The following is a 123829-nucleotide window of genomic DNA, read 5'->3' as shown; positions in this document are numbered from 1 at the left end:
GTGCTTCTTGTTTTATGTTATATACTTCAGTTCTGAATCTTTGGGGTGTGGTTACCATTCCGAATATGTAGGGGATAGTTATATATATATTCGTCCATTTTCTTCTACATGTACCTTATCTCCTTTCCCTTTTGCGAATTTGGATCTTTGAATACTCCCCTTTTCAGTCATTGTTATCTCAATTTGTTTCTATGTATGCTGAACATTCATTACTATCTTGCTATAGCAATTCTCTTCTTATTATTTAAGCTTATAATGCCGTATTCTTAGTAAGGGTTGCACTCCTCTGCTTCTATTTGCCTGATAGTCACCTTACTCCTAATCATGTATTTTGTTGTTGTTATTTTGTTTTAGGTGAGCTGACCCCTTTCAGAATTTCCTGTAGTGCAGGCCTCGTAGTGGAGAATTCCCTCAATTTTTGTATGTCTGAAAACATCTTAATTTCTCCTTCATATCTAAAGGAGAGCTTAGCTGGATACATTCTTCTAGGCTGGTAGTTCCTTTCACTTAATAGTTTAAATATTTGATTCCATTTTTTTCTGGCTTATAAGGTCTGCGCTGAGAAGTCCAATGATAATCTAATGGGTTTTCCTTTATACGTTACCGTTTTCTTCTCCCTGGCTGCCCTGAGAATTCTGTCCATTGGTTTGGTTTTTGATAATTTTAATATAACGTGTCTTGGTGAAGGCCTTTTTGGGTTGAGATAATTGGGTGTTCTGTTGACTTCTTGAATTCCAAGTCCAGCTCATTCCTTAGATTTGGGAAATTCTAGTCCACTATTTGTCTGAAAATGCTTTCTAGTTCCTGTTTCCTCTTCTTCGCCTTCAGTAATGTCCATTACTGGAGATTTTTCTCTTTCTTTCTGAGATGCCTTGTCACCTTGGTTGTTCATGGTGTTTAATGGACTATTTCTCTGCCTAGGCATTAATGATAGTGTATTCTGTTGTTTTTCCAGAAAGATTTACTATATAAAGGTCTCTCTTTAGCCTGCTGCAAAGAAGGCACTTTTCTTTTGGTTTCAAGTAGGTGGCATCTAAGCCTCTTGGATCCCTGATTTATTAAGAGACTAACATCTTTTATTGTAGATTTTAATCACACTTGCTCCTTTCAGTTTCAATCTCTATCAGTGTTAGCAACAGTTTTGGTAGTGTTTGCTCAGATTCCCCTGGGGCTACATGGTGATCAGTCTCGGAGGGTATTGGGGGAGGGGCCCTCTGGGTTGGGAGTTGGGGGGCTGAGGCTCAGCCTCAGTTTTGCAATCGCGGCCAGTAGAAATCAACTGTTCTCTGCAGTCCTGTACCGCTTCTCTGCTTTCTGCCCTAATGACTGAGCTGTCCTGCCGGCTGTATAGAAAAGTCCCGGTACTTAAAAGCAGGGCTGACCAGGGAAGTCGCTGCACCTTCACCCCTCCTTTTCCTCCTGCAAAGAGCTCTGGCAGCTGTGAGAGGTAGCTTCTTTATTTGTCCTAGTCCACTGCCCGACACCTGGGCTTCTGACCTGTGGTAGCTCTTATGTGCAGATCCCATGCTCAAACCTGCTGGTGTGCAGTTTGGGTGTTTTTTGTTTAGTTTTAGATGTTCAGCTTATTGTTGTTTCAAGAGGAGAGATCTGAGGATATCTCTCACTCCACCATGTTTTCCCAGAATCCCAACATTACTTCCTTAAATAACTTTTCAACTTCCTATTCTCACTCTTCTCCTTCAGGTATCCCTATGACACATGTGTTTTTACATTTAATTTTGTCCCGTAGACTCCTTAAGTTATTATTGTTATTATATTTTTTCTTGCTATTCTGCTTGAGAAAGCCTCGTCTCTCACCCAAACCAACAATTCAGCATTCCACTCTGCCCCCTGAGCAGCCAACCCGGTGCTGGTGCTCAGACTGAGCAAGGCTATCACTGCTAAAGTCTGGTTGTGGTCACAGCTCCTTAAAGAGGAATATCCAAAGCTTCCGGCTGAAGGTGCCAGAGCCTCTGTTCCACTCAGCTGCTCAGGATCAGGCAGCCTGTGTCTTTGCCCACTCCTTCCTCCTATTGTTGCAGGGTGGTTTATTTCTCTCCCTAGTTGTAGGGCTTCTGTTAATCCAGACCCCAGGCAACTCTGCTTGCTGGTTGCTCCATGTTTCCATCACAAATTTGATGTGGTCACAAGAGAGATGAACAAAGCCTCTATAATCTGTGCCATTTTGCCTGGTCTCCCATTACTCATATTGAAACATATTTCACCATTATTTATAACACAGACAACACCTGCAGCTCTAGTTCCTTCTAGAACTCTCTAGTCATCTTGAAGCTCTCACACAAAAGTGAAACCATGAAGCTCTGAAATGCGTATGGGAAGAAAAGTTTTACTTGGTGCAAAAGCAGTTATCGTTGGCTTATCAGCATTTTTCTTTTTTCTTTCTCTTCAGAGCTAGTTCTATGCTCACTGGTAATTTTTTTTTTTTTTTTTTCTCAACTCACATAGAACTTTTCTTTTTATCTCAGGAATGCTACGTATTTTAGAAAAGCCCTGACTGGTATCCTTTTGATTCAAGAACACCAAGCTCTTTGCACATTCTAACTGTATCTGTTACAATGCTTTTGCTACAATAACAAAAATTTAGAGTGGATTAAAGATTAAGAAAATATATTATCGTATATAATAAGTCCAGAGAGATTCCAGTTGGCTAATTCAACAGCTCATTGCCATTGTCATGAATCCTGGTTCTTTGCATCTTCCTTCATTGTCATTCCAGTGGATTGGCACTGCCTTCGAGTTGTTTCCCTAATGGTCACAATATGGCTGCAACAATGCCAGACATCATAGCTAAACCTAATGTCCAGAGAAAGACAAGGCAGTCACCTTTCCTTTGTTTCTCCTTTTTAACGTTAGGAAAACTTCTCACATTTCATTAGCCAGAATTTTGTCATGTTTCTATATAAACCAATCACTAGCAAGAGGAATGGGACCACTACGTGTAGATCATATCATGCAAGAGCCATTCCCTGGGGCCAGACATGGTGCTGGTCCCTAAAACACATAGCTTTATGAGAAGAGTGGATACCTAAATAGGTGAGTGCTCTGTAGGAAAGTGGGGAGTTGCACACCTTGTATTGGGATAGAGAACATGAAAGGAGAATCTCACCCTCTTTCCTAGTTAGAACTAAATGGAACCAGTTGGGAATTCCCCAATGACAGTGGTTCTCAAAGTATGGCATCTGCGCTAGCAGCATTGGCGTTTCCTAGGAACTTTTTAGAATTGAAATTCATCAGGTCCCACCCAGACCTACGGAATCAAACTCTGGGGTAGTGTCCAGGAATCTGTTCTAACAAGCCTTCCAGGCAATTCTGATGCACCCTAAAGTTTGAGAACTATTGCCCTACTCCAGTGGTTCTCAAATGGGGGTCATTTTGTACCCAGGGGACATGTAGCAACCTCTAGAGAAATTCTTGTTGTCACAACTGGAGTGTGGAGCACTACTGGCATGTAGTGTCAGGAGTCAGGACAATGCACAGACAGCCCCACGACAAAGAAGTGTCCAGCCCAAAATGTCAACAGTGCCAAGGCTGAGAAACCCTGTCCTATGCTACGAGGCTGAGGAAGCTCCTTTACAGGGGCTGTAGCCCACCTGGCTCTCCATATTGGATTCGGCTCTTTACGCCTAGGTGGGACAAGGACTAATGTCTTAAGGATTCTCAGAGCAGAAGAGTCTGATCAACTCTTCTTAGCAACAAGTTTTCAGGCCTTCAAGTCACCTAGGTAAGTCCTAGGGGTCTCACTTAAGTATTTATCTATGGCAAAGCAATAAACAGTATTTATCTTCAGGACAAAACACACACACACACACACACACACACACACACACACACACACACATTTTATAATGGGCACAGTCAATACACTCATTGAAGTTTCAGAACTGGCTTTTATGGGGGCCCAATTCCTCTCTTAGAAGGCTGACATGAAAACTTCTTCCACGCTTAGGAATTTTTCTGTTCAATTGAGACAAATGAGCTTCCATTGTATTCTACTATCTAGCTCTCCTGTGAGAGGCCTGAGGGTCAGAAAATGGAGATCAAACATCTAGTTCTAATCTACATTTCCTATATATACAAGAAGCGGGTGAGAAACCATGCATCTCTGTGGATAAGATTTGTCTCTCTGAGAGTTTAACATTAGAGGAAAGTAGCAAATTATATCAGAGTAGCTAAGGCCACAGTCAGTTCAGGCCAGACCACCTCATAACCTATTTTCGAATGTCTTACAGTACAACTTGTTCTACCACGATCTCCTCTGGCATTATTAACACACTTCTGGAAATGGATGTACTGGTAAAGTTTATTTACATTATGTTCTATCATATCAATCATATTTAAGTCTTGGAAATTTTATATTTCCATACAGAACCCAGTAGTACACTCCTGGGAAAATATATTTAAAAAAAAAACAAAAACAGGATACAATTAAAATGATAATTGGGTAGCTCAATGAACATCTGGCTTCTGAAGGGTCTCGTCTGGGATTTTAGAGTGAACTGTATCCAGAGGCTGCCAGTGGCAATTCATGAGAGAGTCGTAGAGTTCTTCACTTTTCACCATAAACTCTTTGTTTAATTCCTCGATATTCAAATGAAGATTTGGATCTGCCAAAGCCAATAATGCACATGAAAAAAATATATAGTTTTACAGGACATATATTAGAAATGTCTCACAATTTAAAAAAAAAAAACATTAGCAGAAAATATTGCAATGTTACAAATTTTAATTTGTGTCTTTCCTTTCAATAAGACTTGAAAATAGAAACTGCAGCTAAAAAAGAAGTAGTACTACCAGACTCAATGAGTATCTGGATGATGAATGAGAAGGATAAAATGGGCAGAATCAAGAGCACTTTTGGAGATGAATGGACAATATTTGGAGATGAAGTCAATTTGGGGTAAAGAGAAAGGGAGGGTTAAGGATGATTCCTGAGTTTCTGACATGAGCACCTGGGAGGATGTGGTGCCAAACAGAGAACCAGAACCAAGTCTCTGATAGGGTTTGAAAATATAAGCAGGCCGCTTTATCTGCTTAGTTAACAGACTAATATAAGTGAATAAATTATATATAGCAACTAATTCAGAAACAAAGGGGGAACCTGGACTTCCTTATCTAAAACGTGGAATCCTGTGATGAGGAAGTGGTGTTGTTATCATGAAAGCATCAGACCTAGATATTTATTTCAAGTTGCCAGGTTTCCAAGGTCTCCAAGGTAACTGACTTTTCAAATGTAGTGTTTATTTTTCTCCTTGTACTGAATGTATCTGAAGAAGCCCTGTCTGTTTTCCTTTATAAGTTTTGCAAGCTTTAGTTCATTCAGGGCCATAATTTGCTTTCTAACACAAGTGTTCATGCTATTTATTTGTATTTATATGCCTGTTATAGACTGTGCTCCCCACTCCCAATTCATATGTTGCACCTCTAACTTCCAATGTGATGGTATTTAGAGATGGAGCCTTTGGGAGACAATTAGAGTGAGATGAGATCACGAGGGTGGGACTGTAGTCCGATGTGATTAGTGCTCTTATTAAAAGGACACCAGAGCTTGAGATGTCTCTCCCCACATCACATGAAGATATGAAAAGATGGTTATCTGCAAGCCTGGAAGAAAGCTCTCACCAGAAACCAAATCAGCTGGCACCTGATCTTGGACTTCCCAAGTGTCCGGAACGACAAGAAATAAATTTCTGTGGTTCAAGCTACCCAATTTGTAGTAGTTACAGCAGCCTGAACTAATACAATCTCCTTCTGATTTTATCATTTTAGAACCAAGATCATCAAATAGCCCCTGCACATCATGTCTCATGAGCTACTTCTCATTTTCCTTCACTGGAACCAGATTGTGTTGTCTAATTCTTGTTCTTTAGACCAGCAGTCCCTGACATTTTTGGCACCAGGGACCAATGCTCCTATGAGAATCTAATGCCTGGCGATCTGAGGTGGAGCTGAGGCAGTGATGCTAGTACTGGGGAGCGGCTGCAAATACAGGTGAAGCTTCGCTCCCTGTCCCTCGCCTGCCACTCACCTCCTGCCTTATGGCATGGTTCCTAGAATTGGGGACCCTTGCTTTAGAGCGTCCCTTCTCTTTTGAACCATCTTTCTTTTGAGGCAGTTTATAAAATTAGATGTTTCTATTTTTTTTCTGAACTTTCTGAAATTTTCTTTCCTAAAGTCATGCCCCAGGGTCCTTTCCTTCACCCTCATGGACTGTTGTTTTACTAGAAGGCTCCTGACTGTGTGTTCCTGGTGGGGAGAGAGATGTCAAGACCACATGCTCATGAGCACTCTTTCTTCTGTAACTTGTGGCTGAGAAAACGAATACAGTATGGTCAGCTAGGAACTCCAGATTAATGATGTAGGCCCTTCCAGTGATGTTGACCATAGGGGTAATAGAAGCCTATAAAACACAAATTAATTACATCTTCCCTAAACTTTTGGACTCTCTAGACCCATGCTGTCCAATACAGTAGCCAGTAGCCATGTGTGGCTATCGAGCACTTGAAATGTGGCTAATCCTAGTTCAGATGTGATATAAATATACATTTTGATAACTTAGTATTAAAATAATTTATCTCATTAAATTTTTAAAAAATTAAATTTATTAGAGTGACACTGGTTAATAAAATTATATGGTTAAATATAATTCAGTGATACATCATTTGTATATTGCATTGTGTGTTCACCACCCAAAGTCAAATCTTCCATTACCCTATATTCTACCCCCTTTAGTCTTATCTACAATTAAATTTTCATATTGATCACATGTTGAAATAATATTTTTTGATATTTTAGGTTAAATTTAAAGTATCACAATTAATTTTTTTTAATTTGGCTAATAGAAAATTGAAAACTACCTATGTGGGTGGATTTGTGTTTCACATTATATTTCTACTGTACAGAGCTGCTCTAGATCTGTAAATAGCTAACATTTGAGTGATTATTATGTGCCAGACCCTGTTAAAACACTTAAAAGCACTTAGGAGCTATTGTCCTCACACTTCCTATAATGTAGGTTTTAACCTCCCATTTTACAAGTGGGGACACCAATGCACTGGAGATAATTTGTTTGGAATTACAGAGCTAGTAAGAGATCTGAACGCGGGCAGTCTAGATCTATAAAGCACATTCTTATTATATGTCTTCCTCTTGTTATTTTTATAGACTGTCTGCAGAACTGATGAAAGCAGAGAGAATACGCTCACTCTTAACCCAAATGAAATCCCCCTCAGAGCTAGAATGAATATCTTTTATTCATATTTCAATCAAAGTACTAAAAGGTAGAACTGCCCCATAGCATTTCTATTTAAACACCGAACACCAACTAACATGAAGACTTTGACTATTAAGATGGATGCACTCATCTTTGATAAAACCACAAAGCAGTGGGTGGGTTTGTCTTGTAGGGATGGGCTAAAGATAGGAAAAGAGACCAGATGGACATGCGAAAAGAAAAAGGCAAAAGTGTTCCCTGTATTTTTCTTCTATTTCTTCATCCAAACGTTTTCTTTCCTTCCTCAAATAAGACACATTCAGAAACAGGATTCTTTTCTGGGCAGACACACTTTGTTGTTTTCAAAACAGACCAAAAACTATAGGAAGCACCACCAGACACTGTAGAGGGAGGCTGTTAGGTCCCCCAGGAACTAATAACCCTAAGGAAGCTAGGAAGCCAAATCCACAGTAACTGCCTCATGCTTTTCTCTTAAGAAATCAAAAGTAAAGCATAAGTAATCCCAAATTAAGGAGGAAATGGATCTCGACCCAGAGAGGAGGCTTAGCTAAAGCAATTTCCAAAAACTAGACAAATTGCTAAAGAGAATGGCTTAGGCAACCTACACTGGTATTTTCCAGTATGATCTCTCAGTTTCTAGCCTGTTAAGTAAATGAGGAAACTGGAAATCGAGTAAGTTTCGTTTTTCAACTACTGCAACGCAAGATTTATGTTACCTTCTAGTGGGTCTTCATCTTGGTTTGCAGCCAGAGCTGTGGTTTCCTGTAATGAAAATCAGTATTTTAGGAAAAATTATTTTACTTAAAGATTTATTATCAACACGTGCTTTCTTGGAAAAATCTAGCTCTCAAAAATAATATCTAAAACACTAAACTCCCTTTAGATCAAATTTACTCTGAATTTTTATTAGAAGAATCTTTAAATGGTTTAATATTATAATTATTAAATAAGTGAACTGAGTCAACAGAAGAAAAGTAAGAAAAGAAGAGCAAGTCTGACAAAGGCCACTTGCCTCTCTGAAGTTTCTGAGAATTAACTGGGATCCTAGGTCCTGGGCTAGGAACCAGATCCAGGGGCCTTGGCATCCAGACTCCATAGTCCTTGTACTAGATGCCCTGGAGCTCTGCTCTTCCTTCTAGGTGACAATCTGCAAAGTTTCCATGAGCACATCCCTTTAGAGCCCTTCTAATGACATTCCCCAACTCTATGGCTCAGCTAAGGACCAAGACAGTAGCTGCTTGAGGAAATGCAGAGGCTACAGAAAAGCAATCCAATCAACCATCTTCTTACATAACGAGAGAACTAAATTCCAGAAGCTCTTCCAAAATATATCTTGGATGGTTAATTCATTTTCTGCTGGCTCTACTGGGGCAGTGTAAGTTTTTATGACTCTTCTTTATAGGCACCTGCTGGGAACCTGTCTTTGTTATGGATATACAGCTGTTCCAAGGAACCACCCCATTCGAGAAGGGCTGAGTTAGCCTCTGGCACCAACGACCTTATGTCAGCCTCCCTACCAATAAGAACAAGATTATATTGAAAGCCAAAGATTTATTATCTCTTCTTTTCAATCTATCTGAAAGCATGCCTCCCTTTCACTCTGAAACAGGTCCTGATCTGGACATGTGTGGACATGTGGACATGTGTGTGCTACTGTGGAGGAAGTGAGCAATAAGCTATGACATCTCAGAGAGGACACGATTTATTAGGGAAGACTCCAGAGAGGATGTGTGAGTGAAAAAGACACACCACAGAGCCTTACCATCTGGAAAATAAATGATAAGGTTACCATAAATTTAATGACACAATCAGTGTTTTGTTGTTTTTTTTCTATTTAGAAATGGCCAAAACAGCCAGAATCTGTGCTTATAATACAATGTCCAAGTAACCTCACATTTCCTCCTTTTCAATGCGTGCACTGGTAAATGTGAATCCTAACTCACTAGGTTGTGGGGAGCAGAAGTTGTCTGGAGACAAGATTCTCCCTGGTCTGAGGTTCACCTGGGCAGTGCATGCTGCCAGTAGTCCTTAAAGAAGGGCACATCTACAAACGGTTTTCCTCTGTTAGAGGCAGTTTGGGAAAGTTGTGCTGATGGACCCCAAAGACCTGAAAATCATTTTGAAGACATCCACTGCCTCTGATATTAAGCAAGACACAATGTCAAAATGGAAAGGGCTCTTAAGAGGCTAACCCCTTCACTTGGGGAGATAAGGGCTATGGACATGTGCGTGCTACTGTGGAGGAAGTGAGCAATAAGCTATGACATCTCAGAGAGGACACGATTTATTAGGGAAGACTCCAGAGAGGATGTGTGAGTGAAAAAGACACACCACAGAGCCTTACCATCTTGAATTTTGTCATTACTGGAAGCTCCCACCAGGAGAGCAAGCAGGTGGCACAAGAGTGGTAACCAAAACCATTGAAGAGAATATATTTATAATTCTTGAATGAAAAAGTGCATGTTATAGTAATAATTTGACTAGAGAGAGAGATGAAAAAAAAAACAGAATGTGTCAACAAAAATGAGAAGAAAAAGGAGGGAAGGAGTGGCAAGGGGAGATAAAAGGGTGTTGATTTCTTAGTTTTTTTGTGAACAGAGAGATAAAAAAATACTTTCATTTCTGGAGTTGATAATACACTCAAACCTATACTTCTCCATTTAAAGACATAAAAATAACCACTAGAACCATCTCCCCCGCCTCCTCCCCGGCCCCACCAAAAGGAAGGGGAAAAAGAAAAAGAAAAAGAAAAAGAACTATATAGCGAAACATTTTCTTTAAAAAGATGATGTAGTATTAAGGATCTGCTAAAAGGATAAAACTCAAATTGGGTTTTAAAAAAAGAAAATCCAAGAAATCTAACAAGATATTAAGAGGCACACCTGAAACAGACTCGAAGAACAAAATGAAAGTCTGGGCAAAAAAATACCAAGCAAATGCAAGTTTTAAAAACTGAAGGTTTAGATGTTAAACTCGACTCTTGTGTTCCTTGTGTTAAAGACAAGGCTATCACACAGAGTGTCACTGTACACATTAGGAAATAAACTGGGGAGAAAAATCTGTAACAGCTGGAACGCAAAGTGATAATTTCCCTAATACATGATTATTTTACATGGTCAAGAAAAAGGGGCATAACTCAACATAAAAAAGGTAGGCAGAAGACATCAACTAAGCACACAGCACACAGATACCAATAAACCCTTGCACAGGTGTTTGCCATTAATAATAGACAAATTCCTTCCTCACCTGTCCATATTGGCTAATTGCACTCACAAAAGCACAGAGAAGCAAGCACACCTACAACAGCAGTGGAAAGCATAAACTCAGGCAGGCTTTTTTGGTAAGTCACTGTTTAAAATTTTAAGTGTTATATCTTTTAATCCAGATCTTTCACTTCCAGAAATTTTTTCTTAGCCAAAAAACACTCAAATGCTTGAAGATAGGTAAAAGGAAGTTTGTTAAAGCACAGAGAACATTTAAAATGTCAGTAAATAAGGGATGAACAAAAATCATAGCACAATAGAATGAGCAACTTTTATAGAAAGCTCTCCTGATGCAACCAGTAAGCAGACACAATTAAGGAGCAAACCAGTATACACTGCAGAGTCCATTCCTGCCCAAGGAACCACCAACTTCTCAAACCGGAAAAAAGCCCAAATACACTGATTTAGTTAGAGTACAAGGCAAAAATCTAGAAGACAATACTTGAACAGTATTTTCTCCTAAGTGGGAAAGAAATAGAAGAGCGGGGAATGGTGGAGGCTTTCCCTCACACCAGTACAACTCTGTGTGGTTTCAAAAATAGATTACTTCAGTAATCGAAATATTAAAATATCTTTTAAAAATGTTTTAATGTTCACTGCTATATCAAAACAATACAAAAACTACCTCCTGTCCTAATTTGTGTTTAAGAATAAAATCTGGTAAAATTATTGAAAGATGATAACCTAAAATTTAATAGCAAGAATTTAGACACATACTTCATCAGCCTATTTTTGGAAGACAAAAAGGACTTAAATTGTTTGTAAGCCAAAATTTCTTAGGTCATCAGCTTTTACTCTCTGGTATTAAAACATGGAGCAAAAGCCATGGCTGTGGGAATTTGAATGACAGGATGTAGAGGTGTGAAGACAGGAAAAAGATGTTTCCGTGATGGGCACATGAACGACACAGGATTCATCTTTTAGGGAGGGATACCTCAGGTGTAACCGAAGTTTCAGCTGTGTGTCCAGAGGTCCCACGTGCAGAAAGGTTATGTTCACTTCCATCCACTGTACAACCACAGCTGTAGCCAGAAAGAGGACAACAGCCGTGTTGTTGCTCATACCAGATGCCAAAGGGGTAACCCTGGCAGGGCTGGAACTCCTGCTTCACTCTAACAGCCAGGGGAGACAATAGGAATGACATCACCAACTGAGGCAGAATCATTCAAAACCCTAGGACTCTTTCTTCTTTCCCGGAAGTTACAAGTAAGGATCATTTCTGCTTTAACTGTTTAAGAATTTCTATTTTCAAAGCAATAGTCTGCAAATTGCCAAAAATTATGTGATAGAACAGTGCCTTCATTTTAATTCAGAGTAGGAAAAACAGCTCACCTTTGCCAGTACCAGTAATAATTATTTTGTTGAGATGTGTCAAAACCTGCAAAACTCTCTTGTCCAGCCATTTATCCAGAAACTTGATAAAATGAGACAAGGAATCAAGAGTTATTATTCTGGCATCAAAAATCCCAGCTCCCAGCCTAAAACCTTTCAACCTGACAAATAACTCACAACTGCCTCAGAGAGAAACTACATTTAGTGGCAATTCCTGCTAGGCAATTAACTTCTCCACTTTCTGACAATGGAGTTAAAGGGTGGGTGGAGGCAGGAGTGCATTGAGGTCACCTGGGTTCAGAAATTCTGCAAATTCTATTGCTGGCTTTGAGTTGCCAGCCCCCTCCCAGTGGTCAGGCCTGATGAAACTTTCCAGTACCCAGTGGGGATGGAGAGGGAGTGTGTGTTGGGCAGCTGAGAAGGACAAAGAAGTATCCACCCTAACCTCCAATAATAATATTAAGAGAGTCACTTCAAATACCACAATTTGATGTTTCCACCCTCAGTTTAGCTATCTATAAATAGTAATGATTAGAACCAGCCTCTTAGTGGATTTTTAAAAAACCTATCTCCTACAGGTTGAAATCATCCCAACCAGCTAGCTGGTAGGAAGAAGTGGTACATCTCTCGCTCGCTTGCTCGCTTTCTCACTCTCTTAATGGGAGAACAGAAAAAAAAAAAAAATTTCAGTGGTTCAGTATTTTTTTTTTAAAGCACAATAAAGGTTCCCGAACTTTAACGCACATTCACATTACCTGGGCATGTTAAAATATAGGTTCAATAGATTTGGAGTAGGTCCTTGGATAATGCCTTTCTAGCCAGCTCTCGTGCACTTTAAGTAGCAAGGCTACATAAAGTATCAAAATTTAAGAGAATTTAGGGTGTGGCTATTTTCCTGAAGCTTGTTCATAAGTAACTATTTCACTATTCAAGTGCTTGATGTATTTTATATGTACCTGTAATGTGAAAAATAATAGTCACAAGAAATTTAAATCATTCACCCATTATTAGTGAGCTCCTATTATATACAAGTGAGGGTGAGTAATACTGGTGATATAATGAAGTTTATACTCTAATGGATTTCCCTGTCTTCAAGGGAGATGTCATTGATTAGCAGCTCTAGCAAACATTGCTAGGGGCCACCCAGTATTCAGCTTCCTTTTCTTCCTTAATAACAGAAACTTGATTTTATTTGGGGGCAGCAATAGGCCTTGCTAAAAGACATCACTTCCTAGCTTCCCCCCTTACAGGGAGATGTGGCCAGGTAGCTAATGTATGGCTAATAAGATGTAAGCAGAACTATTACAAGGAGATTGAGGAAGGCTGTGCAAAGGGTGTTTGCTTAGCTGGAAGGCCTTTTTGTCCTCCATCTTTTCCCTAAGCCTAGTGCTAAGATTACAGATATGATGGCTGGAGCCACAATAACTGCACCTATCTTAGCCTGTGGGGTGACATCAAGGAGTAAGTCATGTACTACAAATACAAGAACTGAAATACAGAATGCATCTGGGTCCCTGGTGGCTGAATTCCCTGTATCAGCACTTGACTGGTCTACTTTTGGATTTCTTATAAGAAATGTCTTGTTTAAGCCACTGTCATTTTAAGTTCTATGATGTTAAACATAATTCTTAACTACTATAGCAGTTTAGACATCAAATAAAACATCAGTTAAGGATTCTCTTTTTGTAAAACTTTAATATCGGGGTTTTTCCCCTTATTTGAGAACTTTTTTTTTTGTAAAAAGAAAATCAGAATTTTGACTATGAATGGGTGAGAGATGAAGCTGTAGTTGGAAAGGAGTGCAGGAGCTGAACATTGAAAATAAGGTGGTAAGGAGGCTGAGGAAGGGAGAAGCCAGTGGAATAGGAAGATAGCAGAAGCTGGGGCACAGAGGACTGTTAGCAAGGCTCCAGAGATGAGGATGGACATTCAGGGCTTTGTAGGTGACAGCAACAAGGAAGGGTTCTTAAATATTATTTTGCTCTCTAAAAGCTTCAAATGAAAACTTCTCATATTTCATGTAAACTATTCCCGTGAAGCAGATTAAACAAATTTATATCCGGACAGGCCAGTGGCCAGTGTCCAGGGGAAGTAGCCCACTCTCTGCTTCCCTTAGCTCTATGTGCAAAGGAGATCCAAATCCTCTGGGAATACAAGCATATGCAACCTCTGTAGTCTTAAAGTTTGACTTTCTACCTGTTACATTAAGAAAGGAGGGTAATTGGGCAGGAATATTAGACTCACATGGTATTTCGAACAGGACTGACTTTTCTCCACTGTATCTTGCTTTTACCCCTGTATATCCACTTCACCACCACCCCATTCCCTAAAAAAAGAAAAATTGGGTGTTTGTTCTTTAGCAAATCAAACAAAGCCACACACTCCAATATTTGTTGAAAGGATAAATAAATCAACACATGGCTCAACCATAAAAAGCTTTCAATTAGTAATTTAGGAGCAAAACTAAAAATACTGTTTAGTGTTAAGAAACTGAATAGCCGGTTGTTTCTTGGCAACTGAAGTTTTCACATGAGATTAAATAGCTTTTTACATCCTGTGTTTGGAAACAGAACAGGAGGTTTTTCAGGAAGTATGCTCAGTTTGAATCCAGTTGAACAGGTATAATTTTGTATTGTTTTTCTTTAGACAATGAAAGCCATTGTTCTTCTGTTGAAAAGAATGTTCAAGCCCAAGGAAATAAAAAAAGCAGCAGCAGCACTGGATCTACCATTGCTTAGTTATGTGGTTTTGAGAGTTCTTCCTCTGGACCTGTTTCAATATTTGTAACTTTAGACTCCATTAGTGTATTTTAACCTTAATGTAGCCCTAATCTTTTTGAAATGTAATGAAATTTTCTCAATGCTCTCCTCTAAAACTGTACATATACAGTTTTGCACAAAATTTCAAGGGGTTCAAAGTCCCCAGAACTTATCCATGAACTCCCACAGATTAGGAACACCTGAACTAGATGCTCTCTAAGGTCATCTGAGCTCTATAATTGGTTCCACTAATTCTCAACAGTAAAAAAAAAAAAAAGACTAAACCACTTTGAATTATGTTTATGGTGCTTACACTATGATTCTCATTCTAGAACCAACTGTATCCTAAAAGATTCCTGATTGCAGCAAAATATTTTTCAAAATATTTTTTTCTAAAATGTGACAAATATTTAGCAGGTAAAAGTGTGACAATATGGTAATAGAAGTTGAATATAGCAATTATTGTTATAGTTATATTTTAAAATTAATTTTAAAAAATATGAGTACAATTCTTGACAAATAGCAGTTGAGATTCCTCTACGGTGACAGGCAGGGCACCAGGGGCATTCCAAAAGCAACAGAATATATAAATCACATGATTTTGAAACACGGTTTTATTCAATTTTTTTTTCTTTTTGGATGAGAAAATATTTCGCATTAAAATAAAAAGAAATGTCATGGAGTAAAATACAAATAGTCATATTTTTTTAAAGATAAAATATGAGATGCCAAAGAAATGTCCTGCTTACTCATTCTTTGTTCCATTCCCAGGGGACACCCACTTGAGCAATTTACACTCTTTTGACCTTAGTGGTTTTCTGGTGGTAATAGTTAAGAAGCAGTAAATAGGAAATAATTTAAATAGTAAAATAACTTATGACTCTTTGTAACATAATGAAGATAACTAGCACAAAGCAAAGTAATTGCTATAAAACAGTGAATGACTATCCAAAGTGAAATCATTTCTACAAGACCTATCATCAATTAAAACAAACCTTAAAGACATACTGACAATTCAGAGCATCAGAGAACAAATGTTCTTGGAAACAAAAGGATCTAAGTGCTACAGAATTGACACTAAATGGAGTTTGAAGAATCGACATTGATATATGCATCTAATTCCTGCTTGTCAAATCGACCTGCTGTGGCATTTGCTGTGGCAAATTATACATTCCAAGATTTGTTCTACTTTTAAGTTTGTACGAAGATGTCATTTCTAACACATTCCTGAATCTCCAAACTTAATGAAAATCTCAAATGTAAATTCAGGCCATCTAGCTTTTATTAACGTTTGACTTTGCACTTAAACTGGGAAGGTGGTAAACTTAAATACACCAGTCCCTCAATTTACGCGGTATTTTTTTACATGAGTTTTTTTATATGCAGTAAATATTCCGTTTATGTGGACTTTTTATATACGGATTCCATTTACACAACCTCCTTTCACACGGTTCTTTCTTCATTTCCATTATTGGCGATTACACTTTCTAAAAAACAATAGCTTACTCAGCAACGTACAAAGAACTAATACTTACCAACACACAATTATTAATGCATTAACTTCCCATTCATTAGATGGCAAATAAAGCAAGGGTGACTACTGATGTTTTTTGGTATTGGTTTTACAAATGTTTTGCTGTAGAAGCTGATAATTATAGGAAGGAAAAATGTCTCCTTTTAAAATATTTTTACTTTTAGATAATGCACCTGGTCATCTACACAATTTAGAACATCCAAATATAAAAGTTGTATACAGTATTTGCCACCAAATACAACTTCCTTGATCCAACCTTTAGATCAAGGCATTATTTCCTCCTATAAGATTAATTATGTTAAACGGAGTTTTAATATTTTTAATAAACTTGAAGATAATGACTAACAGTTACAGAAGCCTGGAATACACAATTTTAAGTTGTATCAAGAATATTAGCTTTGAGTGATATAAAGCCATAAACTTTAAATGCTTGCTAGAAAGCAATACGGCCAGAAGTGGTTGTACCAAGGGATATGGTTCCAACCACTGAAAATTAACTGGCATTATTAATTTATTAAATAAATTTCTAGCATTATTAAATTAACTGGTATTATTAACTTATTAAATTTCAAGAAGGTTCTGATAATTTGAATGGAGATGATATTAACGAATTACTGGTTGATCACCAATTAACTCATTATGAATTAATTCATTTAATATCCGAAGCCCGTCCTGCCGATGAACACAGCAGTGACCTTGAACTAGTTTTTCACTGCAGAAAATATTTACAAAGCTCTGCAATTGGCCACAAAACTGGAAACTGCAATTCCGTATTGATCCAAACATCTAATGAGCCTTAAAATTCTGAAAAGACTTTTTAAAATGTTGTAGTGAATACTCAAGAATTTATGAAAACTTAGAAAAAAATGGGGATGGAAATGATCATCCAAAAACATAATGAAACCGAAGTAGTACTTTCAAATATTTTGAGCAATAACAATAACGACTTTGTGCCAATTAAAGAGGTTGATTGTTTTAGATTACAGTAGAGACACCGACAGCGAATAAAATTTATTTTCGTTTTTCTGAATTTTCATTAGCATTTTTGTGATGTTAAATACTTTTATTACTTATATCGGCCTATTTAGTACTTTTTTTCGTACTCATGGACTGTTTTTATGCAGTTTTCTTCCACGTTAAGAAAAGAAAAAAGACGTGTGGAATGGACAATCCGCGTAAATCGAGGGACAGGTGTAAATGAGATTTTCCTCTGAAATGCTCACCAAGAATGACTACGCCTTCCTTTCTTCAAGTAGTCTGTCTTTATTCCCTTCAAGCAAAGGGTCCTCCTCCCTCCACAAGATGTGTCACAACGCTGCTAACTGGACCCCAGAGTTAGACAAGTGAACCAAACACGAAGTAAAGGTGTGCAGGGCCGGATTACCTGGCCTGGGCTCGCGGGAACGCGGAAGTGAACTTTCAGGGCCTGGACTTCGCCGCCTGCTCTGGTAACTGCAAACCCTAAATCCCACTCCCTGTTTGCCCTGCTACCAGACAATGAGAGAGAAAGGATCACGCCACTGCTTCCAGCCCCTGAACGAAACCTAACTCCTACAACGCGTATCACAGCCCACAACAAACACTAGCCTACACTAACAGAACCACACCGCCAAGAGCCTAAACCCAGACCAAAACTGCCTCGCCCCTTCCTTAGACGTCACGGAAATGAGGGGCTGCCGCCAAGAATGTCCCGCCCACTCCCCTCAGACGCGCGCAGCTCACAGCTTCCTAGAATATGCCTGCTTTGCTCCATTTTTTTTCTCATAACAATGAAAACCTCCTCATGTGGCATCCTTTTTTATTCTCTGCTTAGAAATGTCGCGCGATCTTCGAGCGCCGAATCTGTTTCCACTGATGCAGGCGCCTCAAAGGCAGCTTCCCATCGTGACGTCATTTGTGCGCCGACAGCGGAAGGGCCCTCTCCGTCTTACATCCGCTTTCGTCTCCGCGCCCCCTATGCCGGATGCCGCACGCTAAACAGCACGTGCGCTGCTGAATGGAGCTGGTTGCTGGTTGCTACGAGCAGGTCCTTTTTGGGTTCAGTGTACACCCGGAGCCCAAGGCAGACGGCGACCACGAGGTAAGAGCCGACCTGCCAAGGGACCACCGGAGCTGTGGTCGGGGGAAGGGCAGGTCAACTCACATGACCCAGGTAAACACATCACCGGTGGTCAACACATCGCCTTATCCTTTAGAGATTAATTGACGAGTCAAACTCAGGAAACCTAAGGTAGCTTTTTAAATCATGGAGTAGGCATTTCACAAAACGAGGTAATGTCTGTTATAGCAGACATTTTTGACTACAGTGCACGAAGGAAGCTGGTATTTCTGCAAATTCGTAGCGTATGGATTTAAGGGTCGCGCCCATAAGTTGACAGCCAGTTTAGGTGTTCCGGATTTAAGAAAAGAACAGTTCGTTCTTTCACTGAGTTTCTGTCCTAGAGTTCTACAAAATGTTAGAGTTAGGTCAGGATAAATCCTTCATTGATAAAGTGACCCCAATTTATTATTATTATTATTTGCATGCAGCGAAGGTGCAAAGAAGCTAAAGGTATGATTTCTGCACTGGACATCTTCTCAACATAAGGGGGAGAGGATTGGGAGACAGATGCATGGAGAGAAATTACAACAAAATATAAGTATATTACTAGACGTGTGAATAAAAAGTAAATTAGTCAAACAGGTAGTTAGGCTATAACCAGGACTAGAAAAGAATAAGATCTTTTAGTCCAGGATTATTCTTCCCCCTAAGCAATCCTAGATATCTTAAAAACCTATTTCATTGAGCGCTTCTGTATGGAGAAGTCAAGGTGTCGGTCTTGAATTAACTAGAAAATTGGAAGCATATGACTTGACTAATTGTTTTTGTTTATTTTGCTTTTCTATTCTAATAATCTGTCTTTGGCTGAAAGATGATGTTTAGAATATTTAAGAATGGTGCTACTGATTGTGTTCTCTTTGTAATAAGGTTGCTTACCATGTTTCAAATACATGTAGTCCTCAACAATCTTGTGAGGCAGATACAGTTATCCCCATTTCATAGATGAGGAACCTAAAGTTGAGGTAGGTTAAGTGACATGCTTAAGGCCACTCACAGTTAATATTTGGCAGACTTGGGATTCAAATCCCCAGGTGTCTCTTGACACTTGAAATTCTTAACCATTACCCAATACTGCTTCTGATCCTAGACAGACAATAGCCCAGATAACCAACATTCCTTCTGTAATATGAACAAGCGAAGGTTATTTGATTTATGGCCATAGCAGCCCTTCAAGTATATTGTGCCTTTACTTGAAAGAGGCTCCCTCGGTTTTTATTGATGGAGGAACTGTCTGTTGCTGTAGTTATTTAGGAATTAGTTTGCAGTAACACATCTTAAGTGTGTTTAGACACTTAAGTTTTGGTGTTTTTTTTTCTTCCTTGGTTCATTTTACTAACACTTCTTGATGCAGCTCCTTCAATTTGAGATATACATGCGCATGTATTCTTGGCACTTAGCCAATCATACTTATCCAATCCAAAAGCTACATATCAGTTAAGTGTAGAGTTCTTGAGATCTTATCATTGGTCATTCTTTAGGGCTTATATTGGTACTACTGGGAACCCTCTTAATCCTATTTATTTTTGCTTATGGGACTTGTCATTATACTTATCTCTGTGTGACATATTCATTTATTGTCTTTTTTTTTTTCTGCAGCAATGGCAGCTGCATTAGAATAAGGACTTTTGTTTCTTGTATTCACTGCTGTATATCAACTGCTTAAAATGATGCCAGGCACATAGTAGTCATTCAGTATTTCAGTAAATAAATTCAAATTCAGTTTGAACATTTGAATGAACAGTATGCAAGTCTGACATATAAGTAAATATAATTAAGAGTTAAGAATTTGGGTGGGACCTTAAAGTTCCTGTTGTCCAGTATCCATAATTGTTTTGAAGTCATGATACAAAGCATTGCAGTCCCATCTCTTTGCTTTACCTTCCTTATTCAATTCTCAGTTCTTTGTTTTACTTTACATATTGTGTAGTTTTTTTCTCCATTTGTAGGTTCCATTGGTAGTTTTCAAGGATTGTGGAACCACTTATCTGTTTCTAGAGAACTATATGATATGATTGTGATATTGATTGTATATTTTACTCCTCAGCAGAAATGGACTCCTGTGGCTGACTTCACTCACCATGCCCACACTGCCTCCTTGTCAGCATTGGCTGTAAATAGTCGTTTTGTAGTCACTGGGAGCAAAGATGAAACAATTCACATTTATGACATGAAAAAAAAGATAGACCATGGGGCTCTAGTGCATCACAATGGTAAGAAAATGATATCTTTTAACATAAAACTGTTGAGGCGTTATTATTTTACAATTTGTGAACTTCAGTTACCCAATTCATTAAGTAGATTCTGTGCTAGGAAATACAGAAACGAAAAGAAAAAAAATGTGGTTCTTTGTCCTTAAGTTGTTCACAGTCTGTGTTGGGAGACAGAAGGCAAGCACTTAAGTCACTCTGTGGAAGTGGGGGAGGAAATGAATTTTCACTGAAAACGTCCTTAAAATGACATCTGAATTACCTTAAAAGAGAAGTATGAGTAGTTATCCAGGTGAAGTTTGCAAAGAGGGAGAAGGGATATTCCAGGCAGAGCAAGCAGCATGAGGAGCACAAGTAGCATCATCATATATTAATAGCTAACTTTACTAAGGGAGTATCATGTACCCAGTAGTGTGCCAAAAATTATATCTTCAGTTCATAGAAGAGAAAAACCTTGCTTCAAAGATCTTATATGACTTACCCAGAGTCACAAAACAGTGTATCTAGAACTTGAACCTCGGTCTATAGCCCATATTTTTAACCACTGGTATGCACGGGGAACTGTAAGTAGGTCAGTATTATGAGAAGGTTAGAATGAAGGTTGGGGTGGCTGGAGAAGTAGATGGGGCCAGATCCTGGTGATCCTTGAGTGGAGGATGTTAGTGATTCAATGGGAGGGAGAGATGCAGGCTGAGAAAAGTGCTGGCAGTTCGGGTATGAGAATGACGCTGACTAAGAACAAGCAAAATGACTGATGAGAGCCTGCCCAATTGAAGTTGGAGGCTATGGATTGAGTAACATCAGTTTGTAATAAGCTACAGACGTTTCTGTAGAGAGGAAAGTTATTTGGCGTGTACAATAGAAGGATTGATTTGAGGGGAAATTGAGGGTTTCGGTAAAAGAATAGTTTAGGTTTTTAGCCTAGAGAAAATGAGGTTTAAGGGTCTGCAGATCTCTGAAATAAGAAAGCAGTTGGAATGTGAGTGAAGGAAGGCATGAAAGCTGGAAAGGTGTGAGGTTGCAGTTAGATAATAGATTCTTCGAATTCAAGAGTGCTGATGTGGAGCAGCTCTAGGTGATAAAGTGTCCTGGTTGTGAGTGTGACACTCTAAGGTACTGAGGAGGCAAATTATTTATTAAAGATCTTTGGCTTTTTCAGTACAAAGGGCAATGTAAAGGATTGACCAGGAGGTGTGCAGATAAACAATAATGACCCAGGGGTTTACTTTCTTATTCTGTAAATGACCCAATAACAAATATTTAGGCTTTGTGGACATGTGTCCCTGTTACAATCCCTCACCTCTGTGCTCCAGTGAAACAATATAGAAGCAGGCCACTGGTCAGATTTGGCCTGCAGTGTTTGGCTGACCCCTGAGCTATAGGGCAGTTAAGCTGTTGACACAAGCTTTAAAAAATAAGAATTTTGAGAGTAAATGTATAATGGCATAGGCTGCTTTGGGGAGCTAGAAGAATGCTGGGTTCTTCCATCACCTCACTTCTTTTCAGCCATTTAGTATTTGAAGACAATGAACATATCTCCCTGTCTCAAGCTTTAGGGGAATTTCATGGGAGATCCAGGCTTCATTTTGGGCATATAGGAGTGGAGTATTTTGTGAAGAAATTGAAAAGATGTAGGAAATGTTGTTAATTATGGGAAGGAGATTACGGAAGGCTTAGTGGAAGAGTGTAACCATTTAAATTCTTACGACAGTAAATGAGAACTGTGTAAAAGTCTATTCAAAAACAGCTCTGTAATGATAATTATATTGTGGGTGATTGTGTAGCTAACTGACTTCTTACAATGGACTTTAAGGTTTATTTCAGAACACTTACATTGGATGTTTACTTACTGCAACATAGCCTTCAAACCAGAAAGAGAATTTGCATTCAAGATGAATGTTAATTTTGCCTATTTTGTTTTTCCACAGGCACAATAACTTGCCTGGAATTCCATGGCAACAGGCATTTAATCAGTGGGGCAGAAGACGGACTCATTTGTGTCTGGGATGCAAAGAAATGGGAATGCCTGAAGTCGATTAAAGCTCACAAGTAAGTCCTGCCCTTTCCCGTGGGCAGTCTCTAAGTGCCAGTCAAGTTGGGTGCTAACTGTTGGTTTCCTTTTAGAGGACATGTGACCTTCCTTTCTATTCACCCATCTGGCAAGTTGGCTCTGTCTGTGGGTACAGATAAGACATTAAGGTAAGTTATTAATGCCCAAGAGCATCTTTACTGAGTCATGGTCTTTGTTCTCCAAGTACAACAGGAGTCCCTTGCCAGGGTATATTGTTTGCTACAATAATCAGATACTGTTTCTATATTGTCTCAGAGCTGTCAGCCATTTAAATAAATAAATATGTCACAAATTAAAAATATCATGATGTAAACAAATGTTGAAAGCTAGTGAACCTTTTCATAATAGTAGGAAAAAAATGACAAGCTCAGTGTTCAAACATGCACATTACATTTCAGTCACTGTAAGTTGTAAAGAGGAGTGTAGTCATAAAAAATGTTTTACGGGGTAAAACTTTTTGAAATTGTATTAAATATGTTGAAGGGGTTGTGGGAGTACCTCTTTAACAAGTTAATCTTGCTTAATAATAAATATTTCAGATGTCATTTAAGAAAGATGGCAGTTCTAAATAGCCAGATATTTAGTAAATTGTCATTGAGTAAACCTTCATTATGCTTACCTTTACACCTAGTAAAAGTTAATGATCATGCCACAAGTGAGCTTCTTATTTTGCAGAACATGGAATCTTGTGGAAGGAAGATCGGCATTCATTAAAAATATAAAACAAAGTGAGTTATTTTTATTTGGAATGCATTTTATAACATCTTGATGGAATGTGAACACACACACACACATGTACATGCATGTACACATTTGTTTACCTGCATGATGGTAGTTAACTCTGAGAGCTTTAGGTTACATTTTCTCTTTTAGATTGGGATTCTTGTGGCTCTGCTACCTACCAGCTCTGTGACCTTTAAGGATTCTTAGAACCCAGTTTATTGTCTAAAATTTAACTCAAAAAATATGTATCATAAGTTTGTTGTGAGTATTCAGTAGGATAATGAATGTGAAAATATGCCGTTTTTTAAAATAAATGTTTGCTATTTTCATTATTATTCTGATCATTTAATTTTTTATTTATGAAATTAAAAGGCTTTGTTCTTTTAATTTACAGATGCTCACATCGTACAGTGGTCCCCAAGAGGAGAGAAATACATAGTTGTCATACTGAATAAAATAGACGTCTATCAGCTTGATACAGCATCAGTTAGTGGCACCATCACAAATGAAAGCAGAATATCTTCTGTTACATTTCTTTCAGTAAGTGATCAGAAATCAGTGATAGAAGTTTAGTGTCTGCATGCTGGTTGGAACTGTTGATGACATTCTGATGTTATTCTTTTTCTCCTAGGAGTCTGTCCTTGCAGTGGCTGGAGATGAAGAAGTCGTAAGGTTTTTTGACACTGATTCACTAACGTGCCTCTGTGAATTTAAAGCTCATGAAAACAGGTCTTTTTTTTTTTTTTTTTTAACCAATCTCTGTGTATTTGTAGGGTCTCAAAAACATTTTATATACAATAGTTTCATAAAGCAGGGTATATATCTTTTATGAACAACTGCAGAGGTAGACATAGCTGCACATATATGATATCTGGAGTTGGGAGGATGGTAGAAATGTCTTCTTGGCCTTAGTAATGTAAAAATGAAGTTGTCATCAGGATTAATCATTTGCACAAGATAATTTCCCAATAATTTTGTTAGACGGGGCCTGAAATCAACCATATTTGAACAGGAAAAAAAAAATTAAAACAATCTTGAGTTTTGCCCCAACCACTCTTAACTTTTTACTTTATTCCCCTTGTCTACTTCTTCCCCCTTTATACCCCATTTATTTTTCTTGCAGGAGAAATAAATGACATCGTTGACTTCCGTTTTATGCCAGTCTCTGTTTCCTCTTACTGCTTACTGTATTTCTAGGAGTAGACACTGAGTCTCTCAGTAAATGGATAAGTGACTTGGCCAAGATTACCCCACTGTTCAGTGATGGAACTGGGATCCAAACCCAGTTCTACCTGACTTTGCTCCTGCTTTTTCTACTATAATTTTGAAAAAGAAGATAATGTACAGAGTGATATACTTTAATGTTTTTCATTTATATATTCTACATCTTAAGTCTTAGTTTTCATTTTCTAAATAATGAGTTTTAAGAAATCTCTCTTTGTAAATAGTACTGCAATCAATATACAGGTCCTAGTTAAGATGATTAGAGAAGGGGGAGTGGGACCTTAGGGATAAAAAAGGCACTATTTCTAAAAAGAGAAGAGAACTGCAAGCACACTGGCCCTAAGGGAGGAAAGAGCTGAGTGTATTTAGGAACAGATTAAAGACTGTATTACTAGATCAAAGTGAGCCAAATGGTGCACAGCCCTGTAGGTGGTTGTTGTAGAGTTTAGATTTTATATTAAATGCCTTTGTAGATTTTATTGTGTTTCTTATTATGGGAAAAATATAAAGACAGATAGACCAGTGTAAGGAAGCAACTACTATAGACCTACCACCCAGCTTCAGCAGTTATCAATTTATGCTCAGTCTTGCTTCATAAATATTCCTAGCCATTTCCTTTCCCATGTTATTTTAATGCAGATCCTAGCTTTGTAGGTTTCTAAGGCTGGGAGTAACATAATTTAATTTACATTTTAAAAACTTGTTAAGGGGCAAAAATGGAAGCAGAGAGGCCAATTAGGCCACTTCATAATTCAGAAGAAAAATGGTAGTAGTTTAGACTAGGATTGGTGGCACTGAAGATGAGAGGCATGGGTACATAGGAGTAAGCCTTGATTCATCTCTTGTTTTCTATCTACTGAACTTGTAGTTTCTTAAGGTGAGGGGCTTTGTTTTAAATATCTTTCTTTCCTTTGTGATAATCTCATTATTTATAGTTATAATCACCTTTTAAATTTTTTTTTAATGTATAGTTAACAGTCAATTTTGTCTTAGAATTTCAGCCCTGAAAAATGACTCACAGGATGCGTAGCACATTTATATTTTAGTACCATTCATTGAACAGTTTGGAAGCACTTGAAACATTGAAAAATCAAAAGACTGTACATAGAACCTTTATAACAGTATCATACTATTTGAAGAAAGGACCTTTTATGATGTTAATATTTTTATTCTAGGGTAAAAGACATATTCAGTTTTGAAATTCCAGAAAATCATGTTATCGTTACAGCATCGAGTGACGGTTTCATCAAAATGTGGAAGCTTAAACAAGATAAGGTCAGTGTCTTAGTATAATACAGGTATACTTTAATGTAAGTCTTACTATCAGTATTGCTTTGAGTTAAATGAAGTGGAATTTTAAAAATCAGACAACTTTTGAATAAGCTTTTTTAAAAATTTTAATTAGTTTCAAGTATACAGTACATTGGTTAGACATCTATATAGTTCATAAAACGATCCCAATTGCTCCCTCTCTCCCCTGACCCTCTACCTAGCCAACATATTAATGCTAACTGCATACCCTATGCTGTGCTCCCCATCCCCATGACCATCCATCAACTACTAATTTGTACTTCTTTAACCCTTCACCCATTCTCCCAGCCTCCCCTCTCCTGTGTCTGTCACCAATTTGTCCCCTATATTTGTGAATCTGTTTTAGATTAGTTTGTTCTTTAGGTTCTTCATAAGTAAATCATATGTTATTTATCTTTCTCTGTCTGACTTAAATACCTTCTACGTCCATCACGGCAATATCTTTTTCCATCCCCTTCCTTTTAGTCTGTGTGTTTTTTTAAATCCGAAGTGAGTGTCTTGTAGGCACCATGTCGGGGTCTCGTTTTCTTATCCATTCATCAACTCTCTTTTAGTTGGAGCACTTAATTTTTTCCATTTGAGGTACTTATTGATAGGAATGTTACCATTTTTTATTCCTGTTTTTATACATGTTTTTTCTTCTTGAAGAAATCCTTCTAACATTTCCTGTAATTCTGGCTTGGTGGTGACAAATTCCTTTAGCTTATTTTTGTCTGGGAAGCTCTTGATCTGTCCTTCAACTCTAAATGATAGCTTTTCTGGATAAATTATTCTTGGTTGTAGATCCTGGGTCTTCATTCTGTGGAGTATTTTGTGCCAAGCCCTTCTGTCCTGCATAGTTTCTTTTGAGAAATCAGCTGCCAGTCTTATGGGTGCTCCCTTGTAGGTAACTGCTTTTCTCTTGCTGCTTTTAAGATTCTCTCTTTGTATTTAACCTTTGGCATTTGAATTATGATGTATCTTGGTGTGAGTCTCTTTGGATCCCTGGTTTTGGGGATTCTCTGAGCTTCCTGGGGTTCTATGTCTATTTCCTTCACCAGGTTAGGGAAGTTTTCCATTATTATTTCTTCAAATAGCTCTTCAACATCTTGTTTTCCTTCCGGTGTGCTGATAAGACAGATATTTTGACCTTTAATAGTGTCCCATGTGCTCCTCAAATTATTTTTACAGTCTTTGCTTCTTTTTTCTTGCCATTCTGATTCAGTGTCCTTGGCTTTCCTGTCCTCTATATAGGTCATTTGATCCTTTTCTTTATTCACTTTGTTTATTCCATTTAATATAGTTTTCATCTCAGATAATGTGTTCTTCATTTCTGACTGCTTCCCCTTTATAATTTTCATTTCCATTTTTATGTTTTTTATCTCTTTGCTCAATTTATCTACACTTCCCAAAAGTCCATTGAACATCTTTATAAGCAGTCTTTTGAACTCTGCATTTGTTAGATTGCTTGACTCCATTATTTTTGGATCTCTGTTCTGTTCTCTCATGTGGTTTCTGCTTCTTTGTCTTCCCATTTTGGCTGCCTTTCTGTATCTCTTTCTATGTATTAAGCAAAGCTTCAAAGTCTTCCAGTCTTATTAGTGTGGATTTGTGTAGTGGGTGTCCAGTGGTACAGTCCTGGGAGGGGTTCAGCTGCCGGCCAAATTTCCCTCAAGCCTGTGCCCCTCCGAACCACCTGTTAAGATTTAGCCAGCAGTCCACAGATGCTGTGCATCTAGTTGCCTCAAAGGACCACACCAGAAACCGAGGCCATTTTCCTCCAGTGTGAGTCTAGGTGCTGTTCAGCAAGGAACACCTGACTCTCTGAAGATACACCTGGATGTAGCTTGGGTGGGGCCCAAGTTGGGGGAGGAGGAGTTTCAGGGAATCCTCTGGACAGAGTGACCACTGTTATCCAGTTTGATGACATCACGGCTATGGCAGTGCTGTGTCTGTGCACTGGGAGTGGGGAGGGCTCAACAGAGGAACAATGGATACCTCTGGCACTTCTGTAACTACAGAGCGAGTCTCACCTTGGCCCTCACTCCGAGAATGTCTCTCTGTAAGTCCCTGGTACCCTTTGCACAGCCGAACCGCCACTGGTGCTCAGAGCGAGCAGGTCCGTCACTGCTAAAGTCTGATCCTGAACACGGCCCCTTTAAGAGGCATCTGCTGCTGCTGCTGCCATAGCCTCTGTTTCACTCAGTCGCTGGGGACCAGGCAGCCTCGTGTCCTCGCCCCATCCTATCTTCTGCCATTGCAGGGCACTTTCTTGGATTTCTCCCTAGTTGTATGGCTTGTTCATCTACATCCCAGGTGATTTTTTCTTGTTGTTTGCTTCTTGTTTCCATCACAACTTTGATTTGGTTGCCAGAGGGATAAACAGAGCCTCTGTCATCTATGCCATTTTATTTCCCTCCCCTTAAATAAACATTTTAAATATCTTCCAGTCCTGATTGATATTCCTGGTTTTAAAGTTAGAGTTCCACAGAGTTCCCTCAGGGTTTGCATTAGTAAGTCAGAGCTGGCAAGATCTCAGCACTACTGCTTTTTCAATCAAAGAATTGCTACTTCTTTTTCTTTTGTATATTGAGGTTCTATGTAAAATTTTTTGTTTTTATTTATGACTACAAGTGCCTGGTCTTCCTAGGTCGTCTCCCATCCAAGTACTAACCAGGCCCGACCCTGCTTAGCTTCCAAGATCAGACATGGGGCTTGTTCAGGGCGGCATGGCCATAGACATGGACTGTGGCTCCACTGGGCTGCAAACCCAGAACTTTCTGTGTGTAAAGCAGATGCGCTAACTGCTATACTATGGAACCACGTCCTGTAAAATTTTTTTAGATAAAAATACTGCCATTATTTAAAAAAAAAAAAAAGCAGAAACTCCTGATTGATTATAGAACTAACAATAGTTTAAAACTAGGTAATTGGAAAAATTAAGTTCTCTTCCATGTCTCCCTCTCATAGATTATCTTGGTTTATTATTCTTAGTTCTCTCATAAATACATTCTGTGAATATGATTTGTTAAGTGCCTACTTTGTGCAAAGCTCTTTGTTAAAACCTAGAAATGAACAAGACATGGTCCCTTTCCTTAGTGAATTTTAATTTGCTGAGTACTTAGGAATTAGCTCTGTTAAAGATGTAGTCAAACCAATCATAAATCAGTAATTTCTTCTAAAATTTTTATTTTGGAAGCATATTTTATTCTCAAGAAAATACAGTGTTTTAAATTAAGGACTTGGTTATGGAAAAAGAAAAGTAATTATTTAAAATTCCCCTAATGTTTTTATGAATTTTTCTTTCTTGTTTTAGAAAGTACCCCCATCTTTACTCTGTGAAGTAAACACTAATGCCAGGCTGACATGCCTTGGAGTGTGGCTGGACAAAGTGACAGACAGGAAAGAAAGCCTTCCTCCAGCTGCAGAGCTTTTTCCTGGTAAATGAAATCGATCATTTAAAAAAACTGATAATCATATTGCTTGAATTGTCGAAGTGAAGGAGATCCAGATAACTTTACTTTATTGTCAGCCTACGTTTATTTCAAAGAGAAAAAACACTCTTTAACTGCACTCTCTCTTGTGTTTCAGTAAGTAAAGAACAGTCCAAAAGCAACAAAAAGGATTCTGGCCATGTTGTGCAGGAAGAAGAAAAGCAGTCAAAACCTAACACAAAGAAGTGTGGTTTAACTGGTGTCAGTAACAAGCCAACCAAAGGAAGTAGCCAGGTGTTGACCAAGAAGAGGAAAACAGTAGAAATGTTGGGAAAAAAGAAAAGAAAAAAGAATAAAATATGAATAATATAGTGATTCCCAGATTTCTCCTAAGAAAAACTTTTTAGATGAAATCATTCTTTTCAAATGTACCTAATTTTTTTCCCCTGAGTAAAAGCTAGGAATTTCTTCTTTAAATGTACACCTTTTAAAAAAAATCACTAAATCACTTTCAGGTTTTTTTGTTGTTGTTTTATAAACAGTGGTAAAACTATTTTGGGTAGGCAACATTTCATTATGTATCATGGTGACATATGTTAATGTGTAATATGTAATTTTTACTGTTGTGTAAAGCAAAGATCTTTCTCAAAATAATGTAGTTTAAAATAATATAAAATCTTGAACACATTCTTTACCAGAAGTAGATGAGTTGTTTTCCAACTTTTTTCCCTAAATAGGGGAAGAATGAAAAAAAACTGCCTTACTTTAGCTTCTTCAAATGGTTCTAGTAATTTTAATGCAGATTTTGTTCACTTGGGTAACAAAAGGTAAAAAATTTTCATACCAGGGTGTCTGGACAAACTTAAAATTATAGACATATAAATAGAACTTTATACATAAGAAGATTATTAGAGAGATTGCCAAACTTTGTTCAATAATTTTGTTTCCAAGTTGTGGATGATATAACTTCAAGGCAGGAAATGACATTCTAATTTTTTTTTATCCATTTAGCTAATGTAACAAAAGTAGTCTTAAAAAGTTCTTTGCATATTTAGGATAATAAGCTTTTATTAAATGTACCTTGCAAATATTTTCTGTCTTTGGCTTGTCCTCTCATTCTCTTGATGTTATCTTGTAGAGCAGAAATTTTTAACTTTAATGGAGTCCAGCGTATCAATTATTTCTTTCATGGGTTATATCTTTGATGTATCTGAAAAAGACTTCATCATATGCAAGGCCATCTAGGTTTTCTCCTGTTACCTTCTACGAGTTTTATAGTTTTGCATTTTAAATTGAGATCCATAATCCATTTTTAGTTAATTTTTATGGAAGGTGTAAGGTCTGTGTATAAATACATTTCTCGTACCATTTATCAAAGACTATCTTTGCTACATTATGTTGGCTCTGCGCTTTTGTCAATGATCTGTTAACCATATGGTATTCTATTTATGTTCTCTATTGAAGTGTTTGTTCTTTGGCCAATACCACACTGTCTTGATTACTGTAGCTTTATAGTAAGTCTTAAAGTCAGGAAGCATCAGTTCTCCAACTTTGTTCAATGTTGTGTTGGCTCTTCTGGGTCTTTTGCCTCTGCATATAAACTTTGCAATCAGATTGTCAATATCCATAAAGTAACTTGATGGGATTTTGATTGGGATTGCATTGAATCTATAGATCAACTTAGGAAGAACTGATATCTTGACAATATTTGAGTCTTCCTATTCATGAATGTGGACTAGCTCTCCATTTATTTAGTTCTTTGCTTTCATTCATGAGTTTTGTGGTTTTCTTCATACAGGTCTTGACAAATTTTGTTAGATTTATACCTAATTATTTCATTTTCATGTGTGCTAATGTAATGATGTTGTGTTTAGAACTTTAAATTTCACTTGCTCATTGTCGATACATAGGAAAGCAGTTGACTTCTGCATATTAATCTTGTATCCTCCAGTCTTGCTGTAATCACTTAGTTCTAGGTTTTTTATTGATTCGTTCAGATTTTATGTATAGGTGGTCCTGTCATATGTGACCAAAGACAGTTTTATGTCTTCTTTCCCAGCTTGTATACCTTTTATTTACTTGCCTGTTCACGTTGGCAAGGACTTCTTGAAAATAAGTAGTAATTGGGTCTTTTTTTAATTCAACTTTCTGTTTTGAGATAATTGTAGATTCACATGCAGTTATAAGAAATAATACATGGAAATTTCATGTACCCTTTATCCAGTTTCCCTCAATGGTACCGTACCATCTTGGAAGCTATAGTAAATTATTATATCTGGGATAGAGAAAATGATACAATCAAGATACAGAACATTTCTATCACCACCAGGACCCCTCATGTTGGGAGACCTGTGTTTTACTCCTGACTCTATCACCAAACTACCTCCATAACTCTGAGGCCTTTATCCTTTCTGACCTCAGAACTTGACATGTATTCTGTGAAATTTTGTCTTGTTTGTTGCCAGCTGTCCCAGTATATTAGCCTGTTCCATTTGCACTTCCTACCACCATCTATAAATTTGAGTCATTCAGTTTGACAAGTTGTTAATGAAACTAGTAGATGGCAGTGTCAGTGTAGCATAATCTCTTTAGGTTGTTGATCCATGAACCCCTGTTATTAAATTTCTATTCTTACAGAGCATACATTCATATTCTAGTTAAATAGCCTGTGTTTACTTGCTTCTTAATTTATATTTATATAGTCATCTTAAGCTTTGAAATTTCACTTATGTTGCCAATGGCTGACCTTTAAAAAATTTGACAGTTTCAAATTTTTTTTTTTTGGAGGGGGTAATAATTTTAGGTTTACAGACAAGTTGCAAAGTTCACACAGTCTCTATAGACCCCCTCACCCAGCCCCGTCTAGTGTTAACATCTTCACCATGGTACATTTATAAAAACTAAGATATTAACATTGCTACAATACTGTAAACTACAGTGTATTCAGATTTCAACAGTTATTACATTAACATCCTTTTCCTGTTCCCGGATCCAATCCAGGACACTACATTGCATTTAGTTGTCATGTTTCTTTAGCCTCTTTCCTTCAATCTGACATTTTTTCAATCTTCCCTTGTTTTTCATGAACTTGACAATTTTTTATATTATGGTTAAGTAGATATACCATAAAATTTGTCATTTAAATCATTTTTAATTGTACAATTTAGTGGCATTATCAGTGTTGTATAAGCGTCATCGATATGTACAAAACGCACCACCCAAACAGAAACTCTGTACCTATTAAGCAATAATTCCCTGTTCCCCTCTCTCCCCAACCCTTGGTAACTTCTGCTTTCTGTTTCTATGGATTTGCCTATTCCAAACATTTCATATAAATGGAACTATAATCATGTCCTTTTATATTTGGCTCATTTCACTTAGTTTAATGTCTTCAAGATTCATCCATGTGGTAGCATGTGTCAGAATTTCATCCCTTTTTATGGCTAAATAGAATTGTGTACATATTGTACATGTTGTTTATCCATCTGTTGATGGACACATGGATTGTTTTCACCTTTTGTCTACTGTGAATAATGTTGCAGTGAACGTTGGCATACAAGCCTCTGAGTCACTGTTTTCACTTTTTTGGGGTACATACATAGGTGTGGAATTGCTAGGTCACATGGTAATTGTATCTTTAAGGAAGTGCCAAAAGTGGCTGCACCATTTTGCATTCCTATATCAGTAAGACACAAGGATTTAAATTTCTCCACATCCTTCCTTACCAGCACTTGTTTTCTTCTTGTTATTATAGTCAACCTAGTAGGTGTGAAGTAGTATGTCATAGTGCTTTTGATTTGCATTTTCCTAATGACCAATGATGTTAAGCATCTTTTTATGTGCTTATTGGCCATGTGTGTATCATCTTTGGAGAAATGTCTGTTTAAGTCCTTTGCTCATATTTTACCTTAGTGGTTTGTCTTTTTGTTACTGAATTGTAAGAGTTCTTTATATATTCTGGATTTTAAACTCTTATCAGACATCATTTGCAAGTTTCTTTTCCCCATCACATGTTTTAATGACACTTATTTATAAGCTGTTTTGCTTCTTTTTGACACTTTTTCCCCATGATAGCCCCATTGCCATTTCCTTCTCCTTTTATGCTTTTAGCTGTGTGGCTCACGGTTGGTCAAACTAAACCTGCACCTCCCTTTACAGTAGTGGCATGGAGGGCAGACCAGGTTGCCCTCCCTGTGTAGAAGGTGTTGAGAGAAGAATGTGCAAATCCCAATCACTAAACGTATTTGTTTCTCACTTCTCCTTTACTAGGAATTCTGTTTGGCTCCTGAAAAAAGAGTTTTTGTTGGTCTAATTAAGAGGCTCAAGATTGCACCATCTAACTTGGGCTATGGCAAAGACAGCAGGGTTTGTTGTTTTTTGTTTTGTTTTGTTTTTAATGTGGCATTGAAAAAAGAACAGTTGGAATGGGCATTTGCTTTTGAGAATATTTGATTCTATTAAAGATTAATGTGTAATCCAGGAAAGCTTTTAATATGAAAGTATAGATAACTAGGTAGTAAACAGTTTGTTAAACATAGGCAGAATTCATAATGAGTTAAGATAAGTAGAAAATAGAGCATGTGTTAAACAAGAATCGAAAGGAACAGAGGTCTGCGATACCCAGGATTTTGATTTTGTTTCGTTTTTCCTCTTAGGAATGTGTAGTTTGCATACGGCCTCAATCATCTTGGGTGTTGAATCATCTACTTTGATACTTATGTATGAACAGATTCTCATCACAAATTCATTCCTCAATATTTAGAATGCCCCATATGCCACGTATATATTCCCCCTCCATTTGTTGATATAGTAGCCATATATTGAGTTTTCACTGTATGCCAGGAATTATTCCAGATTCTGGAAGCTGGAAGGAAAAACACGATTCTTGCCCAAAGGACAAAAGTTCTGGTAAGTAATTTATTGCATGCAATGGCCTAGGATGGTTGGGGCACATTTACTGATGACTTTTGTAAAAGATTTGAGTTTTGGAACAAAGGATAAAAAGACATTTCTGGCAGAAGAAATAGAGTGTTATCTTGTTATCAATTTAAAAAGACTCAGCTGCAAGAAACAAAAAGCAACTCTGGGTATCTAGAGGGGGTAGATTTATGAGAAGGACACAGGTGTCTGACAGAAGTCAGGGCAGGCAGATAACCAGAACCCAGAAAGGGGTAGGGTGCAGCCATGGCAATCTCTCACTCTTGCTTCTGACTCTGCATGTTTTCTTCATTCTTTCTGCAGACCAACCTCTCATTTCTCACTCTGCATCTACTCATCCATTTAGCATGCTTATTGAGCACCCATTGTGTGCCAGGCATTGTTCTAACTGCTGCATTAAAATCCTAACTCTCATAGAAATTGCATGCTAGAGTGAGAGGTGACTATACCACTAGGAAGTTACATGGCATGTTAGGAGGTAAGTGGCATGGAGAAAAATAAGCTATAGAGGGAAATGTAGATGAGTGCAGTTTTAAATGAGATAATCCAGAAAGGTCTGGCTGAGTTGATATTTGAATAGTCTTAAAGGTGATGAGTGGGGGAGTATCTAGGGAGAGGGTTCCTGGCAGATGAAGCTGCACATGTGAGTGCTTAGAGGTAGGAGCAAGGAGACTGGAGCAAAGGGAGAACGGAATACAGAACAAGGGCTGTGAGGTAGGTGTATAGGGCTTTGCAGGCCATTGCAGGAGATAAGGGAGCCATTGGAGGGTTTTGAGCTGAGGAATAACACAATCGGACTTGTAACAGGAGTTCTTCTGGTCACCATATTGAGAAGACACTAAAGGAGTTAGGTCATCTCTGCTATGTACTAACTTTGTGACCTTATACCAGTTAGATAACCTCTTTCTCCCTTAATTTCTTCCACATTTAAAATCAAGAGATAATAGTCTTTGCTGATAGGGTTGGTATGAAGATTAAATGAGTTCCTCTATGTAAAGCATTTCAAACAGTGTCTGGCATATAATAAGCACACGGTGTTTTTGCTAATATTACTATGGCTCTAACACATGAGGTCCTAGAATATGTGGCATATAGTATAGTTAGAAAAAAATGGCATTTTTTTCATAATCTCACTAATTTCTTAGAGAAATGTTTATTGAATGGCAGATATCTCTTTTTAAACAAAGCTATAACCCTAAAAACCTAGAAACTGGAAATGGAACTCATTTCCTCACACAATCTTGCTTATACCCCACTGACACATTTGTGGTTCAGGGTTCCAGTAATTTCAATGGGCTTCTAATAGCTTAATCACACTAAAATGGTTTTACACAATGAAGGAAACCATCAACAAAATGAAAAGACAAAGTACTGAGTGGAAGATGTTCACAAATGATATATCCAATAAGGAGTTAATATCCAAAATATATAAGAAACTGACATAACACCAAAAACAAAACCCACAATCCAATTAAAAACTGGGCAGAGGAACGGAATAGACATTTCTTCAAAGAGGACATAGAGATGGCCAACAGACTTATAACTGCGTAATATCACTAACATCAGATAAATGAAAATTAAAACATCATGAGATATCACCTCATAAATGTTGGAATGGCTATCATTAAGGAAAAAAAAAAAAAGTGCCGAAGAGGACATGGAGAAAAGGGAACCCTTGTGCATTGTCGAGATTGTAAATTGGTACAGTCACTATGAAAAATGATATGGAGATTCCTCAAAAATGTAAAAATTGAGCTGCCATATGACCCAGCAATACCACTTCTGGGTAGTTATCTAAAGAAAACAAAAACTAATTCAGTAAGAAATGTGCACCCCTATTTCATTAAAGTGTTATTTACAATAGTCAAGATATGGAAGCAACCTAGGTGTCCATAGATGAATGCATAAACATGATGTGGTATACACACACACACACAGCATATATGTATATATACTCAGTAATAAAAGGAATGAAATCTTTGTATTTGGGACAACATGGATGGACCTAGAGGATATTGTGCTAAGTGAAATAAATCAGTAAAAGACATACCGTATATGACTTATATGTGGAATCTAAAAAACACATATAAACAAACACCCATAGAAACAGCAAGCAAAAGGGAGAGGCGGGGATGGGTGAGGGGAAAAAAGTTGAACTAAAATATGTTAATGCCAACTAGAAACATTACTACACACAAATCATTGTGTGGAACTAATTGAAATGGAGCAGAAACCAGCTCCTTTTATGATTTTTTTGCAATTGTGCTGGTTGAGATATGGAATAAGCAATGTGGCAAGGCAGTCCATAGGAGAGTATAAATGTGATTAGTACAAATTGGACAGAATGTGAAAAAGTCTTGGGAAATATTGTACCAAGTCCTTTTGGTTGCAATTCAGAGACCCTATTTTATGATATCTTATGATGGACCGCACACACACAAAAGAGCTATGTGTTTTTGGTTGAGGAATGACACTATTAAGAGGCAGAATAATGTGGATTTAAGGGTAGGGGACAGGCCTTTTTTCAAATACAGCTCTACCAAGGACTAGAACGGTAGGAAATTTAATTTTCTGTGGTTCAATTTCTTTAAATCTAAAGGGGCAGAAGGAGGATCATTGGGGATATAACTTAAGGTTTGCAGCTTGCACCTGTATAGAGAGGAATGAATTGCTAAGTCGATCCCAGAGGTTAAAACAAGACTGGTTTTTCAGGAGAGTCTTCTATTAAGTTGATGAGGGTCTGGCAATTCCAGTAGGAATGGTCAGAGTTCTTAGTCATCAACTTTGGTGGTTTAGAATCAGCTATGGTAAACACTGATCTAAAATTAGCTGCTGCAAGTAAAAAAATTTTCTTTTATAGTATATATGTGATGCAATTTCCTTTCTACTCAAGATTATATTTATAAGATTTATCCATATTGATACTTGTAGAGGATGACACCCAAATTCTGGTGTACAGCAAAGGAGTGAATGGGGCAGGAAAAGCAGGGAAGAGAAGCAGATCTGGAGTGGGAGTAGAGATAATGTGTGGGCACTGGGACAATGAAGACGAAGTAGGAAATACTTAATTTACCCTCTCTCCCCCTTTAAGATGCTTTTAGATTAGCCTCAATCCTAAAACATATGCTCAAGTGAGACAATTGTCTAACCTGTGGCCACCATATTCCCTACAGGTAGAAAGTAGTCCGTTCCTATTGCAGGGAAACAACATGATGGAGAGAGGAGGTGGGTTGGGTGACAATCCTCCCAGATGGCCTGCATCTAGCTTACACCTAGTAATGTGTCCCTCCATTAAATGAGTCCAACTCATCCTCAGACGTCCTCTTCGTGCTTCGGTGGCCTCCTCCACTGGCCTGGCCCAACTCATATTCGGCCTCTTGCAAGCCCCGACTCAAACTCTGAGTTTCTGGCATTTGGCCAGCAAGGATTGGCGCTGGAACTAGCCTTGGTGGGGCCTGTCCGCGTCCTGCCCGCGCCCTGCTGGGACGTTCAGCGCTCGCACTACGATTCTCCGCCCCAAGCCCCGCCCCACGTCCGCCCTTTTCTATGCCCCGCCCCGTTTCCAGACGCTGAACGCGCGGCGTGCAACTCCACGCCTCAAGCCCCGCCTTCACGCTCCGCTCCGCCCCCCAACCCTCCCTGTCACGGGGTCGGGGAGCTCCCATTGCGACTTTTCCGGCGACATTTTCGGCTCCAGGAGTCTGCCTGACGGTTTGCACGCCTTCGTCCACCGCCGCAGACCTTCGGGGAAGCGGTTCGGGTACTTGGAAATTGTTGTTATATATGCCAGTTTTGACTTTTTGGAATTATATAAGAGGTTTGCTGCCTCTTGCTCTTCGTCCCCTTGCTTCAGGCGGGGGCTTCGTGGCTGCTTTTCTATTCGCGCATTTTCTGCTTTCCTCAAAATAGGTTGTGAAGCTTGTGGAAATCTTGAGCTCTTGAGGCATGTATGCTTGCTGATATAGCGTAGTGCTGCTTGGTTGGCTGGAGGTTTTATTGCTTTATCGCCTTAAAAATCTCGATATGTCAATGCCACTTTGAATTAATGATTCTGGGTGAGATCCCAGGCCTCCTCTTTCTATAGACACTTAGTTTAAACAAAACAAATGGAGTATGTGTTGCTTTCAATCTTAGCGTCACTGGATAGCAGATGTATTTATACAAGAAATTAGGAGTTGCTTTGCCAAGGGTGTAGTGTCGTAATCATGACTTGAGTTTTCCTGTGTTTTATCCTCCTTCCCCCTCCACCTCCCACTCTAACTAAAGAACTGAGTTGAATGCAAAAGTGAATAATCGTTTAAAAGCCTTACCAAAAAAAAAAAAGCCTTAAGTATTGAAATAATTTGATTCTTTGGACAGGAGCGAAAAGCAGCACTTTCCTTCCCCCCACCCCCTACGCAAAAAAAGGGAAAATTAAAATAGTTGAATTAAGGGCACAGGAGATACTTGCTTTCTAATTTAGTAATATATAACTTGTTTAACTATTGAACAGGTTAACTGATTACCTATACAGAACTGGTCAGTGAATTTTGCTTATTTTCTTGTGGGCCTGTGTTATTTGAATTGAAGTTATTACAAAAATGGTATTTATTCAACATTTACTATGTGCTAAGCACTTTTACATATTACCCCACTTAATGCCTACAACAGCCCCAGGAAATTTGTACCATTGTTCTCCTCATGGTACAGTGAAGGAAACAGGCTTAGAGAGGTTGAGTAGTTGCCCATTACTTTTAGTTGTTAAAGAGTGGAGCTAGAACTTGGACCCACTTCTTTCTGACTGCTGGAGAGCTGTGCTGTTAACCACGTCTGATCCAGCCCCTCCTCTGCAGGTGCAGGCCTGGTGTAGTCTCCTGTCTGGACAGAGTGAAAGGGAACAATGCAGAAGGACTCCGGCCCACTGTAAGTGTATAGTGAATGGGAGTGTTATAGCCAGAGCTTCTGGAAACCAGAGTTCTTTTTCCCATCTGAAAAGAGCCCTAAGAGTAGACTGCCTGGACGGTATGGGGTATAGGAGGATGGACATGTAGGCCAGGGTTTGAGTCCCAGCTCTGCCACAGACTAGTTGTATAGTTAGGCAAGACATCTAACCTTTGGGCTTTATTTTCATTTGTACAAGGATAGGATTGTTCTGGGTTGATAATCTTTTAGTTCCATCCTATGATTGAATTTGTTTTTGTTTTTTAAACATGGTTGGCACTGATATCTTACTCCTGTTTTTAGAGTGCCTTTACATTGGATTGGCTTTGGCTATGCAGCACTGGTTGCTTCTGGTGGGATCATTGGATATGCAAAAGCAGGTATGATTTGTGGTTATTTAACCTCTTAAGATCTTCATGTTGTTCCTGATGAAGAGAGGGAGTCTGCAGAGTCCCCAAAGTGCAGTCTTGAGTGAATTTTGCTTTAGGCCCTTTAGCTTAAGTGAAGGCTTATCGTCAGTCCCATAGCTCTTCCTACAGTATCTCCCATTGCACTTGCCTTTCAGTTATCTGGCTGAGCTAAGCCAGGCTTCTTATCAAATTACTTGTTTTTGACTGTTTATCTACAGATGCTGGGCAGGGATGGTAGTCGATTATTATTATCATCAACTGCCATACATCAGCCTTGACCCCAGAGTGCTATCTCTGTGGTCTTTAAGTAGCAGGAGTCTTCACATACTCATTTTTTGGAGTCTCCTTGTTAAACTAGACACGGATGTGGTCAGAGAACGTGCTCATTTCTATCCCCTTCCATATCTCCACCCAGCACATGCATGCAGGTGCATTCGCGCACCACGCACACACACCAGAATTCTTATTCTCCAAATCATTTTTTTAAGTCGCTGACCCTACCTGCTAGAGGAAAGATGGATGGTGTAGTCTGACCTTGTCTTCTCTGGTGATTTTACCAGGGCTATTTAGCAAACTCCTGAAAACATTTTGTGCTTGAGAACTTGGTTGTGAACGGTGTTGAAAGTTCTCTTTGCTAGTTTCCTCTGTAGGGAAGGGAAGCCTGGTGGATTCTGTTAATGAAATAAGTATCTGACATTACAGTGCAGGCATGTGTTTGCTTTCCTCCAGGTAGTGTCCCATCCCTGGCTGCTGGGCTCCTCTTCGGTGGTTTAGCAGGCCTGGGTGCCTATCAGCTTTCTCAGGATCCAAGGAACATTTGGGTTTTCCTAGGTATGTCAGCTTCCCCCTGGGGTAAATATGTATCCAGAATGCTCTGTCAAAGGCCCTGGTTTGGTGGGATGTGGCAGGTTCTTCACATTAAGACAGTTTCACTGCTTCTGCCAAGTCCTAGAGAAGTTTTAAAATGGAGGTGGGTGGGGCAGTTGTGCTGGTTTCTGCTTATCTTTTATGTACAAAATATGGAAAGGTTTTTATACATCATGAATTTAGATTTACCCAGTGAAATTAGTATGAAACTCATATAAGGCAAGTATATACCTTAATCATTGTGATTGCTCACTGAAGGCTGTCTGCTTGAGCATCACTAAAAGGTCACATCTGGGTTAAGTTTTCATCAATATTAAATTTTTCCCATTTTAAAATCATTAGCCCTTTAGCAGTAAGCTAAATGCAAAAGACAGACCTTGCCTTCAAGGAGCCTATACGTTAATTGGGGACATAAAAAGTGGCTCTGCAAGGCTGCTGAAATGCTTTGTGAGTAGCACAGATAGGAGTACAGAGAAGGAAAGATTACTTCTTATCAGGGTAGCTTTTGAAGTGTTTTTATTGAGCTCACCTATATGTCAGACACTGCTAAGAGTATGGGATCCTCACTTCCTCCACAAACCTATAGTGTGAGAAAATGTGCAGTTGTGGCCATTGCAAGTGTGGTGGGGAGAATAAGCTTATTAACAGGATGGTTTATACAAGTCAGTGTAGTCTGGGAGGGGAATCAGCGATTCCTGATTTGAGGCATGCAGCTCTCAGCTCTGCCTAATAGCTCCCTCACTCAAGCTGTGGAATGATTTTCAGACCTCTTTTTTTTATTTGTGATCCTGCTGCTTCAGTCTAACAAATCACCCTCACTGTCTACTTAAAGAAAAAACAGCAGCCATCATTTGGAGACTCCACGCCATTTACTCCCAAGCCTTCCCTTGTCCTGTTTCTCCTCTAAGGCCAGTCAGCCTCTCCCCACCAGCTTTAGGTCTCTTCTTCAACACCTTGGAGCTTACAATGTCACTTGACACTTACAATGTCAGTGATGCCATCTCTTATTTGTATTCTACATTTCAGATGGATCCCTCTCACTGATGTTCAAATGCGCTCATTTCACTCATTTAAAAATAAAAGGACTTCTCGTGGCCCCACCTCCTTTTCCAGTTACTGTTCTTCCCCTTCAGAATTTCTCTAAAAAAATTTATTATACTATCTTCATTTCCTCACCTTTCAGACAGTCACCATTTCTTTCCCCTGTCCTGGGAAATACATAACTCTACCTGACGCGGCCAGTGACCTGTTTTTTTCAAAATCCAGTTTACATTTATTAGTCCTCATTTAATTTGGCTGGTTAGCTGTTCTCAGCTGTACACACCAATCCATTATTCCCTATCCTGGCTTTCTTTTTTATTTTGTCATTCTCTTTCATTGGCCCATCATCCTTTTTGGCCACTAAATATTAAAGTTCTTAAGGTCTGATTCTTTATCTTTTTTATACTTTCTCACTTGATAATGTCATAAAAGCCCAGGCCTTAAATGACTACTGATACACAAATGACTCACAAATTTTTATCTCTCCAGGCTTTACTCTTACATATACAATTGTCTACTTGAAATCTTTTAGATGTTTCAAGGCTGACTTCATGTCCTCACACACACTGGGTCTTTTGGTGTTCTCCATCTATTCAGGTCTTGATTGTACTCTCTCCCTTCATCTTTATGTCTTACTCATCAAGTGCCATCAACACTACTTTCAGCACATATCCTAAGTTGTCTCCTTCTCTATCTCCATGGCCAGTATCCCCATCCCAGTCATCCTTCTCTCTTCTCTGCATTTCTTAACGTGTCCAGTTTCCCTGCAGTTCTCCATTGTACAAGATGAATTATATTTTCAGAATGCAACTTGCCTTAATGTCCTTTAATGGCTTCTTATTGCTCTTAAGATGAAGACCACAATCCCTAATACGGCCTTCAAGGCTCCATATGGTCTGGCCCTTCTTCCTTGCTAGCCAAGTCTTGATTTCTGCATTACTGGCCTTTCGCCACAGGGCTTCGCATATATTATTCCATCTGCTAGAATGTGCTTTGCCTCCCCTTTAGCTCATTAACTGCTCTTTAGATCTTGGCTCAGTCTACACTTCCTTAGCAAATCCTTTCATGGTCTCCCTGAATATGCTGGGTCCCCCATTTATCATGTTATTGTATTGCATTAATTATACCTGTAGCACAAATTATACTTTTTTAAAAGTTTTTATTTGTTATTCTTTAAGGTCTGTTGCATTAAACTGGAGACACTGTTAGGGCGGAGACCTTTTTGATGACAGTTCTTTTCAACATCTAGTACAATAGGTATTTTAACAGATGTTGAGTGAGAACAGCATACAGGGTAAATAGAATTGGCAAGGAACAGGAAAAAATCTTATAGCAGTTTTGGAGGAAATGAAGAAATCTATGTCTGAAGAGTGTTAGGAGATTAGGCTAGAAAAGCTGACTGGACCCAGTCTGTGAGGGCCTTATATTCCAGTTTTTGTACTTAGTCCCTTAACAATGTTGGTGGCCAGTAACGTTCCCCCAAATTGGGAGGTAAGAGATGGGGTATGGCCCTTGAAAGATGGGTGGGACTTTGGTCACTTTTAATTCTCTCAAATATAAGATTTAATGATCTTTGACTCTTTATTTTTCTCATCAGTTACATCTGGAACCTTGGCTGGTATTATGGGAATGAGATTCTACCACTCTGGAAAATTTATGCCTGCTGGCTTAATTGCAGGTGCCAGGTACTTTCTGTTTTATTTCTGTTCTTTACTAGTATGGAGTTTACTAGTTCACTAGTTTGGGCCAGAATGCCCCAAATATTTTGTACATCCATAAGTTTACTTGTTTCAGTATATCTGATGCTGATTTAATGTCAAAGTAGCATAAGTATATTCATTCACTATGGAAATAGTTGCTCTCATACTTGCTCTCTGGTCCATCATGGCTCCTCCCTACAGTGGAAGAAGCTTCAGTGCAAAGCCATGACTGCAGCTCTTCTGTGACTTTCAGTGTGGGTTCTATATTTTTTAGTTGTATGGGTGCCCTTTATTATTGAAAATAATGATAGCAGGGAATTTTGATTGATTCCTGTTTTCTTATTAACTTCGATTATAAAATCCAAACCAGATTACTTTTTAAAAAAATACAGTCCTTAAGCATACATAATAAAGAGACTCTGAAGATAAGGGAATTTTAAAAAACCTGTTTTGGGAAAAGATTACTTACCAGACTTTGATCATAGTTATGATTCTGTCAAGCAAAATGTTTTATAGTCAGTGTAGACCAAGGCCAAGAGCAATAATCCACAAGGCTGCTGATCTACCGTCCATTAGCTAGCTCTGTGACTCTGGGGAGGCCTTGGTCTCTCCAGCCCTCAGTTTTCTCATCTCTGAATTATTAGGAACTCCAACTCATGTGGTGTACTGTTTTAAGGCCTCAGCACAATATTGCCCCTTGGCATGGTTTTTCTTTGGTGCCTTCTAGGGTTGGAAGTTCCATCTCTGTCTGCTCTGCCATGGTATCTACTCCCCATGCAGTGAGAGAACTGTGGAGTCCTAGTCCTTTAATAGTCAAGTACCTGTTCTGTCCTTTACCTGACATTTTTGTTTATGTGTGTGTTTTCCTTTTAACAGTTTACTGATGGTCGCCAAACTTGGAATTAGTGTATTCAGCAGACCCCATCAGTGACAGTCATATCCCAGCTTGGACTCATGAAGAATTTTAAAACTTCCACTACTTTTAGTGTATTAAGAGAAATAAGTTCAGGATTTTCACATATTCTGACATTTTACTTAAAAACAAAACAAAAAAGGAAAAAATAATACTGAACTTTGCAGAGGAAAAAATCAGCCCTTATCATTACAACCTTAAAGAGGTGGGTAGTATATAATGCAAGAGCTTATTATTATAATATCCTCATATAGTTTGATTTTTATATGTTGATATCTCTTTCTGTATCTTTCCATAAAGTCTCAAGGGGTTAAATGTTAGCTGTCAACATTGCGGGCTCTGAAACCCCACACCATTCTTCAAGGAACAGTAAAAAAAAATCTCGTAGGAGATTTTGTTCTTTTGCTCACCTGTCTGTTCTTTTGCTCACCGTAGAGCACAGACCTACTTTGAAATTATGTTAAATGAAATATCAATGAAAATAAAGTTTACTATAATATTTTCTATGTTGTCTTCATTGCCAGAACTGTTTAGAACATAAAATGAGATGTGGATAGCAGGAAGACATAGGAACATGAAAGCGTTTTATATATATTTACTTAAGAATTACCCATTTTGAATAAAGACCAATAATGACAATTATTATTTGATTACACATTGCATTGAACTAGTTTTAAAAATGATCTGCAGTAAGTATTTCTATTCTAAGATTAGGACTGTGTAAGCAAAGGAAAAAATAAAATTTGGTTAACTAGTTAATCTGTAAATGTGAAAATAAAAGACCTGTCTGGGACTCAGATTACCTAGGTTGGTCTCTAATTTGGACACATTAACTGGATACTGATACATTTTCACTATTGTTTTTTTAGCATTGAGGATTAACTCATTTTAACCGAAAGCGGTATCTGCTACTTCCGCCTTAACTGGTATTGAATTTAGAGTATAATTTAGTCACCTATTAATTTTATGTATTTGCTTAAGCCTCTTGAAAACAGCCCTAGTTTTCTCATCCTTGTTTTGTGCCAGGATGCATTCTTAAAGCATAATGCTTAGAGATCTACACAAGGGGATGTGACCAGAGCACAGTAATCTAAACCATGCACTTCTCTTAATGCAGCCAGGGTCAGAAGAAGATTTTTCGGCAGCCCCGTCACAGCAAAGACTCATTAAGCTTTTGGTCTACGAGACCCCCAGGTCTTTTTCTCACATAATGCTGTTAATAACTACTCATAGGTAGTGAAAGGGTTAGTGCTTGATGTCACATACTTGCAAGTACTTAAAAAATTGATTTAGTTCCTGGCATAATCAATGATTGCCTTTTTAAAACACAATTATGAAATTCATGAAATTAAATATGAAATTAAATAACATTTAAAAACAGTTCATTAATATGTGGTATGATTTCATGTCCTGGTGAATCAGATTATCATGATCTTCTAAACATTAGTCCTGTGCAGTCTAAAAGAAAATGGACAAAGAAAATCAAGCAGAACTTTTCTTTAAACTGATTTTTATAGAAATGCAGAAGAAAAAAATGAGTCGTAGCTAGTGTTGCAAAGGTCGGAACACTCACAGGTGGCCTGGGTGTCCTCTTGAGCAGTGAAGAGCTGTCTGTGTATTATGTATGTTTTCAGAGCTTACCTCATTATCATGCTTGTTTCCCCAAACCTTGCTACTGTGTGAGTGCCAAGTAGAAGTGAGTATCAGTTATGACTTGCTGATCCCCAAATGTTTGAATCATATAAACTGTAAGAGCCAAGGCACAGAAAAAGATTGTTCTAAATAAAAAAGTAATACTCTTATTATCAGAAAGACACATGTTGGGTTCTAAGCTAGCCCTTGGGTGGTTGTCATGATAAATAGCTACTTAAAATGTTATGGGTAAATGTATTTAATAATCCTTGTCGATATTTTCCATCCTCTAAACCCAGCCACATGTGTATGTGTGTGACCTATGTACACTCTCACATACAAGCTAATACTTAGCTGTTGACAATTAAGGGCACTTATGTTGTGATAATACAGGCATCAGAAGGCCATAGACCATCGAAAGCTACCATCCTTCTAGGCTTCCATAGGTATGATTTTGAATCTTAACGTGGGCCCTGGTTTTTCATCTATCCGGAGTGTTTCCAAATAGCATCAGTTTGGGCCTTCAGTTCTAGGGGAGGGGCCCCAGCATCAGACTGACAAGGTTCCCTGAAGGTGGGAATTAGTTTAGGTCAAAAGTAGATCACCAGGATGTGGTTCCATAGTGTAGCGGTGAGCACTTCTGCTTTACACACAGAAGGTCCTGGGCTCGCACTCCAGTGGAGCTGGAGCCACAGTCCATGGTCTACAGCCATGCTACCCTGAACAAGCCCGATGTCTGATCTTGGAAGCTAAGCAGGGTCGGGCCTGGTTAGTACTTGGATGGGAGACCACTTAGGAAGACGAGGTGCTATAGGCATAAATAATAATTTAAAAAAATAAAAATAAAGGGGATCACCAGTGGTCAGCTCTAAAAGTTCTAAGGCTGCACACAGACTGAGGTGACTGTGGGGAGAGGGGTCTTTATTGCCAGGCAGCCCTGAGAGTGCCCTTACCTAGTCCCTCCTCCTTTCCCCAGCCCCTCCTCCCCCAGCTAAGTTCCCCTGAGTACTAATTGTCCTAAGATTGTGCGGGGTCTTAGAAGGAAAAGAACAAACCTTAGCTTGCCCTCATGGAGTCTAGTGGAGAAGACTGGCATCAAAACAAAGGCAATTTAGAAATACATAATAGAGGTAGATATATATATCATCTTAGAGGCACAAAAGGAGTTGTCAATTTTGTTTAGGAGTCTAGGAGAGCTTCATAGAGGAGGTGATTGAGGTGAGCCTTGAAGAATGAGGAAGTCATAGACAAAGTCTGACAGATGTTGCAGGTACAGAAGCAGTAATATGTGCAGTGCCTTAGAGGCACGACATGAATCTGGCACAATTGGGTAATTACAAGTTGTTTGGTGTACCTAGCTTAGAGGACGTGAGGTTGGCTACAGCAGGAGATGAGACAGAAGGCCAAGGTCAAATCTAGATGGCTTTGGTACGTCCTATAGAGTTTGAATTTAATTCATTTTCCTCCTCATGTTTGTTGTTATTTGTTTCTTGTTGATTTGTGGACGCTTTCCATATATGATGGGTATCCTTTTTTATATATTGCATTTTCTCCTAGTCTATTGCATGTCTTTTTTATGGTGTCTATATTTTTGCATAGTCAGGTCTATTACCTTGCTTTATAAAATTCTCACTCCAAAATTATAAAAATATTCACCTAGTTAACAAAGTTGTTTAAAATTGGGAAAAAATATTCTTGTAATAAAGAATGCGTGCAAGACAGAAGAGTGTACAGTAAAATTAAGTCTCCTCCCCATTCCAGACCTTTAGTTTCTCAACTTAAGAGGTAACATTATTTACCTTATTTATAGGCTCAAAAATTTTATGAGAATATATAGCATATAAATGTATCCTTTTTTGGTTATTAACATAAATGAGGCACAGGGTAAACACAGTAATATACTTTGCTACACTGTGCTACACTTATACCTTTTCTTTATCTGGACATAGAGACTTACCTTATCATTTTTAATGGCTTTTTAATTGTATGAGTTTACTGTCTAGTTCACCGTTCCCCTACAGATAGAAAGTACCTTATTTAAAGCCTTTTGCTATTACAAAGAATGCTACACCAAGGAACATCACTATCTAAATGTTGGCGCACATGTGCAAATGAATCTTAGGTTATATTCCTAAAAGCTGAGTCAAAGCAGATGAGTATTCAAAATTTTAATTGTCCCCAAAAGAGTTGCACCAATTTACATTCAGCAATAGTAGTTGAGGGATTTTGTTTCCCCACCTTTGCTAACACTGTGATTATCAGACTTTTTATCTTTGACAAATTAAGCTAGGAGTTTGTGAACTTTTTCTATAAATGGCCAGATAGTAAACATTTTAGAGTTTACAGACCATATGGTCTCTGTCCACCTACTCAGACTCAGCGTTGTAGAACAAGTCTCCATAGACAATACATCAACAAGTGAGAGTGGCTATGTTCCAACATAGCTACATCAACAAGTGACAGTGGCTATTTATGGACGCTGAAATTTGAATTTCAGGTCATTTTCACATATTACAAAATACTAATCTTATTTTGATTTTTTAAACCATGTTATTTTGATTAAAAAAAAAAAATTCTTAGTTTGCCAGCTGCACAAAAAAGGCAACGGACTGGATTTGGTTCACTGACCATACTTTGCCAACCCTTGATCTAAGCCAAAAATATTATCTATCGTTTTAATTATTTAGTTATGACTTATTAAGCATCTCTTCATATACTTATTGACCAGTGATATATATTTTTTTCTCTGCGAACTGCCTGTTCATATTTTTTGTCCATGTTCTTGTTTGTTGTTTTTCTAATTGGTCTGTGACTGTATAGTAGAAAAAAATTGTTGTTTTGTGTGTGTATATATATATACATAACATTTTGTCTTTTGATTTTTATGGTATTTTTTGTCATGTGAAAAATAAGATTTTATATGGAATCAAATTTATTCTATTTTCTTTATGGCTTTCAGATTTTGTGTTTTAAGAAAGAACTCTACATTTCAAGAGTGTAAAATTAAATTATCTTATTTTTAATACTTTTATAGGTTTTTTTTTAGCTTTTCATTTTTAGTGCCTTTAGAATTTATTTTTGTGTGATAGTGCAAATTAGGGATATGAATTATTTTCCCCCCAAAAAATAGCCATTACTCTCAGCATTTATTGAATGGTATATCCTTTATTCATTGCTTTAAAATACCACCTTTACCATGTACCGAATTTCCATATTTGGGCTAATTCTGGATTTTCTAGTCTCTTCCATAGATCTAGTTATCTACCGTCTCAGTGACAAATTACAATTATCACTGTAGATTTGTAACGTATTTTGATATTTGATAGGATAAATCATTGTTACTTTTCTTAACATATTTACTCTTCTATATAAATCTAGACTTACTTAGCCTTTAATTTTAAATTTTACTTGGGATTTTGATTATGATTGTATTGAATTGTAGGTAAAGAGGAATTTAGAGCTTTAAAATATGTACTCTTCAGTCCAGGAAAATTATATGTATCTTCACTTAATTTCATTTTTTTCTTTAATGTCTTAAAGCAATATTTTAGAGTTTTTTTCTTCCATTTAGTTCTTTGCATTTCTATTAAGGTTATTTTAGGATATTTTATAGTTTTGTTATTATGAATGGGAACACTTTCATATATATTTTTTTAAATTAGGTATCAGTCTGAACAAAATGAATTTCTGGTATTAATGTAAAAGCTTCTGTTGACTTAAGCATGTAACTTGTCTTAGGTTTTTGTTAGCTACTTTTTATCTAGTCCTATAGCTTTATGTTAAAGTTAGAAGTAATAATCTATTTATTGCTCTTGTTGACAAGACTCAGCATTGTTCTAGAGATACTAGACAAGCAATAAAACGAGAAATAAATGAGGTATAAATTAATTATGGAAAAGGAAAGAAACATTTGAAATATATATAGTTTATCTAGAAAACCCAAGACAAGCAACTAAAAACCTATTAGAACTAATGAGAAAGTTCTATAAAGCAGCAAGAAATATGGCAATACCAAAAACCTAATAGCTTTCTATCAACACCATAATCATTTCTCCTCCATACCATTGCTTATACTACTAAGTCAAAGTGTCATTTTTAATCTTCTAATTGGACTCCCAGTTTTCATGCTTTGAACCAATAATTCATTCTCTACTCAGCAGGACGATGCATATTTCAAATATAGACTCCTAGACTTAAAATCATTCAGTCATCTCTCACTATATTTATATCCCTCCTTTAATCTCTTAAACACCCTGTACTTTTTCTTAATAGAACTCATCATAAATTGCAAATACAGTTGACACTCGAGTAACAGGTTTGAATTGCTTGAGTCCAGTTGTACATGAGTTCCCCCTGGCCCCGTCCCAGTAATTATTCTGTAGCCCAGTTTCATATCTGTAGATTCGACCAACCAGGGATCGAAAACAGTGTTTTCAGTCCATGGGTGGAAGTCTGTAGATGCAGAGGGCCAACTGTATGCATTGTTGTATGCCATTTTATATAAAAGACTTGAGCATCTGTGGATTTTGGTATCTGGGGGGATTTAGTGGTGGAGGGTGGGGTCGCGTCCTGGAACCAATGCCCCATGGATACTTAGGGAAAACTGTACAATTTTTTGTGTGTTTAATGTCTTCCTCCAGAATGTTCTATGAGGTCAGGGAAAATGACTCCTTTGTTACCACAATGTATACCACATTTAGTACATAGTAGACAGTAAATATTTGCTGAATAGAGAAACTGAGCAAATCTGCTTTTAAAAAATAGACTGTATGTTTTAGAACAGTTTTGAGAAAACAAGAGTTCCCACATACCCTACATGCAATAAGTTTCCCTTATCAGTAACATCTTAATACCTTGATATCTTACATTAGTAACATCATGATACTTTGTTACAACTAATGAACCAACACTGATACATTATCACTAACTAAAGTCCACACTTTATTCAAATTTCTTTAGTTCTTTTTTTTTTTTTATTTTATGTGACATTGGTTAATGAAATCCAGTAAGTTTTATCTGTACATTTTAACAGTAAGGCATATTTATATTTACATTGTGTGTTCACGTCCCATAGTTAGATTTCTTTCTGTCACCACATGTTTGACCCCCTTTACCCTTTTTACCTCCACCCCTGCTCTGGTAACCACTAGTCTATAGTCCATGTCCATGAGTCTCTGTTTGTTTGTCCTGTTCCTTTGTTGCTTTTAGGTTTATATCTAATTATCATTCTATTCCAGAAACTTGTCTGGGATACCACACTACATTTAGTTGCCACGTCTCCTTGGGCTCCTCTTGGCTGTGACTATTTCTTAGACTTTCCTTGTTTTTTATGACTGACAGTTTTGAGGAATACTGAAGGTATTTTGTAGAATGCACTTCCGTTGGAATTTATCTAGTGTTTTTCTCATGGTAAGACTGGAGTTACAGGTTTTTAGGAGGAAAACCATAGAGGTAAAGTGCCATTTTTATCACATATTAAGGTTACATATATCGCCGTTTTACTGTTGATGATGACTCTGATCATCTGGCTGAGGTAGTGTCCATCATGCTGTCTATGTGGAAGTTACTCCTTTTTTCCCCCTCCCTATACTGTACTCTTTGAAAGGAAGACACTGTGTATACATTCCACACTTAATAGGTAGTTTTTCTCTACCTCCTGAAGGGTAGAGTAGCTACATAAGTTATTTGGAATTCTGCATGAGAGATTTATCTCTTCTTGGCCATTTATTTACTTATTTATATCAGTCAATTTTCTACTTTGGGTTATAATCCAATACTTCTTTGTTCTCTTGCTCAGATTGTTGCAATTTTAGCCACTGGGAGCTCTGTCAGTTTGGCTCACGTGTTCCTTTGACATAGGCATCAATGTAGGTTTTTTTTTGTTTTGTTTTGTTTTTTGTAGAACTTCCTTACTTTTGTTTTTTGTAGAACTTTCTTACTTTCTGGCATTATAAGAGGCTCCAAGTTCATCTTGTATATTTCATGCCCCAGTACTAGAATCAGCCATTTCTCCAAGGAACTTAGAAACCAAGATCTGGGGCTAGATAATGCTTGTTGTTCCTGGGGTGAAATCTTTTATCTTATACTTTTATCTTTAATTCCTTTTTACTTTTTAAGTTGTTATTTTTTTCTAGTTCTGTAAGCTAAATGCCCAAATTCAGCATATTTTCAGTGTTCCTTTTTTCACAAATGGATCAAGTGTATAATTTTTTTTCTAAGATCTATTTTAGCTGAATTTAACAAGTTTTAATACAGAAGTCTATCATTGTTCATTTCTAAAGGTTATCTTTCATTTTTAACTTTTCCTTTCGACATTTAAATGTTTAGAAAAATTTTTTAATTTTTAAGTGAATAGGTTCTGGGGCATTGTTACATTTTAGTTTTATTACATTGTGGAAAGAAGTAGTGACACATTTTTTACATTTGAGAATTTGAAATTTCCTTTGTGGCTTAATATAGTCAATTTCTTGTGCATGTTATGCATTTTTGAGAAGAATGTATTTTCCCTTATTGGTTGAAGTTCTGTGTGACATATACATTGAATAAACTTTGTTATTGTGTTATTCATATACTCACTTATTTTAGGCTTCAATCTGTTTTCTGAGAAAAACTTCCTATTATATGGTTATATCAATTTCTTCTTATATTTATGACAAATCTTTTTTATGTATTTGTTTTTTTAACATTTTATTTTGAAAAATTTCAAATCTACAGAAGTTTCAGTAATGCTCGTGAGCATCCATATACCCTTTACCTAGTTTCACCAATTCACCAATTGTTAATATTTTGTGCATATGCGCTCGCTCTCTACACACACACACACACACACACACACACACACACACACACACACGAAAAAATCCTCAACAAAATATTATCAAATCCAACAATGTATAAAAACTATTACATATTATGACCAAGTGGGATTTATTCCAGGTATACAAAACTAGTTCTGCATTTAAAAAAGTTAAATCTATCACATCAACAGGCTAAAGAACCAAAATCATATGATAATCATATCAATAGATACAAAAAAGCATTTGACAAATCTAATACCCATTCATAATAAAAACTCAGCAAACTAAAAATAGGAACTTCCTCAACTTGATAAAAAAATAAATCCACAAAAAGCCTGTAGCTAACATCATAATGGAGAGAAATTAGATATTTCTGCTAAGATCAGGAACAGGGCAAAGATGTTCACTCTCACCACTTCTTTTCAAATTGTATTGGAAGTCCTAGCTAGTGCAATAAGACAAGAAAGGAAATAAAAGGTATACTTATTGGGAAAGATGTAGTAAAACTTTCTGTTTGCAGATGACATGACTGTCTATGTAGAAAATATCAAGGAATCAACAAAGATGCTCCTAGATTTAATTGATTATAATGGCTATGAGGATACAAAGTTAATATGAACAACTGAAATTTTAAATTAAAAATATAATTTACATTATTAACATTAAAAAAGAACAGGTATAAATATGTGTTTAAGATTATATGAGAAAAATGACAAAACACTGATGAAAGAAGTAAAAGATGTAAATGGGGAGATAGCCTATGTACATGAATAGGAAGACTCAATATTGTCAAGATGTTAGTCTTCCCAGCTTGGTCTAGATTCAGTGCAATCCCAATCAAATCCCAGTAAGTTATTTTGTGGATATTGACAAACCGATTCTAGAGTTTATATGCAGTAGTAAAGGCCAAATTGCTAACAATATGGAAGAAGAGAAACAGAGTTGGAAGACTGACATTACCTGAGTTCAAAATGTCTATAAAGCTGTAGTAATCAAGACAGTGTGGTACTGGCTAAAGAGTAGAAACATAGACCAATGAAAGAGAATAAAGAGCCCAGAAATAGATCCTTGACAAAGTAGCAAAGCAGTTCAATGGAGAAAGGAGAGTCTTTTCAACAAACAATGCTGGCACAACATCAACATGAAAAAAAGAAATCTAGATCTTACATCTTTCACAAAAATTAATTCAAAATGGATCATAGATCTAAATGTAAAATGCAAAACTATAAAACTCCTAGAAGATAACAGGAGAAAATAATAGATGACCTTGGTTTTGGTCAAGATGAATTTTTAGATACAACACCAAAAGCATGATTTATGAAATAAAAAATTAATAAGTTGGACTTCATTAAAATAGAAGACTTATTCTCTGTGAAAGACACTGTTAAAAGAATGAAAAGACAAGTCAGACTGGGAGGAAATATTTGCAAATGCCACCTGATAAAGGTCTGTTATCCAAAAATACAAAGAACTGTTAAAACTCAACAGTACGAAAACAATCCAATTTAAAGATGGGTAAAAGGTCTGAATAGACACTTCACCAAAGGAGTTAGACAGATGGCAAATAAGCATATGAAAAGATTTAAATGCCCCACACCATATGTCATTAGGGAATTGCAAATTAAAACAACACAGTATCACTACATATTTATTAAAAGAGCCATAATCTAAAACTAACAATGCCAGATGCTGGTGAGATGTGGAGCAACGACTACATATTTATTAAAAGAGCCATAATCTAAAACTGCCAGATGCTGGTGAGATGTGGAGCAACAGGAACTGCCATTGCTGGTGGGAATGCAAAATGGGACAGTCACTCTGAAAGACAGTTTGGCTCTTTCTTATGAAACTAAACATATTCTTACCATGTGATCCAGCAATTATGCTCCTTGGAATTTATCCAGATGAGGTAAAAACTGATGTCTGCACAAAAACATGCACATGGATGTTTATAGCAGCTTTATTCATAATTGCCCAAACTTGGAAATAACCAAGATGTCCTTCAGTAGGTTGAATGGATAAATAAAATGTGGTACATATAGATATTGGAATATTATTTAATGATAAACAGAAATGAGAAAAGACATGGAGGAAACTTAAATGTATATTACTAAGTGAAAGAAGCCAATCCGAAAAGGCTACATAGTGCATGATTCCAACTGTATGACATTGTAGAAAAGGAGAAACTATGGCGACAAAGTGATCAGTGGTTGCCAGAGGTTTGCGGGGCTGAGGGGGTGAATGGTTAGAGCACGGGGTCTTTAGGGCAGTGAACATACTCTGTATGATACTGTAATGGACACATCATACATTTTCTTACAACCCACAGAATAGGCAAAACAAAGCTAAACCCTAATAATGTAAACTATGGGTTTTAGTTAATCATGTATCGATATTGGTTCATCGGTTATAATAAATGCCCCATACTAATGCAAAATGTTAATAATAGGGAAAATTTGAGGAGGGGGAGATGAGGGAGTATACGAAAACTGTATTTTCCAATCAATTTTCTCATAAGCTTAAAACTGCTTAAAGTAAGCTAAAACAATAGGCCTCAGAGTATAAGTATAAAGTTTAAACATGTAAAAAAACACACTAGTTAACCATATTAATTTTAATATCTATTCAGAGTTTAAAAGTCCCGGCAACAAAATAATTTTTTAGCTTTGAGACAGTAATTAAAACTGTACAAACATATATAACCATTACCACCAACATAAATTACTCTTTAGATTGTAACATTCTTTAACAAGGTGAGCTGAATCCTTTGTACAAAAACACCATATTATTTTTATAATGTGCCTTTTGATAATGTTCACAAGATGATACCAGTTACATTAGCATTTGTTACAAAGTCATAAAATACATAAAATATCCAAAGTATTCTTTAAAAAGAATATACAGTACTATGTCCAGTCCATAAAATGGCAGGTTTAAATAGAGTAGTCACAAGTTCAAAATGTCTTATTTTAAATACCAATTTAGAAATAAAACTAAGAAAAAAAAGTACTAAGTGAAATCACTGCTATCGCAGCTGAATGCATTTGCTCTTCGGAGCCCATGTGAAGGTCAGAGCCAAGTCTGATCGCAAAAGCAGCAAGAGTTCGCTTTGGGGAGCCAACTAACACACCTCCTCCTTATGTCTGGTAGGAACACGGAAACGAATATGCTTTGAAAGTCTGATGAATGCACATCATAGTTTTAAGAACTTTCTTGATGTGAAAATGAGAGGACCTTGGCTTGGTTCATTTGGGAGTCACCAAGCCATTGGATTTGGTAGTCACCATGAATTCACAGCAGTTGTATTGGTCAAAATTAAACAATAGACTCTTTTTCTATGAAAATTGGGTGATGTAATTTTATAATTTAAAAATAAATTTATTTCTAAGAAAGACATCCTGCTCAAGATTGTCATTACTATTGCTTCCGTAATTTTAGCCAAAGTAGAAAAACAAATGATAAATTATCATTTTTCTGCCATTGCCAAAGTGGTAGAGTAGAGCCTCAGCCAAATTCAGAACTATAACAGACAGCCCGCAACATTTGTGGTCTACCTAATTGCTATAAAAAAGCAAAGTGAACCTCTGAGGCTAAATGGTAAAATATTAAGTAGTTTAGGCAAATATACAACAAATGAAAACTAAAACATTCTAAACACTTTCTGGAGCCATTTTTTTAAGCTTCTTATTCCACTTACTATTTATTTGTATATCAAATACTTGATACTTTGGCAAATAGTTTATTCAATACTTTGTAAAGTCCTACCCATATATCAGCACTGTAGGCAACGATGCTAAGAAAATGTATTTCTAGGAAAGAAAATAGGAGATGATTTTTGCTCTTCAAGGTGCCCACTATGTATAGTTTTTCCAGAACTCAGTAGAAGTAGACATCTGTAGACATTTCCCAGGGTTAGGGGACTCTATGGAGCAATGCTAGGGGCTTCACTCTAGACTTCTACCGGTGGCCTCCATACTTGGCCACCCAGTCTGTCCTCCCGTGCACTGAGGGAACTGGCTGTGCACGATTCACAATATTTAGATTCTTGGCTGTAGGATTGTAAGTAGGTCCTGAAAACTGCCCCTGACCAGTTTTTGTGTTCCAGTTATATTCTGAAAGAAATCAGAATCAGAAATTAGAATTTTATTTACTTGATAATTCAACATAAAGCAATTCATCCTCTCATGGGAAAAATTAGAATTTATCTTTAAAAGATCAATTCAGTGGTCCCTAAGGGTTTTTTTTAAATATTAAAACTAAAAATTCTAGTGTAGTATTTGTTGACACCAATTAGAATTTTCAGTAGCTTTAGAGCCATTATATCTGGTTTACAGTTCTCACACTGCTGCTCTTTCTTATTTGGGTTCACTGAACTGCCCATCACATTTAAATAGGCAACACCCAACTTGGATGACCAAGTTCAAGTTCAATGGGCAATACCCCCAATGTTATTGACTCTATAAAATTATAGTGTGGTTGTGCCTAAATAATATTCAAACACAGTATAACTAGAGAAAATGTACTTAAAATTGTGAATCCTGTAAAGCTCTGGCTTCATGGAGCTACATAATAGATTTCTTTTTAAATATTAAAATACGGTTTTTAGAGTCAAGAAATTAATTTTTTTTTTTTATTGGGAAAAGGATGGATAACAGAATCCCTCTAAAAGGTGAACCATTTCTAGAATCCTAAACCTTTCATCACAAAGTTTGTTTTATTCATACATTTGGCTAATTAAAATTTTGTGAAATTTTTAATTGTTAAACATTTGTTATCTGAACAATTTTTGTGAAAGTTGCTTGAACATCTCAAATAACAAAGTAGTAAATATTTTCCAGAGAACTTTAATATTTTCAGTCCCTCTTTCACCCCCTCCTCACTTCAATCTGAGAGCTGGGCATCAGGTAGTCTAAGGAGAGACGTTTGATCTTTCCATTTGGGGATTAAGGATCTTTTCACACTGTGTGGTAGCTGTCATTCTTGGATTAAACCCTGAGTCAATTTTGAAATGAGTGTGACCATCTTATATGCCTAAGATAAATAGCTATACTCTACTTGGGTGGTTTCCCTGGTTTTTCTTTATACTTCCACTGTAAAATTGGGAGTGTGGGAGGAAATTGAGGGTCCTGATGTGCTGCCCTCAGCTTAAAGGGAACAAAGCATTAAGCGAGGAACCACCCTGGTGACAGTTGCCCTATCTGCTATTAGTTTGGTTGAGACTAGAGGGCCAAGAGCTTTCCCCTTGGTGGTTTGACAGGCCATTTCATCCCACTCTGACTGGTTTTAAATTCTCAAAGGTAAAGCCAATAACAAGCTACCTGACAAAGGCAGAGACAAAGTGTGTAGATGGGCCAGTTAAGTGCACCATGCTTTTCAGGAACAGGCTTTTAGCTCTGACCCACTGAAGCACAGATGAGCATCAATCTGTTCAATTAGCGATCTCACACATGAGGTCTGCAGGTCCAAATGGTACCATGGGCAGAGGGGAGAGCATGTGGGGATGGGAGTGGAAGGAGGAGGGAGAAAGAGCAGTAAGACTGAGTGATTCAGAGAAGGAAAAGGGAAACATTCTTAAGCTAACACTGGGTGGGAAGTGAGGGGCTTGAGGAGTAAAAAACAGGAACTTTTTTCCAGGTCATGACATAGCCTGAGTTGAGTCCTAAGTGCATTTAAATGAAACTGTCCGGGCCAAGATTTGTAAAACCTTTGAAGGAATCATTTTGCCAATGAGGCAGAAATGCTGACATTTACAATTCCTTTCTTAGAAATAATAGTTTTAGGACTCAAGCACCCTTGGTCAAGAACTTAGTCACTGACAAAGGAGCCCAGATCTCATGGCAGGGCAAGAAATGCTTTTGTGCCTTAGCCGGACCATGCCCTGCACCTGGCATTTAACTTCTTGTAGAAAATGTTTGCTAAAGGAAAACATGTTTGCCTCTAGTTAAGAATTAGTGCCACTACTACATAATGGAGATCATAATAATATCTTCTGTAACAGAGTCAATGGAAGGATTGAGTTAACGTATGTAGAGCTCTTAGAACAGGGCCCCTAAAAGGCAGCTGTATATGAAAGAAGACCTTCCTCAAAGTCCTCGTCGTTACTGTCAAAGCAGGGTGAGGAAGTATTAGGAGGTCTGGGATGAGAGATACATGAAGAAGGAGGAAGAAATTAATTTGGCTTTTCTTCTCAAAATTTGTGGGTGAAGAAGAAAAACAGCAGAGAGGGAGACTTAGGAGAGAAGGGGAAATAGTTGAGTAATTACGGTAATGACCTGGTTTTATTTTCTTGTGGGAAACTGTCACACAAGTGGGAGGACTGGAAGACACATCTCTTACAGAACAGTGTTTTCCTAAGGATTTGCATTGACCACTTGAGAATGATTAATATTTACTTCTTTTTTTTACCTTTCCTCCTATCACCATCTGTAGGAAAATCTGATAAGCAGAGTAAATGAAGAGATAAAAAGTTATGAGAAAGCATTTACTTAAAAAATGAAAACAGGAATATGCATGCTAATCTGACAGAATAACTAATATAAGAAGATCTTTGATATCATAAAAATATGTTTAAAAACACCCACTTTCACCTTCTAACTGCAGGTACTCAGATAAAAAATAATTTAAAACATTATGATTTTCTGCTTTTATATTAAAAATTGCTACTAAGTCATGGCTAATAACTCACTGTAAGACTTGCTTAAAATATTTGAGGCTTTATAAAAATTGCTGTGTATAAAATGTTTATATATTTTGTTTCAGCAGAGATAATGAAGCAGTTCTTTTCACTGATAAGGTAACCGAGTACTGTTCAAGCAGATCTACTGTGATAAGAAATAAATACAGAAGTCCAGTATTTTTATAATTTTAGCTCCAGCAGTGCAAACTTTAAAGACTGGCAACTCTAATCATGAGTTTTAAAATAAGATTCTGGTTAGGACAGGCTGTGAGAATACTTTTGGAGTCAACTTTGAAATTAAACTACAACTAGATATCTTAAACTTCTGATTATCTGCCTTAATGTTTATTTTAGGTGCTTTAATAAGAATATCTACTTTAGATTACAATAATTTAAAGAACGTTCATAGTCAAATCTGATCAGCTCAGAATCACCCTCAATTTTACGAGCACAGCCCTGAATGCGGCTGTCATATTCCACACCACAGCAGAACAGGCAACCTGGTCAGTCATTACATTGGAAGGTGGAAGAATAAACCCTTTCACCACCTAATATCGGCAAAGCAAAAGCCAGTGAGTTTTGCTACAATTTAGTTCTACATTCTAAAATGAAACTATAGGAAAACTGTCTGTTTACTGATGCATAACAGAGTTTCAACACTTATTAAGCTTTCACTCTGTGCCAGGTACTGGTTGGAAAGCTCTGAAAAATGCATCTTTTTTCACAACTCATGATGCAGCACATACACATTCTTTGAAATTAGACAAACTGGGTTTCTCTCCTGGCTCCACCATTTACTAGGTGTGTGACCTTAAGTAAATTACTTAATGTCAATTCCCTCATCTGTAAGAGATCTACCTCATCAGGTTGTTGTGAGGATTAAATGGCACAATCCATGTATCTGGCAGAGAATAACCTTTTAATTAGAGGTTGCTCTTACAATTATTGGACTCTCAAACCACATCTTTGGAAGAAAAATGGAACATTTTGCCAAAAACAATTAGGACTATTCTTAAGGTGAAGTTAATTTAAAGGTCTTCATTCAGGAAAAGTGACTGTAGAAACTTTAAAAAGCTCCTTTCTGATCAGAATTCTCAAAAAACATATCTTAAGTTGCTCTTACCTGAAGCTGTTGCACCAAGAGGTGCTAAGTGTATCCTCTGGCCAGCTGACCCCACTTCTTTTTTGAGAAAGGAAGGAATATATCCTGACTTTTTGTAAGTAGTATAACTCCCAAGATTTCCTAGTGATGTATCATAAAGTTTCATTGTCAGAAGATGAATATTTTAAAGCACCAGAGAGTAACTTTGAATACTACTCCTACTAAATCTAAATTCTATTTTTTGAGCATTTACTATATTTCAGGTGCAGCACTATGGTTTTACAGATATTCCTATTCAGTCCATATAAAAACCCTCTTAGACGTATTATTATCCATATCTTGTGACTCTTAGAACTTGCCTAAGTTCTCACGGTTTGTAAGGGACCGAGCTAGAATCATAACCCAAGGCTGAGTTCACCCTGAGCATCCCAGGTTTTTCTGACTACAGTTTTTAACACGAGAGCAGACTTTCTGCCAGGAAGCCCCCGTCCCTGTGGTGCTGTCTCTGCTCTTTTTCATTTTGTAAAATCACTGCACTAACCGCACCTATTTTCAAAGGGTTGTTGTAGGGACTGAATGAGATCTATGCAGAGCACTTAGCACAGAATCTGGTATTCAACGAATTTCAGCTGTCCTCATCATTCTCATCACTATTAGTGAATGATCAGTCTAGGGGCAATACAGGGATGAGTTGAAGGGGGAAAATCTAAAGGCAGGAGACCAGTCAGACGGTCACTGCTAGAGATGAAATGAGAGATATACAGGTTTGAACTAAGGCAGTCACGGAGAGGGTGGAGAAGAGGGGAACCGAGTGGGCATATGGGGTGGGAGGGGTAGAGAAAGAGAGGAATATAATTCCCGAAGTTTGAGGTTTAGGTGACTAAGAACAGCAATACAGGAGGAGAATCAGGTTCGGGGGAAGATACGATGCCTGTGAGATATTCAAGTCATAGAGGAGGAGCAGGCCTGGAGATTGGGAGTTAGGGCATGGCAGTTATAGAGCATGGAGGAGTCATTTCAGAGGGACCGCAAGATGTGCAAAGACCCAGAAGAGAACCCCAGGGAACAGCAGCGCTAAGGGAAAGGAAAGTACTCAATGGATAATAGAATGGTAGATGGTAGGAAGGGCAAGGTCTGAAAATTTAAGAGCTACAGTGTGTGAAGAAATAGCAAATGAGCAGAGAGGTCAGCGCTGCCCATTGGGTGTGGCCACCAGGATAATGTCAGGACCTAGCAGGTGTTGTTTCAGCAGCCTGAACATAAACTACAGTGAGTGAGGAACAACCTGGAAATGATGAGGAAAAATGAACGTAACTGTTCTTTCAAGGAGCCTGGCTATGCCAGAAAGGAGATGTTTGTCAGCGAGAAGGTGAAACAGTGTTCTGATAGCCTTGGTGGCTTCAAAGAACTGTTCACTTGGTAGCTGCAATTGAAGCATTTTTTTGCATGGTATTATTTGTTTACAAGTTTGGACTCTGAACTTTCTGTGTCCCAGATGTCTTTCACAGTGCTATGCATAGGAGGCTCTCAATAAGTGTTTGCTCTTGAATTAACAAATGTCAAACAGCAGTATTATTGATCAGACCCTAAAGGATTTTACACAGTAAATACGTTATCAGTTAACACAATTTTTAACATCGCTGAATTTTGCATAAGCAGCTGCCTCACTTGACTTTTCATTTACCTCCAGTACTCATTCTAAATCATGACTCTGCCCTTTACTTCAAAAGATTTTTTGAGAGGACGTTCCAGGCAGTTATCAAATTCAGTAGCATCTTCAGAACATTTCTCTTGCTCTCATTATCATCATCAGAGCAAACACTTATTAAATGCTCATTGTGTGACAAAAATCCTAGGTACGGTTATATAAAAATACCTGGGTAAATATTATTTCCTCCATTTTATAGACAGGGAAACTGACTTAGGGATCCTAAGTAATTTGTCCAAAATTACCAGGCTAATGAGTGACAGAATGGGGATATGTCGGATTCTCATAGCTGTGTACTAAATAGTTTTAGGCATTTTCTTCCTATTGGAGGGAGAAGTTGCCAAGAAAAAATACGTAGAAAATGAAGTAGACTTAAATTTTTTTGGCGTATTATTTGAAATGCCTTGTGAGCTGCAAATTTTTAGCCTGGAGTCAATAGTCAACACTCTTTAAACCAGTAACACCAAACCTCTAGGAAATCCACCATCTCTGTTAACCGGTTAACTTTTCCTTTTAAATGATTGTTAATGCTTAATAGTTTCAGAACTTTAAAAAAATTTCCAGGAATACTGATTACAAAATTAGAAAATATTCTTTTCAGTAGATTTACTTGACTTGTATAAACTGTCATAATTAAAGAAGATGAACATAGAGCTTTTTGCAACCAAATTAATTTGCTTAGAATCCCAACTACTGACGAAAGATGTTCTTGATGATGTGGAATGTGTCTTTTTCTCCTTGACCTGATCTACTCCTAAAAGCAGGTGACCTTGGCCTTCACAGTGGCCTTGTATGACAAGGGGTAAATGTTGAGAAGAAAATTGGACAAAAGATTCAAAGAACAAATGTACTCATCTATAATGCCCAGAAATTACCTTGTGGTTCCTCTAATTTTTCAGGAAAACTTTCATTGCATGATAGTTTTTCAATTGGTTTAATTATGCTTTCTTCTAAAGAGAAGGCAGATGGAAAGAAAGAATAATAAGGAGAATGTTTTAAGAAAGGCAGAGAAATAATAGATTAGATGATTAATGAAAAGATCCAGAAAGAACCCTTAATATGAAAAAAATCTTCTCATGTGTTATCACAGCTTTCGTTTTATGCCAGTCTTTTATTCCCCTGAGACTCAAAGTTGTAGTGCTGTCATTTAAACTGATTTGTATTTGACCAGTTGGTTCAGTGAACATTATTTTAAAATAACTGAGAAAAAATAAGTAAATTATAGTGCTGCTATGTCTGACATCTCAGCACTATTAAATGGATAAGCTGAGTCTTCAAAGTGTCTGAAAGACATGTAAAATACCCAACGTGTGTTAATGTCACTTCAGAATACCTTAGTAGACTATTCAGTTGCTATACAATAATCCTCAAACTTTTTGGTCCAAAACCATCTACGTTTTTTTTTAAAGAACTCTACACATTTCAAGCTGATATTTAAAATTTTTCATCATAGTTTTTACAGTTCCAAAAGATGTAATTTCTGGCATACTGTAATTACAGATATTTAAAAATAAAACTATTACATCTCTTCTTTTAATATAACCAATGGAATCTACATACCATAGTGAATTTATGCCCACTAATATTGACTTAAGAAATACATGAACAGGGTTTATTTTTAACAGTAGGAAATTCTATGATAATCACTTTTCTAAAATTTTACTTTTATTCATAAGTTAACTCCCAAATTTTATCCAAATAATAATTTTAGGCTTAAAAGTCTTTAAATTCATCATTCAAAATGTATATAAATAAAAAACCTTTCAAAAAAATTCCTTGTAACCATAAGCATATTAAAATAATCTTTTTTTTTTTTTGGATTAAGTTAGTTGTAATTACAATGATTCATTGTCTATAATTAATCAAAAAAGGTGAGTATTTAAATTTTGATTACTAAACATGGCAAGTAATTTGGGGGGGAAATTCTTCTGTTAATAAGAAAGATGTGACCTTTTTCAAGTCATTCATGTATCCACAAATGAATATTACTTATTGCTAAAATCAGACAGTGTTCAACATCAATTCAATTCCCCCCTACTTTTTTTTTTCATTTTTGAATATGGAAGCACTAAGAAATCTTGTTGATGTAAATAAGTAGTTAGGAATGAATGGTGTCACAGCTTTGTCACTATAGTCTTTGAACTCTATTAAATAAAGTTATAGACCAAAAATCATACAGTGATCTCATAAAATGTGTTTTTAATTACCTGTCAGCTAATAACTCAATTAGGTTCTCCTGCAATTTTCTGAACGTTAAGAACTGGAAACCACTTAATGTAAAAAGGATTTGTCCCCCAATCTCTTTCACCTGACACCAACATAGCAAACTTTTCCTTTCATTGCCGCACCAGATATTTTTACACTTTGGGAAAACAGGAAACACACTATAGTAAACAGTGAGAAGTTTTTTGCTGTTGTTTGTTTGTTGGTTGGTTGGTTTTTTGTAAAGTAGGAGAATAGAGACAGTTGCTCAGGCAGGTCCATTTTAGGAAAGAATCCATGTGGAAGTTGAGATCTGGCAAATGATTCCCTTAAAATGATCTGTGCTCAGTACCAGTGGGAAAACCTTTGTGTATCCTTAAGAGTATCTCTGTTGGAAGAAGGCAGCTGCAGTATACTTAAAAGTTTGCAGAAGGAAAACAATGTAAATTTGTACTTTAAATGTATTCTTGCTTTACCTGCATTACTCCTTCTGAAGGCAAGTTCTGCCCCAATGGGTCCCAATGTCTTAGGAAATAACTTATTACTCCAAGTATACGGATTTATGTCCTTTCCACGGGCTATCAAGGACACATTCTTAGGGTTTACACCTTAGAAGAACAAAACAGTCATTTCAAAGATTAGAGTATGATCATAGACTTGAAGGAAAAAAATATTATACATTCAATCAAAGATTAGAAATAACTTGGGGAAGGAGATGGAAATAAACTTAGGTTACAGTGTAGCAAACACTAGGTTTTTGATTAACCCTAGCATGATCCTAAGCCCTAAGCACAATAATCTGGAATCCTCAGTGTATTTGATAAACTTAAAATATTTTCTATAACAAGTTATAATTAAACATTGGACACTTCTTGCTGAATGTCTGGTAAAAACTGAGGTGGTACAAAAATTTTCTTCATAAAGATATTTCCAAGTCATTCACTTATTTTGAGAAGGTTCTCTGTGCCAGACTGCCGGGGAACATTTTGCATAGCTGGGAAAACAGACATGTGACCAAGAATTCAGGGGAACCCGAGAAGTTTGGAAGTAGATGTATTAAAGATCTGTGAAGTTTATCTATATATTAGACATAGTAAAATGTAAATGGTTAAGTTGTTTTTGATTTTCTGAAATCTGTGAAATGTGGAGTCAACCTTGGACTTTGTTACTAGTAAAGGGTATCGTTTTAACCTATTTAACCTAAGAGACTTGAAAATTTCCTGACTTGCTTTCTTTATACCGATAATTAAATTGGATTCAACTTATCAGACACTAGAGACATCACACAGCTAAGCCTTGGGGTCATACATGTAGAGTTTTCTGTAGCTACTATAGGATAAATCTTCACTGATGACTACCATTAATGTAGGAAGTTAGCAACTGATTCCAGGCAGTTGAACTTTTTGCTCTTCACGAAGGGAACTCCTTAGCAAAGTATCACATTAATGAGACATATAATAATATCCTTGTTTTGAAGCCAGAAACAAGCCTAGTTGTTCTGTACAGAGAACAACCTCAAGGTCGCCCTATCATCGTTCTCTAAGGAAATATTCCATCAAGTAATAATTTCCCTTTCTTATAGGATAAAACTCCTTATGGATTTTGCTTTCTAATAGAATACCTACAGATAGAACTATAATGGGCTATAACATGACAATGAAGAAGATGCACTAGATAGTGATTATATTAAAAACATCTTTATGATAATAAAAAATAGTAAAAAATAATTTTCAAAAACCATATACTTTGCACAAAATAAAGTACAAAGTCGGGGAAAAACTAAAACTCTTTAACTGAACAAATTAAAATGGGCCTTGAATATTTAAATTTTTTTGTTAATCCAGGTAGCCCTGAGATATCTCTAGTTTTTTTAAGTAAATATATACACTATTAAGATAATGGCTTTAATTTTTGTTTTTTAAAGATTCCATTTTTTTGGAAATAAAACAATCTAGAATTTTAAGTCATTTATGTATTAGTTTATAAGCTTATTGGGTACTATCTATATACCAAACACTGTGTTAGAGAGAAGTAGAAATTAATAACTATCATCTCTCACCTCAAAGGAGATTAAAAAGTCAGTTAGCAAATATTTACTGAGCACCTACCATGTGCTAGGCAGTGTGTGTGGCATTAGAGAAAAAGTGGTGAACAAAATAGACAAGTTTCTACCCTTTTGGCTCTTAAAATCTACTCTAATGAGAAAAGGTACATTAATAGTTATAAATAATTAGGTAAATAGCGGTGCACAAATTGTTTAGAAGGATCTGGTACTGAGAGGGCAAATAACAGAAACGAGCCAGTTTTTTGTTTTTGTTTTTGTTTTTTAAGTAATTTTCAGCCGAAATGTGAATCATTAGAACTTGGTAGAGGTTGGAGACTGTGTTCCTGGGAGAGGCAACAGTGCTGGCAGCGGACCTGAGGTGGGAAAGAACTCAGAGACACATTCAGCATGTATGGCGCAAACAAACAAGGAGTGGCATAAAATGAGGCTGGGACGGGGGGAGCAGGGGTCAGATCACATAGAAATTTGTATGTCATTGTTAAGAAATTTTAAATGCAGTAGGAGTGGCAAGTATAGAAATGATACAGGGCATTTGATACACATGGTGGAAGGAAGGACGTTAAGTAATAATTGGTACTCGAGAAGATCCACAGACCAGGATTTCAAAAGTGCTATGGAGTGAACTACTCTTCCTGCCTGCCAACATGGTGGCATCAATTCAAGCTAGAGAGTCTTGGTTGTAGGATCAGGCAGTGAGACCAGAGGGCTGTGGAGAGATGTTAGCACTTCCACTGCATACTCTATTTGCAACTACCTTGTGATAATTAAGTACCTAAGGCTTACAGGGTGAGCTGATGACTGCAGTCCCATTGTAAGTAACAGAAAACAGAATCTTAAAGTCTTGTTCCAGTACACAGCCGGTCAGTAGCAGGTCAATAGCTATGACTCTTGCGTCTCTCTCCCTGAAGGCCAGTGTCACAGATATGCCAAATCTTGTAGTATAATGTCATGCTGCCCTGAAATAATATGGTACATTTCTAGAGCTCCCATGATCCTAAAGGTTGATACTTTATAAGACCTTTTATACTTGTTTTTATAGTAAGAGGGCCCCCAAAGAGATTGTTCTTTTTTTATTCCTGAATATATTCAATTATAAAAATAACTTAGGATCACAAATGTCAAAAATCACTTCTCATTTGGGTTTCTATCCTCTACAGTTGCTGGCTCATGATAGGTGCTCAATAAATGTTTGTCCAAGTGACTGCACTGAGCTCAATTCTATTTCCAAATCTCACCCAGCTCTAGAGGGGCCATCTTCAAGACAAAAAATACCAACAGGGTTAACAGTAAGGCTCAAGTTAACATTTCAAATAATTCTTTCTAATTTTGAGACATTCTTAAATCTCGGTTACAGCCACGCTTTGACCCAAAGTAATTTTCAGAATTTGTTAGGTCTTTCTGATTAAAAAGGAAACAATTAGAAGGGTCTCAGAATCCCTGAAATGTATTCTTGAAAACCACTTTAGGAGCCAAACTATGAAAATGGGGGTGCTTTAGATCCATTTATCCTCTGACAAAAATCTACAGTAGCCTTTCCCACAACCAGAGGGCTTACTTCTGCAGGTATAAATACTGAGTTGCTACATTTCAATCAATGAAATGTACTTGATTTAAGAAACAACAGTAACAACAAAAAAACACGGAAAAGTGCCCCCCATGAATCTGTGTCCTATGAACTTTCTTATACATCTGCTTTTGCAGACCAGAACTCCCTCATGGTTTAATGCCAAAACTTACAAACCAACTGGTATCTAAATAGATTACAACACAAGAATCTTTGCTCCTCTCAAAAGTACATGCCATCTCTTACGGTCTTAACTCCAACTCTTCTCAACTGTCTAAGCCTTTCAGTCTCTCATTCATTCCCCTCCTCTTCTGCATGATCTACTCTAGAAATGATCATTCCCATCCACACACAAATCTGCTCCAAAAGTCCCAGAGTCACCACTGTTGAGGTGCCCCTTTACCCCAAACCCCACTCTGGTATGGCTGCGTTTCTAACTGCCTCTTCACAATCCAACACCACCAAAGAGTTGTCTACATTTTTAATGGCTGATTTCTTATCTCTCATCACGTCTTAACTCGCTCCAGATCTCCCTCCCCATCCCAGACTGAAACTGCCCATCAAGGTCATCAGGGACCTTTCCACTGCCAAATTTAATCAGACATTTCTATCCCTCTTATCCAGCTGCTCAGCAGCAAACAACTCTTTCAGGTAAACTCTCCCTTCTCTGCCTCTGGAAACCACCTTTTTGTGGTTTGCCCCTCATCTGTCTGGCTGCTTCCTTTCCCCTTTCTCAGCTCCTCCTCCTCCTTTTCTGCTACTACTGTTCTACTTCTTCGTAGGTGATCCCCAATAAGCCAGTGTCTTCCCCACCTCTGACCGAAACATCTTTTCTCAGCTCTTTACACGACTGCCTCCTTCTCATCTTCTGGGCATCAGCTAAATTTTAGAGAATCGAGGAGTGTGTTCCACACCCTGCAGCAGTCACACTCGAGTTCATCTCCCTGTTTTCACAGTAGCACTTACCTCTACCTGCTAATTTTCTTTTTCTCTCTCTCTCCACTAGAACATAAGCTCCTGGAGAGCTCTTAGCATGCTCTACCCAACAGCCCAAATGATCTTTCAAAATCAGAAATCAGATAATTTAGGAAACAATATAAAATTCCACATTTTATAAAAAGTTGTATGGGCGTGGAATTGTTTTAATAAAATTCAGCATTTCCTAAAGGTATAGCTTTGGCGGGAGAATATGGTATTTTTTGAAGCATATTCTTCATCTTGATTTTTGGCTGCTAGCCATTTCTTGAGCAGACTTCAGAGAGGCAGGAGGCCCAGAAAAGTACTTGGTGACAAGTACTGACAAGATTGAGTCAGCAAAGAGTACTGTGACTATACTTTTTATTTCATCGGTGCTCTTTCTGCAGATTCTAAGATACCTGAGCCTAACTTATCTATATTCTAGTTAGCAGTAAATGTTTTTTTTCTCTACTTACCTGGAAGGTATCTTGATTGTTTCAAGTAGTACTGTTTAGCTGGTGAAGCAGTTGACAGTTCAGGATCAGATTTTAGGGAAATGGCAGCAGGTAAGCTCTTGTTTTCCTCTGCTGAGCCTGACTGTACTGATTCTGGAAGGCTTGAAAGTCAACATAACATAACATTCAGCGTGAAAAATGAGAAGATGACAGCTACTATGTTCTCATCCACCCCCTGCACATCTTTTCAAACCGGGCAAGGTGACCTCACCTAAATGGTTTTCATCAGAGAAAACTAAAGGACAACTTTCCCCTGCAATAAATATTAGACAATGCATAGAATCATTTCTAATACTAGACAATATGTGACAGAAAGCCTTATAACTGAGCAGCACATTGTCTGTGTATAATATGTTTCTATCCTACAACTGCTGCAGTTATGGATTTATAATATGGGAAGAAAATCAGAGCCATTGTCACCTGTCTACTAATGTAATGTATCATCAGGGAGGTTGTTTGGGACCCCCTCGGAGGCTGACACTGACTTAGCTGGCCCTTTGAACTGCTGGCTACCCCAGCCCACTTTGGGATGGCCCTAGACACAGGTAGAAACGGCCCCACCCATTTCTGGCTTCTTTACCTTCTCCCCAGCCAAATGCTGAAATTCTACTCATCTTCAAAACTGCTTACTCTAAAAAGAATTTCCTCTCTCCTCAAAGTTGTCTGCCTATAAACAGAACTCTTAGATCTCCCTGCAGCTCCTTTACTAGTGGCACTTAATACATACACTGTCTTATGTTATAGTAACTTAAAGGTCTTATTTCTGCTGCTATACATTTGATGGATAGAAGACAGACTATATCATGTTGGTACCTTTGCTTAATACCAAGTAGGTGTTTAGTAAATGTCTATCGAGTAGGAATACAAGTATAAATGCAAATAAGTATAAATATCTTGCTTTTGTTCACTTACAAAAAGACAACCGTTAAGTAAAGGTTTTACACTTTAGTATTTGATATTTTGTATTCTTTATGGGGAAGACCAGGCTGCCTGAGAAACTGATCAAAGAATAGCAGAATCCATTCTGTTCACTGAGTGTTTGAGCTTCTGTTGCTCATCTGACATTGGGCAACCTGTTTATTTAACCTATCTGAGTCTCAGTATCCTATTCTGCAGATATTTTTACTGGAGTATGAAAATCATAAATAAAATTTAGATAGGTTCTTAATAAATGGTAGTATATTAATAATTATTATTATATGTCTAAAGTATAAAAAGCCATTTAAAGATACCAAAAAATAAAAATGGAAGAAATACCTACGTTAAAAGTTCATTGTCAAATAGTTTTTCTTTTTCTAAAGAATTTTAAGAGAAAAGGACTAATTGATGTTTAGGAAATTTACTAATTGTTCCCTTGCCAGAATCAAGTATAAAGACCACAAACTTTATCTTAACTATAGGTTTAGATTCAATCCTCTTCTACCCCTAAAATTTACCTATGATAAAATTCAGCTGGAATTAGAATGACATAGTTTTTAAAAAAGGGTTTCAAGTCATCTACATACTGCACCAATGGTCTTCAAACTCTTTTTCTCCCAGATACAAGAAAATATTTCTAAAATAACAACATAGTTTCTAAGTTTATTTCTAGTTTCTTGTTAATAGAGAGAAAACAGTAAACATTTTATAAGATGAAATATGAGTATTGACTGTAATTAGAGTATTTCATGGTACAACTTGCTAAAATAAGTTTTAATTACCTTAGTCCATAAAATACTCTGAATCTTCAAAAAATTATGTATAATTATATCCATAGGTTTTAAAAAATCAAACGGTTTCACAGTACGTCCTAGTACATTTAAAAGAATAAGTATCACTAGGCTCTGGTTCTTCAGTGGTTCTGGATCTCCATGCTTTCCAACACAAGCTAAAATACCCTACTTCTAATGCAGGGTTGTATAGCGCTAGGAACTACAAAAACTTTTTGAGTTGAAGGTGGCAGTCTTCTAATTTCTCCTTTTGTTTAGCACCTCACAGGTACTAAACCCTCATTTCATACAAGATATGAAATGGCTGAGAGGTGTGACTTTCTAGCAAAGTGGGAGGAGGATTAAGCACATTTATTCTCAAGTATTTTAGAGAAGAATACCTATGGAACTTGAAGATCTGGAAATTAATTGACTAAGAATTGTCCAAGCATATGTCTCTCTTAGAGAATTTTCATGTGTCCTCAGAGGTATGTGTATCCCAAAGTAAAGACTTCTGCACCATACAATGCCAAATAGTTATTAAACTTCCCTGACTCATGCCATATCTTTTATCCCTATTTCCTTTCTGTTCAAAAGAGGAAAAAAGAAAATATTCTTCCAAAACATTCACCAAAATTTAACCTACCCTCGCTTCAAAATTGAATAATGCTCTAATAATGATTCAACTTATAAAAAGAAAAGGGACTGCTAGAGATATTAAAATTTCAGAAAAAGTTCAGGAAATGATAAAAAAAAGTTTAAAAGTTTAGAGTAGCAAGCAAACAAATAGTTGAATCTGGACACCATCTGAAGAAGCCATTACCATTGTAGACTGTGCTTTGCTTTCTGAAAATAGGCATGTGAATTTCAAATAGGAATAATGGTGATCATAATTCAAAAGGGCAAATGAAAAATTTAACAAGAACCCCTTCCGCCACATACATGCAACATTCAGCCATAATACTGAGAATCATTACTGTGAGAAGTCAAGAGGCTTATCTTTTCAGAGGCAGGCACAGAGTTTTAGGTTTTGTGGAAGAAAACGTTAAGCTACTTACTGTCTTTTACTGTCTACATTCATTTATACTTAATGAGTAAAATAAGGTTGATGCATGATAGAAATATACTTTCCGGAGGAATTTGAAATCTTACCGAAATGGAGAATCTTTCCTCCTCTTTTCTTTGAAAACACCCACGCTTGGCTTCTTGGAATGAGAAGCTCCGAAATCACAGTCCTCGATCTCTTCCCAGCTATCTCCGGACTTGAACACAGTCTGACCCCAACGCCTTCTCCCGCTTTTATGCCCCAGCATGCCATTTGGCTTCTGTGGTGGAAAGTCAGTCATCATCATCTTTAATCATTTGCTGAATGCCTTTTATACACAAGCTATTATATTTGATACTAAGAGTCCCCATTCTCAAGAAGCCTTACATATAGTTAAGGTAACAACATATATACACATTTAAAAGTATTAACAAAAATAAGCAGCACATGCTAAAAATACAATAGGATTTGAGAGGAAGGAGAAATTTTTTTGAACTTGGTTTGGCAGCAGACTTGAATACTTAGGATTATAATTAATTCTTAATTGATATATAATTTGGAAAACTACCATGCGTAGCTGTGTCTCTTTGGACAATTGACTTAACTTCTCGAAGCCTTGGTTTCCTCTCCTGAAATGTGGATATACACTATTTATCTAGTAAAATACATCAAAAGTCCTTAGGGTGGGTCCTAGCCCATAGTAAGAGTTATTAAAGGTTAGGTATTATTAATGTTGTTGTTGTTGTTATTATTATTATCCTAGTTTGGAAGAGGAAATGTATAAAGTATGGCTTTTTAATAAGAAAGTGCCAGAGTCTGTTCCAGGAAGAAAGAGTAGAGTGCATTTACTGAAGTAGATGGTTTGTTCTGGAAGTACTGAAGGACAGGGTTGCAAAGACAGACCGATACTACACTATGAAGGACCTTCAATGTCTGCCTAAGAAATTGAAGCTATTCTATGGGCAATGGAGAACACTGGATGCTTTGGAGCTGAAAAAAGTGATGTGATAAAGGTAGCATTCTAGAAATGTCAGCTTTTTCAAATAGGAGGCCTCTGCAGTTATAGCAGCATGCAGTGACAAGGATAACAGATTCATAGTGGTTGGAATGCTCAGGAAAGAATACAGTTGCTATTAACAAGGAATAAAAGGTCTGGACTTTGTATATGTCTAAACAGAGGTCAAAGGAGAGTGTGGCAGATACTGCTCATTGCCTACTCAATAGTCATTCTCCCTTTTTTCTTACTGATATTTTGTTCAGTGCAGCAATATGCCCCAGTTAAAATAGCTGAATTCCCAGCTTCCCTTGCAGCTACATAGCCAGGTGACATGATCTAGCCAGTGAGTTACAATTACAAGTCTATTGGGAAGTACTTCTAAGAGAGCCATTTTCAGTCTTTCACCCTTCCCCCTTCAAGAAGGCAGATACAACCACACAAAGGAGCAGCAGCCATCTTGTATCCATAAAAATGGAACCTGCCTGCTAAGGGTGGTAGAACAGGAAGACAGAAGCAGTCTGGTTCCTTTTACAAGTAGCACCAGCCCTGTCTTGCCCACCACCCCCACTTCTTGTTATGAGAGAAAAACAACCCATTATTAAGCCACAATAGTCAGGTTTCTACATCACTAATGAACACAGAGATACATACAAACTGAAAAATCCAAAAGGCAATTGAAAATTAGGGAATGTGGAAGCAGAGTATGTTTGGAGCAAGAAGATGCTTAAAGAAAGGATGTGCTGTTGCTTGAAGCTCATGGTGTTATAGTGATGGATAATGACAAAAAGTGTTATTTGCCAACTTCTATTACACTATTGTTTTTGTTGTCAGGGAAAATGAGCTCCAGACTAAGGAGCCCCACACATAAGTAGAGTTAATCAAAGGTTATACTTAGTTGAATTCAAGAATCTCATTTCAATTGAATTATATTTTAGTGAGCTGATGCCGTATGCTACTAAACAATGTAAGTAATATCAAGTAGTCTTGTATGTCTGAGAAAACTAGAGAGATGCAAATATAAATTTTATAAAGTAGAAGGTGGATTTTTACAAACTCCATATTAATAAGTTTGGTATAGGATGAGGGCAAAGATTCTAAAATTAAAGGGAAAGTTTTCGAGCACTGAATAAAAGAAGTGGTAGATCATATAGGCCACCATTTTTCATAAAAAGTGAATGATGAATACATGTAGTCTATATGGACTCCAGCAAAGTAGGTGACAGGGTCTTTCACTATATCAGTGAAATAAAGTAATGGTAGGATAACAAAGGTGGATCAGTACTGTTATGGACTGAATGTTTATGCCCCACCCCAAATGTATATGTTGAAATTTATATGCCCCTTAAAATTTATACCCCAACTAAAATGTGATGGTATTTGGAGATGGGGCCTTTGGCGGGGGTGGGGAGTATTTGGGGATTGACAATGTCATAAGAGTGAGACCCTCATCATGAGATTAATGCCTTTTTAAGAAGAGACTTTAGAGAGCTTGCTTTGTCTCTCTGCCATGTAAGGGCAAAGCAAGGAGGAGCTATCTACGAACCAGGAAGAGGGCCCTCACTAGGTATCTAACTGGCCAGCACCTTGAACTTGGACTTCTCAGCCTACAGAACTATGAGAAAATAAATTTCTGTTTTTAAGGCCACCCAGTCTATGGTATTTTGTTATGGCAACTCTAGTTGACTAAGACAAGTACATAATACAATAATCTGACCAAGAGCACGAATTAATGGATCAGTGTCACTCTAGAAGAAGGTTCTAGTGGCCTGCTATTCTGTTCATCAGGAAGGTACAGGAGAAAAAAAAAAATGAACAATTAAACAAATCCATAGCTGATAACAAGCTGAGCAGAATGGTAAAACTGAGAAGGCAAAATAAGGGTTCAAAATACTTATTAGAAATTTGAGAGGTAAAAGTAAAGTCTTGCTACTTTTTGAATTTTAGAGATCAAATACACAAAGAAAGGTACAGAATATGTGTTTTAGCAGAAGCACCTGTGAAAAATAGGAATTTTAGCTGACAGAATGCTCTGTCTGAACTCTGGAACTTATTAGCTATCTAAGAATTTAGGGCTATGTTATTGGATACTTCAACTTGAAGAATGTATACAGGGGGCCTAGCTAGCATAGTGTACAGTGCTTAGTGGCTACTCAGAAAACTTCCTTCCCTCTCGGTATGAGTCAACATTTGATGTGCCTACCAAGAAAAAAACAAAAACAAAAATGTAACCCTTGGTGGCACAAGTGAATATATGGTTCTGGAATGTTGGAGGTGATTCATGCTGTTTTATGCTCCCCTCCCCACCTGCTGTCTGCTCTAGTTCTGGCAGCCTCGTTCTAAGTTGGAAGCAAGACAGTGAGGAGACTCAAAGGCTCCTTCATACGCAGGAACCAAGGGTTACTCAGCCATTGATGAATGATGTTATATGTGAACCACGTGAGGGATCCAGGATGTTTCTCCTAGAGAACAGGGCTGACAGAGGGCTATTTTCAAATATCTAAAAGTCTGCCTTTCTAGAAGAGTGATTAACTTTTGTTAAAAGCTACAAAAAAACACAGAATTTAACTCAGTATAAGGAAGAACTTTCTAATGGTCAGAATTGCCCCAAAGATGATGTGGATTCCTCAGGACCCTAATGTGGTTTAAAATAGTGTGGACAGTTACTCATTCATTCATTCAACAGATATTTGTTGAGAATTTACCATGCGCCAGGCCCCATTCTGTGTCTGTATTAATAAACAAAACAAACATCCCTGACCTCATGGAGCTTACATTCTAGTAAGAAGAGCCAGATAATAAACAATACATGTAAGAAAGAATTAATAGTATGTTAGAATGTGATTAGTGCTATTGGGGGCAGGGCTTACTTATATAAGGATGGCAGGACTGGATAAGCAATTAGTGTTCTTTAAGATCTCTTTCAGTTCTAAAATGCCCATAATTCAAATGCATTTGGGAGTATACATCTTGAGGAGACAGCTAAAATATACGGCACCGGATGCGCTCCCTGAACTGAACAAGAAGTGGGAAGAGGAAGTCTTACACTATGCCTGACACTTTAAAAACCCATTCTATTCATGTTCATTAACATTTAAAAACAGTATAAAATTACTATTAAAATCCTTAGGATTTAAGATCAGCTCTCTTTAGTTCCAGATTCTTTTCAATTCTTTCTTTGAGTCCTTAGCATCTAATTAACTGTTAAAGTCTGTAGCATGCAAACTTTATTATGTTCATTCTGACAGTTAACTTAGAATTTTAAGTTATCTGACACCCAGATGCAGAGGCTTTAATGTAGAATAATCTTTTATATCCTTCCCCACATTTTTAAGAATGTCTAGAAACAAAATCCTAATTGAGCCAGTCAAACTATTGTGTCTAAGGAATCACGGGCTACTTACAGTTGGCATGTTTTTGACAATACTTGGAAATAGTATTTGCGGCTGTTTCTGTTGACTTTCCTGCTTTGGTGTTTGCTGCACAATTGTATTCTGTGGTGCCTGGATGGGCTGCAGTGGCTGGTGGCTGTATTTAGGCTGGGGCTGTCCAGTAGTCTGATCATTTATATCTGGCAGAGGCGTAGGTTCTAGATCAAGTATAGATGGCTTTGATTCCAGTGGTTGCACTTGCTTATTTAAAGACTGTTTGGATTCTAGATGATGTGAGGAAGGGCCTAATATTTGACCAACTTGAAAATACGGATGTTTCAATGCCTATAAAAGCATGGAAATAACAAATGAGAACAGTTTTACATAAATTTATTGCACATAAACTGTTGTTCGGCACTGGGCTAGGCATATATCACACTAGTCTAGATAAGCTTCCTAGATTTAGAGAGCATCCAGTTTCTCCCACATGGTGACTTTAAAAAGATAACCAGGAAAAAATGATAAATAAATTTCTTAAGAGAAATAAAGTACTAGTTAGTAGGAAGAATGTAAATATCCAGGCAAAGCAACTGTTCTAGTTAAGATTTTGTATGAAAAGAAAATCTAACTTATAAGCAGTGGCTAAATTTGATGTGATTAAGTCAAATTAAAATGCTAGATAGTGATAATGGTTTAGAGTCCATCCAAAGGCATTAAGAAATGAGTTAAGAAAACCTTCTAGGTAGTTTATTTGAAATAATTAACTATAACATCATGTAAAATTAAAATTTAGGGCTACTCTTAGCCTAAGTATTATACAGCATACCTACTATTGATAAAAATATTCTAAGAAGAATATAAATGCATATCTGTTAAAATGTATTTATCAATAGACTGACAAAGAGAAGACATTTATGGGAAGATAATATAAAAATACTCATTAAAATGGTCATTGTTTGAGTTTTAACTAGATGGATCCATTCAATTTGCTTCTATTGCATGGTTTTGGGAGGTGCTAATAACTGTCTGGGTGACATAGTCTAGAGCAGTGGTTCTCAACTGGGGCTGATTTTGCCCCTCAGGAGATATTTGGCAATGTCTGGAGACATTATTAATTGTCATAACCTGGGGGTGGGAAATGCTACTGGCATTTTGGCATGCTGCCAGGAATGCTGCTGAACAGCACAGGCCCCACAACAAAGGATTATCTGGTCAAAACTGTCAGTAGTGCCGAGGTTGATGAAACTTGGTCTAGAGGTTGATGAAACTTGGTCTTGAGCTGAAGCCTCTGGGCAGCTCAGCTGTGGATATTGATCCTCTTATCAGTGTTATATGCCTGGATGCAGTTGAGAAGTTCCCAGTTCTACTAAGTTTGTGTCTGGGCAGAACCCTGACTTCACAGTTAACTTCTCAGGTGTATAAGGGACAGAGGCAGCTCTGTACATGATCCCTGTATCCCATAACTTAACCTCTTTCTAATTAGGTCTCCCTGTTTCCACTAAAAAGCACAGCTATGAAATAATGAACAAGAAAGAGGTTAAAGGCAGGGAGGTATATTTTGTCAGAGGTGAAAAGAGTTTTTATTCTAAGACATCCTCTACCACAACGGGTGTATGTGTTCATTATTACACTAAAACTGCTAAGTGGAACTCAACAAATACAGACAATTTAACTACCTCAGTACCTGATGCACAGAAAGTCACATTAATTAGTGTGTCAATACTCCTAAATTAATAATGCATATTTTGGAGCTAGAGTCTTTATGAATGTGTTTTGCAATTTTAAGGCTTCATTTCTTAACAACTTTTCCCCTTTAAGATAACAGTTACCATCCTTCAGGAAGAGAATCTTTTTAAAAAATAGCATTTATCCCTGTTGATTAAAGGAATATTTGATCATTGCACAGAATAAGGAATGTATAGAAAGTTCTCAAGAAGAAATTAAAATCATCTCTAATGCCAACACCAAGAGAAAACTACCACTCACATTTTGTTGTTTTTCTTTTCAGTATTTTTTTCTAGTTGTATAACATATGTATATATTGTCTAGTAAAATCATATCTAAAATCATATCTATCTAATAAAATCATATCTATATTTTCTAATAAAATCATACCTAAGCTTACTTTTATACTTAGGATTTGAGCTTGAGAATTCTCTGAAATGGTTATTTTAAAAATTTCATTTTAATGGTGGCATAATAATAGTAAGGATATACATACTTTAAGTGTTCCCCTGCAAACATTTAGGCTTATATTTCCAATGGGCAGTTTTTTTAATTTGCTTTGAACATCTCTGGGTATAAATCTTTACCCAACTTTCTGATTGTTTTTAAGTTTCTTTCTATACAGTGCAAAATTGTTAGTACTTAGAGAAATAGCTTTTAAACTATTTTTATCTTTTGTTAATTAGCGGATAAGAAAACCAATACTTCATTTTTATTTGCATTTTATGATAGTGAACAAAGGTTGAACACTAAAAAATTTTTTTAGTAATTTTAATTTTTTTCTATGATTTTTTTTATGTATCATGCCCACATTTCTTTTTTTTAGGTAAATTTTAAAGACTTTTATTATATTTTTATTACAAACATAATAAATGTTTAGAAACACTAGAAAATACACTCTAGTGTTTGTTAAAAACAACTCACTGCCTTTCAAATTTAAGATTTGAATATAAGAAAAAAATTTGAATATAAGAAAAAGATTTGAATATAAGAAAAAAAATTTTATTTTTATGATCAATTCTTCTAAGTTTTCTCTTTATGGTTTCTTCTATTACTTTTATACCCATCATTTACTTACCTTGAGATAAAAAAAATTCGCTATACTTTCTTTAGTTCTTAGTAGTTTAGTTACTTCCCAAATTCCCCTCCCCCATTATTTAAAACTTTTGTGATTTATTTGTAGAGTATGGTAAAAAGAACCTAAACTTACTTTTCCCCTAAGAATTAACTAATTGTCCCAGTAACATTTACTGAACAATCCTCCTCCCCCAATTTGTGATGCCATGTTAGCTTACACTGACTTACAGTTTCTGCAACCCAGAGCTGTTTGTCAATTCTTATGCTAGTACCTTCATTGTTGTCATTATTACCACTTTACAGATTATTTTAATATTTTATAGCAAAAGCTGTTCACCCCTACCACCGTCTTCCAATTACTTATTTTGGGGCAAACCTGTCTTGACTATTCTTTCCTTTTTTTTCTTCCAGATGACCTTCAGAAAACATTTTCTCAAGTTTAATTTTTTTTAAAGCCAAATAATTATTTGGTAATTTTAATACTGAATTTATATTTAAATAATAATAATACAATAAATATTATTATAACTTTTTAATTTAACCCTTTTTAAATTAAAACCATGGTGTTTTAAAGACCATGAGATTTGAGATACAACACAAGGTGTCAAGCATGAGTGCCACATGCTGCCCTCTTGTGGGAGCCTGAGAGTGAAGAAGAATCCACCTCGAACCACAAGGAAAGCTTCGCAGACTCTACTACATCTTATGATTGGAGAGATGCCTTTTACTAAGCATGACAAGTTTCCTCCTAACTAGCCTGTCACATGCTTGGATTTTTATCATTTTAGAGATTTATTCCTCTCGGCTTCAATTTCATAGTTACTAATTTTAACCACAAAACACAGAAAATCACTGGAGTGCTATTTTTGCAATTTTCCCAAAGATCTTAGATGGCTAGAAATTAATTCATTACACATTCTGCGTGCCTTGATGCCTTAATTCTCTTGGTAAAACCTTGGTTGAGAATAACCTTATCTTTGCAAATGAAAATATCCCTGATATTGTAAACCTTCAACATTAAAAAGAAAAAAAAAGTATTCCAGGGAGATTCATTTTACCTGGCTTGCCGTTGGTCGCTTTTTTGGATCCCAATTCAACATGTCAGTCATAAGCTGAATAGCTTCATTACTGGCATTGGGTATAAGAGTTTTTAAATTTATAGGAACACACTGGGGAAAGCGGAAATTCATTGAGGATGCAAGGTGGTACCCTTCTGGCCAGTCACTCTGTTTAAGGAATATATAAGTTGGGGGAGGAGGCAGATAGAAGGAGAGCAAAAAGAAAATTAGTAATCAATTTAAAACATAGTAATAATAAAAAAATCACTCATGTAAAATTTTAATGTTGATTCATATCAATAAATGTGAGAATGAAATCCCAGACCACATATACAATTTAGTGTTGCAAACAGTATAGAAAGAACATTGAACCAAAAGTTAGGACGATGAGAAAGCATTTTTATAAATTTCAAATTATTAAACTGGTATTTGGATCATGATGATGATGATGATGAGATCCAGGTGACTTTGAACAAATAACAACATGTGTTTTGCAAAGGCTGATTATTTATTACAAAGAACTTGATTATATGTTATATGTTGTGTCCGATGTTAAAAATTGCACATAGCTGGGAAATGACAATTATGATAAAGCTTTAATAGCTACATTTGGTTGTCTACTGTTAACTAGAAAGCACTTACTAATTTAATTAGAATGTAATTATATATACTTAAACATATTAAGTACATCTCAGAAAGTAAGACCTAGGTGAAAGCAATAGTTAATTGAAAAGTACTCAGTTCAAGAAATCAAATGTCCATGGTAAAGGTGTACAAAAGCAATTGAGAAAAGATTAAGAGAAAATAAGATCCAGGGCACCTGGGATTAAGGCGTCGATGTCAAGGGATATTCACAGTGCAAGCAGGAAAGAGTCTAAGCAAGGTTGTCTATGTTGTAGTCAGCTGGTCATCAACCAAGAGCTAAATATATAGAATTCTAAATATAGAGCTTTTTTTCTTAGGTTCTTAAAGAAAGGCAAGAACTTTTTTCTTCAGTCTAGGGGGATTATGGCTTCTTGTAATCCTCAGCCCATCCCAATAAAAAAAAAATTAAGGATTATAAGAAAATTAACCATTAAATTGTAAGCCTATTTAAAAGTAAAACTATCAGATAGCTAGGCAAAAGTTATAAATAATCAAAAGTTATAGCAACTTAAGGACAAGAGTACTTACTTTTTTTGGAGTCCCTAAAACTTGGCAAATTTTAAAGATTTCATCGACCTCACTTGTCCCTGGGAAAAGTGGTCTTAATGTATATAGTTCACCCATTATACTCCCAACAGCCCACACATCAATGGGAGAGCTATAAACTGAAGACCTTAACAAAACTTCGGGAGCACGATACCTATGAAAATAGAAAACAAAACAAAACAGACTATTTTGATTGTAGTTTCAAAGATCGAGTGGCAATAGGACTTTATTCTGTTTGGCTGTGCATTTCAGTCAGGAACAGGTATTAAATGCCTTCTGTGCATCAGGCATTTGCACAATGTGCTGGGGTTCGATAGAACATAACACATTTTCCCTGACCACAAACAATTAGTGGGGCTGGAGACTAATATAAATAAAATGTTCAAATAGCCTAAGATAGGAACTCAAACAAATAAATATGGAAATAGGTGCTAACTGATATCTTAAAGAAAAGGAGGAAAGCTCTGAATGGAAGCAGATAAATTCTGAATGGAAACAGTTGTATAATTTTACAAAGCATTATATCCATGATATATTCATATGAAGAGCATAAAATAAAAGATAAAGATTATCCCTGAGTAGTGGGGTTTTTACTTTCTTTTTGTTTATCAGTTTGAAAGTGCTGATATTCCCACGAATGACTCAATTTCTTCATGTGACAATATTTTTAATTGCGAAAACTACTCTAAAGCAAAGGTATCTGGTGGAGGATAGTCTCAGTTCTCTTTTTTCCACATTGAAATGTGTCAATATTTCAGCCGAAATGTTCTGAAGTATTGTATTTTTGTTACCAGAGTAAAGCTTCATTGAGATGTAATTCATATAATATGCAATTCATCTGTTTAAGTATATGATTCAATGCCTTTAAGTATATTCATGCAGTCGTCACAATGTTTTAGAACATTTTCATTATCTCAAAAAGAAACCCCATATCTCTCCAATATCCCCTATGCTGCCAGCACTAATTTACTTTCAGTCTCTATAGATTTACCTATTATGGACATTGCATATCAGTGGAACCATATACTATCTAGTCCTTTGTGACCAGCTTCTTTCACTTAACATGTTTTCAGGGTTCATCCACATTGTAGCAAGTATCAGTACTTCATCCATTTTATTGCCAAATAATAGGGCATTGTATGGACATAGCAACATTTCGTTTATCCATTCATCAGCTGATAGACATTTGGGTTGTTTCCAGTTTTTGGCTACTATGAATAATGCTGTTATGAATACTCATGTACGAGTTTTTGTGTGGATGACTGTTTTCATTTTTCTTGGTTATATACTTAGATGTGGAATTGCTGGATCAATCGACAATTAATCACATGGTAACTATATGCTTAACCACTGAAGAACTGCCAGACTGCTTTGTACCATTTTATACTCCCCGCGGCAAATGTATGAGGGTACCAATTTCACCACATCCTCGCAAAATCTGTTATTATCTGTTTTGATAAATATTGTTATAAGTCAAAAATTATTTTGAATTTTTTTGCCAAATTTAGATGTTGAAAATAAGTCTTCAATTGCATTCCATTTCAATATAGCATCTACATTTACCCAAATGAAAACAGAAGCTCCTTCAAAAGATCCTTCCTGAAAAAACAGATTTTCTAAATCAGTTCCTCCTCACATTTGTAGGGATAAATATCATTGTCTTCCTGTTTGCAAACTTCATTTTCAATAATCACAATTTGCTATAAGCTTCAAAAACTTTAGAGTTTTGGTACTCCATTTATCAAAATTTCTGATTGAAGATTTCTAAGTGACTTAAAACAAAATGCAACCATAATATAAAGGACTTGTTCACAAAGAAGCTAGATACCACTGTAAATCACCTAAATTGATTTATAAAGTAATTCTTTGAAGGATCAAACAATTCTAAAATTTGAGTGACGAAATAAAGAAAGCACATGCTGCCATGCTGAAGCATATTTGTAGTCAACATCAATGTCATCATAAAAATTTTATAGTTAGTGACTATGTGTATATATATAAATTATAAATTCTGACAACTATAGCTGTCATTTTGATTGGTAGAATATAAATGTAACGGCTTATTCGGATACAGTTACAAGACAGGCATCTTAACCAATCCAAAATCATTTCTGCCTTCTAGGTTTTTTGATTTATTAAAGACACTTTTTATGATGCTGTGTTCCACTAACATTTGTATTATCACTGCAAAAACTAATTTATCTTCAATGCTGAACTTTTTAACTGAAATTACAATAGCATTTGTAGTGATATCAGACATTTCACCTCTCTCCGAATGAACTTCCAGAAATTTTACTTTTGATTCTATGATTGCAATGAAAAAAATCAAACTATTATTAGAAATGAGGGAATCAATTTTTCTCTTTAGATATTCTTTTAAAACTGGCATTGTGAAGTTCTTCCTCTGCTAAAGAAGCCTATACATTCACAGGCAATCACTTTATTTTTCACACCTGCATAAAACTTGGAATTAAAGGAGCGAAATTAATTTATAATATTCATTTCACGTAAATGAAGAGCAGTGCCTCACAGAGTCATGTGTAAACTCATCTTCTAAAGCTGTATTGCTAATGACTGTCTTTGGCATAGTCTTCTTAAAATATCTACTAACTTTTTAAAATAGATGCTGGTGCTGCTTCAGCAGATTTGTGTGTTCTGGTTTTCACCAGGTCAGTGATTTATGGCTCCTGTAGTGGAAGGCAAATGCCAATGAACATTTTATGTGAGTTCATCAGCAGCTTCTCTTGAGAAAGAGAAAAATACTTAATTTTTCACTAAATATGCACTTTTGATTTTTGAAAGTCATTGTTGATAAAAGAGTTCATTGCAATATAAATTTTTTAAAAGCATTACCACATATATTAGTTTCCTAGGGCTGCTGTAACAAAGTGTCACAAAACGGATGATTTAAACCTAAAGAAACTTACTCTCTCACAGTTTTGGAGGCTGGAGCAAGGTGTTGATAGGGCCCTGTTCTCTCTGAAGTCTCTAGTGGAGAATCTGTCCTGTGCCTTTCTCCTACCTTCTGGTGTTACCAGCAATCACTGACATTCCTTGGCTTGTGGACACATCGGTCCAATTTCTGCCTTTATCATCATATGGCTTTCTCCCATCATATGTCTTCACGTGTCTTCCCACAGTGTGTGTCTGTCTCTGTGTCTCTTCTTTTCTTAATAAGGACACTAGTAATATTAGATTATGGCCCACCCTACTGACCACATCCTAATTTACTTACATCTACAAAGAAACTATTTCCAAGTCAGGTCACAAGGGCTAAGACTTCAATGTATCTTTTGGGGGGACACAATTCAAACCATAACACCAAACAACAAAATAGTTATAGATTTATACTATGTAATAATCACTATAAAATGAATATTTAGGCCACTGTCTATATGTCCTACAAGTATCCTATTGAGTGTTTATTTCCAATGCTCATTTCTTGTACACCTAACCTATAACTTCCTGTGTTTCTCATGATTCCACCAACCTACATCTCAAAGGTTATGGCAAGTGGTTTGTATGCCATGTGCCTGGCAGGAGAAACAGTATCAAATACTATTCCTATTCATGCCCAAGATGAACATTGGCTGAGAACTGCTCTTGTTTAAGCACATTTTGTTACATTGCTTCAGGAAAGATTCGGATAATGAGACAGGAAATCTCCAAATTAGCCATATGTCAAAGCATGAACTTGCTTCAGTATTCACTGTTCACATATCTCTCGCATTACAAAGTAAGGCCATGGAGGAAGAAGGAAGCATACTGTGGCAGTCTCTCACACCTATCCCAGATCATTTTTATTAAACTATTGATAACAGGCATTGGCTGAAACTATCCTGGGCAAACGGGGGCATATGGTCACTCTAGACTCAGTCCTCAGACCTCTTCTCTTCTCCAACTATACACGCTCCCGTAGTGACCCCATCCAATCGTATGACTTTTATCACTGAGGTCTCCCAAGTTTATATCTTCAGCCCAGCCCTCTCCCCTGAATTCTAGATCACAGATCCAGTGGCCGACTTTGACATCTCCCCTCGGTTGTCTCATAGCAACTTAACCCAAAACTGAACTGTGCTTCTCCCCCAGGAGCTCCATAGCATTCTCCATCTCAATTAGTGCTGACTCCATCCTTCTAGTCACTCAGGAGAAAAACTCGTGAGTCCTGACTCCATTATCTGATTCATCAGGAACTTATGTTTTCTCTACTTTAAAAACATATTGAAGCATCCTACCTCTCACCACCTCCATGGCCACCAGATCCAAGTCATTATCATTTCTTGCCCAAATTATTGGAACAGCTTCCTACCTGGTCTCCCTGTTTCTGCCCTTGCTCCTCTAAAATCTATTTTTAATACAACATACAGAGTGATACTTTTAAAACATATCCAATCACATCGCACCTCTTCTCAAAATTCTCCAGGGGCTCCCCAGTTTGCTCAGATTAAAAAACTACCACAGTCTTTTCAGTGACCTATGAGATCTGGCCACCTCTAAACATTCTAACCTCATTTTCTACTACTGCCTCTTAATTCATCCTGCACTCTGCAGAGCCTACACATGGTACTGCTGCGTCAAGGCCTTTATCCTCGGCATTTTCTCTGCCAGAAAAACTCCTGCTTGCCCCAGCAGGTCCTCCGGGGCTTTTCTCAGAGAGATCCTCTATTTAAGATAGCAACATTCCCTTTTCTTCCCTTATTGATCCTAATTCGCTGTCCCTTTCCATATTTTATTTTTCTCCATAATAATGTATCATCATCTGACATACGAATATTCTTAACTTGTTTTTATTAGAGTATAACATACATACAGAAAAACATACAGCCTGGTGAACTTTCACAACAGAACACATCCATGGACCAGCACCTCAATCAAGAAACTGCATGTTATCAGCATCCCAGAAGGCCCCTCTCCTGCACCCATCCAGTTCCTACTACCCTCCAACCCCACTATGTAACTGTTATCCTGACTTTTAACAGCATAGATTAGTTTTCTCTATTTTTTCACTTTATATAAATGGAGTCACACAGTATATGCTCTTTTCCTATTTGGGCTCCTGCTCTCAACATTGTATCTGGGAGATTCATCCATATTGTTGCATGTAGTTATAGACTTTTTGTTTTCATTGCCATAAAGCATTTCACTGGATGAATATATCATGTCACTGGTTGTGGACATTTGGATAGTCTGCAGTTTAGGACTATTACATGTTTTTAGATGAACATGTGTATGTCTTTCTGTTGGTAACTCATGATATTTGTATATTGGTTGTCATGTAAGCAGAATGAGGTAGAGGTTTTTATTTTTCTGTTTACTTCACTTCTGTGTTCCCAGTGCCTAAGATAGTATCTGGCACATAGTAGGTGCTCATTAAATATTTGTTGCATAAATAAATGGATGAAATCTTTTTCCTTCTTATTTCATAAATTAGTATAGTTTGAACCAATCTTTTCTCCAAAGCATACCAAATTCATTTCTATACTTTGTTTTCAATACTTGATATGGAACCTCCAGAAAGATATATAATAATCCATTGCAGGAAAACTTCAACACAGACATATGCCTCTGGAGAGCTGCATAAAACTACTAACCATCTGGTAGATACATAATCAGTATATGGTGGCTGTGACCTTAATTCTCTTGCAAGTCCAAAATCAGCAATTTTCACAAGTTCTGGACCCATGCAAAGCAAGTTTTCTGGTTTCATATCCCTATGAAAAAAACCTGGTAATATAGAGAAGAAAAACAATAATAAATCATCATGTTTAAACATATTTGACTTATAGACAAAATATAACTGAGCCTCTCTGTTATGTAATTAAGAATGTAAACTTAGGAAAAAAAATACCATATTTATTGTCTAAAAAGTGATAGGAGGTAGGGACTCTGCTTGCAAAATAATTTGGCAAGAAAGTTCACATAGCATATAAGGTCACTAAAAATAACATGTATTTCTATTTATGAATCCAGTAAGTTCAAGCTCTGGGCTAGAAACTGCCACATTATAATTATCTCCCATTAATCTGCACAACACCTTAAGGAGGTATTATACGATCACTATTATGTCACAGATGAGGAGGCTGAGACCCAGAGAGAAGCAGCCTAATTAAAGCTTGAGGAGGGCTGTGTCATCAAGCTTCGGTCAGTGCAGGTCTCTTACTGCTGCTCTATCACACTGTAGCTTAACAATGAGATTCTCTGACTACAATTGCTCATTTGAAAAGTCCATTAGACAAAAATGGAACTCCATGCATTTTAACCAATTTATTCACTTAAAATGATCACAGCTCAGTTCTTCCCTGGTATCTGCTTTATTGAAACACTCAATAATTATAATGCTTATTTACTAATCAATATACAAAATAAATGGTTAGTTATGGAAGCTAAAAGGTAGCCCAATGAAAATGAGGCAGAAACCCCAGAAAGAAGAAAGTCATGAAAGCCCTCCTTGAAAATTCCTAAGAGAGATCTAAAGCACACTACTTGTACACAGATGGCTTGTATTCTAATGACCTTACAAGGTGGGAAAATAAAGAATGGGTCTGGTCATCATGAGAGGGTTTTCATGTAGCTTTGGGCTAGGAAGACAGTCTCAGCCTATAATTCCTGCAAAGCCATCGTGGGCTCTACATTTGTGACATCTACAATATTTTGAGTTCAGTTTATCTGATACTTCTTATACAAAATAGCTATTAAGATCCATTTCATGAACTTTCAAGAGAAATACATTGTATTCTCATAATATGAAGATATGAATGGGAACACATGATGGTAAAGTGACACTAATCCACAAAACCTTAGAATTTAACCAATTACACATTTCTACAGTTAAGATTTTCCCCATCCTCCCTAATATAAATATATTGGAAACTTGGTCCTATTTTAACTAAAATTATTAGTCTTATTTTTTGACAGCTATTTTAAAAATATTTTCTCAAAATATTACATCTGAGATGCTTATCAACTATAGCAAAAATAACTACGTTTTGCAAAAATGTCTATTGTTCTTAGAGTCTTGTTTCCCAAGTCATTGTGTAGTCAATTTTGTAGCCAACTCTAGATTATGTGTTATTTACTTTCAGCAGCAATTTTTAAATCTCAAGATAACTTTCTTCAATCTCTAGTGCTCTGAAGTTGCTGATAGTTGATATATTTCAAGAAATCTAAGTCAATTTTATTACTAGTCTAAAAAAATATTAATAAAACACAAAGCTCTTTCCAAAAATCAGACAATTCATGAGGCGTTTGATTTTCCACATCACACTTGCTTCCATAAATTAACTCGTGCAAATATCAGGTGTTATCATCTGACCAGAGTTTAAATAGCATACTCATCCAGTTCTATATTTTGGGCTGAAGATCAGGAATCTATTATGAACAATTAAGATAGCATACATTTTTTAATTTCCATGTATTAATAAATGATTGACTTTTTCCAATGGGTTGTATGTTATCATGGGTTTTCTACTTTTAAAGACCTTAATAGTTAATATAAGACAAAACACCGGGGATTAAGAAATTTTCTTACAGTGCTTACATGGAATTCTGCATAGTATTTTTTGAAAATAAATTATTTCCTATAGCAATTAGGGGAGAAAGGAGAAAAGAAAATATAAAATATAAGATGAAATATGAAAGGAGACTAATGATGGTGATTTTTCAATGCCTATAATCAGAATGCAGCAATAGTATAGTAGAAATTTTTCTAATTTAATATCTAAACATCTAATGATTCTAAATAAATGTCACTAAAATTTTTCATAATAACTATACTAACTTTCTGGACTAATAATTTTGGCTTGATAGCTATGAAAAAAAATTAAGAGTACATAAATAAGGAATTCATAAAAATAAAAACAAGCACTTGCTTTAATTTCACTCAAAGAATAGAAAAAACTAAATGTAAATACTAAAGAAAACTATAAAATATCATAGCATGGGTAATTTAAACTACCTAAATGTTAATAATTGGTCTTGGTAGATCAAAGCATTACAATCATTTATAAAAGGAGGACCTTATTTGTCTATCTTTTTCATTTCCATGGTAAAATTTGGGGGAATAAAGTTGCAGGATGGGTTATGGTGGCTGAGATTGAAGGCTGATAATCAAACTATCAAAAATTCTGCTATAGAGGAAGATAGTTATAGATTATAGAAATTTTATTTTATATAAAATGATAGAAAGTCTAAATTTTAAAAATAAAAATGTCAGAGTGTGTAGGAACCTACTCCAAACTTGTAGTTATCTAAATACAATATGATTTAACAGTGTATATACAATTCCTCTGCTTACTTTGATAATAATCTAAAGAGGTAGGAAAATGAAACTTAAACCTACCATGTTTATGGATAAATGCCAGCCCTTGCAATATTTGATACATAATATTTCTGATGACTGACTCAGGGAACAACTTGTTTCTGTGAAGAAATGAACAAATAAATAGTCATGTAATTTTGCTAACCAACCAACCTACCTAAACAAATAAGAAGGTTCCTCCTCCCTTGGAGGCCCTGTTGGCCTCATGATACTGGCTAATGGTATGATTTATAGTTTTATAGCATTAAAGGTCATAAATTTAAAACATGAGTATTAGAATTATTTTTGTTTTGATGTGTGGTAAACACTCAAATCCAGTATTGAATGCATTGTACAAATATTCAATAGCTAAATTCTAAACTGTCCCAAAGGAGCAAAGTAAACTGGAAAACTGATAACTTTCAGGTAAGCCAAGTGTGCAAACCTGTATTATATAGGCTTTAAGAGTTTTAAGGGCATAACTGCTTCAGTTCTATAGGGTGCATTGGTACTGTCCAATATAAATATAATAAGAGCCACAAATGAGAACTACTTATGTGTTTAACAATGTGTTTTATTTAAACTAATGTATATGAAATGTTATTTTAATATGCAATCGATATTAAAAATGCTAATGAACTTACATTATTTTTGTACCAAGTTTTCAAAATCTAGTATGTGATTTATTTTACATTTACGGTACAGCTCAATCCAGACCAGCTATGATTCAAAATAGCCACATGTGACTAGCAGCTACTGTATTGGACAGTGCAGCTTTATATGGTATTTACATAAAGCCTAAAGTGAGATCCAAATAAGGCTAAATTAAGGCTGAAAAATATTAATCAATAGCATGCCACAAATTAATGTGGTTGACATTAATTCTTTGACCCCGAATTAATTATTCTTTGACCCTGAAGCCATGCTATGTTTTGGAAGAAATAATTTTAAGCTTTTCAACTTTATGATAATTTCAACATTTTCTAACATCATTATTTCATCATGATTGATTGAATTAATTTAGAGTGTTTATTCAAATGTTCTCAACATATAGAAAATGGCCTCTTTTTTAACATCATATTGTTAATTATATTATATTTTTATATAATATTCCAAAATGTCCCACCAAATGGGTTAGAAACATACAATAGGCAGAGAAAGATAACACTGGTCTTATATCAAATTTGAAAATAGTATAGACCAAATATTATTGAAATATTTTAAAAACTCACTCGCTTTCATAAACTATACATTTTAAAAGAAACAAAATACCTTTATCCTTGCCAAAAATTTAACTTTGTAAAAAATGATACTCTATGCTGAAGTTTATATAATAAGAACAAAGATTTATGTATATTGGTCTCCAATTGAAAAGGGAAAGTTTATTTGAATAAAAAAGGCTTTTAAATTAGTCTTGATTATCAAAACAATGTTTCAAGAAGTTACGCTACCAAAAACAAAGTATAAAAACTACTTAATTTCAAATAGCCCTTTAACATATACACTTGTTAATGGTTAAATTTATACCTATGCCATTGAATAATTTTCTAAATAATTATTTCCTTTAATTTAGAAATCCAGAATTGAATCATGAAATTCCAAAGCTGATTCTTTTTAGTGTTCACTTGCTATCACATTAACAACTATAGATATATATGTATATATGTGACATATATATTAAAATCAGATGAAAGTACATTTCATGCATTTCTATGTACTGTGTACTTATTTCTTTTCTTCAATAACTACATCTCAGTATATCATGCATTTATCATTTCATACATTTTAAATGACATAAATTATTATTAGAAGACAAAAACTTAAGGTTATCTATAATCTCACCACCTTATTAAAATACTATTTTGATTTTTCAGTATTCTAATCCAGTCCTAATCCAACTGCGTATATAACTTTTATATTAGGTGTAACTGTTACATAAATACAATTTAGGTTTGTTTTTTATCCACTTACAGGTAGTTTCGTAATTTTTATAATTATCACTTTTAATGGCTATAAAATGATTCTATCAATATTATGCAGTGTAACTACCAACCTGTTCTCCCACTGATAGCTATTTTTTAAAATAGTTCAAAGTGCTAAGTGAAGTTTGGTATAGCCATTCAATAGAACATACTAACTATGGTAATTATGAAGATGATGTATCAGCATAAAAATGCCTGTAAGTGAATGAATCAAATAAAAAATGTATCACCACTAAAATTACAACTATGCAAAAAGCATGCATGCCTGTATATAAAAGCTAGAGACTCTAAAAAAATAAACACTGATTTGAGAGGTAGAAATCTTTACTTTTATTTTAACCGATATTAATTTTATAATGATATAAGCCTGGAACATCACAGGCATTTAATAAGTATTTTTTGAAAGAAGGAAAAATATGATTGAAGAAAAACTCACTCACCATCCTTAGGCCTTGAGTATGTATGTGTGTGTATGAAAGAAATACAGAGAGAAATCAACATCATTCCACTGGGAAATTAATTTTTAAAGTATTTTAGGATCTTTTGCTGAACAACTCTGGCTTTAAAAGCAGGCAAAATTTTGGACATTAATCTCCCAGATGTGACCAGCAACTACCACCAAAATATTATCCTCCCCAAACTCACAGCAGATTACTAAAACTCTCCTTCTTTAGATTCTGTTCATAGGATTAAAAATTACAATGAGATTTTCCTTAGGATGGGTAACACATAAGGTTTCACTATTCACTTAAGCATTCTATGAATGAGTTTATTAGATCCTTTTCTGAAAGCTACATCATTCCTTCCTCAATCTTTCATTAACCTTACACAAGGTGCTTGGGAGACCAATGAAGTTAATTTTCTCAATTTTGCCCAAGGCCAGCTTTATTACTGAGTATTAAATTATACATAGAATTTTGTTTTAAAAAGTATAGATAGTATGTATGTTTATGTGACATGTTTATCTTGACCTTTAAGAGATTACAGCAGAAAAATGGTACCTATATCACAGCTAGTTCTTCAGTACTTGATAAAAAAAAAAAAACTAATTAATTTAAATCCACTGCGTAGAGAGGTAAATCTGTATATTGTAAAATGTGATGTATTGAAGGGATCCAAGGAACTTATGGAGGAGACAATAGAAGAAAAACTACAGTTATCATAAAATACAGACATACCTGTCTTTCATTAATTGATAGAGGTTTTCTTTCATATATTCAAATATAAAATAAAGATGGTCATTTTCTCTGATAACTTCTTTCAATTTAATCACGTTGGCATGATTAAGTTTCTTCAGAGACTGCAACACAGCAAGTAAGCATTAAAATTATTACAGCAAAGTTATAGAAGTTGACAAAATCTCATCAATACTAGGTATGATAATTACCTTATGTAATTTTCCATTTCTTCTGATTTCATTAATGAATTAAGTTTTAATATCTATAATATTGTACATGTCTAAAACATCTGTGAACATCTATTTAAAGTAAGCATTAATTGTTTTAACTAATGAATGTAAGTGTAAAAGTAAACAAAGTCAATAATAACTACCAAACATTTCACTTTTTTTTCCTTAATCTATTATATAAGTCTAACTTTTTCTGACTTCACATATGAAATTCCATGCAAAAGTCTTCAAAATTTTATCCAAGTCATACAGCATAAAATACAAAGAAGTGTTATGTAGTAATTTAAAAAGGTGTCTTTCCTTTGATAACATAAGTTAAAATGCTTTTAAAAATGAGAGTGTACTGTCAAATATGAGGATATAATTATTTTCTGTTCTCCACTGACATTCCAATGAGAAATGAGAAATTACTTTAGAAAGATAAATGAAAAAATGTAAGAAATATAATTATCTTTGGACCACTTTTCACAGAAAAAAAAGAATCATCTCCTTAGCAACCATCCTCAGAAATGAGATAGGTGTGAGGTAAAGTCTTTCTCCAGTTCTTTTGCCTCTAGGATTCTACCTTAACTTCTCTCAAGTTCATACATTCATCCCAAGAATAGAACTTTCTCTTCATCCTGAAATAAAAAAAGATAAGTTTAATGTACAGGAGATCGAGGATTTGAAAACATAAATTCCACCATTGGCTTTCTTCCTCTGTTACTAGCACACTTTGGGCAAGCTATGATATCTCTTCCCTCTTCCTTAAAAACAAATCACCTCCTTTCTATATATCTCAAGGCTACTTGGTACAAATTCACAATTATTCATAGCTGAAATTCTGCATTAACACAAAGGTGAAAGGATTACCATTAATCTTCCTTTCCGGGTGAGTTCCTATATTTCTCTAATTAGTTTAATTGTGCTTTTCTAAAAGGGCTTTTTCCAAATTTCCTTTCTTTCTAAAACTTAAAAAAATATGAATACTATAATCAGGTGGAGTGGGGAAAAAATTACAAATTTTGGTACCAAATTTAGTACAATGATTTGATCTGACAACTTCTAAATCATTTCCTCAGCTTTAAACAAGAGACCCACAAAGTTAAGTGATTTAAATCAGCAAAAATTCAGAAGTAAACAAATTTTAGAGATAGCTTTCTTGAATTTTGTTCTTTACTTCTCCTCTTTCATCCCAATGTTGGTTATCATTAGAGATGAATATATAAAATATGAATTTAGAGTAATAAAGTAATTCCGCTATGTGTACTATAGAGATTATACTATTTATATGAATGGATTTTAGTCACCATACAAAATAGGAGACAAGAGAAAACAAGAATTCATGTTCTTAAAATTGTTTCTTCAGGTATAGAAATTACAAGGCTGAATTATGAAAAATAAAAATCCTATATGCCCTAACTGCTTTCATTTAGTATTATAATCTCCTATGGAGATTATTCTGGAAGATTCTCAGGAAGCTTAAAGTCATCCTTATTAATTAAATTAATTCCTATAGGAATTACTCTGAGCTTCTACAAGAGTGTAATACACAGGGGTAAGGAAATAAGTAAAGGAAAGGCAGCATAAAGATTTTATAACACACCCTGGCGATCAAGCATGTAGCTGTGGACTTGCACTGCTTGGATTCACATCCTCACTCAGCAGCTCACTGATTATATGGCCTTGGATGAAATACTTAATGACCTCTCTGTGCCTCAAATTCCTTAGCTATAAAATAGAAACTACTGCATAAGAAAGCTTATTGTAAACTGCTTAGTTCAGCACTCAACAAATACTAGATGTACCAAAATTTATGATCGTCTACAGTAAGATATGAAGGGCATTACTGCTATTACTTCTAAAATATCCTTAGTGAATCAGAATTTCATTTATATTCATTCAATGAGTATATATGCTACAAATTTATGAAGGAGCTTGAAGAAATTGAGGGCTTAGTGGTTTACCAAAAGATACTTTTCAGTGTTATAGATTTATTTATAAATGTCTTGCTAAAATGATAAAGGTAAATCTAGGACAATGATCAATTTAAAATAAAACAGAAGTCAAATCCAACATAGCTATAAAATTTTAATAAAGTGATCAAATCCATCCCTGGCATCATCAAACTCCAGATTTCCTGATTCTTAAAATGTAATTACACAATTTTTTAAATCCCATTTTTTAGAGATTAGATAATATATTCAAATTCATTTTTAGAATTTAGTACAAATTAAAACATTTTCATTCTACTTGAAAATCTGTACTAGCTGCATCCACATACACTTAATATGTTACTTTCTTTCCAGCAGTTAGTTCTCATCAATACTCCTCTAAGGAAATGCACATATCTAACTATCATTCCCTAGAATGAATCGTGTTATATTTTTTTAAAATGGCATTAGATAACACAAGATTTCTTACCAGCGATCTAAATTAAGATTTCCCAAAGGAAATTTTCAGAAAGATACACTTTATCTTGTTCTGTACAGTGTTCTCCCAACTTCTAAGCACTTATCCTCCAACTCATCCTACCCAGTTTTGATTGCATTTTTAGACTGCTTAAAAGTTGCCCACTGCTTACTGAATTAAGTACGAACTTTCTATGTTGATATTCTCACATTATACCAGCCTCTTCATCATCTACCCTCATTTTTTCTGGCCATCTCTGTGCCATACTAGTGCTCAGCCTCTTCTCTACTTCAGTCCTCAACATCATTCTTAACTGGGAATGTCTAATTCTAATAGCCGCTCACAAACCCAACACCTAACTCCTGATTCTTCTGTTTAGAAGGCTTTCAGAATGAAAAATACCTTCTTCCAGATAATCATTTCCCTTCAAGGGGATATGTTTATTACTCATTTTGAAAATTAAGGATAGGCAGCTCTTTATCTGCTACACAAAATATGTTCAAACTGAAGGTTCTGATCAGATATTATGGAATATAGGTTTTGGTAAAAATAGGGATAAATTGAGAATGGAGACTACGGGATCTACTGTGTGTAATTTTCAGATAAAGTTTATTCCTTTGCCATCAACCTTAAGAGAAATGGCAGAGGCTTCTGTATGACTCTTGTAGGCAATATAAGTTCAAAAACTATCCCTTAGATTGTCTTGTCCAGAACCTTAAGAAGTAATGGCTATAGTGAACATTCATATCAATAATCATGCCAGCAGCCTGGCTTCACAGTTCCTTAACTCCAAAGAGATGTTCACCTCTATCCTCCCATAGTCACTCATAAACACCTTGTCGTCATGAGGAGTGGTTTTACTCTCTAAGATCTCAACCTTTAAAACCTCATACTCTGACCATGAGCTCCTATCCTTTTACCATTACTACCATTGGATTGGCTAGTTACATCCACTTGTTCAAAACTTGATTTTGCTTGCCTCCTCATCCAGCATGGATCCCATAGTTCACCTTTCCACCACTATCCCCTCGAGAGCACATACATATTCTGAATGTCTCCCTCTCAGCATCCCACCACTCCTATTTGCTGTCCTCCGGTCTCTGGTCTCTGCACAGATTGGTGAAGACAGGAAGAAGAGTCATGTAAATGCCCCTACTAGGTCCACTTTAGTATTCAGGCCATGTAATCTCAGATGGATTCTTACTAATACTTGGCAATCCTACAACTTTCTTAGCTACTCAGTAACCCATCCTCCACAACTATTCACAGCTCAATGTTTCCACTACCCCATCTTTCATTATTCCTTACCCTACTGCAATCTGGTTTAACACCACAGCTATTAATTATGTTATATTCTCCAAATCCAAGGAACGCCATGGCAGATAATATTGTTTGGACACCAGAAGGCCACTTCTAGCCTTCTGGTATAGAGGCTGGAAGAGTAGATAACTCACTTCTCAGCCTCCCTTGGACACAAGGGAGATTGTGTGATCCAGTTCTAGACAATAAGCTGTGAGGGGAAGTCACTTGGGGGCTTCTGATAAAGAAATTTTACTTCCTAAAATTATTTGAGAGAAGAGTTTGCTGGTATTATTCTCCCTTCTTCCCACCTTGAACATAATAATGCCTAGAAGTAAAATAATCACAATATGGCCATTAAGTGACACATTTGAAAACAAACAAATGCCGGCAGCTCAGAATGAAGAAGACAGAAAAGGCCTGGATTCAGTACAAGGTTGAGCCATTGAAAGAGCCCTGGAATCATCAAACTCCAGATTTCCTGATATGTAAGCAAAACTCCTTATTTAAGCCATTGGTTCTGTCCCTTGCTACTAATTTATTTATTACTTGCAGGAAGAAGCATTCCTAACTAACCCAGATGCTTTTCTAGTCATTAGATATTACTTGTCTTCTAATTAAGCACTTTTTCTTTTAGATCTTTCTCTTGAGTCCAGATATTTTCTACACTGTCCTGGTTTTCTCTCTACTTCTCACAATTCCAGGGCCCATCATTTATATGCTGGGGTTCCTTAGTGCTCTATATGAAGACCTCTTTTCTTCTCATTTTGTATAGTTTATTATCACCTATACATTAACAATTTCTAAATCCACCTCTGTTTTTGAATTTTAATGGAAATATTCAATTGCTTATATGCATCTCAAAGTCATTATGTCCAAAACTTAACTCAGCTTTACCCCTCAGCCTGTGATTTCCCCCTCCCCATCATGGCGAATGGTACCACTACTACCCATTTAAGCCAAAATCTCAGGAGTTAGCCTGGACTCTTCCCCATTCTTTACTCCTTCCTATAGAGGCTGTCTCCTAAATGTCCCTTGAATGCTTCCATTTATGCCCATACTCAATGATATTTTCCTAGATCAGGCATCACCACCCAAATCAAGGAGAGAGGCCTCACAAGAAACCAACCCTGCTGAAATCTTAATCAGACTCCTCCCCTCCAGAACTGTGAGGAAATCAATCCATTGTTTAAGCCCCCCGGTCTGTGGTACTTCGTTAGAGCAGCCCTAGCAGAATCATAGAATGGGCCACTTTGGAAGTGGATCTTCAGGCCCCTGTCCAGCCTTCAGATGACTGTGATCTTGGCCGACATCAGACTGCCACTTCATGAGAGACCCAGAGCCAGAACCACTCAGCTAAGCTACTCCTAAATTCCTGACCTACAGAATCTGTGTGAATTAATAAATGTTTGCTCTGTTTTAAATCACTAAGTTTTGGGATAATTTTTTTTTTACATGTAATAGATGATAAAGTAAATTAAGTTAATTCAATTAATTCAATTTAATTATTAAGCTTAGGGAATACCATATGCCATTCTGAACTCAATTTGATATTATAAATATCATCTGATGTTTAGGCCTACTGTTTTAAAGAAATAATAAGCTTTACTATGCACTAAACTTTAAATTTTAAAAACATTCCAGATATTATCTTCAGTTTCAGTTCAATTTATTATGCATAAAAAGCAGAGTATTTATATTTTTGATTTATCTGGACAAACCAGAAAATTTAAATAATGTATGTGAGAATCAACATTATTCGATTAATTACACATTAGCCAAAGAAGTATGGGGTCTAAATTAGACCTCTCTCTGTGCTTGTATATATTCTCAAGCAAGCAAAGGAAATGAAAGATCAGCGTCAAAGGTAAACTTTGCAGTGTTGCACACAGTACCTTTTGATGGCCACCAGCTCCCCAGATTCGTTACTCTTGCCCATCAGCACACTCCCATAGGTGCCATCTCCCAACTGTCTCATGGTTGTGTACCGGTTCATCTTGGAAAAATAATGTAGCAGAAGTTGTGGATCGCAATGACTGCTTTGTTGAATATAAATTTAAACGCTTCTTTTTTCAAATTTGTTTTTGCCCTTAGACTGTTACACTGGTGACAGGTTTGTCATCATTAACATAGGCTCTTCCCCAAGATTATGAAGGTTCATAAACTACAGCAATAAGGAATCTGGCAAGGAAACAGTGCTTCCATTATTATGAACACCCTACAAAAAATAAGAATAAAAGAAATTTTCATTAAAGAATCTCTTCAAAAATTCTACTGGTAATCTACAGTACAGGGGAAAATAATAAATATTAGAAATACCAGTGTGTTGAATATTTGTCAGCAAATCATTTGTGGAATAAAGTTTACTTAGACCGATAATATTTATTTGGAGAATGCTTCGTTTACATGATACTGTGCGATTTATTCCATGAATGTTCAATAAATATTGACTTAATTATTTATATTTCTTTTTTTTATTGAATATAATCTATATTGTTCCAAATCAGACCTTGGAAAATCACACATCTATGCTCTATCCATTCTTTGAATCAATTTCTGCATCATATTTAATTTGGCCTACAGTCCCTTATGTGAAACTTCTGAGCCAGATTTGTATGGAATCTAGGAATTTTCATATTTTAGATAAGTAATATGGTGCATATACCATATGTTATGTAATACCTCCCATTAGTCTCTTAATGTACCTGCAGAAAAATGTATGAAAAGTATACTAAGTAAATTAAATGAAAATTATAAATGGCCTCATGTCATTCATGTCATGTTTTGTTTCAAATGAGTTTACACAAATATTTTTAAAATATCGTCTTTCTGTGTTTCATGGATTTCAAAATTATATGTAAGGAATTGTGAATCTGTATATATATGAAAGGTACAGGTTTCAATAGGTTCTGATTTTATTAGTACAATTAAAGAAAAACAAAGCACTAGCCTTAGTGTCTACTTCATTCCAACAACATTCGTGTTTCCTTCCATTGTTTTGTCATAGTTCCACACTTCAAGGAACTATTTCTCAATTCATTCCTATTTATCATTCTTGTTTTGCTTTTAAAAATCTCTATCATTCTGTTACAGGGCTTTATGCTTACTTGTAGATGGTAACAAAACATTTGGCATCATGAAACTACTTTGTTTTATACTTTGGTACTTCATTCAAAGATTATTTTCTTTTCATGGTAGCACTGTTTCACTTCCATAAAAGAAAATAAAATCATTAAAATTGCTTCTCTATTATATGCATAAATTTAGGACCTATAAGGATGTGATATAGTTGTTAAAAGCACCCAAGACTTCCAAAAAACAGGCTTTCTACAAGTGTAGAGAAGTACATTAAAATTATGTTGCTTCCTATATGCAGAAATGTGTCCACAGGGAACTTTGGAAGAACCCAGTGGGGCTTTTCAATGACAAGGAGTGTGTATTAATTTATCATTTATTTTACTTCACACAAATAATAACCCCTTCAAAGACACATGTGAAATAATTTAGTCTAGGCTAGCTGTGAGGCCAAGATCTTGAAAAAGAGATCATGATAGTAGATTTCAGTTCTATTTAGAGGTTTCTTCATTTCATCTCTCAGCTTAAGTATGAGCAAACAGTCTTATCAAATGCCAGCAAATGAATCTCCATTTGCCTGAAAATGCAAGTTTTTTTTGCAAATGGCCTTTATACATAGATACAGGTTCTAAATATTAAGGTATTAATATAGAGAAAGGTACAGATTCTAAATATTAAGGTATTAATATAGGAAAAGGCAACATCTATTTGCAGGGTTCCTGACCAAAACATGTATTTTCTTTTCTTAATTGTTCCTTTATCTGTAGAAAGAAATAAAATTTTGAAAGATCTTTTGGCTTGTTTGTTTTATACTATGTGCTATGATTAAACAAACTATGGACTGAAATGTGTTTCTTCTGATCATTTAGAATTTTATTAAATCAGTGTTTTGCAATTTACTATTAGCATGTTAACCCACTTGACATTCTTTTCTAGCTACTCTATTTAGGGTAACATACACCTAACTCTTTTAAGGAACGGGTCCTCTCTATAAGTTTACTGAATAAGTAACAAAATAGAATATATATTTGTCCAAAAGGCCATGATGTTTACCATAGCATAAAATTGTAAAATAAAAATACAGAAGGATTAAATGACCTATCTCTGACCAATCAGAGAATCAAGATGGAGTCAGTCTAATACTTGCATTAGCTAAAAGCTGTGGTTGCTTTTTCTGTTTGTTTTGTCTAGTTTTAGTATAGTCCCTAACTTCTAAACAACCCTTTCTTATTGGCTTTTACAATCACTGATACAGCTAATTTTAAGGGCCCACCCCTCTTTGCTCCCAAAACATGCAGAATCTAACTTAAAACGAGAGCTGCACCACCCCCTGAAGATTCCTACCCAACTCCTTATCGAAAAACACCAAGATGCTACTGACAAACTGGAAAGTGCAAATGGTGCTCTCTACCTGACAAAACCCTAAGGCTACCTACATCTGGCTTATCCTATACCTGAGGACATTATAAAAATAATAGGCCAGAAGCAGTGAAGGGAAAGAAAATGTGAGTAAGGAAGAAAGGAGTCTACCTGGAGCTCCCATCATGAAAATTATTGTTTTAACCCACCCCAAAAATTAATTAAGAAATTTAATGAAATAATAGCATCATCTTTCCTTTGCAAATATGTTGCTATGCAACAATTATTTTCACGTCAACGTCTGAGGACAAGCATTGAGGGTCTGAGAGGTAGAAAGTAATGTAGGCAATTCAGGAAAAGGAGATACATTGCCTAATGAAAGAGGGAGCTGCCCAGGTGGAAAGAGTTCAGAGAGAAGAGGGTGCCAGAAACAGTAGTCAAAACTTTACCTTGCAGTGACTTAAGAACCTGCAAAAATGGAATTAATTGCCTCTTTCTTGTCCACTATTAAGACCGTCAACCATCAATCACCATCACCAGTTCTATTAGCGCAGCAGATCATTCAATCACTGTTGACTTTCTGCATTTGGCTTGGAAGCCCAAACAGTTATAGAGTGGCTATTTGGAAATTTCATTCCAAGCCTAACCAACCAACTTTCAAATACATACTAGAAACAAAGTCTGTTTCAAGTGAGGATGCCAATAGCATATGGAATACTTATATTCAGGAAAGAATAAACATGAAACATTACCATTTTCCAGCTTCTTTTGTTTGTGGGGTAGAGTGGTGAAGATTGTGGATATAGCATAGATTTTAAAAAGTCAGATTTTTGGCTCTGACAGCATCTGTCCCGCTTAAGCCCTACCCTACCTTTAAGTAAAGCAAATTTACATACTATGTTCCTAAATAAAAACTTTGGAAAGGCCTCTTCTGAGTGATATTAATTACAAATTAAATAGCTCTCCAGGGTAAGAAGCTGACCATTTCAGTTGTCCCTTTATCCCTCTGAAAATATAAGGACAATGGCCTAAAGAGGCATAGATATAAAAGTAAAGTTGTTTTTTTAATCATTACTCCCATGTACCTACTCACTGATAACACATAAACAGCAGCTTTTATCTGTATAGTAAAGCAAGGTCCTAAACAGAGACTGCCTATTAGTCCCCAGTTCACACACAATAATATTTCTCTACAAACTACATATATTCTTCTCTGTTGACCTATAGAAAGCTACTTCTGCAAAATAGGCATATATTAATATGATTTCTAATGTACATGAATATTTCCATATATATTTCCTTGTGTGTGTAAATATATATGCGCAACAGGACAAAATACAAGTACATGTAATATAATTACGATCTTCAACTAATTTAATGGAACTTGGAATTTTCTACAGTCAAGCTATGATAGTTACCTACTTTTCTATAGGTTAAACAAATCTTATATTCTGATTTGAAGAAAAAACATTTATTTAGAGTCTCAATTATAGACCTAGATTAAATAAACACCCATATAATTTCTCTCCCTTCTAGTTTTATTTTTATCTAAGTGCACAATTGCTGCTTGTCCAAGTGCACAATTATTGTAAACTTGAGCTTTATTCTCTACAGCTTCTGCCAGTTAAGAAGGGATTTAAATAGGATTAAAGAAGATTAACATAGAGGGCAAAGGGAGGGTAAAACTTGTGTCTGCCAATCTCTGAACACATACTGTTTGGATGTCTTCAACTTGTCTTTGTAGGACCTACTGTAATGATACCACGTCAAGGGTGGCATTACGTTTTTTAAAAAAGTAACGTCTTAAAAATCACTAAGTTGTTTAAAAAGCAAAACAGAAAAAAGATTTCAAACTAAGCAAGTCATATGTTTACAGAAATTAAAAGGGGAGCTTTTACAATGGGAAAACAAAAATTCCGTGTTAAAATATAAAAGCATTAGTGCTTTGTGCTAATATTCACAAATCATTTTAAAACTAAACAACAACAACAAAAAAACCCACCCTAACTAAGAGATCAAACATCCTTGCCCGAGACCAACCTCACGTAGGCAGTATGTGGCCGCCTTCAGAGGAAATATCTCCCTTCCCCATCACGCGACGGTGAACCGGAGGACCGGGGAGAGAGAGGAAGGCTAAGACTGAAAGGTAACTTTTGCTTCCACCACTATTTTGATTCAATGGCTTGTTTTTTCTGTTTAAAATAAGTCCGATAACTTTGATTCTACGAGAATTCCGTTGTTATTAGAACAAATGTCTGCTCATTTAAAAAGATTCTGGAAACACAATTACATAAATCTCTTTCGTTTTAGAACTAAGATTACAAACCACTAAAAACAAGTTTTATTGCTCCCCCCACCTTCTAATCCGTTTTATTTGCAGTAAAGAAACAGTTTTCGTTACACGGACGCTCTGATCCCTTTTCTCCAAACCGGGGCCTTTAAAAGACTTCTGCTTCCTTTTTTCTTTGTAGCTGTTCTGAACTCAATTCACTGCTTTACCGAGACTTGACCCTGCCTCTCAGTCCTAAAAGTAGTTTCCCCTTCAGCCCAAGCAGTAGAGGGAGCGGCGCAGGTGTGTGTGTAGGGGTGGGGTGGGAGGGAACCTAGGAAAGAAGTTCGGGGGCAGAAGTCCCTCAGATTGAGGATGTCCTGCCGTCATCCTCCCACCTGGGACCGACCCCCCTATCTAAAGAGCGCAGGAAAGTGGTCGAGGGGGCCTCGGACAGCACCTGCCGAAGTAGGCGCGGGCTGACCCCTCCCGCCAGCCTAGCTCCTCCCCGGATCTCCTCCCTCCTGTCCCTCCCCCTACCAGTGTCTAAGCCCCTTCTCTCCGCAGAGGTTGGTCCTAGTAGGACAGGACTCCGAGGGGACATGCTGGGCCAGCCTCGCAGGACAGGCTTGGGCTAGGTGGACGGAGGGTGGCGGCCCCGCAGCTGGCTCGGGATTACCTGCCTGCGCTGTGGCAGCTTTCCTTGTTCGCTCCCTTGTGAAGCTTTGGCGTCTTGTGTGTTTCATCTCCTAGGAAACGGCGGGGGTGCGCCAGCTCCTACGCAGCCTGTCCATTTACACCCCGCCCATAGGGGGCGTGGTCTAGCAGTACAAGCCCCGCCCAATCCTGCGTTTCCCGCTTCCCTGGGGCGGGGCTTCCTGGAACATCTGGGAGTGTATGGAACCCATTTAGATTTCTGCCATTTAGATCTCAGCCATTTAGCTTAAGGGCTTGGGAGAGTCTTGATTACCTTTTCAGTTCTTTATAGAAAGTTGGTTGGTTTGCCCTTTATTTTGTTTGGTTTTGCTTTGATTCATTCTACAGTCTCTTTTTAAAAAAAATTTTATAAGAGTTTATTTGAGTCAAAACTGATGATATATGCCAGGAAGCAAGATTTCAAGTACTACCCATTCTACAAAGTCTTGATTCACTAGATCTGGTTCCCAGACTTGGGAAGGGCAAGAGAAAGGCATATGTTTTCCATATACTTGTAAACTGCTCTTGTGTTTCGTTTCCTTACATTGGTCAGTTACTGGGGTATGTATTATCTCCTAGGCCATACTTCTAAGGTTGTTTTCATTTATTCATTCAGAGAACCTACTCAGTACCAGTGTTAGATCATGGTTATTACAAGATAAATGAATGTGTAAATAAATGAGCAAATAGTAACTAGAGTTGCGAGAGGAGGGTGCACTTGTGTTACTGAAAAAAAAGTTCAGATTGGATAGCAAAAAGGATCTATAAATCAGAAGCATGATACATGAGGCAATGATGTATCCATTTAGTAATTATCTGTTAGGAATCTGGCTCTGGCCTTGGCACTGAGAATAATGCCAAGGTAGCAAGACAGACATGCTCATGACTCTCTCAAAGCTTAAAATGAAATAGGATGGCAGAGTAAAAAGCATAAGTTAGATCATGAGGGTCTTACATGCACTCATGACTCTCTCAAAGCTTAAAATGAAATAGGATGGGAGAGTAAAAAGCATAATAAGTTAGATCATGAGGGTCTTACATGCACCGTTACGAAGCCTAAGCCATACCATGCGACAATAGAGGACCACTGAAGAATATTCCACAGAGGAGTGACATGTTCGCATTTGCATTTTAGAAAGATTACAAGAGCAGCAGTGCATAGCTGGGTCTGAGCAGTGAGTCTGAGGGCAAGAGAAAGAAAAAGAGGATACTGTAATTTATCAGGAAGAAATGATGAGGATCTGACTATAGCAGTGATGATGGAAGTAGGACAGAAAGAGACAGATTTCAAGGGATATTTAGGCGTTAAAGTTGACAGGACCATAAGGCTTAGATGAGAGATAGTGGTATCCACAACCAAATTGGAAAATGTTGGAAGAGGAACAGATTTGGGGAGAGAGGGTAGGAAATAATAGGCCCAATTCTGAAAATTTTGTGTTTGAGAAAAATCCAAATGGAGGTCACAAGAAGGCAATCTGAGATACAGATTTTTAACAGGGTTATGTCAGAGCTGGAAATACAGATATATTGGACTACTGTAGATGAAGTCATGGGTGTGGATGAGATAAATTAAGAAGAAAAGAGGGCTGGAATTCTGGAAAACTCCATCTTCTAAAAACTGGGGAGAAAAATATGGAGATGAAGGAGAAAGACTAACAAAGGCAATTTAGAGATGCAGTAGGATATCTCAAAAAATATTTCAGAGCAGGTGGAGAAGTGGTAGGTTTTAAATTAAAAAAAGAGAAAAGAAGCAAGGAGGAAAACAAAAAGAAGAAACCATGATCAACTAGATCTTCTGAGGGGAGTACTTCTGCTTTGAAGCAACTAGATTATTTGTAAAGCATTATTGCATTGTTGCAATAGGAAGAATAGAAAATCTCTGAGCACCTCTAACTCCTTCTAAAAGGTACCTGATACTCGAGCAGGAGCAGTAAGCAAATGTGAAAGGCAAAGCTGGCCTAAAGGCAAATCCAACTTGAGCACAACAACAAGAAGACTAAGCCTTGGACCAGTGGCAATAGGACTGACCTGAACCAGGGACTAGAAAATTAACTGGGGAACTGGAAAGGGGTCAAAGTGGTCCCAAGCCAGTAGAACCATTTGAATCACAGAAGAAACAAACACAAATCACCTCTGAAAGAGCCTCCTCAGTTTAGGACTCTAGGTTTTTCACAAAATATGAGCTCATGATCACATGACAAATGAACCCACTCAAGTGAGAATTAACAGAAAAAGAAACAACATATTCTGACTTTCAAGGTTTTCATAAATTGGAAATATTAACTTGAATATAAAATAACTATGCATGAAAAGCATACAGAAAAACACACAGAATGACACAAATGAACCAGCTGACCAAGAACATTAGAAAAATAATTAAACTGTTAAAAATGAATGTCATAATTATTAATATTTTTAAAAGAATGAGTTAAATAGCATCTTAGAACCAAAGAAAGAATTAAGGAACTGGCACAAAATCTGCAGAAGTCACCTAGAATGTAGCATAAAGAGATAAGAAGATAGAAAATATTAATGAGAGATTAAGCAGTATGATGGATAGAAAGAATAAGAAAGTTTAATAATGTCTAAATAGAGTCTAAAAAGTAAAGAATAGTGAGATTGGAGGAGAGGCAAGTTTTACAAAATTGTGGCTGAGTATTTTCTGCAACTAAACTGAGGACATGAATCCACAGATAAAGGAAGTAGAAAGAATACCAAGCTGGGCAAGTAAAAAGATATTCACATCTAGACACAAAGTAATAAAACTGCAGAACACCAAAGACAAAGCAAACCTAACATCAGAAAAGAGAGAAGACCTACAAAGAAAGCAATTGGACTGACAGCAGAATTCTTAACAGTAAAACTGGAATCCAGGAGATGAAATGGAAATTTCCTCTTAAGTAAAAATGAAAATAATGAAAACTTTCCCTCAAAGTACTGAAAAGAAATAACTGTCAAACTAGAAATGTACCTAAGAAAACTGTTTCCTGAGCAAGGGCAAATAGAGATATTTTCAGATTTAAAAAGCAAAACAAAACTAAGATATTTCACAACCAAAAGACCTACTCTAAAGGAACTTCTAAAGGCTGGATTTTACACAGAAGGAATGTAATCCCAGGAGGAAGATCTGAGGTGCAAAAAGAAAAGATCTGATGAGTGTGTATAAATGCATAAATATTCTGTGTAAAATAATAGTCTAATTTGTGAAGTTAAAAATAAGAACCAAAAGATTAGATGACATTAGCACATCAGTTGTGAGGTTAATCAGAACTAAAGAATTATAAGATTTCTGTAGTGTTTAGTGGCCTGTTAAGATAGAAACTTTAGCCTTTGTTCACATTCAATATACTCTCATGACAGTCAAGTGATCCTGTTAAAACACACGACAGATTTGGTCACTTTGTTTAAAAAACCTTGAAATAGGCTCCCATCTCCCTCCCAGGGTCTTTATTATGACCTACAAGTCTGTGAAGATCATCTGGTCACCTTCCTTCTATGTGACCTCATCTCCTACTAGTCTTCTTTAGACGCTCTGCTTCAGCTACATTGGCCTTCTCACTTGCTTGAGAAGCTCCCGCCTCTGGGTCTTTGCTCTGGCTTTCTTGCCACTTGATGTTTTTCCCCCCAGATATCTGTGCGGCTCAGTCCCTCATTCCCTTTTGGTCTTTATTTTTAAAAAAAAAATTGCTTTTTTTGTGAAGCCTTCCCTGGCCACACTAATTACCCTGCTTGCTAACACTTCATGCATACCCTGATGCTTTATCTTTTTCGTTTTAGTACTTATCGCCATTTCACATCTCATATATTTTACTAATATGTGTTGTTTATTTTCTACCTCCCCCACTGGAATGGAAGCTCCCTGAAGACAGGGATTTATGTGTTTAGTTACCAATGTATTTGTCCCTTAAATACTACCTGACACATACCAGATGCTCAATAAATATTTGTTGAATAAATAAATGAATGTTTCTTCTGGCTGCTTTCTGGAGAATGAATTGTAGAGGGGCAAGTGGGGAGTACGAAGACTATTAGGAGACATTTGCAGCTACAAAGTTAAGATATGATGGTGGAATCAAGAAGTGTGACACTAGTAGAACTAGAGCGAAGCATTGCGGTGTCCAGTCACAAATTAGTCCTTAGATTGATTCAGTTGATTGATTGAAACCTTAGAAAACTTCCAAATGCAAGTCTTTGATTGAACCTCCTATGACAGAAATCACTACCCCTCTAATTTCAATTTGGGATGGTTCTGATTATTTAAATTGCCTTTTCATTGAATTGTAACATATTACTTTGCAATTCCTGACCATTACTCTGATTTTACTTTGTATGATCTGCAATGGACCTCTTGTTTTTGCCTATTTGGCATTTACTCCTCCCTGTCAGGTATTCCATTTTTTCTTTGCAGAAACATTCCTGACCCATTTGTCTTTGCGGTTCAGATTCAAGGATGGGCATGTGAGCCACTCGGAGTCTCAGTGGCTAGCTTACATAGACGGACACATGATTCTGAGATACTGGGAAAAAGATGTTCTCTTTCTGCTAGAGAAACTTAGTAAAATGAAGGCCCAGAGCATCTTTGCTGCAGTGCTGAGAATGAACACAGAAGAATGCAGGGCTGAGAACGGAGGAGATCATTTCCAGATGACAGCATTGGAGCACCTGAATTGAGCCATGCCTCAGTCTACTCTTGGTCTTTTCAACTGCAAGAGCCAGAAAATTCTTCTTTTTGCTTCGTCATTTCACTTTCCTTTCCGCTTAAATTGAAAGGGCTCCTGATTTATACAGGACCATAAAGAAGACATACTTTTTCCTCTCACATCTTACCACTTCCAGTATTTAAAGTTAGCTGTCCTGTCTCTCTGTGCCTTCCCCTGACACCTCGGAATTGCAGGGTGAAGGGTCAGTTAGCTCAGCCCAAGTGTCAGTTAGCTCTGATATTCAGTGAGTGACTAAGGGATCAGAAATTTCCTGATTCAGTACATTCTTTTTACTATGCTATACTCTTTTACTTCTTTCTCACCTCCCATCTCTGATCCAGCTAGCCTCAAATGATGTGTTTTGTAAGTTATTGTTCCTCTTTAAAATTTAAAATAAATTATCTTCTTAAAAAAGTATCAACTATATAATATATAAGATCATGATTGAATTTTAACTCTAAACTAATTTTAACTGTCATAATTTTAAGAATGATCCTCTTTATTTCATTTTTCTTCTTAGCATTTATCACCTTTAAATATACTATATAATTATCTATTCATTTTGTTTATTGTTTGTTTTCCCCTTTACCGCCACTAAATTATTATCTTCATAGGAGAGTGATTTCATTTGATTTGGTCGTTGTTGTTTCTACAACACACTGAAAACTAGCTGGCACATAGTAGGTGCTCAATAAACATTTGTTGAATGAATGATACAGATTCTGCCCTCTAGAAGCTCATGTTCTAGAACAGGAATTTGCATTTTGCTAGAGGAATGTACAGTCCTGGTAGGGGCTATGTCTTTTAGGTTTGATTTACTTTCATTTTTATAAAGATATTCTCATCAAATTGTTTCTTGAATTTGTTTTTCTGAGCAACTGCTTTGCATTAGAGACATTTAAATTTTTATTTTAAAAATAGAACATTTATTTTCACTTTTTCAAATATAAATTAATTGGATAAAATCAGAAAGCACAGGCAAGTTTAAAAGGAGAAAATAAATATTATCTTCCTCTGTTTACTGTTTAATATTTTGCTATATTTTCCCATTTTATTTTTAAACCAAAAAGTTTTCTGTAAAATAAAACATGGTATCACCTGAAGAAGCCAGTTCCCTAACAAAGTTTCCACTCTAAAGAAAACCACTTCATACCACCATGTAAACAGATTTTCCACAAAAGCGAGAATACAAGTGGATGTGCTGGTTTTTACCAGTGTTCGTAGCTTGTAGCTTTTTGCCAGAGCAAGGATGTTGGTGTCATTCAATGCTACACAATAGCATCTTGGCTAAGTGCCATCCCAATACTGGGAGCCTCCACACCTACCTCAGAGAGGTCTTAGAGGTTGCAGGCAGAAGCCTAGGAGGGCCAATATCTAGGATATCCAAAGATATTGAACCCAAAACACTCGATTAGAATGTCAGGCACAAAATATCCTTACAGACAACTGTGACCATCTTGAAGGGGCAGGGTTGGGAACCTGAGATCTGGCTTATCTGTCAAGAAGCAGCTACTTCACTCCATTATGTTTAAACAGACTTTTCAGTTCACTTCATTCCTGTCACAAATAAGTCTAGAGCCTGTCCTGCTTAGGAGGAAGTAATAAATTATATCACCTCAAGTATGCTTGCCTCTGTCAAATGAATTTGTGGAACTGATCTTTATCAATATGTTTCTAGGTCCAGCAACTTTGTTTACATGTTTTATTCACTGACTTAGAAGATTTAACTGTAATACGATATATCATCAACTTCCTGCCCCAAAGAAGCTCAACAGCTCTAAAATAAAATTTAAAAAGTACTAGAGGGACATCATAAAGACAAGTGACTATTGAAAATTTAATTTTCATTCCCAGCTTTTTTGATTTCTTAAAATGCATCCTTCTTGAACAGGATCACAATGGAACATTTGGGGGTGGTTATGTTAGAAAAACTCAGGATAGCTCTTTTAAGCAGAGGAAGTACATGTAAGCTTCACATTTTTAAAACACCACAAAAGTCTTTGGAAAGAGTAGTTTTTAATCGGCTTCACATGGAGGTTTTAGAGATATTTATTTAGATATGATTTTATTTAAATGTCAAAGTTTACAGTTTTTATAGCAAAGATTTTGTTCTGTTAAATTTGTTCAGTTATAAATTAAAAATTACACTTCACCCAATTCACTAGATATTTTAACAACATTCATGCTCATTTTTGTTTTACTCATGAATAGTCTCACACAGCCTAAATCTTGAGCAAATTAGAAAAAATGAACTATTTTTTCCTGAGAATAAATGCTCATCCTTTCAAAGTAAAAACATAACTGCAAAGACTAAATGGCAAAGGAGAAGGAAGCTGATTCACACTGCCAAACTCAGATGATGTTTAGCAATTAGATGTTTTGAGGGATCCCAGAAAGTGGCTGGGATGGGGCCAAAGAAAAGAGGATTGGCTGAAAGTCTGTCAAAGAAACTGTGAGACCCTCAGATCTCATCCTCTAACCCACCCAGCCAAGGACCACTGCCCCTAATACACAGTTGAAGGCTGAATAAGGCACCAGCTGAAAATAGGAAGGTTAAGAACGCTAGTGCATTTTGAATGGTGAGACCCTAGGCTGCTTTCTCTGCTTCCAGAAAAATGGCAATTGGCTTATGCCATAGGTTAAGATTAGAACATTACTCTTTGGAAAAGTAGATTGGAACAAGAAAAAATCCTGAGGATACTGACATTTGAGTCCCCCAGTTGACAAGCCCCACCCAAATAAGGAATCTGAGGCATAGAAGGAAATTCTGTGACTCAGAGGAAACAAAATCAAGGCAGGGAACGTTAAAAATGAAAAGGCAAAACGATCCTAAACTATAATTAATATTCTTCAAGACATAAAGAGAAAATATTGTACCCATGAAACAGGAAAAAGATTCTATGAAAGGAAGTAATATTCAGGGAACAATAAAGAACTCTTAGATAATAAAACTAGGATAGCAGAAATCTAAAATAAATTTACAGAATAGTTGAAGGTAAACTCCTGGGAGTTTGAACAAAACAACATGTAGTTGAAAAAAGTAAACAAGATAGAAAAGATTAGAAAATAAAAGAATCAAGTTTTTTGCCTAATTAGTGAACATGCAGAAGAAGGAAAAGAGGAAACTGGATCAAAAATCAAAAAAATAATACAAAAATAACACAGAATTGAAGGATACTTGTTTTCATATTGAAAGAGCTCACCAAATGCCCATAAAAGAATAGGAAGGGGAAAAAAATGAAGATATATCTCAGTGAAATTTTAGAAAACTAATGATCAGTAGAAAATTCTAAAAGCTTCCAAAAAGGAAAAGAAACAATTTACACACATGCAATTAGGAATCACAGTGCTAGCTGATGCTGAAAATCAGGTAAATATCCAAGCAAATAAAAAACAGTCATGCCTTCGGAATCTAAGGAAAAATCATTTCGACCTTGAATTCGACACTCAAGCTATTCCTCAAGTTTGAGATGTGCACTCTCCTTCCATGAACCCTTCCATATATCCTTTCTTAGGATGTTTCTGAAAACGTGATCCATCAGAAGGAGAGAGAAATAAAGAAAGAAGATGTAGGATCCTGGATAAAGAGGATCTAACATAGGAGAGAGAAAAAAAGTCCCAGGATAATGGTAGAAGGAAGAAATAGTCTAAACCTGTGGTTTAGAAATACGTAGGTAAATACCAGAAGAAATTCCTGGGTGATTTCAAAGTGCCTTGCTCAGGCTAGCGAGAATCAGATTTAGGGAAGGGTAACACATTATTATACTCTGTGTGTGTGTGTGTGTGTGTGTGTGTGTGCGCGCGCGCGCGCGAACACACACACAAAATGAGAGGTAATTTTTGAAAAAAAATTAGCATGTAATGGCTCCCTTGTCATATGTATTGCCTACTGAAATGAAGAGTGTGTTATGTCAAATATGGATTGTAAGGAATTTTTTATGTTGTCTGGCTTTTTAGTGACTCATCTTAAAGACAACACAAATATGTTTATGATTTGAATATGCTAAATATTCACAGCTGCGATAAGTCTTCTTATCCCAAACTGCTTCTGCTAGCTAAGGATTATTATACAGTAAAGCAAAAATGGTTCACAAACAATTACTTATGAAAAATGACAGTTCTGAAAATTTATCACTTTTTATTAGTGATGAAGAGACTAGAAAATTCAATTGCTCCACCATTTCCCCACCTCATCAAACATAATTCCAGATTTTTAACTTTGAAGTAACCGAATTATATCAACAATTGACTCAATTTTCACATTCACTTTGTAAATATGGATTTAGCTTATGCTTGAAGCCAAATGACAAATGCTGGAGAAGGAATATCATTGGGTTTGATCAGTGGGTTTCACTCTTTTACTAGGTCATTTTAGGAGAAAGTTGCAGCATCAAAATGTACAAGATGTCTACATATACTTCCCTGTTCTTTGTATTACCAAGATGATGTGGGACACTGAGTGATCCACAATGTGTAGTCTTAATGAATATTCCTTCCATAAACCTCAGAAAAATTTTTAAGTGTCTTATAACCCCAAAGTGGATATACACCTTCAAGAACATAGAGGTTTCTCACTAAAACATAGTAGGAACGAAGGACTTCCTTTAGACTATTCTCTTTTCTCTGAACTTATTTCATTTCTAGAGAATATTCACATAGAAGCTTCTATTTTAATCTGGGTAATGCTAGGAATTCACTTTTTTAAAATTTGAGGTAAAGTTTACATACACTGGAAAGCCAGATCTTAAGGATTTTTATAAATGTACACAATCATGTTATCACCACTTTGATTTAGACATAGAACATGCCCTTCATGCCAGAAAGCCCCCTCATGTTCCTGACCAGCCAATTCCTACTCCTTCTTTATAGGCAACATTGAGTTGTATTATCATAGATTAGTTTTGTCCTTGAATTTCATGTAAATAGAATCATCTTTTGTGTCCTGCCGCTTCTGCTCAATATAATTTGAAATTTACCTGTGTTGTTGTGTTTATCTGTAGCTTATTTTTGAAATTACAGAACAGCTCTCCATTGTATGAATTTACCATAATTTGTTTATTCATCTTTCCTGTTGATTGACACTTGGTTGGTGTAAATAAAGCTTCTGTGATAATTCTTGTACAAATCTTTTTTTGTGGAAATATGTTTTCACTCCTTTAGTTAAATACCTAACAATGAAATTGCTGGATCATAAGAGAGGTGTATGTTAAACTTTAAAAGAAACTGCCAAACAGTTTTCCAGAGTAGTTGTGTTATTTAATGATTCTACCAGCAACATATGAGAATTCAAGTTTTCTCCACATTCTTGCTAACATTTGGCATTGTCCATTAAAAAAGAAAGTTAGCCATTCCACTGGTTGCAAAATCTCTCATTTAGTTTTAATTTACCTTTCTCTGAAGACTAATAATATTGAGCATCTTTTCATGTATATATTAGTCATTCATACATTTTCTTTTGTGAAGTACCTGTTCAATTTTTTACTGAGTTGTTCATCTTGTTACTGATTAGCTTGAGTTCATATATTCTGCATATGAGTTCTTTGTCAGGTATGTGTTTTGCAAATATTTTCTCTTTGTGACTTGCTTTTTTTTTTATTAGTGGTGTCATTTGATGAGCAAAAGTTTTACATTTTGATAATGACCTATTTATCATTTTTCTCTTTAACAATTAGTGCTTTTTGTGTTCTCTTTAAGAAATCTTTGCCTACCACAAAGTAACAAAGATGTTCTCCTATGTTTTCTTCTTAAATATTTATAGTTTTAACTTTTACATTTAGGTCTATACTTTATCACAAATTAATTTTTGTTGTAGTGTGATGTAATGGTTGAGGTTTATTTTCCCCCAGGTAGATATCTAGTGTTGTATATTAACTTTTTAAATATTAGAGCAAACTTAACCTAGGACAAACCCTGCTTGAAAATGATATATTCTCTTTTTAATGTATTGCTTTAATTCAATTAAATAATATTTGGGTAAGGATTTTTCAATTGTGTTCATGAGGTATATTGATCTGAAAATTTTTTCTTATAGTGTTTTGTCAAATTATCACATTAGGGCTATGCTATACTCTGGAAAACAGCTAGAAAGTATATCCCGCCCACTTTATTTTCTGAAAGAATTGGGTAGATTGATATTATTTATTTAAATGTTTGGTAGAATTCAACATTAAAATAATCTAAGCCAAGAGTTTTCTTTGTAGGACAGTTTTTAATTACACATTATTTAATAATCATAGAATTATTCATAATTTTTATTTCATTTTTTGTCCATTTTGGTAAGTTTTTTTTAAAGTTTCTCATTTCATCTCGGTTGTCTAATTTACTGACTTCCAGTTGTTTGTAATATTTCCTTATTATCCTTTTGATGCCTATATGATATGTCTTCATTATGCCTTCTTTTTTTAAAAACATTTCTGCTGAATATAGAATTCTGAGTTGACATGTTTTTTCTCCTCCAGAACTTTGAAGATGCTATTCTGTCTTCTATTATTTCTAATAAGAACTTAGATGTTGTTTGTATCCACCATTTTTCTAAATTTTATCCAAAGATTTCAAGATTTTTCTTTTTCTTTTTGATTTTTCAGCTACCTGTCAATGATGAGCCTAGGTGGATTCTCTTTATGAGATGCACTGAACATTTTGAATCTGTTTGTTGATTTTTTTTACCAGTTTTTGGAAATGTAAGAGTGTTGATTTTTGTTTTAAGTAGTCAGTTACCAATTAATCACCTGGAATTTATGGATGCTTGGTATTACATTTTTATTTTAATTTTTTTGATATTTCATTTTATATTTATTTATTTTTATTATGGCAACATTTGTTAATGAAATTCAGTAAGTTTCAGGTATACAATTTAGCAGTAAGACATGTATGTATCTTATATTGTGTGTTCATCGGCCAAGTATTACATTTTTAAAGATGGGTTTGTTTTAGTTTTGCATTAGTCTTAGGGTTAATTCTTTTAGATGTAAGATATAACCTTTACTCTTTATGGCCCTTTTAGAGTTTTGATGGAAAGAACTATGGTGTTAAGCAAACCTTTACCAGCTGATGAGATACAAACTCCAGTCTCCCTTTCAGTTGGCAGCAGAGGAGACTGTTGTTCTGTTTTTGCAGCTTTCCAGCTGTTGCTTTACTTTGTTCTCCTTGGAGTCTCATCTATGCAAGCAGAGTTCAAGGGTAAGGAAAGAATTTAAATTGAATTTATGTACAAACTTTGGGGTTCTCTCTCTGTGGCTCCCTTTTTTCTAAGATTTCCCCCTGTCAATTTCTAACTGCTGTTTTCTCCAGACTTTATCCTCTGACAAACCAAAGCACTGCAGCACCATGCTCCTGTTCTAGCTGCTCCATGTCATGTGGACGGGGTCATGCTCTCAGGAGACAAGGTATATAAACACGAACTAAAGTCAGTGTAGTCCCCTTCTCTCAAGAAGCAAATCCCCTCCAATTTCCACCTCACTTTGGCGATTTTTTTCAGGGCCGTCAAATAGTTAAACTTTATATTATCCAGTTTATAACTGTTACCTGAAGGAGAGATAGCCTAAAATAAGCCATTCTACCATTTCCAGAAACAGAAATTCAAGAATTTACTTTTAAGTATTGATAATACAAATGTTTCAGAACAATATTTTATTTTATGACTCCCAATATTTCTATTTGTATGTTTATGGATTGATATGTAGATATGTAACACAAAATGGCAAAACAAGTATTTTGATCTTCAGTATAACATCAAGATATGTGGTGGTTTAATATAATCATTATTCTTGGGAGTCTTCCCTATTCACTCTCATTCTTGTGTTTTCCACAAATTGTCTCATCCTCAAATAATCAATTTTTCAGTGGTTAATCTTATTAGAGGTTTCTTTCGATTCTCCTTACAGAATGGAGTGTTTAAAAGTGTGTATATTTTTAAACTACCAGCATATTTCTTATCAAAGTTTGGCACAATATCCTTCAGTACGTGATTGCTATCAAGACAATGGCTGACCTAGCAGCTTCATGCTTCTTTAAGACTGTGCATTTCAAATTTGAGTTTTTCTGTTCCTAGGGAGATAAGCATTCTTGAAAAAGATGTCATTACATGGTCTTCTGAGAACTTCCAATTGATAATACTTCATAAGCCTAAAATCAGTTGAGAAACTCTGAACTTCTTACTATTTAAGGCTGCAATAAAATAGTTGAGATGTAGAACAAGAATAATTTAACACTCACATCTGTCCTATTTTCAAAAAAAATAATTGTGTTTTTAAAAACTATCTTTTAAAAAGTATCTTTGGTGTTCCAAACAGAGGGGTTTATCGGGCCATTGATTGCTGCTGTGTTATATTCATGAGTAATTGCTAGGAAACAATATTTTGTATTTAAGTAGCATTTTACAATCTACAAATGACAAGTATGCTGATAATTCCCAAATTTGTATCTCCACGTTTGTGCCTCCATCCTAAACTCTAGACTCATATATCCAACTGTTTATTCAATACTTCACTTAGAAATCTAATAGTTTGAACTTAACATGTTCAAAACTGAGCTCTAATACTCTCCTTCCCCCACTTTTCCCAGGTACTCCTCTAGCCTTTCCCATCTCAGTTGATGGCAACTCCATGATTTCAGTTGTCAAATCAAATATGTGGTACATCAGTTTTGAATCTTCTTCCTCTTATTCTCCACATTAAGAAAACCCATAAGCTTTGCCTTCATAATGTAACCTGAACTTGACTATGTCTTGCCACCCCTGCTGCCCACAACCCTGGTTCAAGCCACCATCATCTCTCACATGCATTATTGCAATAACTTTCTCACTAGCTTCCCTGCTTCCACACTTACCCCTTCTCAGTCCATTTTCAACACATCAGCCAGAGTGATTCTGTTAGAACACACACCTCATATCAAAGCACTCTGCTCAAAACCCTCCAATGTTTTCCTATATCACTCCGATAAAAGGCACTGTTTTTATTAAGACTAAAAAGGCCCTACCTGTCGTCCACTGCTCTCCCTTTACTCACCCGGCTACAGAAAACTATAAGTTCCAAACATGCTGAACACTGGCTGTTCTCTCTGCCTGGAATGCTCTTTCACTATATACCCACATGGCCAGCTCTCACATTTTCTTCAGATTGTTACCCAAAGGTCATACCCTTAGTGAGGCATTGCCTGGACTCTCTATGTAAATTTGTACACCTCTTCACAACATATGCTTTCCAATTCCCCTTGTCTGCTTTATTTTCTTCCTTAGCCCTTACCACTATATGCCATATTACGTATTTTCTTATTGAGATCTTGTATATTGTCAATCTCTATAACTAGAATACAAATTCAGTGAGAGGAGAGATTTGAGCTGGATGTTCTCTGTTCCATCTCCAGTGCCTAGACAGTGTCTAGAACACAGAGGAAGTTCCAAACATATTTGTAGAATGAATAATACAAAGCACTTTCATGCATATTGACATATCTGATCCTTCCTACAAGTCTATCTCCATTTTACTAATGAGTAAAATACTTTCAGAGTGATTACATAACTTGACTTAAGGCACATAGTCAATTTCAAAGACAAAAAACATATACGAGATTTCTGATAGTGGAATTTCAGAGATACTTCCATGGCACTACACTGTTCCACCCCAAAGTCAAGACCAGTGTGGCTCATGAATCATCTGAACCCAAAGAGTAAACGCAAATGTTGTTTTTATAAACCAAGAAGAGAAGGATTTTTAGATGTTGCTATTTCTATATTATTATAATACTTCCTCTGAACTAGTGATATAGATATTTTAAATTGAGATGTGATTTACATAATGTAAATCTAACCATTTGAAAACGAACAGTTCAGTAGCTTTTAATACATTTATATATTGTACAATCACTACCTCTAGTAATACAGAATTTTAATGATAGGGTTTCTTTCCTTCCTTCCTTCCTTCCTCTTTTCCTTGTTTCTGTTTCTCTTTTGTTTTCTTCAGATTGCACTATGACAAATATAGAGAACATAATCAGAAGAAAACTTAGAGAACTAACATTCCTTTCTATGAATCAGTTCCTTCTTTTCGAAACACTGCTATTTTTCTACCATGTTTATTGAACTATTGCTAGGCTTTAGTACTTTGGCAGTACACATAGGACTTTGGAAGAAAAATATCTTATAAATAGCACCATGATATATGCATTTTTTGATGTGCAGTTAGTTATTACTACTCAAAGTATATTCTTGGTACTTACTTACATGAGAATTATCCATAAAACGTAGTTCATATAATCTGTTCATATAAAGGTTCACCTTCGTCTGCAGGCTTTTTGTAAAACTGCAGTTTTATATTTACAAAGTCTATTTTTTATTATTTTATTAATTATGTATTATATAACACATTAGTGTTTTATATAAATATCATTTATTCTTGTGAATTTGTCTCAAGGACTATAAATTTCTTGAGACAGGTGCTTAGTAAGTGACTACCCACTATAAACATGCATGTTTATGTGTGTTTAGGAGTGTGATATGACTCCTAGAAATGATAATGACTTATTAGGTCAAATTAATAAACTTATAGTGTTCAGATTTGGAAGTGGCAATCTTGCTACCTGCACTGGTCATAACACACCAAGAGTAGTATGTTCCACTCTGGCAGGCATATGTTAAGACCTTTTGATTGGAAACCATAATAAAGAAGGTATTAAAGTCATTTAGCCTGGCTATGAGATGATTAATAGGAGACAAGAACACTGTATTCAAGTATTTACAGATATAGAATGAGGAACAGAATTGCATCAGATGGTCCAGAAGATACATCTAGGACAAATGGATGGCTTTTCATGTAAAGGTGATTTCAATTTAGCGTAAGTAACATTTTCATAAATTTCTCATAATTTGAGCTATTTAACAATAGAATGAACTACCTGCCTAATTGGGTCTATTAATTGTATAATTATTTATTAAATGCCAACTATACACCAGACACTGTTTTTGACACGAAAGAGTAATGACTGAGATCGTTGTGTACCTACCATAATAGAACTTACATTCTAGTGGAGCAGAGAAACAATAGCTATATATGTATAATTTCCACAAAGAAAATAAAATTTCCATGAAGAAAATAAAGCAGAGCATTGTGATAGAGAGAAATGAGTGGAAAGTGTTGCTGGGCAAGTTTAGATGAACCGATCAAGGAAAGCACCTGTGAAGATAACATTTGAGCTGATACTTAAATGACCAGAAAAACTAGCCATGTAATACCTCAGGGAAATGCATTCCAGGTAGTAGATACAGCAAGAATGGGTGTTGGAGGGCACTCAGCCAGCAGCCATTTTTGATTTATGATCTATTACAAATACCTGAGAAATCACCTTGAAGTTATTTTTCTGGCATTTGCACAACTGATACAGGTCACTGATAACATTTGTTATTCTGTCCCCACTTGCTACTCATTCAAATTCAGCAAATGCCTGGTATAAGATTTCACAGACTCAGGGCGACTTGTCCTCATCAGAGAATTGAATCTCCAGGGTCTCATGGCCATAGCTGACAATCATGGTTATATCTTCAATATTCTCCATCAGTAATGCAGAGTGTAGAAAAATGTCATTACCTATCTAATAGCTAATATCAGAGTAAGAATTACAGATTATGATGGTAAATTTACCATGCTGGTGAATAGACAAAAAGCCTTACATATATTAACTTTGCATATTATTAGTTCTCTTTTCTTCTCCATGTGAAATGCATTTTATTTTTTAAATGCATAGTCTCATCTAATCTTAAATTGTGTTAATTAAATTTGGTCAAAATAAATCAAGCCTTCAATGTGTCATTATGCTAAACTGCATTTTATGAATAGGCAGTTTGTAAGTCTGACCTGAACTTTCGTCCCGAACAAATCAGGAAAGAATACAAAACTGATGTGTGATGGAAATTGACATTTGAAAGGTTAGAGTGTTACTTTGTATCTCCTTTTAAAGATGTACCCAGTCCCATTTTCAGAGGATTTAGCTTGTTTCATGGATTCCAAGGTCCAGGGGAAAAGATTCTCTGATAAGACAATGCTTTTACTTAATTAGATGCATTTTCTCCAGGCTTTTCCTCTGGACCTTATATGGGCTGATTGTAAGCACACTTCTAGACCACATTCTGTTTTCTGGCTCACCTTCACTCTTAATTATTTCAAGCCATAAAGCACGCACGTATTTCCCATGTTCCCATGAAAGTCTTCCAAGTAATGTAGAACCTCTGTCCCTGAATTAGAGGGAGCAATTTCAGGTACCCTGAGGCGAAGGAACTACAACCCTCAAATCATCCCTTAAAAGGAAATGCCTACTCCACCTTCACAGCGCACAAAAGTGCTGAGTCCAAATCCTTGCTCTAAGAGGCTGTGTGAGCTCCGGCAAAATCTGTGCTTGCGCTTTTTATGTCCAGTTTTGTCTGAAGGCCGTACCCCTAAACTCCACACTATACTACTTAATCCCGTGTCAGCACAAGGTTACTGCAAATATTTCTAGACTTCACTTCATCATGTCCCATTTGAGTCTTTTATTCTAGCTAAATGTCCCTGGTCTCTTTAATCCACCTTTATCAAGTGCAATGGTTAATTTTATGAGGTAACTTGGCTAGGCTGTGGTGCCTAGCTGTTTGGCCAAGTATTATTCTAGATGGTTGTGAAGGTATTTGTAGATGGAATTAACATTTAAATCAGTAAACTTTGAGTAGAGTAGTCCCTTTATCATATGGATGGACCTCATTCAATCAGTTGCAGGCCCCAAGAGGAAAATAGGTTGCTGGAGGAAAAAGCAATTTTGCCTCAAGACTGCAACAAAGAAGCCCTGCCTGAGTTTTCAGCCTGCTCCCCTGTGGAATTTGGACTCAAGACTGCAATATCAACTTTTGCCAGAATTTCCAGCCTGTGGGCCTGCTCTACAGATTTTTGACTTAACAGGCCCCACAAATGTGTGAGCCAGTTCCTTAAAAATTCTCTTTCTCTCTCTCTACACACACACACACACACACACACACACACACACACACATCCTTATCTAGACCCTCATCTATATATCTTATTCCTCTGGAAACTTTGAATACATCTAGCAACAAAAATTTTTCATTTTCTCATCCTCCTTCTTCTTGTTCTCTGAATATGTTCCAGATTACTAATACCTCACCTAATATACTCAAGGTATGATAAGTAGAAGGTGGAGCAATATTATTCCCATCTTATCCTACCCCCAGTATAATTTCAGTGCTTAAGAACAAAGTCTTATATTAGAGAGAGCCAGATTTAAGGCTCCATGTTACAATTTTGCAACTTAAACAAGTTACTTAATTCAATCTGTTTCTTTAAACCTCTAGATGAAGATAATAATAGTAACTGCAACATAGTATTTTGTGATATGAGAATAAAAAGATACTCTATTCCAAGGAAAGAACCATTTTTTTTGGCTTTAGCAACAAGTAATAGCCAGAACCAGTTTTAAACCCACCCAGAATGACCAATGACAGCTTGCCACGGTAACTAGTAAGCCAATCAGTGACCGCTCACATCTAAAAACAGTCGATTAGCAACAGTCTCATTGAATGACCATACTTCTGAAAGGTTAGCCAATCAGCAACTGTCTCACTCAAATAACTATGTTTCCACAGCAAAATATCAATCCATCTGTAATACCTCCACTTCTGAAAACGCACCAGTCCTTGAACTCCATGTTTGCCCCAAGCCTGAATAAGTGTAGCTCTCTGCTCAGAGACACTGTAGCTCATAAGCACAGCTCTCCTTGTTTAGCAATAATTTCAGCTTTTTCTTTCAGACATTCAGTGGTGGCCACATATATTGACAGATAAGAAAATTGGATCATATATGAAAAATATTTAGCATAACGCCTGGCATAGAATAATCACTCAATAAATGTTAGTTATTATCTTAGTATATGTTCTTTAAAGTTACTTTGACTTTTTTTGATAGCAAAGACTGTCAGCCCAGAAATGAAGTTGAGGTGGACACACAAAATAGGCATATTTGGGACATGAAGCCAACATCAGTCTAGGCTGGAAGTGACTAGAGAGAGGACTGACCAACCAGGGAAGATGATCAAGACAATAGTGGTTCACTGGAGATGCCTGTGACCATGACCGCATCTTGCCTAGCTATATTCATGTCTGCTTCATGAGCTCCTGTCTGAGAGTAACCCCACTACCTTGTTATATCACAACGTCTGCTAAATGCCAGAGTTCTTTTCACAGGGGCTGCCGATGACCCATCAATCCTCAACTGCATTTGTTTCTTGGGCCCCAAACTAGCAGGATAGGATCTTTATTCCATTAAAGTTCATCTTGCTAAATTTGGTTCAGTGCAGCAGTATGATTAAAATTCGATATAAAAAAAATGCCTTCAAACATACGTAGTAGCAAGATATAACACAGTTTTAGACACATAGATAAGAACATTTTTGTCTTTCTAGTGAATGTCTCTGCTATATCACTCATTTGTGCATGGGTTTCTGCTGACAAAATGGAACCCAGGAAGGCTGAATATATATTTTGTACTTTAAATAGACTTTATTTTTTAGAACAGTTTTAGATTTACAAGATAATTGAGATGATAGTACAGAGTTCACCTATGCTCTGCACCCAGTTTCCTCTATTATTAACATCTTAATAATGTGTGGTACATTTGTTACAATTAATTGATATATTATTAATTAAAGTTCACATTTTATTCTGACCTCCTTAGTTTTTACCTAGTGTCCTTTTTCTTTTCCAGGATTCCTTTGAGGATACCACAATACTTTTAGTTGTCCAGTAGGTCTCTTTAGGGTCTTCTACATTGTGAGTATCTCAGGCTGTCCTTGTTTTGATGACCTTGACAGTTTTGAGGAGTCCTGGTCAGGTATTTTGTAGACTGTGCCTCAACTGAGATTTACCTGTTGTTTTTCTCATGATTAGATTGGGATTTTGTTTCGGCGGGGAGGAAAAACAGGTGAAGTGCCATTTTCATCACATGATATCAAGGGTACATACTATCAGTACAACT

The 123829-nt window shown here is 36.3% G+C and overlaps 4 protein-coding genes and 1 pseudogene across 13 annotated transcripts; 3 read left to right on the top strand and 2 right to left on the bottom strand.

Annotated features, from left to right (window-relative positions):
* Window positions 1-4302: 4302 nt before the first annotated feature.
* CUNH6orf52 (chromosome unknown C6orf52 homolog) lies at window positions 4303-17823 on the bottom strand. 6 transcript variants are annotated; one of them, XM_006909274.3, is made up of 6 exons: window positions 17525-17822; window positions 14092-14173; window positions 11848-11929; window positions 11450-11627; window positions 7969-8014; window positions 4303-4625 (listed from the first exon to the last, which is right to left on the bottom strand). In XM_006909274.3, exons 3-6 carry the CDS (start codon window positions 11916-11918, stop codon window positions 4468-4470), a joined length of 453 nt encoding a protein of 150 aa, XP_006909336.1. In that variant the 5' UTR covers window positions 11919-11929; window positions 14092-14173; window positions 17525-17822; the 3' UTR covers window positions 4303-4467. The 6 variants fall into 6 exon arrangements, with proteins under 6 accessions (XP_006909336.1, XP_024900689.1, XP_006909337.1 ...); XM_025044921.1 differs by having other exon boundaries at window positions 11450-11537; XM_006909275.3 differs by lacking the exon at window positions 17525-17822 and adding an exon at window positions 17364-17518.
* Window positions 17824-18060: 237 nt separating this feature from the next.
* On the top strand, window positions 18061-30835 carry PAK1IP1 (PAK1 interacting protein 1). 2 transcript variants are annotated; one of them, XM_006909273.3, is made up of 10 exons: window positions 18061-18220; window positions 20289-20451; window positions 22377-22497; window positions 22573-22647; window positions 23195-23247; window positions 23637-23782; window positions 23874-23971; window positions 25642-25741; window positions 29073-29196; window positions 29348-30835. In XM_006909273.3, the coding sequence occupies exons 1-10, from the start codon at window positions 18137-18139 to the stop codon at window positions 29551-29553; spliced, it is 1170 nt and encodes a 389-aa protein (XP_006909335.1). In that variant the 5' UTR covers window positions 18061-18136; the 3' UTR covers window positions 29554-30835. The 2 variants fall into 2 exon arrangements, with proteins under 2 accessions (XP_006909335.1, XP_006909334.1); XM_006909272.3 differs by having other exon boundaries at window positions 20286-20451.
* A 6898-nt stretch (window positions 30836-37733) lies between these two features.
* Window positions 37734-44481, top strand: LOC102897586 (transmembrane protein 14C). 3 transcript variants are annotated; one of them, XM_006909271.3, is made up of 6 exons: window positions 37734-37888; window positions 38961-39030; window positions 39352-39428; window positions 40188-40289; window positions 42964-43051; window positions 43943-44481. In XM_006909271.3, the coding sequence occupies exons 2-6, from the start codon at window positions 39008-39010 to the stop codon at window positions 43995-43997; spliced, it is 345 nt and encodes a 114-aa protein (XP_006909333.1). In that variant the 5' UTR covers window positions 37734-37888; window positions 38961-39007; the 3' UTR covers window positions 43998-44481. The 3 variants fall into 3 exon arrangements, with proteins under 3 accessions (XP_006909333.1, XP_015442739.1, XP_024900701.1); XM_015587253.2 differs by having other exon boundaries at window positions 37752-37888; window positions 38947-39030; XM_025044933.1 differs by having other exon boundaries at window positions 37757-37945.
* Window positions 44482-46312: 1831 nt separating this feature from the next.
* LOC112477703 lies at window positions 46313-46428 on the top strand (annotated as a pseudogene).
* A 9366-nt stretch (window positions 46429-55794) lies between these two features.
* Window positions 55795-104198, bottom strand: MAK (male germ cell associated kinase). 2 transcript variants are annotated; one of them, XM_015587275.2, is made up of 15 exons: window positions 104105-104198; window positions 98618-98940; window positions 93598-93652; window positions 92803-92924; window positions 89685-89764; window positions 86938-87070; window positions 81329-81500; window positions 80156-80323; window positions 76329-76640; window positions 72038-72210; window positions 69159-69298; window positions 64573-64704; window positions 62770-62844; window positions 60208-60327; window positions 55795-56520 (listed from the first exon to the last, which is right to left on the bottom strand). In XM_015587275.2, the coding sequence occupies exons 2-15, from the start codon at window positions 98716-98718 to the stop codon at window positions 56366-56368; spliced, it is 1938 nt and encodes a 645-aa protein (XP_015442761.1). In that variant the 5' UTR covers window positions 98719-98940; window positions 104105-104198; the 3' UTR covers window positions 55795-56365. The 2 variants fall into 2 exon arrangements, with proteins under 2 accessions (XP_015442761.1, XP_006909332.1); XM_006909270.2 differs by lacking the exons at window positions 60208-60327; window positions 62770-62844.
* Between the last annotated feature and the right edge of the window lie 19631 nt (window positions 104199-123829).

This window comes from Pteropus alecto, unplaced genomic scaffold, assembly GCF_000325575.1.
Source record: "Pteropus alecto unplaced genomic scaffold, ASM32557v1 scaffold121, whole genome shotgun sequence".
Taxonomy (NCBI): domain Eukaryota; kingdom Metazoa; phylum Chordata; class Mammalia; order Chiroptera; family Pteropodidae; genus Pteropus; species Pteropus alecto.
The sequence above is the reverse complement of the archived record's forward strand: the minus strand, read 5'-3'. Positions and strand labels throughout refer to the sequence as shown.

Bases quoted from the DNA above. Each gene is read 5' to 3' on its own strand.
- CUNH6orf52 (XM_006909276.3), bottom strand. From the start codon at position 11,918: ATGGCTGGACAAGAGAGTTTTGCAGGTTTTGACACATCTCAACAAAAT. The intron at 11,628-11,847 runs GTGAGCTGTTTT...CCTGGCTGTTAG, and splicing joins TATTACTGGTACTGGCAAAG to AGTGAAGCAGGAGTTCCAGC. The intron at 4,626-7,968 runs GTAACATAAATC...TGGCTTTGGCAG, and splicing joins AGATGAAGACCCACTAGAAG to ATCCAAATCTTCATTTGAAT.
- PAK1IP1 (XM_006909272.3), top strand. From the start codon at position 18,137: ATGGAGCTGGTTGCTGGTTGCTACGAGCAGGTCCTTTTTGGGTTCAGT. The intron at 23,248-23,636 runs GTGAGTTATTTT...TTTAATTTACAG, and splicing joins CATTAAAAATATAAAACAAA to ATGCTCACATCGTACAGTGG. The intron at 29,197-29,347 runs GTAAATGAAATC...CTTGTGTTTCAG, and splicing joins AGCTGCAGAGCTTTTTCCTG to TAAGTAAAGAACAGTCCAAA.
- LOC102897586 (XM_006909271.3), top strand. From the start codon at position 39,008: ATGCAGAAGGACTCCGGCCCACT. The intron at 39,031-39,351 runs GTAAGTGTATAG...TCCTGTTTTTAG, and splicing joins CAGAAGGACTCCGGCCCACT to AGTGCCTTTACATTGGATTG. The intron at 43,052-43,942 runs GTACTTTCTGTT...TCCTTTTAACAG, and splicing joins GGCTTAATTGCAGGTGCCAG to TTTACTGATGGTCGCCAAAC.
- MAK (XM_015587275.2), bottom strand. From the start codon at position 98,718: ATGAACCGGTACACAACCATGAGACAGTTGGGAGATGGCACCTATGGG. The intron at 76,641-80,155 runs GTAAAATGAATC...ATGCTTTTATAG, and splicing joins AGCGACCAACGGCAAGCCAG to GCATTGAAACATCCGTATTT. The intron at 56,521-60,207 runs GTAAGAGCAACT...GATTTCTTTCAG, and splicing joins TCTTGGTGCAACAGCTTCAG to AATATAACTGGAACACAAAA.